We start from the raw sequence: 115,335 nt of genomic DNA, 5'->3' as shown, positions 1-115,335 counted from the left end.
ATGATCATTTTACCGCTTTAATATAGGTCAAGTGGACAAAAGTGTGACAAAATGACTAAATTGAGACACGTAACGCATTAGACGATTATATAATTAAAAAACTAAGTTAACATGAGAGAAATGAAACGCGACTTTACGTTCAAAGAATTCATTCATACACCAATTATGATATGTTCTAAACTTTGGAGGGGAAGTGAAGGACTCATCATAATACTGTCTTAATTACATATAAATTTTTCTCACTTATTTAGGCGTATATATTCCATTTGTATATAAGATTTTGTACGACAGGGTTGTAACTTTGTGTATGTATAGAATCTAAAATTATATTTGCTAGGGTTGGTGGTGATGGATGAGTGCTCATAGAGAATAATTATCGGTTGGGTTTGGAAACACGATCTATAAATCATTAACATTTGACATTAAAATATGAACATTACACATGCTTATCCACTGAGAAAAAAAAAATTGGATCCAAATCAACTTTTACTAAGACTAAAAAAGTACTTGTGGGTTTAGCATCAATTAATTATTTTGGAAACCTTTAAGTAGTGGGGAATCCATAATTTGAACCTTGGGAATTCTAGTGTTGAATACAAATTTTTTAGATAGTAACAAAGCGCGAAGTGTGCAAAAAAAAAAATGTTTATTCACTTGGTGGGTTGTTATGCACATAACAACAAATATCGGCATATGGCAAAGCAATCTAATAAGTGATGAGAGAATTTGTCGAGTGTTGTCGACGCAACATATAAAGATATACCTAGCATGCATACATTACACATTTAGTAAGCACAAAAATGCTCCGTACCAAACATTCGGAGGGTTCTCTAAAGACCTTAACATGTATATTTTTCGGACTTAGGTGGTCCTGTGACCACCTTGGTCTCTATTTCCATCCGCCCCTACCTCTAAGAAACTCGAGATGTGGTTTATGCTTCATTGACCTTTTATGATAAAAACTTACATGAAATGAGCATTATTAGACGTTTTTGATACAATATTATGCACAAATTTTACCTCCGCATGACATTGCATTATTGGATTGTGACATCACTTGAAAGTAAAAGTTGTTTATTGTTCTTATATAAGGTGTTATTATTGTTCTTATTTTTAAGTTTCTCTCTCACTTTGTGCGATTATAATTTTCAATTAATTATTATTGTTCTTATTTGAAAGTGTTTATTTCTCTGAGCAAATATAATTAATTAATTTAGAAGTTAGACTAAGATACCTATAGTCTTGGAAGACAAATTATGAGTCATGAGCTGGCCTTGAATGTGAATCTGCCCGTAAACTTGAGCAAGTGCATGCACATTTCTTGTTCCAAAGTTGCATCAACAAATTATTAAAGACATAGTAGGTATACCTACTGCAAGAAATGGCCAATGTTTTAGAACAAGACTTGGCTGCTGAACAATTCAGTTGACACTCCTGCTTATATCCAATCCCGTATGGACATGTGTTCAAGTTTTGATCTCACTTTGCTCTCTATAACTTAAAAGTTGCTACTTTACTCTATGAAACTCAATGTTGGCTTCACTTTGCCTCTTGGAACTCGATTTTGATCCCATTTTGCCCCCAAAACTGATGGGTGTTGGGTCCCACATATGTTTTAGGAGGCGACCTATAAATTCTAGGGAGAAGAGAGAATTTACAAGTCAAAGTGGAACGAATTTAGAATTTCAATAAGTAAAGTTGTGATTTTTTAGTTATAGAGGGTAAAGTGAAATCAAAATAGAATTCCATGAGGCATAGATAAAAATAAGCTTTCTATAGATGCTCTGATTTGTATCATAAATAAAAGGCCATAGGAACCAAGATATGCATTCGGGCCCAAAGTTTCCAGCCCAAGTCTAAATTCCTGGTGTATTTTCAAGTGCTCATAACTTTGTGAATTTCAAAAACAGGATTGACATCAGAAACAGATTAGCTTTGCAAGAACCTAATTAATCCCAGAGGTTGAAATTTAAAGTACAATTAGCTCTTCCAATTCACAGTTTTATTACGAAAGAATGAACCAACATAATGATTCTTCGGACCCGAAAGCACCATCTATTCTTCATCTACAAGAAATGGCACCGCAGCTGTTAAACAATGTAATAGATGATCAGCGCTAAGCATGTCAAAATGTAATAGATGATCAGTCGATCATCTTATATTCCTTTCGGTCTTTCATTATCCTCAGCCCAACGTATCTGCCAAAATTGGATCAAAGAAAGTAGTCAGTTTTCGAAAACATTTCATTGTGCAGAATTACAAATGCAATGACATTGTTAGCAGTGCTTTGTGGATACACTTACCTCCCAAGCATCATAAGAGTAGCCTGAGGATTTGTCCCAGGTGATATACCTAATGTTGATCCATCGACAACTCTGAGAGCATCAGTACCAATGACCCGGAAATCACCATCAACCACCTTCCCCAAAATGCAGCCCCCATGGTAATGCCATATGGTGCTAACAGTGCGGCGACAGAAATCTGCCATCAGCTCATAGTTCGATTGGTCTACAGGCAATGCAGGTCCCACAAACCTAAAGTCTTTTCTCCCAAACCAGCCCTGGAACTTGAAATCCTCCATAGACCTGGTCTTGAGTATATCACCAATCTTGCGCGTCCCATTCACACACCTGTGCACATCCACCGGGTTGCTGAAGTAGTTGAATCGAACAATTGGGTTCACCCTGACATTTGTTGAAGCCAACCTCAGAGAACCAGCTGAGGCTGGCCCAATGGTCTTCTCCATGAGGGTTGCCACAGTGAGGTAGAGAGGTGCGGATGGTGTCCGAATGAACACAGACATTGCAGGTGATGCAAAAGGGATAACATTGGAGGCTGCTTCAATGTAAGCTCCTGATTCAGTAATTCCCACAACTTGTATCAGTGAGTGCTCCAGTGGAAATGGTGGCACAATTGAGATGCCATTTCTTGGGTTATCATAGAGATATTGCCCAACATAAGGAAGATGATGAGCCACTGGAATCCCCCATGACGAAAGATAAGGCCTTGGGCCAATACCACTCAGCAGAAGCAGCTGTGGACTTCCGATGGCACCAGCTGATAGAATAACCTCACCATGTTCACGTAATACAGCGTGGTGATACCTCCCGACTCTGTCACGAAAAACAACACCCGCTGCAGACTGCCTTGATGCTGGAGACGGCATAGTTGAAGCCAACAGAATCCTCTCCACACTTGCATGAGTCACAACTTTGATGTTAAGTGGATTTGCATACTTGAGAAGATCTGCGGCACTGTGTCTCCTTCCCGAAGTGTCAAATGTCGAACCACCAATCTTGGTCCCCACCGCATGTTCCAAATCGAACCCGTTGTAGGGATCAACACCAGCTTCCAATAACCCATCTCGTACTGCCGATTGCCAAGTCCTCAGCTCCGGCCTAAACACAATTGCCCTTTCAACCCACTCGTACGACTCATTCACCATTCGGGGATCCCAATCGACACTGGTTTTGGTGTAAAAGTCCTGATCTGCACGGCTGTAGAAACCAGCATTTATGGCACTGCTGCCTCCAAGAATGCGGCCTCGGACATTTGCGACCCCTTCTTCAGATGTGAAGGCTTGAGTAGGTGAGTCAAAGGAGTTGACATCCATGAGTGTGGCCAAGAAACCTTCTCTGGTCATCAAGTTTCGATTTCCATAAGCAACCCCACCCCGTTCGAGCAGGAGCACTCGGAATCTAGATGATAATGTCGCAGCCAAGGGGCACCCAGCAGTGCCACCTCCTACAATAATGTAGTCGTAATAATCTTCTGTTGGAAAATCGGTGGCGTTGACAACAAATTTGAGGTAACTAGGCTCTGCAGATAGAACGAAGAAGAATCACACTCCGATTGGTTCAAAGAGGCATTAAAGCCTTATATGGAACAGAAATTACCAACAGAGAAGAATTATCCTCTGGTTGATAACCCAGAAAATTCACTGAAAATACAAATTTCCAAGAATTGAAAGCATGCGACATGGAAATCGAACTTATAGCTATCTACAAAAGACAGAGGAGAGTTAACTCCCTTCTGATTACCCAGAACAATTAAAGCAAAAATACACAGGAAATAAAACGAACTTTCTTGAATGAGGTCACTGGATAAGAGGGTTACACTTTCTTGCATTTTCTCAGATACCAAACAGAACCCAACTGAGAACGGGTTTCAAAAACATCAAAAAGCAAAAACCCATCAAACCCAGAGAGAGAAGAAAATCCAAATGTGGGTCTAATTCTTTAACCCGAAAAAATCCACAGAGTTTCGTTAGATTCACTAAATCGGTACAGAGAATCTCAATCCACTGTTTGGTTTCCAAGAAAAAAATCAGAAGAAAAGCGAAAACTTTGCAGCATTTCAACCACAACTGCATTCCCCCATCACAACTTCTCTCATGCATTCAGAAAATAAAGCCAAAAAGAACGAAGAAATTCGGTACGAATCGAAAGAAAACGGAGAGAGCGCAGCGAATCTCAGTTACCCTGATGAGGGCGGTGCGAGCTGCGCGTCCGCGCGTCGGCGACAATGGCGTTGAGAAACACGAACAAGAACGCCGAGTGCAGAAGAAGACAGAACGAAATGGGCCTCCCCATCGTTATGATTTTCCCGCCGTTTCTTGGAGGAGAGATAATTTTCTCGGTGTTTCTTTGAGAAGAAAGAAAGAAAGAGAGAGAGAGAGAGAGAGAGAGAGAGAGAGGGAAGGAGCTAGAGAGAGAAAGACTGTTTAGCAGAGAGGAAGACAGTGCCATGTTGGTTATACATTCAGTTGGAAGATCGTTATTTAGCGGCAAAGTGCGTCAATCCCATGCGTACGTGAGTAATAGAAGCCCATGTGCACTACTCAATCACTAGCCGTTGAATTTACGAGGATCCATTTCTCAAGAAATACAGGGGAAGATCGTAATTTTATGGGTCGATGGAGTAATTGCCTAGGTGGATCTCTATCGTTAAACACGAAGGTAGCGTTTGGTATGCAGACGAGACGAAACGGATGTTCTGTGTTATGTTTGGTACGCGCAGGAAGGAACAGGACGGTTGTTCCGTCCTGCGTTTGGTAGCGCATGGACAGAACGGAACCAAAAAATTAAATGACTAAAATACCCATGTTCCGGTCTCTCGATCTTACGGCAACACGAAGACAAGAAAAATCCAGAGTGACACTGCTGCTTCTTCTTATTCTTTACCCACTTACCAAAATGTCCCTGAGATCTCTCCCTTCTAAACCCAAAATCCTTCACTCTATCTTCCACTCCCTTCTCTCACCCTCCAAATCCAACGCTCATCGCCACCCCTTCTCTTCTCTCACCCACCACAACCCGCCATCTCCACAATCACCGCACCTGGTAAGCGAGTTCTCCCGCATCCTCAGCAACCACAGGAACCCTCACCACAACTTGGAGCTCTCCCTCAACGCTCTGTCCACCCAAATCTCCACAGACTTGGTTGAGCAAGTTCTGAAACGCTGCAAAAATCTCAGGCTTTCTGCACACAGGTTCATTCTTTGGGCTAAAACAATTCCGGGTTTTCGACATAGTGCTGAAAGCTATCACATTTTGATTGACATTTTAGGAAGCTGCTACACGGAAGAGGACGAGGAGGAAGGTGGCAAATGGGAGATGCAGAGGTGAAGAGGCTACATGGAAGAAGATGAGGAGGAAGGTTGCGAAGGGGAGATGCTGAGGTGAAGAGGTTCACAGCGGCTGAGAAGAAGAGAAGATAGTTTTTAGGGTTTGTTGTATGATTTTGATGATGTATTTGAAAAAGACAAGGGGCATTTTTGTCTTAAAATGTTGTAAATTTCTGTCCCACGGACGTGGAACAACCCATTCCAAGGGGGGAGGTGAAACAAGGGTGCGTTTGGTACGTGGGATGGGACGGAACAGAGTGGGACGGACGCGTTCCGTCCCATGTTTGGTGCGCTAAAATTATGTGGAACGCGTCCGTCCCATGTTTGGTGCGCTAAAATTGGGTTAGGCATAAATAACCCTTTGTACTGGGAGTTAAACACACACTGAGAAGCCTTTCTTGCGTGGTGAAATCGTAAGAAAATGCGTAGGCTAGATTGGAAAATGGGTTTGAAATGTCCCTCGGTCACTCATCCATACTGGAGAGCTGCATCACTGTGGGTTTTAAAGCATTTCTTAGGTTTTAGAGCATTTCCCTGAGACTGTAACAATTAACATAGATAGTCGAAGAGGTGTCTCTATGGGTGGAAATATTTTGGTAGGAAAAGGGGTTGAAGGGACAATGTAACGTTGCCTGCCAGGGATCTTCTTATTCCTCATTAGTATTTTCTTTTAGGGGGAAGGGAGAGATGAAATATATAGGTTTTGGCTAACGTTTTTCTTAGTTTTCTATTTGATTCTTGTTTTGCATCATGCTTCTTTTTCTTGTTAGTTGTTGTTGTATATTGGAAGGTATGGTCATAGTATGCAAAGCAAGTTGTCCTTGTGCATCAGTGGTGTCATTATTTTTTGTTGTTAGAACCTATTTGTTGGCAATCAGTTGCCAAATTATCGGATATCTTTTTTGTTGTAAAATCATGTCCTTTGTCCAACTTCTTTTCCTCCCCTAGCCTAGTGATTTATTTTCTTGTTGCATACTTTATCCCACTTTATATTCATTGTTGGACGCTTTTGATTTTCCATGTTTAGCATCTTTAGTAGCTGTGATTCTTCATAAGGCCAAAGCTGCTAAAGATGGAATTGAATGATAATGCTTTTTCATTATTTAGGATGTACAAAACATGTGAGACGTGATAGACACGATAATGCTCTGTGGCTGATTACTTGGTGCTTTTCTTTTGTAAAAGTTGCCCTTGTCTTTAACCATGTCAGACATCATGTAAGTTTGTAACTGCTTTGCTAGGAAGGAAGCATGCATGGGGTTTAGGAAAAACTATGTGAAAGATTGTGACTTGCAAGCAGTTTTACTAGTGTGTGTGATTGTAAAAGATCGTCTGTTGAAGTTTATTTGGTGTCCTCATATGCTTATCTCTCCTCCTTGTATACGGGAGTTCTATCGTGTTGAATGAATTACCATTTGAAAAAAAAAAAAAAAAAAAAAAAAACATGATTTGGAATTATCACAAGATTGGTCATTCATGGCTTGCTGATAAATTTGTGTACTTTTTTTGTTTTATTATTACTTACCAATGCTCTTTGCTTTTTGTTTTCTAGGTCTCCATGTATTTTGTTGCAGCACATTAGATTATCTTAAAGATCCAGTCTTGTCCTAGATAGCCTTTTATTAGATGAATACTCAAGAAACATAAAGTTATTGCTTCAGGCCATGGGTCTGTTGACTGATATGTACACATCAGTATGGCTCTACAGACACATCAGCATGAAGGTTACACATCACCAAGGCACACATCAGCGAGGCAGTTAGTTTGTTAAGATTGTAGGAAGGCTGTTAGTCTGTTGGGATTTGTAGGGATAAGAAAGTTGGTTAGTAGCTTATAAGTGAAGCAAAGAATACTTGTATAAATAACGAACACCTCTCTCTGGAATTCCTTCATTGTTCAAGGAATACAATCTTTAGTCATTCACTTTCTCTCTCTAAATTATTTGCCATTGTTTTTCGTTTTGCTTCTTCTGCCATGTCTTCAGTCAAGAAATGGCATAACATATATTATCGCGTGACATATATTTAGCCATCTGTAAAAAAATATATCATAGATAAGCATATATGTGTTCAAATATGAACAAGTAAAAAAAAAAATTGTCCCGTCCTGTCCCACGCATAAGCATTGTGCCAAACAACAGACGAAACAGGAGTAAGTTAGTCATTTAATCTTTTGGTTCCATTCCATCCAGCACGTACCAAACGCAGAACAGAACAACCGTCCTGTGCGTACCAAACATAACACGGATCCTCCGTTCTGTCCCGTCCTGTCCCGTCCCGTCCCGTCCCATTCCATTCCATCCCGTCCCGTCTGCGTACCAAACGGTAGCCAAAAAATCATCCAAAACTTGTTCCATGGAACAGCACATTCCACTCATTTTAGGCGCACCAAACATGGGACGGAACGCTTCATCCAACTCTGTTCCGTCCGGTCCCGCGTACCAAACGCGACCGAAATGCAATTGTAGTTGCAACTCTTCAAAGTCCGCCAACCAAAACGATGTCGTCTCGAAGCAAAGCAGTCATCGCACTTTCAAACCCAATAGAACCTTGTGTCGTGTACAGTATCTACTTCTATGCCGTTAGATTGGTTAAGAACTGTCTGGAGTATGGTTTATACATGAATTCAAAGCTTATATCTGACTGAAATTGGCTTCTTATTTTATTTGAAGGCCGTCCTAACTTTTATGGGAATTCTATAGTTTGCGATGTCATAGAGATATAGAATTTTCTTTTTCAGGTTTCTACTTATATAAGAGAATTCATCTTAATCTTAAGGATTCGATGCGGTGTTAAAAAAACTACGCATTTTTGTCTATAATACGTGCCTTTTTCTGAATCACTACTGTGACTAACAGCACTTCGTATAGCACATTATTGTCTGTAATACTTTACTAATTGCATTGATCTAAAGTAAACCACCTGAGTTGTAGAGCAAATTACTGGAACTCAAAAGCACTCACTTTTCGGAATGTCCTATGAAGCCTAGTTGAATGGTCATACTACTAATGCACATATACATTCACGGGACCTACATACCTGCACTGCATTTGTATATCAATGTGTGTTTGTTGTATAATATAAGCTCTAGAAGGCTCAAGCAATTTGCAGCAGATTTATCCCCGGACAAAAAGTTTTCGTCAAATCCTACTACCATTAAAGGTTTTTATGTTGGTGCCTAACTTGTAGACGTTTGGGTGGTTTCTCCCGTCAAGCCCCTCTGTCATCTATTCACCAGACTGCCCTGGCTGCTGGGAAATCTGAGGACGGCGTGGAGCTTAAAGTTTGGTCTTGCAGAGTATGTGAAGTTATTGCAGCCATTGACACTGAGCTGTGCAGCCTGCGGGACGTTAAAAATGGATGTGAAGTTTAAAGTTTGGTCTTGCAAATTTTGTACCCTGGACAACAGAGTCAAGCTAGATAGATGTTTAGCTTGCAGAGAATGGAGAAACTATCCCGCCCCTCATGTCCCTAACCGTGGACCTTATGTTGCACATGACAAAGACTGGATACCAAATCTGCTCAGGACTCTTGCAGAGTTATGCAGAATGATCTTATGAACACAAGCACTTGTCATTGTTTAGAACAAACTTACAAGTTAAAAGTGAGCTATACAGTCTAGAAAGGGTGTGTTAAATGTTCATGATTGGTCAGCATTTCTAGGAGCTTATCAGAAGGAATGAATTCCTTCGGTAGCCATTGAAAAAGCAGCAGAAGTATTATTTTCTTCTTTCCGCAGTGTCATAGCTAACAAAAGCAACTCGCCTTTCTGCATTCTCAGTGTATGGCTAGAGATCGGTCATCGCAAACTCGCAACCAACTTGCGTATTATTTTCTTCTTTCTGAAGATACTGTTGTGTTTCTTGCTGGTCTTGGGGATCCCTGTCGCCCGTTTCCATGGCTCTTCGATCTTGAAGGTGTACTTTAACCGTTTGTACGCTATCATCAAGAAACAATTTTAGAAACCATCAAACAATTTTAGAAACCATTCTTGTCGCTTCTTCCTTTAAGTCAATCAACAGCCCCGTGTGTATAATTTCGATATCGCCGCTCACGAGCCCGTACATATTCTCATCACGGGGAAGCCGTGCACATCTTGATCCTCGTACATGAAATCCTCATGTTGATCGCTATGATACACTCCCTGCATTTGCATTCCCATCAAGCATCTTCTTGTTTTCCATATGTAAAGCCTGAAAGAACAAAAGGGAAATGGGCTTATGGGGATAATAGGCCAATTTCCTAGCCCACTAACTGAAAGGAGCCCACTTACAATTAACGAATTAACAAATTATATCACCAAAAATAAATGAAATATAAAGAAATATATACCTCGGATGTTGGGCGCATCTCTTGGGGTGCAACGACATCAGTGGAAGAATGGGCTCCGTTGAGAATTGAAATGGGAGGAACAATTTGTCCTATATCTGGCTTGCTACATTTAAGAAAAAACCATGGAATAGGTGATGACATTTTATGTGATGCCTATAAATTCATCACACTTTAGTATAATAAGTGAGGAATTTAAAAAAAGCATCACATACATACTAGTGTGGGATACGAAACATTTTTGGAATGTTGTTCGTCACATAGCAATCCTAACTTCCTCACAATATTTTAGGCGTCAAATTTTGCAGCCCAATTGTTTTCACTCAATGAGGAAAAGATTGGATTCTTCACTTAACCTAAGATTAGGCCACCTAGGTATGTGAGAAAAGTCAATTCATCACCATTTGTTTTACTAAAGGTAGAGGGAAAAAAATTTAAAAAAAAACATAAAAACAATTAAAATCAAAAGCCCCAATTAGAACTCGTCTATTCTACTCCCACACCACTTCGTCTCTTAGTCTCTCAACTTTGCTGACGACGGATTGTTGGTGGCCACATCGCTCTTTCATCTTCCTCAAACCTCAACTGCTTGCTCTCATACTGTACTCTACTCTCTTTGATTTAAGAAGACCTAGTTTCTCAACTATCTTTTCTCCCAATTTCTTCTCAAAGGGTACTCAAATCTCTCTCTATCTCTTGAAATTACTGCACTTTTCTTTATTTCTCTCTTGTAAATTTGTCTTAGCTGTGAAAATTTGAAATTTTTCTTATTTTTTGTATTGAGTTTTCAAGATATAGAGAAACCCAGCAGTAGAAATCCCACTCGTGTTATTGGGGTAGAAGATTTTTCTATTTTTATTGTTTAATTAAGTTTTAGGATGATGTTGATATATATTTCTAAATTGGGGTTCACAATGTGGGTGTGAATACTTAAATGGCATGCATTTAAAAAAAATGTAGTTAGATGGGTGCGAATGCTTAATGGCCTGCTTTCTTTGTTTTAGCATCTTGCTGATCTTGAATTTCCAGTTATATGAAATTCATCTTTGCTATATTGTATGCCTATCTTTGCTTTCTTTGTTTTATTGACATTCATCTTTGCTATATTATATGCCTATCTTAACAAATTTTTAAAAAATTGTTATGGCAACCTATTAGAATATATCAAAGTTAGCGCCCAATACTAGTATTGAAGTGATTTGACGTCATGGATAGACAATGGATTCATTGTCAGAATCGCCTTAGTTCCGAATATAGAGAAGGGGTTCAATCATTCATTAATGTTGCTTGTCACCAAGTGAACCAGAATAATCAGATACTAGTTTGTCACAACATATTTTTTTCACTCAGTTCAAGATGTTCAATTCCATTTATTGAATTTTAGTATGGATATGAATTGTGATATATGGATAAATCAAGGTGAGCATATTAATCAAGTGCAAGGAGAGTCTTCGATGTCTACGAACAATGAGCTGATCAATAATTCTAATGTCAACATGTTTAATATGATGATGATGATGATGATGATGATGATGATGATGATGATCAAGATACAATGGGGGTCCAAGATACCATGTGGGGCAGAGATATGACCAATGCTCTTAGGGTAGATGTTGATACTTATGATATGTTGCTTCGTGAAGCTCAAAATGAACTATACCCTGGATGCAATCAATATACGGTTTTGTCTTATGTTGTGGAGTTAATTCACAACAAAGTTGATAATCACATGACAAACAAGGCCATTGATAAGATGTTAGCAATGATGAAGAAGATGAGTCCCAAACCAAAGAGTGTTCCCGAATCGTTCCGTGAGTGCAAGAAGATATTGAAAAGTCTTGGATTGGGGTGTGAGAATATATATGCTTGCTATTATGATTGTGTATTGTTCTATAATGAAAATGAAAAGAAAGATAGATGTCCAATTTGTAAGGAGCCAAAGTATAAAGATAGTCATTATGAGCAAAGAAAAATGGTTCCAAGAAAAGTGTGACGATATTTTCCACTTAAACCCAGGCTACAAAGGTTGTTCATGTCAAGACAAACAAGTGAAGACATGAGATGGCACAAGGATAAAGGAGTTAAAGATCCGAACACAATGAGACATCCAGCAGACTATCACATGGAAAGAATTTGACCAAATGTACCTTGATTTTGCTCAAGACCCATGAAATGTCAGATTAGGCCTTGCAAGTGACGGGGTTTACTCCATTTTCAGATATAAGTTAGCCGTATAGTATGTGTCCAGTTGTTATATTTCCATATAATCTGCCCATTTGGAAAAGCATGAAAATACCATTCTCTTTTTTAACCTTGTTAATTCATGGACCAAAAGCACCTGGAAATGAGATTATATGTATTTGCGCCCATTAGTTGACAAGCTTAAGGAATTGTGGGAAAATGGCTTTCAAACACATGATAAGATGACTGGGAGTACATTTAATTTGAGTGAAGTTGTAATGTGGACCATTAATGATTTTCCCGCTTACGGAAATTATTAGGTTGGAGCACTCACGGTAAGTTGGCATGTCCGGTGTGCAATGAGGATGGATCGTACACCAAGTTGAGAAGTAAGTATTATCATATTGGACATCATCACTATTTACCTATGAATCATTCATGGCGCAAAAATACTCAATTGTTTAATGGTCGCCGGGAGATGATACATCGTCCACGAGAATTCTCAGGCGATGATATACTTGATCAATTTGATTACCATGTACCCCGTAAGTTTGGTAAACATGATAGCAATAAAGATAGGAAGAGGAAGCGGAATGCTGAAGGATTAAATTGGACAAAGAAGAATATTTTTTCGAGTTGGAATACTAGTCCAAATTAAAGATTAGGCATAACCTTGACGTTATGCATATTGAGAATAATATATTTGATTATTTAATCAGGACGTTGCTGAATACAGGGAAGTCAAAGGATACCCTCAAGGCGAGGATGGATTTACAAGACATGAATATTAGAGAAAGTTTGCATTTGAAACTAAATGCACGTAATATATTGGATAAGCCTTTGGCTCAGTATGTATTCAAGCCATTTGAGTGTAAATATTTCTTGCACTAGTTGAAATCAATTAAATTTCCAAATCGTTATGCAAATATATCCCATAAAGTGAGTGTGGATGAAGGGAAGGTGTTAGCTTTGAAAAGTCATGATTGTCATGTGTTGATGCAACGTGTCCTTCAAGTGGGAGTTAGAAAACATTTGAAAAAGCATATGTATGGCCCACTTGTTGAGTTGTCAAATTTTCTTCCAACAAATATATACAAAGACACTGATTGTTTCTGATCTTGACAAGTTGGAAGAAGACATTATCATCATATTGTGCAAACTAGAAAAAATCTTCCCGCTTGCATTCTTTGTTCCCATGGTTCACTTAACAGTGCACTTACCACATGAACCAAAATTGGTAGGACCAGTCGGATACTGATGGATGTATCTAGTAGAAAGGTAAAATGCTATCAGGTTTACTTTAGTTGCATTAAGTGTGTCTTTCTACATACTGATAATTGTTCATTTACTAGATTGTTGGGCTCGTACAAGAAATCTGTACGTAATAAAGCTCGCCCTGAAGGCTCTATTATGGAAGCACACTTGGCATACGAGTCTTCAACTTTTTGCTCAATGTATTTGTGTGATGTTGAGACGAAATTCACTCTACCATAAAGAAACGATGACGGTGGTGATCCCAATGTGTTGCTCTCAATGTTTGCACAAAAAGCATGTCCATTTGGAGCTCATGTATTGGTTGAACTTTAGAGGGAAGATATAGAAGTGGCATATTGGTATATCTTAGACAATTGTAAAGAAATAGAAGACTTCAAAAGGTATGTCATAGTAATGGTTTTACATATATTGAAATATTTATAATTCTACAACTTTAACTTATATTTTTTTTATGTATGTAGTGAGCTTATCCAAATTTTGAAAAAAAGATAATCATGTCAATGTACAACTGAGACATAAACAATTGTTTCCTTAATGGTTTAGACAGCGGGCCACGTCATTTTATTATCAAGAACCTAGATTGGTAAGTGAAGAAAATTTTTCATTAGCCCAAGGTCCGGATCAACGTATTGTCCAATACACATGTTGTATTGTGAATGGCATTTGTTATTTGATCGCACAAGTTGGTCAAAATCGTACAACGCAGAACAATGGAGTAATGACGTCAGGGTCGCACAATGGTGAACCATGTAACTTCTATGGCAGATTTATTAACGTTATTAAAGTACAATTTATAAGAGGTTATAAGGTGATTCTTTTCAAATGTCATTGGTACAATACAGTTACCAAAGGAAAAAATTTATTCGGGATTATCATCTTACATCAATCAATGTAAATAATTTGTGGTACGATAGTGATCCATATGTGCTAGCTAGACAAGCACATCAAGTATTTTACATTGATGACTTAAAAGTTCAGCCATCCTTGGAAAGTTGTGTAGAAGATTCAACGTAGGCATGTTTGGGATGTCCTTGAGAAATATGATGGTAGTGAGGATCATGATAATGATGAAGACGATGATGATTATGTAGATGAAAATGAAATTTTCATGAGATCAATCCCGAACAACAATGATGAAGTTAATATTGAATTATCTACAGATGATGTTGATTCTGAATCTTTTGATGCTAATGACTAGAGAATGAGGAAGAGGAGGAAGAGGTTGCAACTTGTGATACAGATAGTGATTGATGATTATGGTAAGATTTGTACATTATAAATCAATATTTATATTCTCCAATAGTATATTTGTTTATATTTTTACTAATAGTCATATTATTTATAATAAATTATTGTTTATTAGTTATATGGTTATAATGATAATTATTTATGATGTTAGTCTTTTACTTATTTTTTTTTATGACAACTCCTACTCAACGAAGAAATAGGGTGAAACGGATGAGGGATGCCCCACTTCCTCCGCCACCTCCGCCACCTCCGCCACTACCACCTTCGCCACCACCACCTGCATCTTCACCGGAAGAGATAGCAGACGTGAACTTAGGTATTTGAGAAAGGCTACTTACAATTATTTCAGCATTTTTTTTTGGGAGTTGATCTTTTAATGTTGTTTTTAAAAAGTTATAAAATTAATCAAACGCATATATTCTTTTTTAATTTTTAGAGACAGATTTTAACTTTAATGCCAAAAAAGATGACACGTGGAAAGTCATGTGGGAAAGGCCTCCACGATATTTTGGAGGCAAGTAATGGGAAGAAGATGTCAGTCATTTTTTATTTCAAACTTCAAGTTCTAAGTGATCTAGTAGTATTAGGTTTTTTCACTACCGAGATAGGGAATATTGTTCAGACTCACTCACCAGTTTGCTACAAGAAATGGATGAAGGTCCCACCTTCAGAAAAGATGACACTGCGGTATAAGCTGCTTGTGAGTTTGATTTTAATTTAGTTTATTCATAATAATTTCAAGCACTCACTTTTATATATTTATGCTTGATAATAGGTATTATCTGTGGTGGACTTATCTCATCCAAAGATAATTGAATATGTTGATAAGAAGATGGCGAAGTTGTACTCTGTATTTAGGCATCGGATGTATAAGTACTACTTGTCATGTGGAACACCTGCAAGAGGACAAGCTAATCTCCCAACTGATATAATATGGAATGGGAGACCTAAGAGTCACTGAGATTGGCTATGCGATAATATTTACACAACTACCCACTTTTTGGTATGCATTCTATACATCATTTTCTAACATATGTCCAAGTTAAATGCCAACTTTTTCTTATATAGTTGAACAACAATTTTTTTATCACAAGTTGAGTTTGTAAAAAATGGAATGAGCATAGAACAATGCATTTTATTTATTAAAAGTTAATATATAAGCATATATTAACTTTTACATGTATTTGTTGGTATTAATATATAAGCTTGTGATGAATAAGCTCTGCTTCTTCACTGATGAGCTTATTTAATATATATATATATATATATATATATATATATAATGAAGAGCTTGTACATGTATTTTATTGATTAATAAGCTCTGCTTCTTCATAAGTTTTTACATGTATTTTATTGGTATTAGGCATAATCGAATGCAGAGTTTGTTTGCATTTATTAGGCTATTCATTGCTTTTATTTCTACATTTCAGGTTGGTAAAATTTGTGAACGGCTACAAGAGAACAAGAGCAAAAATCATTAGATATAGTGTTTATGAAAATTAGATTCTAATTGATTAGAGAAGATGTTAGATAGTGGTATTGTATTGCATTTGAACAAATATGTACAATTCAAAAATATGAATATGTATAAGTCTAGGAGGTAGGAGCTTCCCAAATTGTACACCTTTACAATACTAACTCTTCTTTTGCTTGTCATGTACCACTTGTGTAATGATAATGAAAATTTGTTCACAAAAATCAAGGCATTTTTTGCTGCAAGTCAAGAGAAGACCAACAACTCTACAGAATCTAATGGTGATATTTCAGGGGTTGAAAATACTTATCCTGAGTTGGAGGAACATGATTTGGAAGAGGAATCATGTCCACATTGTGTCTTTTGCGGGTAGTTTCAAGTATGCACATGGTACACCTCTTTTGTTAGCACCTAAATGTGCCTTAGACTTGTCATTTGTTAGTACCCAAGATGTCTATATATAGGTGTTACTAATCTTGATTATTCTAGCTTAGACTTCTCTTTTGTTAGTACCTCAAGCTGTCATTTGTTAGGCACCTCAAGTTGTCTTTTGTTAGGCACCTCAAGTTGTTTTAAACTTCTCTTTTGAGATAGGTCACCATGACTTTAATTGTTGGGATGTACATTTGGTGAATGTATTCGACTTATGTGTTTTAATTGTTGATTAATGAAAATGTGAAGTATTACCTTATAATTGTTATGAACTGCAATTCTAAATTACGAAACAAGAAAAACAATTAGTTCGTCGTCATTATTTCTAAAAAGATATTTGATTTAAACATATGTGATGTAAGTTGCGCCACATATCAAAGGAATATGTGACCTTTTCAGCGTCACTTAGTGTAAACTATATCATCTGGTTTCATATTGGATGACTACAAAATCATCACTTATAAACCTAATAAGAAACGAAAAAATAGGTCACAAAATTTTGTATTTTGTGATGTATAATTCGTCACACTTATTGTTAATAAGTGACATATAATTCGTCACACATATGGTTAATTTGGGATGTATAATTTGTCACACATATTGTTGTTAAGTGACGAATGTTGTGTCACGTATATTGAAAAAATGTGGTGAAAATAAAATTCATCACATGGACTATAGGTGACGCTGTATAAGTGACGCAAGTGGTGATGCTAGAATTTCGTCACACATAGTCAAATGTGACGAATTTTCTTGTTTATGTGACGAATGTCTGTCGCCACCTAAGCCATGTTTTCTTGTAGTTCTAGTGGCTTATATGGTCTTGGGCTACTCCTTATAAAACCAATTGATTTTTTTATGGAACCCAATTTCATCATGGTATCAAAGCAGATTGTCCCTCATTTAAAAGTCCAAGGGCCACACATGCTCATGCGCCACCACTTGTTGTCTACTTGTCTACGTGTAGGCTTGAAAATCGGCCACATATGTAAGGGCATGTAGTGAGTTGAAATGTGAAGAATAGTTTGTCCCACATTGGTGAGGGACTTGTTGGAAATTTTGAGTATAAATCTTCATTCTACATTGTCCCACATTTGTCACCACCAAAAGGTTCTCTCATTTTATAAGGCTTCGTCCATATTAGAAGGTGATTAAAGTGTTGGACCTTAGAGAGTAACATTGGGTTCAAACCTTGGGTTTTGGGTTTTGGGGTATGCTATTTAATTGATAATTAATATATAATTAATATATAATTAATTATCAAAAGATGGGCCTTGAGTATCGGACTCTAATAATTAAATTCTTTAATTAATTATTTTTAACTAATTTCGGATTGAATTAATTATTTTTATATCAACAGACTCATCTTTTCAGATGAAGTCTGAAGTGATAAAAGAACTCCAGAGAGCAAGGCACCGCTCTGAGAAGATGTCTCCCAACAAACGCATCGCATTCTCATACTTGTTGCAAACAAGTATAAACCTATTATATATACATCTATCTGCATGGCATTTAGAACACAGAAAAATCAAATTCATCGTCTACAATCCCAAATCTTCTTACTCAGAGAACCACAAAGAAATTCACCAGAGGTCTAGTTTTTTGGTGCTGAATCTTGATTTAGATCATTGAATCTTAGTGAAGCAGATGTCCGTAGAACTACAAGCATAGAGTAGTGACGAAATTTCTATTTTAAGGATATTGCGGTACGCAAGTCTTGATCTTCAGTTTGTCTGTTTAATATTATTTCGTTTTATTCATACTCTGTTAAATTACTCATTCATATTTATTATTTATTAGCATATATAAATTTATCATGGATTATAATTATGAGCTACTTCTCATGTAATCAATTAATTTTATGATAAAATCGTTTCACGAGGCTCTTAGAAAAACGGGAGAACGCCACTTCTCTCAAGTTACACACAACTAAAATTCCAAAAACAAGAACTCGAACAACAACTGTTGTTTGGACTTGGCATTTCACTTGGAAGTGCGCCCTCATCATGCCACTGATGTCGGCTACGACGGTATTCTCATGGAAAACATGGACAGCTTTTTCCTCCGTTGTCATAGCTAACAGACATAATTTGTCTTTCCGCATTCTCATAGAATATCATGCCATCTAAATTTGATTTCCCTTCTTTTCCGGATGAGGTGTCTAGCCCTACCACCACTCAAGGCGGTTAATTATTATAATGATTTAAGAAACGAAAAGTTTGAAACTTGAAACGCTTGATAAAAACTCAACACCTTATCTACGACTTGGAACGTCTTTTCTATCTTTCTCTCCACACCATATAATGCATAATCAGGTTTCTATTGAAACACGAGATCCTCAAGGGATCCACTTCTGTAACTGCATCATACGTATGAAGCCATTATGTAAAGAATGTCAAGTCACATATACTTTTACTTTAATCCTTAACAAAGTACAAAAATAGTTCGAAAAAACTTCACTAAAATTTTCCAAGTTCTATGCTCTCAAACATCATTAAATTCGTTTCACTCATTAGTTTCACTTTTTTCACGGAGCTTACTAACAAAATCATCGCTCATGTCTTGCACGTCACCATCCATTTCCTCCACTTCATACTTCACCACGTAATGCTCCGCAAAATTCTTTAGCGAAGAAAATTGCACGTGAACTTGTGACAGTACGATCAACTTTCATGTCGTCTCTGCATAGCATATGAACAATGATTTTATAAATTTAAAGAACAACTGTTCACTTTGCTATCATATAGAGTCTCTTCTTGATGAGTTTCTTAGATTAGGCTCTTTAAAATAGAGCTTTAGTGGTTTTATAGCTTTTCTAGGAGATGCTTAAGGGTGTTGCAAACCTAAAAAATCTACTAAATTTGATTCAAATGTTATTTCTATCAAGTTTGTAAATTATTTTAGCCGAATGAACAGAGAATATATCAATTTTTTTAATACAAGCAATATTCATACATGAAACTACATTAAAATGAAAAAGAAATGTTTTGACCTAGAAAACAGTAGGTTGAAGAAAAAAACTCGAAACTCATTTTTAATTATACATAGTTGGTCAACTTAATGTGTAGACTCTGGTTATTTTGTTAAAGATAATACTAGGCATACCAATTTTTGAACTAATTTGATGTATCACCAATAAAAAATAAAAATGTTAATTAACACTTAATTAATAATTTAAACATCTACAATCATATTATTTGATTTTCAAATTTGATTTAAAAAATTTGATCTCTCTAGTATTATTCGTAATATACTTTACTTTAAAAAAGAGAAAAATTTAACTTTTATTTGACTTTTTTGTCTTGTCGGAAGGGTATCGGAGTGGTTCATTTGGATAGGAATTTAATGTTGGAATTGATTAGCACAAAAATGTCAAAATCTCAGCTCCTACAAATAGACCAACACAATAAATACCATAGCATTTAATTCAAGTCCACACACAGAAACATATGTATCAATCCAAGCCATGCATTCTATTTTCCATCTTTTGGTTCCCAAAAATTTCTTTAACGTGACGTGATAATGTTGTGTTATCAATTTATTTATATTTTAACACGTATTTATTATGAGTATAATCTTTTAGTATGATTGTCACATTTTATGTTACTAAACTATGAGTTACAATATGGTTGAACAACATGATTTGATATTTTTAGTTCGATAATATATCATCTATATCATTCACTCATAATATAACACTTGAATTCGAAACATCAGATAACATTATGACCTCCACAGCTAATAATTTTTCATTTCGTCGACTGCATATATTATCAATTGCTATTAACCTAACCTTACTTCTATATGGATATCTACTTTGTCCATTAATATAATCCAGATTGGATTTAACTTCGGATTACGACTAGGTTTAGCTTCTAATAAAAAATATTAGGATAATCGCCGCCTACATGTGAACCACACACAATATGTGAGGCTGGAGGGCTTCTGTTTTCTAGCTTGGCTTGCTTGACGGGTTTTACTTTTATAAGCATTAGGAACAAGAAGATGCTAGGAAATGCAGAATCTCTGATATTTCAAAGGAACGAAAGCACCGAACAAATTAGAAAATTTTCAGGTTACTAAAAAACGACCCGGTACCACAAGTGTTATAATACAACTGATTGATATTTTTTTTTAAATATCAAACCACTTGTATTATGACACTTGGCATATTTAGTGGGCTAGTTGGGATATGTTGTGACCAATTAAAATGAACTTGAATACAATCCATTATTTGTTGTGTCAAACTAAGAGCTGGACGTAATGAATTATGAATCCATAATAGAGTTGATTTTCTTTATACATGAATTACAAGTCATATCTTACAAAGTCTAACGAATCTCTGCTAATCTAATCTCATCAAACTCATCAAACAGGCATACGGAGCCGTGTTTTCAGTATAAAAACAAAAATCTCTCTCATAAAATTACCAAGAAACACCCCAAAATAATGGTAGGCAGGGGCACAAGGCTGACTTGCTGGAACTCAAAGGCGAAAAGAAGGGTTTAAAGTTAGAGAAAGCAAAGAAAAATCTAACAAACAAAAAATAAAAGTCCACTGCTTTTGTCACATTCGGACACAAACTTGCACATACAATTGTCAAATGGCTGTCTTTGTCCCTATTTTTACAAACCATGCATACATCTTTTTCATTAACAGCATATTTGTAGATTTCTTTTGTCGTGGTGATTTGAAGTATTTTATATTATGAGATTTTTATTAATTAGGTATTTTGTCAAACACGTTTCGAAGCACAATAAAGTTTTTGCGTGTTTGCGTAGACTTAATGTGAAAGCAAAAAAATTATTTCAATTTCTTTCTAGAAATATTAAATGTGCCATGTAGAACAAGGATAAGGATTGTCTGCCCTCCTAGTTGTGGTACTCTTCCATGCCCTCCTATTTTGTGCGGTCACGGTTAAGCCACGTTAATATTTTATATTAATTTTTTAATAAGATAATAAGACAAAAAACAATAAAAATATAAAATATTGACGTGGCTTAACCGTGACCGCACAAAATAGGAGGGCATGGAAGGGCACCACAACTAGGAGGCAGACAATCCTTGTCTGTAGAACAATACCCACATCTCAGTTTTGTGAGGGGACACCCCTGACTTTCGAGCTTTGATTTACGGAAGCCATGTGGAGGAATGAAGTAAGACCTAGTTTGGGAGTGAGATGATTAAAAAAAAAACACTCATGAAAAAAAGCTGTGAGGGTTTTAGGTGTTTGGTAAACTGAAAAAAAATAGCTTATTTTGGAAGCTGTTGTGAGAATAAGCTGAAATCAAATGAAAAAGCTGAAGTTGCTATTTGCAGCTTTGGAAAACTGGCTTTTTTTTCAAAGCACACGGAGCTACAGTGCTTTTTTAATGAAAAGACCCACTATTAGACTGCTTTTTTTTCCAAAAGCACTTTTACAAAATGCTTTTTTTTTCCAAAAGCACTTACAAAAAAGTTTACCAAACACTCTGCTGATTTATTTCACAGCCGCTTATTCTCACAGCACAAACGCTTATTCTCACAGCAGATTTTTTTCAAAGCACAGCAATACCAAACCAGCCCTAAGAGAGCACAAGCAAAGCTTGACTTTTGTTTTAAGGTCAATACAGTCGACGCTCGCCTTGCTTAATTAATTTAGAGCAATGCTCACCTGCACATCAATTTAGATTTAACGCTCATTTAGTTAAATCTCAATCGCCCAATGACTGTAAAAAATGTACATGAGAGAATTTTCATTGTAAGGTGAGTTTAGTTGGATCGTGCCAATCTCGTATTTGGGTTGGGCTTTTTTCTTCTTCCAAATATACAAGCCCAAAGATGAAATAATATAACGGAAAAAATAATTGATTAATGATTAAGAATAATTTTTAATGAGTAATGCTAAGCAGATCAAATTTACAAACTAAATGATATGAAAATTGATGATTAAATTATTGAGGCTCAACCCACCCAAACAACAAACCCTTTGTTCCTAGCTCGAAACCAAATTAACCTTACTTGACCGCCGGCGGGTAGTCCAAAGACAAGAACTAACCTTTTTATTGAATTTTAATTTTTTTCCCCCCTCCTATACTCGCTGGTAGATGTTGTACGCTTCCAGGGCCAAAGGGTATAATAGGTACTAACATACACAACTACAAAGGAAAATATCAATGGGCCTCACCGCAGGCGATTATAGCTGCCTAAATCGTTTGTCTTCATTTTCCAGGAGATACCCGATGCCGGGAAAATCACGCGCGGGCCGTTTAAGCGCTAAAATATACATTTTACTTTTAAATATTTTCTAATTTAAAAATGAATACTAAACTCAAAAATGCTGGCCGGTCCCACCACCACAGACGCCTCGAATATCTGATTGGTCCTTGACCCCACTCTCTCCATCAGCGCGTGGCCTTTAAATTCTCGTTTCTCTTTTTTTTTTTATTTTTTTTTAAGCAATCAATATTTGTTTACATTAAAGGAAGAGGGTTGGGTTTAACTTCATAATAGGCTAGTAATAATATGGTTTAAATTCGAATCTGACGAAAATCGAACCTAAAATCTCTCACTTATAAGTAAAGCGGAATACCACTCTCGATTCTCTCTTTTGAGTGATACCTTTCTGTAAAAACATTTTTTAGCATGTCAAGAATACTTGACACATTTTAGAAAAATAAAAAAAAAGAATGCTGGACACATATTAAAATTTGTGGGTAATACTATGAAGACTAAATTTTTTAAATTAAATTTGCAAATCAAAGAATGTGGCTGTTAATTATTAGATTAGTACTAACATGCTTATTTCTTATTGGTGATTTAGTTTGCAAATTTAATTTAAAATTTTGATCTCTTGTGCATTACCCTAAATTTATTGTTGTTACAAGGATCTTGTTCTTGTTCCATTGTACCAAGAATTCAAACTTATAAATTTGTTTGCTAAATTTAAAAAATGGGGAACATATACTACATATAATTACACAAGTAGAGAAATACTTGAAAAAATTTCCTCCACTATGTAGTTGCAAACAATTTACCGGCCCTATCTTTTTGACATATCAAAAAATCTCTCAATTCGTTTTTTTTTTTTTTTAAATCTCTCCATTCCATAGCCTCTTTGTTTTTTAATATATATATATATATATGTGGTTTTAACTTTATTTGTAAATAATTTTTGATATAAAAATAAATAAAACCAGAGAGAAAAGAAAGCTCCGGTTTGTGAATTCTTTTCCATTTTCTGGCAGTTTCCTCCTTTTTTAGTCTCGGAACAAAAAGAAAAGAAAAAAAAGAAAACAATTAATAAAATAAAATATAAAAAAAAGAAAAAGAAAAACGACATCAATCAATCAATCAATCACTCAACCAATCAACGAAACAAACGATGACTCGTGATCCTCACGACCTCCATCATCATCGTCCTCCTCCTCATTAAACCAATCGCCTCTCCCTTCCTCCTTCCCTCCCTCCCTCCAATTCATCGGACCCCCCAAAGAAATCGCGATTTCAACTCCTAACCCGGCAACGGCGTCGTTTCAAACGAGTCGTCGCTGTCGTCATCCGATCATGAGGCCGATTCAATCGCCGCCCGGAACGAACCTAGCACCAGCAGCACCACCACCGAGACAAGTAACCAACCAGAGACGACGTCGTCACGACCTAACCCTACCCCTCCCTCAGCGGGACACATCGCTTGCTGTACCGCTCCCTCTCCCTCCGCCCGGCCCCAGCTCGGCCCAGTCCTCCTCCGCCCACAGCGCGGCCCAGCAGCTTATCAACTTCTCCGAGCTCGAGCGCTCCAACCGCATCGGGAGCGGAGCCGGAGGCACCGTCTACAAGGTCATCCACCGCCCCACGGGTCGTCTTTACGCGCTCAAGGTGATTTACGGCAACCACGAGATCGAAACCCTCCGCCAGATCTGCCGCGAGATCGAAATCCTGCGCGACGTCGATAACCCCAACGTCGTCAAGTGCCACGACTTGTCCGACCACAACGGCGAGATCCAGGTCCTGCTCGAGTACATGGACGGCGGGTCGCTGGAGGGCCAGCACATCGGGAACGAGAGGGCCCTCTCCGATTTGGCCAGGCAAATCCTCAGCGGCCTCGCCTACCTCCACCGGCGGAAGATCGTGCATCGCGATATCAAACCCTCGAATCTTCTGATCAACGCGAGGAAACAGGTCAAGATCGCCGATTTCGGAGTGAGTCGAGTTCTGGCTCAGACCATGGACCCCTGCAATTCCTCAGTCGGGACCATCGCTTACATGAGTCCGGAGAGGATCAACACCGATCTCAATCACGGCCAGTACGACGGCTACGCCGGCGATATATGGAGCCTTGGGGTCAGCATATTGGAATTTTACATGGGCCGGTTTCCGTTCTCGGTGGGGCGGCAAGGCGATTGGGCGACCTTAATGTGGGCTATTTGTATGTCTGCTCCGCCTGAAGCTCCGGCCACTGCTTCCAGTGAGTTCAGGCATTTCATTTCTTGCTGCCTGCAGAGAGAGCCCTCGAAGAGACTGTCGGCGGCGCAGTTGTTGCAGCACCCGTTTATCTCCGGCAATGGTGGCGGTCAGGCTCAGCAACCCCATCAGAATCTTCGCCATCTGCTGCCGCCACCGAGGCCTCTTTCTTCTTAGCTCAGATAGTGTACTTTCTACTTTCTTCTTCCTTTGTTTTCGCTGCCCAATTACTCTCTGCTGTTGGTTTCTTTCTTTTTTCATGATAATGATAATGATCCTATGATGATTTTGTGTCTTTTTTCTGCTGGATTGGGAGAAATTGGGGAAATGGGTTGCCTTTGTTTTCAAATTTTACTTCCTAGTTTTGTTTAAGCAATCTAAATCAAAATCTATCACTCGACTCTGTCAATCAAATCTGTCATTGATGGTAATGTGAGTGGTTTGGTTACCAGAAAAGGCAAAATTTGGCATCCGGGAACTCCCAAGTTCTGAGTGATTAGACTCCTTTTAGCTATTATGCGATTGATTGGTGTGATTATATCTCATGGGGCATTGGATTTTGGCTTCTGCAAGACTTTTCCCATTTTTGGTTAAATCTTTTTGTTGGGTATTCCTGGGAAAAATCAATTCTTTGTTTTTTGGTAGAGAAAAATTGTGAATCTTTTATGGTTGGATTAAATTTTGCCTAGATAATATCCATGAACACAAATCTCTCTCTGTCTATCATCAGAGTCTCATAGAGGAGAGATTACATGGAAATGGGAAGCTGCAGTTTTTACCTTTTCCTTTCCCCTTTTCTCTTTCTGTCTGGAACTGTATTTTCATAGGGCTGCTTTATCTTTTCCTCAGTACCTTTGATATTGGTAATATGAATGGGTGTGTGCTTGTGTGTGAGCATGGAGAAGAACTTTCATGCAACAAGGACACCAAGGTGGTGCCACAAATCAGTCGCGTGATGCCATCTATTAAAGTTAAAAATCATGGCGACGCGTGATAGATTTGGAGTAACGCCACCTGGTGGCATGTAAGTTTGAGTTGGTTGGATTTTCCTGAACTGTTATGGAGTATTACACTTGAATTGATAATTGATGAGCCTTTTACTAGCTAGTTGAGCAAAGAGCTTTGGATTTATGAATTTGGTGCTTGTCTTTGTATGGAAGGACATGTTAATAATGGAGGACACTGGTGTGTGATGAGGATTATTTGTTCTTTCTCCCACTCCATCATCAAGGCTGTTAATATTCGTTTCTTTTTCTTTTTTATCAGGGAACTCAGTGGTTTAATTCTATTCCATATACATACATACATACATACACATATATATATATATATATATATATATATGTATATGTATATGTATATTTGAATACAAGTGAGAGAGGTGATACCGGGGCAATCCAACACTTGCAATTCATTATACTATTACGTTTCCATTCGATTGTTTTTTTATTTGGTGCTGTTTGATTAGGTTACTCATTTGCTTATGCAGCATTTTGACAATTTTTGCATGCGTAACATTTTCTGTTTGGGATAATACTGCATTCACATTTTTGGTGTAGTTTTGGTGATTTTTATTAAAGTGTAATTCAAGCCTTTGATGTTCCAAGTGCTTATTTAAGAGAAGGCTTTTGTGCAACTCCATAAGCCAATTTTCCTCAAAAAGTGCTTATTTTCCTAATTGGGTTACAATTCTGATACCTTTTCGCGGAAATGGATTCTCTTCTGATCCCTCTATTTCACCTCATCAAACAATTCGGGTTCTTAAAATTTGATCCAACGACTACAAGTAGAGATTTACTTTAAATTTATAATAACTTTAGCTGTTGAATCAAATTTTAAGAGTTTGAATTATTTAATAAGAGGAATTAGGTGGAAGGGATCTGAAGAGAATCCCTTTCCCCTTTTCGTTTGGATGATTTTGATGACGTGTTAATTTTGTGTATGAACGAATCTTGGGTTTTTACGACAGTGCAGCACGCAATATCCAATCCAAATGGAAAAAGGCAAAGCCTAAAGTTGCAACCCCATCATCACTCTCTCTCTCTCTCTCTCTCTCTGTGGTGTTTCCGTACAATTTTTCTGTGTGTGTAGGCTCTCTTTTGCAGTCTTGCATGGGTAAACCTTTATAGAATGGATAAAAGTGGAACCCACATGACTATTATGAGTGAGGTTGTGTATATTATTTTGGGTTAAAGGATTCTCATCCGATTCTTTTTCTGGGAATATTAGCTATTTTGTGATTGAGATTGTTCATTATATATTTTACGGTAAGAAATTATTTTAAAATTTAAAATTAAATATAAATAATACCTAATGAAAACTGATTGCACGATATACGATGAATAGTTACGATCATGAAATTCCTAGATTCCTTGGAAAAGGATGGATCCATTAATTCACCTTATCCAAGTTGGTTTCGTTGGAAAAAAAACAGAAGAAAAAGTGGGGTTTAAGCGGACGGGTACATCCACAAATGCTCTCTGGATGTGGAGGAAAAAAAGATACAATTACTTGTGACTTTTCGTGATTGGTACGAGAAATTACAATGATGGTTTATTCGTCTCATAAAGCTTTTTTCGGGTTTCATATATATATATATATATATATATATATATTGTGAATATGAGAATTGAGTACCAAATTTGTTTTGTTTTATTTTGTTATTTTCAAAAGGACCATGATTGTCCATTAATTTACTTAGCCTACACTTTGTATTCTAACTCATTAAACAACATCAAGTCGAACTGCCCTTTTTCATAGAACTTTTGAAAATACAATAGATGAATAGTCATTCAATCAAAGTCATTTTCCTAGTTAAATATAAAACTATTGATTTATTATATGTCAATACCGTTTCAATTTGGAATGAAAAACAAAGAGAAAGAAGAGTTAAGTAAACAGTTGTCTTCACAATATACTACTCTTTGGCTTTGTGAGGAAGATCCCTCCCATTGGATCATCATGACCCCTACGTTCCAGCTTTTCAAAAGGTGATCCGGAAGAAGAATTCAAAAAAGGGATAAGGCTACAAGAAAGAACCTAGAGAGGAAGTTCCACCGAAACGAAAGAAGAGGAGGAAATGCCGCTCAAAGGAGAAATGTTTCCAGAAGAAGAGGAAATAAGACTTGAGTCTCTGGAAATGTTTCATGAGGGAGTTCCAAGGAAAGAGGAAAATTCAGAAAAAGAAAAGAACAAGGTTGAATGGATTATCCCGAACCTGCCTCCACCGATGCTCATTTGTTGATTAATCTGGGGTGGGTTTTGAATAAGAATAGAAAGACTAAGTTTACGCGGTCAATCTTAAGAGTAAGCCATGAGGAACAGGGGTTTGCGTACTCGACTACCAAGAAGAGGAGCAAAAGATAAGTGCTCCTTTTACTCAAAATGACTAGTAGGAATCAAACTACGAACATATTCTAGTTGCAACATGTTTCTCCACCCTTGCCCATTACTTGGGTTACATTGAAGGGTTGAATGTTTATGATTGTTTTCAAACCCTGCTAATTACGAAAAGACCACCATTCCAAAACCAGAGTCTAGTTAACAAAATGGATATTTCAAAAACAGAATTTCGTTGGGTATGATTTGCCTTTGAGGAGGCAAAAGATAGGTCCATGACCTTTACTGAACTGAATTCTTATTCTAAATCATCTAGAGATCTTTATGTGTCAAAAACGCCTTTGAAAAATGGCTCAAATGGATTTAAGATGATATGTTTTGACTACGTTTTTTAGGAATGATAATGGAGGTGATACATTCATACTAAAATACAAGTTTAAGTGGTATTTTGGCAAATTTGAAGTATATAAGTGGTATCTACGCACAACCCTAATGGTTTGTATACATAGTGTTTGTACAATTTTCCCTTTAACAAAACTGACATAATCATATCAATATTTACTTGTAGACAATAAAGGTACGTGCCAAACATTGGAAAAACTGTAACCAAATGTAGACATGCCAACATCCCCTCTTCCCACTTGGTTGCTTTTCCAATTGTCATGCCCCAAACACATATTACTAACCTATGTATTCACTTTTGGATTCCCATTAGATAGCTCATAGCCCCACCAAACCTATCCAATTCAACCCTGCCTCTCCCACTTTTAGTACCACCTCCACTTCAACGTACCAAGATCCTCTCTTGATCCTTTCTGTGAGGATCCTAGAGATCAATTGGCTTTGGCTGTTCACTAAAAAATTGAATAGTTGGGAATTATTTATATTTTAACGCATTTAGATGCCTCAACCCCTTACCTTTCTCTTGGTCATCGTCGCCTCTCTCTTCTCCCGTTCACTTACCTCCATAAAGAAAGCTTCAAGCTTTTAATGAAAACACAACCCATGTGAATGAATTGCTTCAAATACAAGAGATGTGTAACCAAATTTGCGCACCGCCATAGGAGGTGGGGAGGGCTAAAACCTTTTTTTCTGCAAAAGAACACATACCGTGATTGTTAATGAATGATTTTAGCATAATTTTTTTTTTCAGTAATTTAAAAAAAATATAATTTATGTAGAATATCCTAATTTTTTATTAACGTCTTAACCTAAAAGTATTTAAATTCCATAAAATAATGAAAAATGACTGAAACTACCCCATGAAAGTCATGGAAAAAGATGGAACATGAAAAGTCATGTAACAACATGGAAAATCCTTTCTACACATGAAACGCATGAAGAAATAGTTTTGGAAGTGGGTAGAAAGAAAAAATGGAAGAATTGCACAAGGAAAGTGATATTTGTACGGATGTTTGAAGAAATACATAGGTGAGTTTTTGGGTGAATTTTAATTTTAAATAATTTTTCAATTGTTTTAGTCATTGAATTTAATTTTGGGCCGTTAGATCTTTTTTTTTACCGTTAGATTTGTTCATATTCGATCTTAGACTTTCGATTTAATGTAACTATAAATTTGATTAAAAAAAAATGAATTTGGACTATTGGATCAACTAATACCCCAATCTTTACAGACGTATGATAAAATAAAAGAGTCGTTGGGCTTGTCACAAGCGGCTGAATAACGTGGCGCACGTCCAACTGTTGTGCGTGGGCAAAATTGAGGCGCATTCATGCGATGGGCCACTCACTTATCTCTGGCTCATTTTTTTGGCCGAAATCTAGCCTAAACTAAATTTTCTCCCCAATCTTTATTTTAGCCTTATGATTGGAGATGCTTTGAGGGTACAAAGCTTATTGCATTTGGTCTAAACAAGGTAGGAGAGTGGGTTAAACCTCACAATGGGCTAACCATGTTAATTTGGTTCGAATTCGCCTCTAGCAAAAATCGAAACTAAAACTTTTCACTTCAAGAGAAGAGGAATTTCACTAGATCATAATACTAAATAATCATATCCAAGCAATATTAAGACAAAGGAAATCAAACCTAAAACATTGAGTATAAAGATAAATACTCTTAACCACTTGAGCTACGTACTCTTTGCTTGAATCTCCAGGCCGCTTCGGGAAACTATAGATAGGCATCACATGATCTAATAAAAAATATCCTCGTAGCCAAACCAACTGTTAAAATTTCAGACAGATGAACCCAACAAACTTTAGCACAAACTACATATTGACATCACATCACATGATCTAATTCAAATTTCTATCACTAACATCACATGACTGAATTCTTATGTCCTCGTACCCAAACAAACTATCATAATGTGATCTCATGATCTAATAAGGCTCAGATTCATGGGTTTGATAGGAGCTTGGAATTTCATATGGATGCTTGATCACATTCTGATTGTTTGGCTACTAGTCTTGTGCAGCGCTATTTCGAAAGCAAAACGATGAGCATGCTTCTTCATTTACGGGACAACACATATAAAAGAATTTAAGTGGAATAAAAGCATCACAAACGAAAGACATAAACTGAAAACAAAGCAACACTGAAAGCAACATAAAACCAATCGACATTGACACTTCCACCACCGATCAAAATGGTTTGGTTCTGCAAAGAAATAAAAAATGCTACTTTTATCACCTATTTTTACCATCATTTGTATCATCTCTATAATAGAGATAAGATCCATATGCGTTGACGGACAATAATGTTGCTACGGGTGGCTATGGAGTTGAGCCATTGATGGTAGGTTATGAAGGTAGTAGAAATCATATGTTACAAATTTGATTTTATAATAGATATCAAATTAAACAAAATTGATGATTGGAGTGGAGTCTGGGAGTTTTGGTATCAGCGAGGAGCTGGTGATGATGGTGAGAGTAGCTTTTTCTTGGTTATTTTTTTTCTTCAAAATTTGAAATTTTTAAACATTGGCAAAGTATAAACTATTGTTTAATTGGATTTGTACATTTAGCAATGACATGGCTATTAACATAACTTTTGACGAATGTGACAGGTTGTGAACAAGTAATATGGACTTGAGTCCAGTCCTTTGTTTGTTGTGCCAAATGTGCGAGGACAGAAATAGACATGATGAATTGTGAATCCACAATAAAATAAGTTATGTAACTTATATTTATACATAAATTACAAGTTCTGTCTTATTTACATCATACATCAGCACCTCTCGAAACACGTTTTGAATTACATAAAACAAAATGAGACCAAAGTTAAGTTTTGAAAAGCGCTAATTTATGATGTAAATAAGCTTTCTTAATATTCACGTTTGTGTTTTGTACCATCTTATGATATTATGACAAAACATATTTTCCATACATGAAAAAACGTGGAGAGGTAATTGAGCAGTACCTGCTTCTTTTTGTCTTTACTTTTGTCTTTCTAAAATATGCGGCTACAAAGTTACAGTCCGTCGGTACTCGAAAAAATTTAGATTGATTAGGATTTAAGAGAGGAGTAGTCGATCTCTTTTTTATTCATGACTTTTTTTATTTACGATTTTTTTTATTTTTAAATAAGTAAACATGACACGATTTATAATAGCACACAAAATACGATCATGAAAATAATAAAAATAATCAATTTTCTTTGTTATGCATAAACTTCGTTACAGTGGAAAATGTTATAAGAGATGAAGCTTATGAAGGGGCCTAATAAAGTAGGATGGATTAGAACCGTGACATGATACCTTTTCACTAAAACCACATAGTCAATTCCACAAAATAGCTTCAATTTAAAAAGATTTTTTTAGCTAAAATGGTTTTTGAGATTAACATAACTCATCACTTTGTTCTCTAAGATTTGAAATCGTGGACTTTGAGTTTGTTCATTATCAATCATTTTGATCATTCCATAAAAAATCGTCATTAAATAATGATAAAATGACAAAAGTACCCATAATGTTTGTCAAATCAAAAATTTTCATTTTTTGTCCTTATTTAACAATTTTTTGTATGGAATGACTAAAATGATTGATGCTAGACAAACTCAATGACTGTTTCTATCGATTTCAAATCTCAAGGAACAAAGTGAGAAGTAATGTCAATCTTAAGGACCACTTTGGTTAAAAGATCATTTAAAGGCAAAAGCCTAATCTCACCCTCAAAGATGTAGAAACACTACGCAAAATTGTCACCAATTAACCAAGAAAACGGAAAAAAAATATCAATTTAAAGGCTTGATCTAATCTTAGTACCAATCCCAAAAACTTTCTAAAAGTCGAGTAATGCGAGGGATTCTATGAGTTGTTTAGTTTATAGAGCGACATTATATGGTTTTTCCCGTGATACAACGATAGTAGGGGATGTGGAGACGAACCTTGCATTTCAAAAGTATAAATTATTAATCTTAATCACTTGAAGTGCAAGTTCCTTACTTTATATGTTCTGCTTAAGAATAAAGATTATTTGCACTTTTTATACAATAAAAAAACACCACCTTAAAATGTAAGGATAAATGCAGATTTGCTAGACTTATATTGTTAGACAACTGTTCTTGTTAAATCATTTTCAATGGGCTCCTTAAATAAACTTCTTAATTAAAATTTTAGAAAATTTGGAAAATTTCATCTCGAATCACACTCCCTATCGCTAGGATGGTCCAAATTGTTGTGAGCTCCTAAACCAAAGGAGGGATAAAGGAGCTCGTTGCATGAATTACTACCTTTTTAATAATTCGTGAAGTAAATCATATTTATTATAAACTCCATGAATTAAAAAGTGAGATTGGAGTAGGAATATTTAGAGGAGCTCTTAGCTTTCTAGCCTTAACAAAAAAATAGACAACGTGATTTGAGATGCTCTTATATCAACCTGCGTACTCTCCTGGTGAAAAGAGTGCAAAAATCATTTTTCTGAAATTTTGGAGTAGATTTCTTGAGGGAGAAAAAAAAAAAAAAAAAAAAAAAAAAATTCTTTATTTGTTATCCACGTTGGACCAACATGTAGCGCATAATATTTTGGTTCTAACGTAACGTGTGTCAGATTAAGAAATAAATTATTTAAAAATGGAAAAACAATTAAGAAATCAAACTTGGAATAAATCAATGAGGACTCCCTACTTCGCAGAACTTTCCTTCTTAGTGTATAATAATTCTCGTTTGTCATAAAATCATTTGCCGGGTGCCGGCATCGAACTCCATCTCCTCCTCCACTCTTGACTCCATCTCTCTTCTTTCTTTTCTAACATTCAACAGACCCAGAGTGCTGGGCTCCACTCAAACCCAACTCTCTCTCTCTCTCTCTCTCTCTCTGAAAGAGGCAAAGAGGGAGGAGAAGGTGATCCATTTGATCAAATCAATCCATTTTGGCTTCTGGGTTTGAGGTAATACGGTTGTTTCTCTGTTTGTTTTGCTGTATTTGTTTGTAAAAATGGTTTCTTTTCAAGTGGGTTGGTGCCACTTGATGTTGTGGCTGATCTGTAAGTAGATGGCTTGCACTCCATGCCATCTGTGCTGATTCTTCATTTGTTTCAACTTCCAAACACTGCCTAATTAATTTTACTCAGCTTTATTTGGTATGTGATTGAAGTGGTTGTTTGAAAGCAGTCATTTAAGCAGTCTTAGGTGGAAAAACTGGGTTGTTTGAATGCAGTCATTAATTTTTCTTTCAGATTGCAGGCCATAGCTCTGAAAAGATGAAAAAGTGGAAAAAAATGAAGATATAATCAGCAGTTTTAGGGAAAACCAATGAAGTTTCTTCCTTTTGGGAGTGATCTCTAATGGGGTCACCAGACATTTACTGGTTTTTGATAATTTTTAGCTTGGTGTGCGTTGTTGTCCTCCAAGTTTCTTAACCAAATGGGTAAATGTAGCTTTTGGTGTGTGTGAATACAGTGCCCTGCTTTGGTGTAATCGTGATTCCGTGTTCTGCCCCCTTCTTAATTGGTTGATAATTTGTACTTGCAGATGGTTTCTATAAATGGGAAGACAGACCTTGAATCTGATGAAGATATACCTTTTAGCTCATCAGCAGCCACCAGTAAAGTAGAGGCCTTGGACTTTGAGATGATTCATTTGCGGTCACGAGCAGATTTGGCGAAGTCATGGGTTTCAAGACATATGTGGATAAGAGTTCCGAGGAGTATTTATATAGTCTTATTTAAAGCAAAGATCAATATGTTGCTACCCTTTGGTCCTTTGGCGATTTTGCTACATTATATTACTGGAAAGCATGTATGTATATATCCCTATTTCATTTTTAGTGACCCCTTCATTTAGTTAGGAGAAGAATGTAGAAGAGTTTAGTAAGCAGGGAAGTGCAGAAGAGAAATAGTCTTAGCTACCTGCAACTAATCAAAATTTAGCGGTTTCCATGTCTTTATTTTCTGTTGGAACTTGACATTACAACCTTGTAATGTAGCCTTATCTTATGTGGCAAGGTGTTCCAACATGGTTTCTTTTTTTGCACATCCTTTCAATAATTTAAATTGACTTCACCCCTAATCTGTTGACACTTACTTTGTATACGTTAGGGATGGGTATTCTTCTTCAGCTTAGTGGGCATCGTACCTTTAGCAGAGCGTCTAGGATATGCCACTGAGTAAGTGCTAGACTGTCAAGTTTTGTATAGCAGTAAGTTCTCTTAATTTCGTCTAAGGCTAATTCTTGAGTTTGCCATTGTTGTGGTGCAGGCAACTTGCTTTCTACACTGGACCAACAGGTATAATTTTTACCCTGCCAACTGATGGTAGCCTGAATTTTTGTATCATTTTCATAAATATTTGTAGCGATATTCATACTGCTAACTGGTTTTGGATTTCGAAGAATTTTTGTCTGAATATATAATTTTGATGAAAGAACCCAATTTTCTAAGGTTACCACCATCCTAGTTTCGATTCCTGGCTCTGCTGCTGCAGTAAAGTACTGTTCTGATCGATGGTCATGCTCAATAAGTATATATTAGTGGATGGTATTGGTAATATGGGCTTTTTTCATAGAAGTATATTTTCCCTTGAATCACCTGACAGTTGACAAGTATATTTTATGATTTTTTTAGTTATCCTCGATAGATTAACTTCTTCCCTAGAATAATTGTGTATCTCATCGATTAGACTTAGACTGTATAGGAACTAACAGAGTTGGTTCCTGGTAAACTATGCAAGCTATCTTTTTCTGGTTATTGGAACGTGAACATGCATTTCTCCAGGTGTTTAGATCTCGACTTAACATTATGGGATTTAAATCCCCTAACAGCATCAGTTGCTTCTCTTACCTTCCTACCTGTTTACTAGTTAATCTCTATGATCATGTGTCTGGTTGAATGGCTTGTACGAAGTAAACTGTTTTTGTACGGTACTTTGATCATATCAATTAGTCTAATGAAGTTTTGGTACCATTGATTGATTACAATGTTTGCTTACTAGAGTGTTTACTGGACATCCTGAAAGATGTTTTAGTTGTTATAAATAGTGATTTAGTTGTTATAAATAGTGATTCAGATAATCTTTAAAATTTATCACAGATTCCCAGTGTCGGATTACCCGTTCTTTTTTGTTTCACTTGATGCATTTTTTTTTGTTGGTTATGAAAATGGATAGGTAGTTCCTCTTGTTTTCAAATTAAGAATGTAGGTAACCTACTTACTTATTCAAAAAATCTTGTACCTTTGTGCATCTGTTTTTGGTTATGTCTCAAGTGAGCTCGTTGTTGGATTGCAGTTGGGGGTCTGTTAAATGCCACATTTGGAAATGCCACAGAAATGATTATATCAATATATGCATTAAAGAACGGAATGATAAGGGTTGTTCAGCAATCTTTATTAGGATCAATCTTGTCCAACATGCTTTTAGTGCTCGGATGTGCCTTCTTCACTGGTGGAATCATTCATTACCAAAAAATTCAGGTTTTCAACAAGGTAGAATCATAGATCTTCAAATCTTGTTTTTGAACCCTGAAATTTTCTGCTCTGTGGGCTCTTTGACATTCGTTCATCTTGGTGTCATGACATTTACATCCAAATGTGGTTACTTTTGCAACAGTCTGCAGCCCTCGTGAATTCAGGATTGCTGTTGATGGCTGTCATGGGGTTAATGTTTCCGGCTGTGCTTCATTTTACGCGCTCAGAGATCCACTTTGGGAAGTCAGAGTTATCTCTTTCAAGATTTAGCAGCTGTGTAATGCTAGTGGCATATGCGAGCTACCTTTTCTTTCAACTTAGAAGTCATCGTAATCTTTATAATCCCATTGAGGAGGTCAGTCAATTTTGCTTAAATTTTTCAAAGGATCTAGAAAGTCATTGTTTTTCTATTTTGAACATTGTGCATTTCTGTGTTAGCTGCTGAAGTTAAAGTTTATCAAAAATGATGAATTCTTTGCATTTTTTAAATCTTGAATAAGCTTCAGTTTTTTATATTAAAACAATTCATATTTAAGGGAATTATCTTGTTAATTTTGTTATGATTTTTTATTTCCATAAGAAGAGTGATTACTAGTTCCTTCAGCTTTCTATTGAAAATATAAAGCTAATACATGGAATGGCTCTTGGGAACATTATCTGACCCAACTCCATTTAGTTGTTTAATTTCTCTTTGGAAATTGTTTCAGGAAGGAGTCAGGGGTGAAGATGAATCCGATGAGGAAGAGGCTCCCGAGATAACTCATTGGGAAGCAATTGGCTGGCTTGCTGTTTTAACTGTCTGGGTGTCCGTTTTGTCTGGATACCTTGTGGATGCTATCCAGGTAACACTTGCTTCATGTATTAGCCCACTGTGCTCCAGGTGCATAGTTTCTGAACTGATATTGTGCTGACCTTTTTCACTTCCGTTTTCTGTGTCTGATTGTGAAGCACATTTTTCATTCTTGTTTTACTGGGTAATTTGGCCTTGGTTTTGTGTAACTATTTGATAAGTTAATGTATTTACTGTTTCTCCAGGGAGCGTCTGACTCATTCAACATGCCTGTGGCATTTATCAGTGTTATACTACTACCAATTGTAGGAAATGCTGCAGAGCATGCAAGTGCTATCATGTTTGCCATGAAGGACAAGCTTGTGAGTGCTTTGAATTGAAGATTTCTGAACGTCAATTTACAGACTCCGTTTTATGTTATTGACGGAATTAACCTTTCTTTAGGATATCACACTCGGAGTTGCAATTGGATCATCTACACAAATATCCATGTTTGTGGTAAGGACTTGAACAGCTGACTAATGAGTACTCACTGCAGAACTTTGGCATGTGATACAATGTCTATGAACCATCGCAAACCTCTGTTGGACTTGCTTGTTATACTTTCTCTTGAGTTGATTACATTTCAGAACGGAAAATAGGCTAATAATTTGTGTTCTTGACAATTGTAGATACCCTTCTGCGTAGTTGTTGGGTGGATCATGGGACAGCCAATGGACTTGAATTTTCAACTGTTTGAGACTGCCACACTTTTTATTACAGTGTTAGTCGTGGCATTTATGTTGCAGGTTTGTGATCCTTTCCTCGTTTGTCTTCCTTTGAACCATTAAGAGTTTCTCTAATCTTAACTATTAACTTATTTGGTCCCCGTCGAGTCTTCCTATTACATAATCCAAGATGAATCGTGCCTTCTTACTTTCATTCCTTTTATTTTGTTTCTTTTCAATTGTATAATATGACCGTGTTTCTTAGTTGCGTTTTTCTTTTTTACTTTCAACTTTGCTCGATATGAGATTCGTTGCCTTCATCCTTGTAGGAAGGGACGTCAAACTACTTTAAAGGCTTGATGCTTATTCTGTGCTATCTCATAGTTGCCGCCAGTTTTTTTGTACACGTCGATCCTTCAGATGGTGAGTCACAAGAAACTTATTTAGTTATTACATTTTTTCGAACACACTCGTGACAAGTCATCTTCATATGAAGGGGCATACACTGGCCTAAACAAACATACGGATCTCTTTTTGGTTTAATTTGTGCCATGCTCCTAATTTCTGGCACACAATTGATCGAAATTAACACAACCTGCACATGACTCATCGAGTTTCAATTGTGTCAAATCAAGCCTTGCCTTTTTTTTATCGTATTTGTATACTGAATACGTAGCGCGCACAAGCGATATCAGCCAGTATATGTGGAAATACACGGTTAAAAGACATGCTGAGTGCTTTTTCTATAACCGTATCTGCTTTTCCTAGTTGTGTCTTGTAACTGAAGTCGAAACTGAATCAATAACACATCAATTACATTATTGACTGGATATTCGATTAACGTATCTGTTCTCAATTATCTGTTTTTGGGATTCGTTGCAGATGGTAATTAAACTAACCATTGGAGTGATGGCCTAGCATGTAACGATCTACATAGTGTCTGCGTTTGTATGTGCAAAAAGGAGGTACGAGAAATACAGGAAGCTACTCTTCCACGAATCCTCATACCACTTAGCGGGATAAGGCTTTGTTGTTGTTGATCATGTAATGGAAAATCCATATGATCTCCCAGAGCATCAAAAGTATGGAAACTTGTTCAGCTTTGTATAAAAGAGCAGTTTGATTCTTTTCAGAAGCATGAGCATTCAGCTGTAACATTTGCTTTTCACTTTAGCTTTTGACAAAATGACTCGTTTGACTTTGTCAAAATTTTCCTTGATGTTAGGTTTTCCATCCATCTCTGTTTAATTTTGTCTCTTTTCTGTCCTCTTTGAATTAGTTTCCGTCAAATTTGTTTTCTTTCAATGATATTTCGTTATTGACAAATAAATATTTTAAACTACTCGAATTTACGGAAGAAGAATATGAATTTAGATGCAAGAAGGCTAGCGTGCTACTCATTAGCAAGAGTTGAATCATCCCTTAGAAAGAAAACTTTAAACTCACGATTATAATTAACAAAGTTGAGGGTTTGAAAACTAAACTATGGGTGTAATTAAGTTAATTAAAGTAGTTTATTTTTCTCACCTAAGTTCGAATTTCCTTCTCGAGGACAACTTTTTCTTTTTCTTTTTTTGTTAAAAAAAAAACTTGATCTTTTAAAAAAATGTGTCATAAAGAAAAGAATTTCTAAAAGAAAATTGAGTAGGTCACACACACAAAGAACTTTGAATATCTAATCTCAAATTTTTGGTATGATCCGATTGACTGACTAGAACAACTCTTACTTTAGGTAGAATCAGTGCGAGATCGGGTCAATACTAAAATATGTAGGCACATATTTTCGTTAAAAGTTTCTTGCAAATGACGTGGTCGGACACCCCTCCAAATCTTTCCCCAAAATCAAAATTGAGCCAGAGAAAGGATAACACAGATACTGATGCACAACATGCAAACCACGTCAAGCCAGCAATCACATTAGCCATGAATCCATGACTTGATGCTCTTTGTTATGGCTTCATCAACTTATTAACCCTCCATTAATTAAGCTTAAATATATCTCTTAAGAAAATTGTGGAAGGCAGTGACAGTTTTATAACTCCCCCCACCACTCTCTACACGTTCCAAAATTTTGGTCCCAAAACCTCCATTGATTTCGAGTTCAATCATTCATTAAGAAAAATTAAATTTAAATTAAATTCTTTAATTTTCAATTATTTTCCATAATTTAAGACACAGAAAACTCTCCCATCAACTACATCTTTAAATTAACAAACCCACCAATCTTTTTCTTTACCATTATTTCTTGTTTATCTATTTAAATCCAGACCACACTGCCTTAAAAAATCCAAATAATTCAATCGATCTTCTGGTTCTCCCCATCCTCCATTAATTCTTCAGTTTATTTAATTTTTTTTATAGCAATTCTTGAATTCCATATGGGTGCATTTGGCATTGCCATTGCACTTCTAGTGCTACCAATAATTTTAGAAAACCAAATTGTATGCGGGAAGCAAAGCATTTACAGGTTGAAGAAGTGTGATATTTACCAAGGAAGATGGGTTTATGACCCTAATTCTTACCCTCTTTACGATTCAAGTCTTTGCCACTTCTTAGATCATGCCTTCGATTGCCAGAAAAATGGTCGAGCCGACGAACTCTATCTCAAATATCGATGGCAACCCTATTCATGCAATTTACCAACGTACGTATGTAAGATAAAGGAGAAAGAAAGTTTCAAATTATGATTCTCGGTGCAGGGTTAAGTGCTCGTTACATTTGATTTCTTTTCATCAACTATATCTATATGCATATGATTAAATTAGTTTTGAATTGCATTAGGTTTGATGGTGAAGATTTCTTGGAGAGATTTAGAGATAAACGCATCATGTTTGTTGGAGACTCGTTAAGTTTGAACCAATGGCAATCGCTCACGTGCATGATTCATGCAACTTCACCTCAGTCCGGTTATACCATCAAGAGGATAGGCGGAACCTCTACGTTCACATCGAAGGTAATAATCTTTAATTTAGTCATTTAATCTGGAGTAATTAGTAGCTAAATTAAATAATTGATTAATTATATATGAATTTGCAGAGTCACAATGTTTCTTTGATGCTAGCACGCAATGCATTTCTGGTTCACATTGATCAACAGAGATATGGTAGGGTTTTGAAACTCGACTCTATCGACCTTAAGGATGGGAAATCATGGAAAGAATATGATGTTTTGATCTTCAACACTTGGCATTGGTGGCTCCACGCTAGAAGGAAACAACCGTAAGATACAATCACACTTTTGGTGGTTTAAATTCATGCATTCGTGATATCTTGCGTTACATTTTTGAATCGATGACGTATAACTTTAGCGGTAGAGCACTTTATTTACAGTATATAAGGAGGAATATTAGGGCTAGAGTATGCATAAAAGCATATGGTTGTTAATCTTTGTTTGCATCGCATGCAGGTGGGATTTTATTCAAGATGGAAAGACTTTACATCGAGATATGAATCGTCTTGTTGCTTATGAGAAAGCCTTGAAAACTTGGGCTCGTTGGGTGGACAAAAATGTTGATACTAAGAAAACCAAAGTCTTCTTCCAGAGTATTTCACTGAGTCATTGGAAGTAAGTTTAAAACTGTTAAGTTTTGAGTTATACAAGGTGGAAACCTTCCCTCCTATCAAAAGCGTATCAAGTCTCTTTTGTTTACAATATATTAAAATTCAGAATCCCCTTCAAAATTAAACAATAATTGACGGGTTGATATACAGAGTAATGCTCCACACACCAGTGTTACTTTATTCATTGTACATCAAACATTGTGCCAACCTATCATTTACTCAAATCTAGGTTCACTCTGAATCTTAATTAATATTTTTAACAAGTAAGGTGTTAACATATATAAATACATCGTTTGGCGAATATACTTGTATGAAAATTTGATACCTTGTGTACTGTGTTAATCAACTTGTTCCTAATATAAATGAATGGTATTAATTTTGTGATTAACATTAGTGCAAGTCATTGGGGTTACCCAGATGGGAGGAACTGCACAGCAGAAAGAGAGCCACTAGTAGTAGCATACCCAAGAAGCAAAGACCCAGCAGAAGTGATTGTGGAAAAAGTGCTTGGTGACATGTCGAAGCAAGTGCTTTTGCTTAACGTGACAGGGCTGTCACAGCTGAGGAAAGACGGTCACCCATCTATATATGGCAATGGAGCACACCTTGGCATGGACTGCAGCCATTGGTGCCTCCCTGGAGTTCCTGACACATGGAACCAGTTGCTGTACACTGAGCTCATTCGAAATTAAAATAAATATTGATTAATTACTTGGTATATTCATATATAATAAAAGTGGTTTGATGCTAATTGTATTACTAATATGTTTTTAAGTCTTTGGTAATTGTTGCAATGATCAAGTTAATTGATTAGGATTTCTTATATAAAACGGATACACCGTCACTTGTCGTCTCAGTCTAATGTTACATTGTCATGTAAAGAAAAACTTCAATAAGAGTCAATGAAAGTGCATGATTGAACAAGAATGTTACAAGAACCTGTTTAATCATTTAAGTTAGACAAGACCTAGACTTGATCATTTGGGTGAATCAACTATCTAGATGAAAATAAGAGTAGATTAAACGTAGGTTTAAAGCAGGTACATAGTCATAGACCTTGGACTCGTGCATGACATTAGCTATAAAATAAAGTTACATGCGTGTTTTAGCTTGGGCCAAAATCATAATCATTTTATTAGTGAAATGACGTTACAACGTAGATATCTTTGACAGATTTTTAGTTCAAACGTATCAAACTTTAGCCTATATAAATATAAACGAAGAATAGTTACCAAAAAATATACAAGAGCGATATGTGAATGAATGTCTTGCGAAAAGCTAAACTATTAATTGGCACCGTGAGTAATGCTTACTGTCTTAATTTCGTGCTTCTCTTTAGGCCTAAGTGCTGCAAGAGAGAGGGAGTGTATTGGAGTTGGTTGATCCAGCCTTGGGTTCAGAATACTCATCGGAAGAGCCCATGGTGATGCTAAACGTTGCTCTCTTGTGCACCAATGCATCTCCCACTCTTAGGCCTACAATGACCCAAGTAGTGACAGTGAGCATGCTTGAAGGCTGAAGGGCGGTTCAAGACCGGCTTTCGGATCCCGGGTTTTCAGCCGTCAATTCCAAGTTCAGGGCCATCGGAAATCACTTCAGGCAATATATCCAAGCTGTACTCAGAGCATGTCAACCAACGGCTCGAAAACTGATACTTCTAGTTCATGCATTGAAGCAGAAGAGAGAGAGCAAATCTCTTAAGAGTTGGATCATTGACTTCGTTTAAATAATATAAGGCCACATCTATTTTTACTAGTGATTTCACTTTCAACTTTGAAGTACTTACTATTCAGTTCACATACACATGGCTGATGGAAGTATTTCGCTACATGCTTTCAACACAAACTGATGTTTTTTTAAGGGTAAATAGCCAGAATGGTCATGAGATTTGCATAACTTATCACTTTGGTCCCTAACATTTCAAATCAATCAAAGTGGTCCCTGTGATTGTTCACCATCCATCATTTTAGTCATTCCATTAAAAACTCCGTTAAGTGTCCCGGAGCTCTTGGTTGGAAGTTTGGGCAATTTTCAAAGCTTTGTAACTCAATCGTTTCTTAACCAAATTCAACCCATAATATATCAACATGAAGATAGGAAAGTGTATAATAAGATTATAACTATTTGGAAGCCCAATGGTTGCCAGAGATGGCCGGAAAATAACCTCAAAGTTTACTGGTCCCAAAAAAAACTGGAAAACTTGCTGGAAACTAGGTAAACTTTAAACGTTCATAACTTCTTCAATACTCAACGAAATCAAGTGATTCAAAAACAAAAATCATACTTCTCGATGAGACAAAGAGAATGGTACATTTTTAGATGGCTAACTCACCGTGGTTTGGCCGGAAAACGGTTCGAAAGTGGCTGTGATTTTCGTTTTTGAACCACTTGATTTCGTTGAGTATTGAAGAAGTTATGAACGTTTAAAGTTTACCCAGTTTCTGACGAGTTTTCTAGTTTTCTCTCGGACCAGTCAACTTTGAGGCTATTTTCCAGCCATCTCTGGCAACCATTGGGTTTCTAAATAGGTATAATCATATTCTACACTTTCCTATTTTCATTTTGATATATTATGGGTCGAATTTAGTTAAGAAACGATTGAGTTACGAAGCTTTGAAAATTGCCCAAACTTCCGGCCAAGAGCTCCGGGACACTTAACGGAGTTTTAACGGAAAAACCAAAATGATGGATGGTGGATAATCTCATGGACAATTTTTATTGATTTGAAATGTTAGGGACCAAAGTGATGAGTTATGCAAATCTCAGTGACCATTTTGACTATTTAACATTTTTTTTATGACGTGATATATATTATGTTGTTAAATTGTTAACATAAATTTTAAATACAAATAAACATCAATTGATTTATACCAAATTAAATTGTTAGCTGTCTAAACATGATAACATGTTACACCAAGAAAATATTATAGTTTATCAATTCCATCATCACTTGATTCACACATCTTCCATTATAAGCAAAGCAATCATGGTCCATTCTTTTATTCATTTATTAATTTTTTGGTGACACTACGAAGAACATCTTATTTATACTTGAGACGTTAATATACCAGTATTTTAGTTTAATAATTCATCATCATGTGATAAACTGAAAACAAGCAACAAATGACGTCTTAAATATAAATACTAAGCATGTCTCTAAATAATTTTCGAACTCTCATTTTCTTCTCCGAAACTATTTTCTCTAGGATTCCATAAATTAAAGCTTACTTTCCTGTTTACGTGAGATTTGAACTCAATTTATATTTATCAAACACGTGCCGAGCACGTGCCTGTAATCTCCATCGCCAATTCCAACAAGAGCGAGAAAGAAGAGAGGAATAAAGCCCTGGATCTGATTTCAAAGCTTTCAGATCTCTACCCAAATTCACACTCAAACAATCACTTTCCTCTTTGTTTCCGTACGATTCACAAATCTTGGATAACAATTGATTGGAACCCAGATTGAATTTTCAGCTGCGGGTTTGGAGTTTGGAGAAAAAGCTTCGATTTTTTCTCTCTGCCGCTGACATAGAATCAAAGAAATGGCGGCGGTGGAAGTTCACAAGTTCGCTCAATGCATTACTTGCCATGCTTGGAGCCGTGATCGCTCCAGTAATGTTTCCCACTCTTTCCTATCCTTCTTCTTATTCTGTTTGGTTGCTCGGAAAATATGGGGTAGACAATAGGAAAACAAGCATTTAGTTTCTTCAAATTGTTTTTTTCTTTCTGCAATTATGTATTTTAATGCTTTTATGTTTGTGGGTCCGTGCTGGGAAATTGGAAAGCTTAGAGCTTGGAAACAATATAGTTCCTGAGCTAATGTGAAGATTTTGGTTCCATTTTTCTATTTGCACTTAGACAAACAGAGGATTGGGGTTAATTATTGTGCTGTGAAGCTTCTATCTTTTCTGCTTATACTATATATGTATATATACACGTACATATACATATAGCTTGCATCTGAAAAGGTAACGTTTTAAAGAACTTTGGTAATCAATGACCCAATGGGTATAATTGTCTAGTTTCTGGGCACTGGAAAATGGGAAATTTTGATGGTGCTTCAGACTGTGATGGTTGTGAGCATAGGTTTTAGCTGTGATCAATGTATTTTTGTATTCGCAGTGTTGTAATTTGATAATTCCGATTTTCTTGCAGTGCTGGCATTTTGTCCGAACAACAATGAAGTTCACATCTATGCTCTGTTGCAAGGCAAGTGGGAGAAGCTGCATGTTCTTCAGAAGGTACTTGTTCAGACTCATGAGATTGCAAACTTAATTGTCTAAATCAGATTGTACTATTATATTTCACTGAAACTGTGATGTGAATTCGAGGAAAGATAACTTCCTGAGAAAGTAGAACTTGCAACTTTTGGGTCGCTGAGTTTTCTAGTGTTACTCAAAGGGAATTAAAAGGTAGAAAAGCACTGGGGGAAACTAAAAAAAGGTATACATTTGTGGGAATTGATACATGGATTCCCTTTCCATTTCTCTTTAAAATTGTTCTTTCAATTCGGATGTGTGGTCTGTTTTGTTCATCCAAGGTTATGTTTGTAAGGACATGGTTCTTGGCATAGAGGACGTTATTTGGGTCCTTAGTGGAAGCATTGTGCCTATTTGGTAATTGCTGACCTTTTTTGTATTTTAACTTTTTCGTTGATGTTTGCTTTCTTAGCTTTGTTGGAAGGATTTATGGTCTACTAACTACCACTTCTCATTGATTGATATATTTCCCTTCATTAATTTTGCAATCATGCAGTCGATGCACTGGTGGTTGATTCATTTTATTATTGCTTATTCACGCTTAGCTTTCTAACAAAGAGAATGCATGCAAATAATAAAGCTTTTTATTGTTTTTCATCATGTCCCAGCATGACCAAATTGTATCTGGGATAGATTGGAGCGCAAGGTCAAACAAAATAGTTACTGCATCTCATGATCGGAATTCGTAAGTACCTTTGTGGTTTGATATATTTTTTAGTTTTGTTTCACTTATTGACGGATTAATTCTGTTTCCTGGGCTATCAAATCTATCTAGCTATGTCTGGAATCTAGAAGGGTCTGAGTGGGTACCAACCCTTGTTATCCTTCGGCTAAATCGCGCTGCACTTTGTGTTAAGTGGAGTCCAAGAGGTATGAAGTGCTTCTTTTCCTGATTGCTAATGTAAAAGTAGAATATCCTTCGGTGTTAAGACTTAAATTGTTAAGCAAATCTAATGCATATGCCTCTCTCTAACCAGAAAATAAGTTTGCTGTTGGAAGTGGGGCAAAAACTGTTTGTATATGCTACTATGAGCAAGAAAATAACTGGTAATTAGCCTGTTACTTGCAGTTCTCTGTTGGGTTTTGTTCAAACTGTAGTGCTTGACTCAATCTGTTGGGTACATTTTAATGAGTAGATTTACCTTCTAATACGCATTGCTGTTTTTCTGGTTAATGGTTGATATTTACATTTTTGTTTTCCAGGTGGGTCAGTAAACTTATCAGAAAAAGGCATGACTCTTCTGTGACAAGTGTTGCGTGGCATCCCAATAATGTGAGTATTTTTCCATTATCACATTTTGTATCTGATTTTTATTCGCTTTGAAAGCAATTTCATGCATATACTTTGAGTTTGACCCTGGCCACCCTGTTCTCCATGAAAGTTATTATTTTCTAAAATACTGGTTCCCACTTCCTGTGCATTGGAGTTTGTGTCATCTGTGTGCACCTGGGGTTGCCTTCCTCCACCCAAAAAGGAGGGAGTTCACAGTTTCATAATTGTCAATGAGTTGTTGATGTTAGTCTTTTATTTAGTCTTGGATATTTTCTGAAGTTGAATGTCTTCTCCTAAGCTAGGAGTTAGGTTTGAAAAACTTAACTGTATTTTGAGAATTCAACTACTTTAATTATGGTTTTCTCATATTGATGTATTTAATTTGATTATCTGCTTAATCAATTTATCTTACTCACTTTTCCTTTATGTGAGTAAACTTTGCCTTTACACCTGCTTTCTGCTGAACTGTTGGCAACCATTTCATTGTCAACGGTTAGTTTTGATGCTGAGTAATTGTCCATTTACCATGATTACGTGTTCACATTTTGCTCATTTGTTACAGATTCTTCTTGCAACAGCATCTACAGATGGAAAATGCCGTATATTTTCCACTTTTATTAAGGTCGTCGACGCAAAGTATGTTACATGTAATTGTAGAACTGTCATTTGTATTTAATTTAATTCTTATGTTAGTTGTCCTATATTATAATCGTAATTGCTCATGAAAATTGCCCAGGGAATCAAGAACAGGCCCATTTGCTGATTCAAAATTTGGAGAGGTGCAATATCTTCCCATATAGAAATGAGTTTCTTGAATGTGTCTATTTATATTCGAATATATAAATATAACAAAAAAATCTCTTCTGGCTGCTACTTGATTTGTTTTTCCTTTTATATAGTTGTTCATAATGGTAAATGTAGAAACGAAGTAATGTTCTAAATATAGAATAAAAAAGTAGCCACTGACCTATAAAAAGTATATATTTCTGTTTTTTGCTTTCCTTCAACTTTATTTCCCATTATAAACATTGTAAATTCATACCTTGTGGTAAATTTTTTAAGTACCCATTATCAGACCATGGTTTGCAGAGGTTACTGAGTGGTATCCATTCACACAATTTTCATTTTGTTTTTCCCTTTTGGGTGGAAGCAAACTTTACTTGGTTTTCTTTCTGGAGAAACAGCAAATTCTTCAGCTTGATCTCTCATTTTCCTGGTCATTTGGCGTGAGGTGGTCACCGAGTGGCAGTACCTTAGCATATGTAGGTCAGACAAATTTCCCTTCTGCATGTTCTTTACAAAGATAAGAAGTTTTTGGCATAGCATATGTTTATAGCTGATTGGCAGTATCTCAAATTGCCAGGTTGGCAGTATCATTCTCCACTAATTGGTTTCCGGGTTGTGGCATTATGCAGGCCATAATTCTATGATTTACTTCGTTGATGATGTGGGACCTTCTCCTTTGGCTCAGAATGTTGCATTCCGTGATTTGCCTCTCCGTGATGTGGGTCAGCATCCACTCTTGTTAACTTTTTGAGACTCTGAATATCTACTCTACATATAATCAACTAACTTATTACTATCTTTTCAGGTGTTATTTCTTTCTGAAAGATTACTTATAGGTGTGGGATTTGATTGCAATCCAATGGTTTTTGCGGCAGATTTACATGGAATATGGTAAATTCCATTTCCTGATGGCTTTATCCTTTGAAAAGGGAATGCAAAGTAATAGCTTTGTTCTTTTCTCTGCAGGCATTTTATCAAATTTCTTGGGGAAAGAAAGACAACATCTTCAGGTCCAAAATATGGTTCACAGGTAAGTACCTGGTTTTCTACGTGCTGTATATGTATGTGTTTATGAACCTGCCAGTGCTGTCATTCTATGGTGGTAAACGTGCCGAATGGGGTGGCAATGGATCTTGCGTTAAAGAGTTGCTCCATGTCAGCTGGAATGGAGTTTTCTTACTTTTTTTTTTGCCCCTACAGTTTTCTGAAGCATTTGGAAAGCTATATGGCCAACAGAAACATGGATTGAACAATGATACAAATGAACATTCAAGATCACGAGGAGGCGTCCATGAGAACTGCATTAAGTACGTCACTGTTGTTTCTCTTTAGTCATTCCTAGGCTAATAGCCCCAATTCCAATTTAAATAATACATAACTGAGAGCAAATTTGGGCCTGTTTTTATATGTCTTATCTATGTTTGGAGTTAAGTTCATGACAAACTTTGCTGGTAACTCTAGTTGTATCGTGCCACTTGGAGAACCAGGGAGTTCTAAAGTAACGCGCTTCAGCACATCAGGTTAGCAAGTCATGTTAAATTTCATTTTCAATCACTTCTTGTGAAATCTTTTTCAATCACTTCTTGTGAAATCTCCTATTTCCCGCCATAATCTACAACCTCAAACCCTAAGACCTTGACATTACAGGATTGGATGGAAAAGTTGTTGTGTGGGATATGGAGAACCAAGCAGATTTATCGGAGTATTTGTGATCTGTCACCAGTCACCATAGGCAGGAAGAATTTCTGTGTAATTGGAAATGTTGTTTGTATATTTCATGTGACAGCAATTGGTAATGTTTCTGTACAATCCTAGTACAAAATAAACTGCAAATCATGGTGATTTTAGTTTTGTATACCTCGTGTATCGCTTCATGTATCGTAACTGCCCCCCTCCCCTCGCCGCGCCAATTTTCTCGTGTACTCAGTGGTGATAAAAAGAATAGTTCTTCCCGTTTGATGTCATCAAGAAAAAAGTGAGTTGTTTATGTTGAAGATTTGAATTGCAGTAGAATCAAAATAGTAATTGAAGTTCTTTAGTGGGACCCGGCTTCTCTGCCCTCCCACTTCCCATACACTTCCATTCCCTGGTCACGGTTAAGTCATGTTAACATTTGATTTTTTTTTATAGAGATAGTAAGACAAAAAGCAATAGTAATATAAAATATGGATGTGGCTTAACCGTGACTGCACAAATAAGAGGGGATGAGAGTGTATGGAAAGTGGGAGGGCAGAGAAGCTAGGTTTAGTGTATGTCTCCATTTGAGTATATACCGGCTTGTGAGATGATTCATGTTTTGTTTCCTGATATTCACGTTTGGGTTGTAACAGGTTATTTTGCCTATCCGACTCTACAAATGTAGGATCATTATCAGGCTATATAATGATCTTACCACTCTAAAATTGTACCTGTCCCCCAACATTGTCCCCCTACCACCGCCATTGTTGCCTCAACCTCCCCACCATCCCCTCCTCCGCCACCGTGCCCCACCATCATCGCCACCTCCACCTACCCGACGTTTTTAGCCAAACAAAATTCTTCACAATATGCCAGATTTCCAAAAGTGGTAACAGTTCAACAGATTTTTTACTATACTTTTTATGGCCTAATTGGATAAATGGTCCCCGTGGTCATAAGGTATTCGGATGATAGCCCTTGTGGTAAAAAAATTCGGATTTAAACCCCTGTGGTCTAAGTCTGTTAGGATTTATGCCCATCTGTTAAATAATGTTGACGTGGCTGACACATATATGCCACGTGGCTGCCAAATGTCTGCCACGTGTAAAAATTCAGGTTTTTTTTAAAAAAAATAAAAAATTATTATTTTGCCACGTGACAGACATTTGGCAGCCACGTGAGCATTATTTAACAGATAGGCATAAATCCTAACAGACTTAGACCACAGAGGTTTAAATCCGAATATTTTTACCACAGGGGCTATCATCTGAATACCTTATGACCACGGGGACCATTTATCCGATTAGGCCTACTTTTTATTTGGGTCAAGGTTATAAAAGACACTAGGTGTTAGTCGGGCGACAGGCTGGAACCTAGGACCTAGGCGGCTAAGCGGGGCTTAGGGCGTACTAGGCGGGGGGCCTCAGTAGGTCTAAGAACTTTTTCATACTTTTCAAGTGTCTAGCCATTAATCGGGACGGTAAACAGCTGTCTAGGCGGAGATTTTTAGATTTGGGTAAACATTTCAAACAGAAGAAAGTAACAGATAAACAGTTGTCAGTTGATCATCTCTTCACCCCCATCAATTTCTCTTTCAACCATTCATCTCACAAATCACAAATCACAAATTACAATGCTATCGACACTCCAAGCACCGCGCTCGCTCTCCCACTTCCGCACAAACCCCACCCTCCTCCTCCGCTACACCTCCCTTAAACCCCTTTCTTCCTTATCCTCACAGCCCGTCACCCACTCCACCATCACAGACCAATCCCCGTCCCCAAACGCACTCCCCCACTCCCAAATCCTCTCCACCCGCCACTCCCTCCTCTCTCGCCACCTCACTGCCACCCAGCTCGCCGACTCCTTCCTCGCCCGCCTCCGCCTCACCGAGCCCCACCTCCGCTCCTTCCTCCACGTCTCCGACTCCGTCCTCGCCCAAGCCCGCGAGCTCGACGAGAAGAATCAGAGGAATGAGGAGTTGGGTCCCTTGGCTGGGGTCCTTGTTGCCGTCAAGGACAATATCTGCACGGCTGAGATGCCCTCCACGGCTGGGTCTCGTGTTCTGGAGGGCTACACGCCGCCGTATGACGCCACTGCCGTCAGGAAGATAAAAGAACTGGGTGGGATTGTGGTGGGGAAAACCAATTTGGATGAGTTTGGCATGGGTAGCACCACTGAAGGCTCAGCGTTTCAGGTTTTTCTCTCGGGGTTCCTTTTGATCAATCTACTATGTGGGTTCTGTGCATTTTTCATTGTTGTCATTAAATTTCGTGGGAATTCATAAAAAGTTTGTACCTTTTGATGCGAGTGAAATTTTAGTTGGATATTAAGGAAGTTAATTGTTGTGTTTCATGGAATTTTTAGAATGTGAGTTACCTTTTGATTGTGGATAGTGAAGCAGCTTGGTTGTTGGTATTAATAAGAGTCAAGGGGAGTGAGGTTGTGGAAATTCGTTTCTTTATGTTTCGCACTCGTAACTGGGGTTGGTTTACTCAGGTGGTGCATCTGTTCATTCATTAGGTGACTGCAAACCCGTGGGACGTGTCTCGGGTGCCAGGAGGGTCATCGGGAGGCTCAGCAGCAGCTGTGTCTGCTAGGCAGTGTATGGTGTCATTGGGGAGTGATACTGGTGGAAGTGTGAGGCAGCCAGCTTCGTTTTGTGGTGTTGTTGGATTGAAGCCTACATATGGGCGTGTCTCAAGATTTGGACTTATGGCGTATGCATCGTCGCTTGATGTCATCGGCTGCTTTGGTTCGTCTGTGGCTGATGCTGGGATTCTTCTCCATGCAATTTCTGGCCATGATAGACTTGATGCAACTAGCAGCAAGCGTGTAAGAAAATTTTCTACATCTTGATTTTATAAGTCATGTAATCTTGTCATAGTGTATCCTGAATGCAAACTCTGAAAATTTTTGGTCTTTTTAGGTGAAGACTAAAGAGTAAGGACTAGTATCACATATTGTTTGCTAGACACATGCATTTAAATTTCTCCTTTCAGGAGGTTCCCAACCTTGAAGCTGAACATGTTTCCATAAGTTCGCTAGATTCTAAACCTCTTAAAGGATTGAGGATTGGGCTGATCCGGGAAACTCTGGATGATGGTGTTGATACTGGAGTAACTTCTGCAGTTCGTAATGCTGCTTTGCATCTTGAAGAATTAGGATGCTCCGTAACCGAGGTCTACCTTCTATCAATATTTTTTCCTTTAATTGCTCGTATCTGTTCCTTCCCTCAATATGTCATGTGTACCCCGTCTTAGGACTTGATTCATATATTCTTGAAACATTAACTTGCAGGTTTCATTACCTTCTTTCTCACTTGGGTTGCCAGCCTATTACATTCTTGCTTCATCTGAGTCGTCTTCAAACTTATCACGTTATGATGGTGTCAGGTAATTAACCCAGAAGTTTTTTCTGATATATAAATAAGTTTTTTCATTTGTATATTTAAATGGGAGAAGAGAAATGATTGGGGTAAGGCTTGTTTAGATCCACTATGAATAAAGATAACAAATTATTAAATGCATTCTTAAAACTCTCTCCAGATGGTATATCAGAATGACGGATATGCTCACATTCATTATTATTTGTTTTTCATCCATATCCAGGTATGGAAACCAAGTTCCTGCTGATGAGTTGAACTCACAATATAAAGATTCCCGAGCCAAGGGTTTTGGTTCTGAGGTACACTATGTATAGGTGGCTGGTTGAAACTTACAACTTTTATGAAGTTTCTATTAGTTGGAACTGCAGTACTCTTGGTCTAGTTTTTAATTTTTGTTTTACAGACTTATAACAGTTAGCGACTTCATTTAAATCTTTTCCTTTTTCTTGCAGGTCAAAAGGAGAATTCTAACGGGAACGTATGCCCTTTCAGCTGGTTATTATGATGCATATTATAAGCGCGCCCAGCAGGTACCATGATGTTGGTGTTAATTTAAAAGATGGACTTTTGGTGGCAGGAGTTTATCCTATTTGTTGTGAATATCGCGTTTAAAAATGGGAAAAACGAACAAAACTTGGAAACCAAAAACAAAATAATCAAGATAAATAACACCAAGAATTTACGTGGTTCGGCAATGTGCCTAAATCCACGGGACAGCAACAACAAACTTTCACAATATCAATAATGAGTACAACGAATAATCTTGCCAAACCTCTTGGATTAGGACTTGACGAAAAACCTTAAAGAATAAGAACAAGATATACAATCTTATTTCTTTTCTTTTCTCTCGCGCATACTTTTGCCCTTACAATATTCTCTCACTCGAACTCCTTGAGTAGTATACAACTTATTGTTTTGCTCCACTTCAAAACTAGTGCAATAGCCCCTTTATATAGACATAATTCTTCAATAAAAAATACTAATCCTAATTGGAATCTAGTTATGGATCCTTCTTCAATTGAGAATTCTAACGGGAAAACCACTCCAATTGGGAAAACAATTTAATTCTCTAAGAACATAATTCCAAATAGACTTAGGACAACTCATCATGGGGTGGCAAAATCCAACACTATTATCTATATTTTGGTTACTTCACTATGTTATGTTCTGAGATGCTTAATCCTATGAATTTAGGGTGTTCAAGATGGCCTTAATGATTCTTTTAGTGTTTTAGGTGAGGACTATAATTCGAAAAAGCTTCAAGGTAGCACTAGATGAACATGACATCCTAATTTCACCTGCGGCTCCATCTGCTGCTTATAAGATTGGTATGCCGGTTTCCACGGATGTATACTTTTCATATGTTTTATGGTATGTCAGTAAGTCACCCATTTACTTGTATTTTTTCAGGTGAAAAGAAAAATGATCCGTTAGCAATGTATGCAGGTGACATAATGACTGTAAGAACTTTCTCACTTTCTCTGAGTGCCCAAAATTTTTAATTTCTGCTCATTATATGCATGCATGGGGTGTATGTTACGTGTGTACTAGGAGTTCTATGATAATTGAGTAATGATGTTGGATACGCATTCATCATTGTAATCTTAGATACTTGCCCACGTACCATGTTGTAATCTGTGAGTAAATTGTTCAGATTTTGTTTCAGAAAAGAAAAAATGTTGTTCTATTATTAGGGTGTGGCGGAGGATAAGGCCTTCATTTCTATAGTTAATCCTCGCATTTTTGGCGCATGCACTTCAACCTGTCCTACATTTCCATTTTGTGCTCTCAATTTTGTTGTCTTTAAAAAGAGTAGATGGTGAAATGTGGTCACCCTTGTTTCTAGAGGTTGTAGTGAGAAATTTAAAGTGGTTTGAGATCTCATTTTGGGGGCATTTGGTGGCACAAGCTGTTGGTTCTTGTTTCTTAAGCTCTACGTTGCACACGTGCTTGTCCTACTTTAAAACTTTTATCGTCTGTCATGTAGTTTCCACTCATAAGATGACTAAATGACCTCTAACCTGTTCTGCTTGATTCTGTATGCAGGTCAATGTTAACTTGGCAGGTCTACCTGCACTGGTTTTGCCATGTGGATTTGTTGAAGGGGGGTCTGCAGGCCTTCCTGTTGGTCTTCAAATGATCGGTGCAGCATTTGACGAGGTATTGCCTTTCTACCTACCTACTACATTGTGACACGTTGATTTCTATCAGGAATTAGTACTTGACACTGAACACTGAATGGAGAGTCGCTGAATTAACGAAAACTATATGACTTTAGAGTAGAGTATCTGATTGCTGATACAAGATTTTTCTGGTGTCGATTTTGCAGGGAAAGTTGCTTAAAGTGGGTCATATATTTGAGCAGACTTTGCAGAATTGCAATTTTGTTCCTCCATTGATAGCAGATGAGGTCACATCCTAGCTAATCCCGGGATCGATGTCGATCTGCTCAACTGAAAGTGGTTTTTGAAACATGTAATCGATTATTTAGAATTGATCAGAGCGTGACTTGTAACAAGGTTGCAACTTTTGCAATGCCAACATGGGGGCTGGCTGATTGAATTAACACACATATTTGATCGAATTAACTTGATAAATATCCCGTTATTCTGTCAAAAAAGTATTGTGTATGTTAGCGTGTAAACTCCGTTCTCGAATGCTTTCCCTAACCTCAAATGTTCTAGGTTAGTCGATCACATGATTCTCCTACAACACATGTACTTTCGATTTTATTTAATACAACGATGGTAAGGGGCGGGGAGATTTCTGCCAAATAATGCCATGGCCCGGCCGTAATTGCTATTGAATTCATTATCTAAGTGAGTTCAGTTTGAAGCCGTCCATTTATAAGTGAACGAAGAATGCAACTAGACTATAATATCATTTAGTAAACAAATGTTACGTAATAAAATGAGGATTTGGTGAGTTCCAACTTCCGGGACAAAATTGTGGAGCCCTGCCAGCTAAACTTGGCACGGGCCGCGCACGTTAGCACAAGTTACGCTTTATTACAAAGGATCACCAAAAGGGAAAGCGGATCTCTTCCTACATATAACGAACGCAGAAACGCAAGCCCGGTGCATATTAGCACACACAAAAATAAATTTAATTTAATAAATATGTTTTTATTCAATTAAAATTAATCCTGTAATTCGCCTCCGTCTAACGACCTCCTTCCGTCGCCGATCACTCGGTGAGTCCCTCTCAAACCAATTTATTTCTCATTATCTTCTTTTGTTTTGGAAATATTGGGTATGTTCGGATTGAGCTATGGATTTTAGTTGATGATTTTATTTTTTTTATTTTTTTATTTTTTTGCCAAATCGTTGATGAATTTGAGTTAGTTGGTTTATTTTTTTAATTTATTTTCCAATTTGAATTAAATTAATAGCTAAAGGTTTGATCTTGGACTGATTCTGTTTTGTTTCTGTAATTCATTGGATAATTTTTTATTTATTTTTATTATGGATTGTTGAGAAACCTGAGAGGGATTTATGGATTCAGCTGAATCCAATTAGTCGTCAAAGTTGTATGAGTTAAACGTTGATCATCTAGGATGATGATGATAAAGTTCTAAAGTATTGAATTTGTATATTTGATGATGGTAAATGATAGAGTCGGCCATAAGAAAATATGGGTTTAACTTATAATTTCCAGGATTTCGAGCAACACCCTTTTCGGGTTGCTCGAAATCCTGGAAATTCAGTTTAGTTGAGTTCTATTTGTTTAATGCAGAATACTAACTACTTAAAGTATTTACGATGACGCAAATTTGATTTTTTGCTTAATGTATTGATCTTAGGGAGACTACCGGGTTAGAAAGTGACTGGGCAACATGGATGAGGATTATTCAAGTGATGAAGGGCAAGCAGTAGCACCATCTTTGGTTGATCTGTGCATTAACACGGCAATAGACAATTTGAGGCGCCTTGGAGATGTTGGTGAAACCGATTCTCATCTGCTCAAGAGAATCCTACCACATTGTACAGTGGACCAGTTGATGCATGTAGAGAAGAGTACCAAAGTAAGTTGATCCACATTATTCTTATTTGAATGTTTTTGTGATCCTTTGGTACAAGTTGTGAAATGTTTTTTAATTAATTCTTGTAGGGTAGAGATTTGACTCCAATTACCGATAAGTTGTGGAAGAAATTCTACGAAAAGGAGTTTGGTACTACAAGGGTGAATGAGGTGATTGAAAGGATGAAGCAAAAGAAAGTCGCGTTCAGATGGAGTCAATTGTATGAGGTGTGTTTCCTACTCTCCTCATGCTATCTGACCAAATTTGTTTTCTTTTAGTTTCCGTAGTCAAATCCCATTAGTTTAACGTATAGCGTAATTTTTGGTGCTTGATGCAGTATTTCTGGATCTGGTTTATGTTTGTTTCTTATAAGGCAAAAAGGATAAACAATTAATTGTGGGTGATTACATGCAGGCAAAATTGAAGGAAGTTGATATGGCTGAAAATTTAATAGGTGACAAGTTGAAGAGTCGATATCAAGAGGCAAATGCTCGTAAGTTTACCTCCTTAGCATGTTCTAGCAAACTGAGCAACAGCATACTCATTTCTACGTGATTAACCTTACTGACCATCCAAATTTTGTAGGAAAACAAAGTCGGCAAGTTCAAATTTGCACAAAGGTTCCACCATCAAGCAATAAAAGAAGCTGGGGTAAAATTTTCTGTTCTCTTATAGACTATCTAAGACTAATACATTATTAAATAGGATGCACAACTAACCGTTGTATTTCTGATAATTCTTTGTAGGCAATGGGCCTGGCTACAATGTTACTGGAAAGAGCAACTTGATGAAGAAAGCGAAACTCGATTTTCTGAAAAGGTAATGATGTATTTTAGAATGATGCCTGGTATGGCGTGTCGGATGCACCTTGGTCTTGTGAACAGACATTATCCCCTCAAGTTTTCCTTTTACTTTGTTGTTCCAATTTTCTTATATCATATTAAGCGGATCATTAAGTGGTTTGATACTTATCTCGGAGCCTTTGTTCAAAAATGTTGGGTTCTTGATTAGTCTTGTCAAGATAGACTTTCGAGATATTAACATCTTTCTCCCCCTCCCTTTCTTTTGAGCAGTAATGAGGTGAAAAATCTTGCAGCTATGAAGAGAAATGCACTCCAGAAGAGTTACAGGTAAACTTTTGGATAAATTGTATGTTCTCTTCCTGTAGTTAACAAAACCATGTATAGACTCGCTTCCCGCCCTTATCATATAATTACCTCGTATATACAGTGCTCCTCCCATGAAGAGGCCAGCTGCGTTTTCTGGGAATGCTTCAGCTTCAAGTTCTAAACAAATCAAGCCCCCAAAGCGCCTTCCTTTCTGAATATTGCCCTGTGAGGACAAGGGTGTCAGATGGAATGCTCGGTTGAGTCCTGCAACTCATTGTCCCCTGAAGCGTGACACGATTTCTAAGAAACCATGGTGGGTTCAATCTCCTTAGCCTTGGGCGTTTCAGTTGTCGTCATTTCAATTGTATCAATCAATAAGAATCATTTTTGTTTTTCATTTCTTCGATTTTCTTTCGATCATCATCCATTGTAGTAATATTTCACATCAGTGATACCCGATAATGTTATTGCGCCTTCATTTTCCCTTGAAGATGTGTATTTTACTTCTATTCTTTTCATCTCCAACTCTCATATCGGTAGTGTGGAGCCAAAAATAATCACAAGGCGACACGTGAATTTTTAGACAGAAGAGGACAAAAATACCCTTGAGGTACAACGGGATTCCTACACGTGAGCAGTGGGCAATCATCCTTCAACCAAATCAAAAGTGCCCAAAATAGGTAACAAATTCAAAGTTATTTCATCAATCCTCATCCTATATTTTCCACAAGGTAATTATTTCATAACCTTCAAAACATCCCATATAAATTACATAACCCCCAAAATATTTATTCCAAAAATGTGTTGATTAACCAATTAATGGATTAATTGCCAAATTAATCCATTAAATCACACATTAAACCATAAGTTACACCCTATCCCTATAAATAGGCTGCCATTTTCACCAAAAGATGATTCCAACACACTTGCAAAATTCCCAATACTCTCCAAACATTTTTCTCTCTAAATTCTAACTTTGGCATCGGAGGTTCTTCAGCCAAAGCCTCCCCCCCCATTCATTGTGGGCGCGTGAGGCTCTTGGCCTTGACCCTAAAGTGTTAATTGTTTTGTAAGTGCAATTTTGTCCAAGATCAAGGAGGAAGAAATTTGCATCCACAAATTGGTGCTTTCATTGAGAGTTGAGATCCATAATCGTAGAAGACTCTCGCATAAAAAGGTTTTTCTTTATTTTCTAGACCATTTGAATATTTTTCATACGTTCTTATTATTAGAATTTTTTATTTGCAAAGGTTCTTTGATAAAATGTATAAGAAAAATATAATGGCTAGAAATTTAGAAAATTCCACAAATGAAAATTCTAATACTCAAGAAATGGGACCGCGACGATCCACGAGGCTAAATGTGGTCATAGGTGGAGTGGTACCACCACTACGAGGTTCCACCATGGCCCAAGCCATGTCATCCAAGCTTGCACGAGCCCGAGCTCAAGCCTCGCATTCGCATGTATCACGCACTGAGCAGCCTGTTCCCGCCGAGCAGCCCACTCTTATGGCCCAACCTGTTCCCGCCGAGCAACCTACTCCCACAGCCCAGCCTGCTCTCGTGGCCCAGCTTGCTCCCGACGAGTAGTTTGCTCCCGTGGCCCAGCCTGCTCCCGACAAGCAGCCCACTCCCGTGGCCCAGCCTACTCCCGCCGAGTAGCCCACTATCGCGACCTAGCCTGCTTTTGTGGCCCAGCCTGCTCTCGCGGCCCAGTCTGCTCCCGTGGCTTTCTAAGCAGCCTAAGTCAGCCCAAGACTATCTCAACCATCTGAACCTACCATCGAGCCGGGGGCATTCTCACCATATTTTTTCGTGGATTTGACATTTCCCAACTCAAATCTCGCGCCCGGAGTCTACCACCCTTCCACTGCCCAAAGAGGCACATTCCTTTCAAACTCTTCCAATCCAAGTGGCGAACAACACTTGTCTCGACAAGTCATAGAGTTGATGAGCGCCCTTGCACAGCAGACGACCTTGGTGAACCAACTCTTGCAGCGCACCGAGATGCAACATGCCCTAGACGAGGTGTCCCGAAATAGGACAAGGGCAGACAAAGAACCTCTCCAGCAACGTCTCGGTAAGCAGCCACTCGACTAGTCACGAACCGAGCGTACCTCTCCAGCAACGTCCCGGCAAGCAGCCATTCGACCAGCCACGAATCGAGCGTTCAGGCAGTGCACACTCCCGATTGGCCGCCCAAGATAGCGTATACTCCGGTTTTAGAGCGCGGATGAGTGTGCACTCTCGACTAGGCCCACAGACGAACATACATTCACAGTCAGGGTCACACTACGATAGTCAACATGAGCAACCTTTCAAGCGAAGTGTTCATTCACAGCTAAGCCCGCAAGGAGTATCATTCACCTCACATCGGAGCAGGCAGCACGATGGACAGAGAGAAGCAGTCACTCAATACGGCTCAAGTTCAACCGGATGCCTGCGAAGAATTCACTCACCTGCTAAGAACACGCTACACGCACCGCATCCGCGGCATAGACGAGCCAAACACATGGAAGAGCAGCGTAGACCAACAAGTCACGGTTGGGGGCAGCCGAGAGCTCCACTACCTCAACAAAGGCAAATTCAGGAAGAAGTAGAGAGACTATTGACCAAGCGATTGCGTAATTTTCAACGCAACGAGGTCACCAATGAGGCACTACGACGGAACATGACCAACATAAGCAGGTCACCCTTCACGGATGAGATTGAGCAGGTAGAGCCTCCACACGAGTTCAGCATGCCATATTTCACATCTTTCAAATGGGATAAAGACCTGGAGAGACACTTAAAGCACTAGCGAAACGCAATGATCTTCTATCGAAACAACAATGAACTCATGTGCAAGATATTCACCACCACTCTACAAGGCAAGGCGCAAGATTGGTTCTACACCATGCAGCCATAATCCATTCGGAATTTCAACGAACTTTCTTTGGTTTTCACCAAAGAATATTCATCCTATCGCTCAATCAAAAAGAAGTCCGACCATTTGTTCGACGTCAAGAAGAACCCAAAGGAGTCGCTTCACGACTATTTGAGGAGGTTCAAAGAGAGAAGGCAAAGATAGTCGGATGCAACAACTCGATAGCTATAACAGCCTTCCAAAAAGGACTTCCAGCAGACTACCTGTTATTCAGAAAATTGATCATGAAAGAAGATCTAACTCTAGCAGACTCTTTCACTCTGGCAGATAAACATGCACTTTGGGACGAGGCTCGCTAATGCACATTCAAAGACTTGAAGAAGTACCCGACATCACCTCCCTACTATCCAAACCAGAAGCAGCGGATGACTTATTCGCATGTTTGACGATATCTGAAGTAGTAATAAGCTCTACTATCATACGAGAAGAGCTAGGGGCCCGACTACCTGTATTCCACAGTTTAAAAGCTCTCATAGATGCTATAAGTTTCATCCTCATGACGTATTATTCCGCCCAATCCAGACGTGTGACGATAAATGCGTAGACCTTGGCGGATGCAAAGTTTTTTTACGAACACAACAACTCGGCCCAAAAGACACACCAAGGGTAGACGAACACTAGAAGGACACACTCAGAAGCAAGTTTTGTCCTCGTCACTCTAAAAGATTCTACATAGGAGCAATATGTACCGACAGTTAAGTATCACCTCCTACTGCACACCACACGGCCCTAGGCAACCTTTGCTCAATGATTCAACTCTAGAGTGGCCCAATACAGGCAGTTAAGCATCTCCTACTGCGTGTGACATGGCCCAGCTCCACGGCTCCCTACAACGTATTTATGACGCAACAAAGCGGCCAAACGATGTCTCGGAAGTAGCCGAGCACATTTTAGCCGCGCCTGCTCCACCCGATGGAGACTTCTGGCATTTGCATGTCGACGGCACATCCAACTACAAAGGTTCAGGAGCAGACGTGGTCCTTGTCACCCCAGGCGGTTTGATGCCTGAGCAGGTGATTATTCTAGGTTTCAAAGCATCTAACAACGAAGCAGAGTATGAAGCCCCACTAACAGGCCTTCGAATGACAAAAGACTTGCCGGTGAAAAAGCTTTCAATTCATTCCGATTCCCAGCTAATCACCAGCCAGACTACTAGGGGCAAAGGCATGATGATCGTGGCAACCGACTACTTCACCAAATAGGTAGAAGCAGAACCTATGACGACCACAATTCAGACGGACATAAAGCGCTTCATATGGAGAAACATTATTTGCTGATTTGGCATCCTTTAATCCATCGTCACTGACAACAGCTCGTAATTCATGGGTAAAGATTTGTCGAAGTTCTTCCCAAAATATGGTATCAAGCTGCATATGTCTACGCCAAGATATTCTCAAGGCAATAGGCAGGCCAAAACATCCACCAAGATGATCCTCGACTACCACAAGAAATCCCCCACCAGCAAGAAAAGAAAATGGCCACACGAACTCCCTGGATGTCTATGGGTGTATCACACCACCAAAAGACGAGCAACCAGTGAAATTCCTTTCTATTTGGCATTTGGCCTAAAAGCAATCATTCATCCCAATGTCATCAAGCCTAGTATCACCACTTTACTACCAAGCATTGAGCAGAAAAGAGATGGCCACAAGCTTAGATCAGGCAGAGGAGAAGTGCAAGCAGACTATCACCCGCATCGCAACCTACCAGCAGCAGTTCCTCTCCAGCTACAACAAAAAGGCCAAGATCCGACAGTTCCAGCTCGAAGATCTAGTCCTAAGAAAAGCCTTTATCACTGCCCACAGAGAAGGCTCAAAAAATATGGATCCCATCTGGGAAGGTCCGTATAAGATCAGCAGAGTAGGCGACAAGAATAATTACACCCTCGCCACCATGAAACGATAAAAAAATCGAAAAGCAATGGAGCGCCTACAATCTGAAGAAGTACCATGTGTGACCTTCCGCTACATCAAAGCTCGAAGACTCAAGAAGCTCGACGGGCACCACCTCACAAGCCGATAACTATCCAGTTGTTATGCAGTTCCTACCTTACAGCTAAGTTCTGGTTAGTTTCACTTGTTTTTCAATGAGGAATTTAAAAGTAATCACAACTTGGCTCGGCTGCATGCTTACAACAACTGATCACTCATGCACTTCAAAAGAAGACTGCGTCATTCTTAGGGACTCATCGCAGGAATTGCGCCCCCCGAGGGACCAACCATGCTCTCCAGTGCGAGAGGGTAAACTAATTGCTCTCCAGTGCGAGAGGGTAAACCAATTCCCCGACACCTATATGGGTCAGCTCTCCAAGACGAGAGGATAAACTTTACACTCCGAATATCCAGACGTAGATGAGCCTGATTGCCCTAGTATAACTAGATACACGATGGCTTGCGCCAGGATTCCTAGAAGTAGCTACAATGGCCTTTTTCAAGGCTTAGCTAACTGAAGGATTTTGGGTCTCTTGGCCTAATCCGCCGAGAACTGGGCCCTAGAGACGGATGGGGCACATTATGCAGTACGCCCTATAGACTGCTACCCTGGAACCCTAAAGTTGCTACCGAGTGCACTAAGGTAGCCTATGGTTTCTGGAAGACTGCCTACGGCTTGCCCTTCAAGCAGTAAAGCTGTACTAGATTTATAGTACCGCACATTCTTGTGAAAGGTTAAACAAGCTAGCGCACATATACGAAGCTTTATCCACTGCCGACATGCTACGTAGTCAATAAGCTTCACCTCTACCAAGCGCGGAACAACCTACACCAAGTCCTAAAGTATTGTGATACTTGCTACGCAACCTATGGAATTGGAGAAAGTCAAGGTTAACAACTTAGTGGTTACGCGGACTTGTCTGCTTCTGTAAGTAAGGCATCCGGCTGCCAACCATATGACTAACAACTTTGCAAAGTTCTACACCAACACCTACGGTTGCATAGGCTACGCGAGCTTGTCTGCTTATAAAAAAGTAGCATTCCTGCCACTGGTCTATCAAGTCTAAAGGTTAGGGCATGAACAAAAGAAGTGAAGATGAAGAAAAACAAAGGAAAACTTGTTTATGAACAATTAGCAAAGGTCGAAAAAGTTCAAGCAAAACAAGAGCTACAAGGAAAAACAAATAAAATCCTAAAGACTACCTAGAAGACTACAACAGATTGGACATCCCACGACTACTCGGTCGCCACACCTTCAGCGGCCGTAATGCTCTTAGCAGCGGCATCATTTGGCGCTTCACCCCCGGCTGCCCCAGCATGGGCACTAACTTCTCCAACTACTTCACCAATGGAAGCCTCAAAAGTAAAAGCAAGCAAGTCTTCTGGAGAAATAGAGAAGGTCTCGAAACCTCAAGCTCATCCTTCTCACCCTTCAGCTACTCATTCTTCTCAAGCAGACTAACACGGACGCGCTACAGCTCATCCACTCCATTATTCAAACTTTCGTTGATCTTCAGTACATCTTGAAGTTCCAACCCTTGTGGTTCAAGCCTATCGACGATTCTCTTGAACTAGATCACTTGATTATAAGCAGCAATGAACTCTTCATCCTTTGCATAAGTAGCGAAACGAAGCTCAGAAACTACAAACTCAAGATCTTGAATCTGAGGTATGTACCATCTAATCTCCTTCTGTGCACTTTCATACTTAACTTGGATCACGTCAAGCCTAGTCTTCAAGTCAACGATCTCGTGGCGAGCGGTCTCACGCTGCAGAGAAGTGAGGGCAGAAATATTAGACCCCTTCAAAGAAACAAGCTCATAATCCAACCTCTTGATCTTCTCAGCTGAGGAATAAGCTTCAGCTGCCATAGTCTTCACCACCTCCTTGGCAGCCTTGCTATATATACATCATAGCAAGCAGAGCAGTCATTCTATATTGGGTCGTATGTTTCGCAAAGGAACTTGGGCAAACAACCTTTCTACAGCCATTAACAAACTTGGCACAAGCGTCCATGTCTTTAAGCAGATCTAGTTTCAAAAGCACACAGATCTTAGCAGCCTTCCCAGAAGTAGGCTTAGTGGATTTCTCACAGCTGTCCACGCGAGCAGTCTTTTCCTTCCTAGCAGGATCAATCTCAGCAGCAAAGGGAGTGGGCCTTGGCGCCACTTTAGCAGCAGAGTTCACCTTATCGCTATTCATAGTAGCAAGCCTCTCCAAAGGTGAACCAGACTTAGCTCCCAACAGATATCTTGGTACAGAATTCGGCACTGGAGGCATGACATGACCTTTACCCTGAGCAATCCTATCAGCAATCGTACTAGCCATTCTCGACATGGCAGGCGCCAGAGGCTCAGATCTAGCAGCCTTATTTTTTCTTCCCATTGGAAGAAGTTATGTCAATCACAAGCATCTCGGCAACAAGTAGGCCTTCATGAGCAGCAAAGGAAGTCTTCAATCGTTATCAACCGGCATCTCTTGAGCAAGCAGGGAAGATCTTTTCTTTCTACCATCATTCATAGTAGGCTCCACGACAACGATCAGACGAGCCAATGCATCCACCTTGATCATCTTTACCTCATCTTTCGGGAGCAGTCCACATTTCTCTTGACGAAGAGAACTAAGCAGCCAACGCCATTCACGGTACTCAGCAGGGGAGCTCAACCTAGCATTTCAGGAGGCAAGAGGCCTGCATGCCTAGTATTTCAGTAACTTATGAGGCCTGCAACCTCTTCATTTCTCTCAATTGTCAGCCTGGCCCACGTCAGGTCTAAAAGCCCAAAGGACATGAGCCATGCGGCTCACCTAGCACTACATTTCAACGCTTCAATTCGCAGTCCCAACCGCACAAGCTGCCCATGGCTCTAGCCAAGTTGAGCAGCCTAAAGCAATGGTCTCTGCCACAACACCTCATCGGCCCATGCCGAGCCGACTCCTGGCCCTTGTCAGCCGACGTGCTGCACCACCCCGATGGCTGCCCCGCGACAGCACTATCCAAGAAGAAAACAAGAAAAATTAATTTTTTCTTACATCGATGCGGTACGGAGAAGACGAAGAAATCAACGAAAGACTGTCCTTTGCACCGACAAGATGAAGAAGATTGCTAGAGGAGGGGGAACAAATAACCTCTAAGCTCTCTCTCTCTTGTAGGGTAGAATAAATCGCTCTCCAAAGTTGATTTAATAACCCACTTAAGGTGGACTTAAATAGGCTTTGAGAGAAATTTATTTCCCTTTCCTAGAAGGACATAATTTCCTATTAAAGAGAGAATCTACATCAAAATAGAAAGCAGTCATACGTTTCCTAAAGCAAGATGATCTCTACACCTGATGCCCTTTCCTGCGAGCAGCCGAACAGGTGTGGGGGCATTTGTGGAGCCAAAAATAATCACAAGGTGACAAGTGGATTTTTGGACAAAAGATGACAAAAATACCCTTGAGGTACAACATGATTCTTACGCGCGAGCAGCGGGCAATCAGCCTTCAACCAAATCAAAAGTGCCCAAAATAGGTAATAAATTCAAAGTTATTTCATCCATCCTCATCTTATATTTTCCACAAGGTAATTATTTCATAACCTTCAAAACATCCCATATAAATTACATAACCCCCAAAATATTTATTCCAAAAATGTGTTGATTAACCAATTAATGGATTAATTGCCAAATTAATCCATTAAATCACACATTAAACCATAAGTTACACCTTATCCTTATAAATAGGCTCCCATTTTCACCAAAAGATGATTCCAACACACTTGTAAAATTCCCAATGTCGCATCCCGGCCTGGGGCGGATCACTTCCTGGGCCCGCTCCACCACCATAGCACGATATTGTCTGCTTTGGGCCTCAACAACGCCTTCACGATTTTGTTTTTGGGAACTCACGAGCACTCCCAGTATCCTAGAATCAAGGCGTGTTGGCCGTCACGTAACCAAAAGTGCGATGCGGAAGCAAAAAATAAAAGAAATACGAAGGAATAAAAACCAACTACTAGCAATAATATCCAACTAACATGCTAGAGTGGGTTTAAGTGTGAAACACACATATTCAGAGCATAAGTACTAAGTGCAGTCAAGTAGGACCATTACTAAGATATAACACCCGTAGGTAAATCCCATTTATCTTTTTAGCTTCCGCACTGTGCAAATGGTTACGTCACTCGCACATGACGGCCAGCACGCCTTCCTTCGGGGCGGGGTGTGTCACCCAATACTCTCCAAACATTTTTCTCTCTAAATTCTAACTTTGGCATTGGAGGTGGCCAGCACGCCCTCCTTCGGGGCGGGGTGTGTCACCCAATACTCTCCAAACACTTTTTTCTCTAAATTCTAACTTTGGCATTGGAGGTTCTTCGGCCAAAGCCTCCCCCCCCCCCAACAATTCATCGTGGGCGCGTGAGGCTCTTGGCTTTGACCCTAAGGTGTTAATTGTTTTGTAGGTGCAATTTTGTCCAAGATCAAGGAGGAAGAAATTTTCATTCACAGGTAGTAGCTCAAACACCACCGCTGGTTTAAGATGGAGATTAAGCTGCTCATTTTTTATATTATTTTTTGGGATACTTTGGATGTGGTCTCTAATCCTTAATATTCTTTGACTAAAACCTTAATAATATTCAAAGTTTGATCAAAGTCCCTTGACTTTGTACACCTCATTATATTACAATTAATATTTATATTTTTATAGTTTTGACATTAATTATTTGATATTTTATGAGATTTATAATCCTATAAATTTAAAATCCCTCATTATAATACTATTAGAAACAGTTACAATAAAAAAATTCAAACATTTTATTGAATAAATGGATAAAAACTATGTAAAAATAATAAATAATAAATGGCAAAAGAATGTATCCATAGTGTTAAAAAAATTGGTACATTTTACAAAAAAATTGGTACATTTCACATATAACAAAGTAGTACATTAATAAAGAATAATGGGTACATTATAAATAAATTAGGGTATAGATAAAGGATTAAAAAATTATGAGCACAAATGAATTTTTAAAAAATATAGGCGCTAAAAGAAATTAATACATGGGTACAAAATAAAACTAAAAAGAAAATACTACAAATTTAAAAAATGTTGCAAATTAAAAGTGGGTACAAACTAAAAATATAAATATATGATACAAAGTTTAGGTATAAAACATAAATATACCGTATGTAATTTTTATATCTTTGATTAAATATACAATGTCACGTAATAGTATACACATGGGTACAAACACAAATAAAACATTAAAAAATATGGGCACAAAAAGAAACTAATATATGGGTACAAATTAAAAATGAAAAAAAAAATTGGTACAAATTAAAAATAGGTACAAACTAAAAATAAAATATATGATAAAAAAATTTAACCATAAATATAAATATACTAATTGTAACATTTTTAACACTAAAGAAATATATTTAAAAATAAAAATATTTTATTATTCAAATAATTAATGATGTTATTAATACCAAAGGATTTTGATCAAAATTTGAAAATGAATAGGATTTTAATAAATGAAGTAGCAAAAAGAAGGATATGAACCTAATTTCTCCTTATTTTTTCCATTTCAGTTGTCTAAAGAATTTTTTTTTTTTTTTTTAGCAATGCCGCTTGAATGGGGAATTACTCATTTTAGTACCTTATTTTGATTTTCTCCCGGACTTTCAATTTGGTTTTGAGCCCGAGCCTTGAATTTTGACGGTTGGAGCAAATTAGCATGTTTTAAAAGGTCATAAGTTGAGGGGACATTGCGACATTTATCCTAAGTCTAAATTTGGGTTGGGTTGGGTCGGATTAGTCGCCACCCCTTTCTAAAGCCTTTCAACATAAGCAGTTCATTTCCGACTACATGAATTAATGCTAACTACTACTCGCATGCGAGAAGTCTCACGTTCGATTCACATGGATGTAGATGATGTATATTACTTGTGTTGAGTTCGATAGCCAGTTATGATTGGCCCATTGTGTGACTCGTACCAGGAAAAATAAAAGAAAACGAACCTTAATAATTATGATGCAGGGATTAAATAACAACACTAATAATTAGAATAAACCAGAGATCTAATCAACAAATATTTCAAAACCTTGAACTGAAGTAAAATTTATGTTACAAATAATTCACAATAAATAGAAACATACATGAAGAAAATGGAGCTTTTATTCAGAATATAAGACCGTCGGACTAAATATTAATAGAATTCCTCTGCAGAACGGAGCAGCACGACCAGAATCACACATCCTAAAGCACAAACATATAAAACTAGCATCCGAATCAGAAAATGATGTCGTCATCCTTTTCCGCAGACAACAAGTTCTGAGCTGAATGTAGGGAAATGCCCTTCTTCAGCGATAACTTTTCCGCAACCTGCTCGTTGGCAAAATTCCTGGCAGCTGCCATCTGTCTCTCGATTTCCCTCTTCTTATAACCCTGTATCTTCTTTAACCTGAAGAAATCCTCTCTTTCGAGCTCATCCAACTCCCCCTTGATATAGCTTATTGTGTTCTCCAACCTAGGCTTCACAACATTCTCTAGGGCATTGACACGACGATTTGTGGTCTTGATTGCTTCATCAAGGGTTAAAAATGATGTTTGAAGTGAAGCAAGCTCCACGAGAACCTCAATTGCTTTCACATAAGCAGCACGACAGAGTTGGACCTGTTGTCCGCCTCTTGCCAATCCAGTGAGGTCGTTCTTGGTCTCACCTTCAGTAAAGTATTCGAACTTTGGGAGCTTTACACCAGCAACATTCTCTTGCCTTGATCGAACTTTAATAGAGGCATTGTGGACATTCTCAAGAACAATGTGCTTGATGTTCTCGCCAGCAACATACTTGGCTTCAGTAAGGGCAAAGGAGGAGTTCTTCATCACATCTCCCATGGATTCTTTGGTTGCGACAATATTTTTAAGAATCTGACGGAACTGCACAGTTAAAGCATCGCTCTTCTTCTTGAGGAGAGCATGACCTCTTGTCGCACCGACAAGGCGAGCTTTCATAACTCCAAGCATTGTAACGGTAGGAACCACATTCAAGCGTTGGCTTTGGCCCGACATGGTTTCAAAGATCTAAACCAAGAATGAAAATACATAATCAGGGTTTAGTATTTAAAACCAAAAAATTCAGCTACGCAAATCAACACGTAAGGATACACAACAAGAATATTATCATCAAACTTTCTTAGATTATAAGAACAGAATTAACAACAGCAACACAAACAAATCTCTGAACGTCAAATCTATTTTGAAGAACTTAACATTGCTAAAAGATGAAGTGAAACATATCAAAACCGAAAAGCCTTTCACATTCTACAAGGAAAATATACAGCTTGTCTTCCCTTGTAACCACTGAAATGACTTGCATCTTCTTGTTTCAAAGGGTTCCTCACACCTGACAGGTATTGACCACGACTTGTATTGATAGGTTTTGCCTTAAACTCTCTTCATATTCCTTCTGCACCTCAATGTCCCATCGTCCTCCAATACTTTTATATCAAAACATTGGAAAAACTTTAATCTCCTCTACGAAAAGAAGTTATCGAAATTGCAAAATGGCATAACCTCTCCTCTATACAACGGCAGTAAACTAAAGCTTGCTGGGAATCGAAAGCTAGTATCATATGATAAGATCCTTATCACTCAAATTTCTACAGCATTACCCCTAATTCTGGTAGAAACTTAACAGATCAAGAAGGAAACAAAACCTAAAGTAACATTCCAGAGAAATAGATCCACCAAAATGTAACTCGAAACTCAAAAGAGCAACCAAACGAGGGCTACATGGAAACAAATCAGTCTAAAAGGCTTGAAAACCAAAGCATTCAACACTTAACTGAAACTACAACGAGCTCATTATGCGTGGCAGTAGATTGCCGAGCAGAGTGACTAGTGAGGGAATCACAGAAAAATTCAGGGAGAAGAGAAGGGCTAGAGTGAATTAGAAATTATAAAGCCATCAACCTATGATCAATCAATCCCAATCAACTCAAACTTTCTTCATGATTTGATCACAATCCCCTGATTCTATGTGTACTCAGATGCTAAAAATTGAGATCACATTCAAATTTCTGATCGTGCAATACAAAAATTCCAAAATCCAAGACTTTCAATTTGGGTTCTGCACTTAAATTTTCAAAATTGTCTCAGCAAACAAACACAATCAAACAATTAAGCACCGTAGATCCAAATCGGAGTAAAAGTAACAACGAACAATAGCGAACAGGAGGAAAGTTGCAAGCATAAAGATCAGAAATTGGACCTGGTGTGATTGGCTTCAGCTAATGGCGCCGGACAGGAAATTCGCCGCCGGTGAGTGGAAGAAAGAGAGGTGTACGGAGCGAGCGGCTGATGGATTTTTGGGTGTGTGACGTACGTCTCTGTGTGTCTGCGTGCGAAACTTCTCTTCTCTGATATTAATATCCGGATCCAATCGTATTCGGGTTAATAATGGAGTCCGCTTCCACTTTATCCGGGTTTTGCCAAAAGTGATAGCCCGCTAGAAGTATGTCTCCCGCTTTAATTAGGAAGTATCCTTGTAATAGAAGCGTGTGGATTTAATGCTACGTAAAATCGAGTGTGACGGGTGTTTGGTCCTAAGATTTAAAGAAAAATTAGAGAATAAGATCAACTACAACTTTGTGCCTCATTCCGCGATACAAATTTTAGGATTTGGATCCTCGCCGTATCCCTTTCTTGGGGATCGTAGGGATCTACGAACACGGACAGTTGATCAAAAATCGTGCAGTTACAATTTTTTCCTTTTTTTTATTTTTCACGTAAAACAATGCTACTTTACTTTTAAAATTATAAAAAGTATTTAATTAGGACCTCACGATTTTTTATCAAAGATCCGTGTTCGTTGATCCTTAGGATCCTCAGGGAGGGGATCCGAGGATCCAAATCCCAAATTTTATACACATTTAACTGTTGCAAAATTTGTTAGATCCTTATAGCATTATTGATTTTATAGACCACGCACTGTTTTAGCGGCGAAATTTTGTTGGGAGTAGTTTCTTGTTGCGGGTTGATAATTTTTGGGCCACGACACCCTCGTCGAAAATCTTGTGCCTTTTCAACCAAAAGAAAAAAGATCAACATTATGTAACATCAAAAAGTAACAATCTACAACATAAAAGTAGCTCAGTAAGTAACAATCTACAACATAAAAGTAGCTCAGTAGCATCGACACCTTTTGTGATAGAATGGTGCTAGATTACATTTAGTAGTTGGTAAACTCTAATTAGTTGCACAACAATTGGTATCCGGGCCTAATTCGAATGCAATGCATGGAGTTAAAGAAACCAAACGTGCATGTTACATTTTCCCGTCGCATTTTCTGACCCGAAAAAGAACGAACAGAAACACAAAATGGTTAAAACAACTTGTTACAAAGACATAAGACAATACTGAGCTGAAATCGTAAATAAAATTAAACCAGATGACTGACTGAAAATTTCAGAATACATTTCGACGACAACAAAGTGTGCTTATTGTTCTTATTTTCGCTAAATAACGCCAAACCTAAAAGCCTCGCAACTCTTCTGCTTTTACTGAAGGCACCACAATTTTATGCAGAAAGATGAGCAGAACAGATACTTCTTTCTCCCTATAGTATCTTAATTTATTTTCATTTTCTGTGATGTTGCAAACAATTCTGAATGAGTGACTAAACTCCAGATCCAGCCAGCCGACGCCTAGAGGCATTTGATACAGAAACCTGAGAGAGCTTGTCTGCATCACTCGTTACTATGCGTTCTCTTGGTGGGATATAGTGGCGCAGCCAGTTTCCAGTATACACCTGATTAATCACAATGATTAGCAAAAATAAGAAACGGGGTGACCACTGACCAGACGCACATCACCATTTTAATTTTCTAGACCACAAAAGACGTGGAATTGTGTCTTACTCAATCCAATAGAAACACCACAAATTCCACATAAACAAGCAAACGGTATGAGCAAGGAACTAACCTGTTGGGGTCTCATGATCTTAGTATCAGGATCATCAAGGGATTCGCGCCAGTGTGCCAACCACCCAGCCATTCGAGGGATCGCGAACAAAACCGGGAAGAACTCAGTTGGAAATCCCATTGCCCTGATTAATATGAAGTTAATACATCTTCACAGTTGCAAGATAGGCAAAGTAAAAATCAGTGTGACATCAAATGAAAAGTAATGAGAAGTACCTATAAATTAATCCGGAGTAGAAATCAACATTTGGATAGAGCTTTCTCTTGACAAAATACTCGTCAGAAAGTGCAGCCTTCTCCAAAGCAACAGCTACCTGCAAATGTCGGGTAGATGCACTCAAACTTAAAAATTGCACTTTCCAAATTTGTGTTTATTCCTTCCTAATTTTTGGGTGTTTCTTTTTTTGGGGGTGAAGAGGGGGAGCATTTAATAGTGAGATTAGAAATGCACCTCAATCAGAGGATCCCTTCCAACAATGGAAAATACTTCCTCTGCCAGTTTCCTTATGACCTTTGCTCTAGGATCATAGTTTTTGTACACACGATGCCCAAAACCTGACATCTTTCGCTTCCTGAAGCGAGAACCAGAAAATACAGTTTGATAAATAACTGTTTCAATATGAATCATGTTCACCAGACTGTGTGAACTACTAAGATATAAGAAATTAAATACCTGTTCTTCACACCCTCTATGAAATCTGGAATGTTCTCAACAGTTCCAATCTCATTTAGCATCTTAAGCACAGCCTGCAATAATCCAGGCAGCAACAAAAAAGAAACTTTATTTACAAAATTAAACATGAGAATATTAATGAATAAAAATCTCATTTCAAATCGAAAGTGATCTTCCAGTTGTTTGCATGAAAAATGCATGAAAAATGAACATAAAAATGGGAACATGAACTATTGCAATACCTCATTTGCTCCACCATGAAGAGGGCCATAGAGAGCTCCTGTAGCTCCATCAAGAGCAGTGTAAACATCGACACCGCTGTACATAAAGAGCCAGACACGTTATAAAATGCCATTGGTTCATTTCAATCAGGTTACAAGATATGCCTACCTTGATGCCAGATGCCGGGCAGCAGCTGTGGAGCAATTCATCTCATGTTCTGCATGCAATATGAAGAGAACATCTAGCACTCGAGCCAGTTGAGGATTGGGTTTGTAAGATCTATTGCCTCTGTAGATTCGCACGGAGAAATGCTTAATCAGATTAGAGGGTGACCAAATATCATATTTTCCACAATGATTATCACTCTACATATTAAAACAAAAGAAGACCTAAGTGCACAGTAAAAGCAACATCAGTGGTGATGGCAAAAAGATTGCCAAATATGATTTGGAAAGTTATGCAGTAAAATGCATACAAAGAGTAAAAGTATAACATACAAGGAATCTAGCATGTATAAGAAGTTCTCCGAATACGAAAGGTTGTTAGCAGGGAGAACTGCAGGTCTTCCAGCCAATCGCAAATAAGCTGCAGCTGCAATGGTTGGTGCCTGAAAATGAAATAACAATTTAATATAACCTTAACCAGAAGATTCCAAATAAGTGATAAGTGATGCAGAAGCAAGACAATAGCTATAGACTGTGGAGATATAGGTGGGGGTTATATAGGTGGGGGTTAAAGCCTCTGTTGGTTTTTTGGGGATTGGATTAGTACCCCAATTAATTTTATAGGCCTACCAAATTCTGAAAAATGGGTCCTTGTGTGGTAGGAGAAGGTAAGGGATGCTGCCACTGGATAGCGGCAGAGGCTGGGGTTACTGAGGCTATATGTTTGGAGTGTATCGATCAAAATTTGAAAGAGGAGGGAAGGCAACACAAATGCTTTGTACAGAGCTACATTAGTTGGACAACCTAAAGAATGGCAGCATAGATAACATTCACACCACATTTTCTAAGGCTACAAGTCCCAAGTAAAGAACAAGATCAAACATACCTTCCCAAGGATGCGTGCAATTTGCTTGTCTCTCACTTGTTTTGATTTGTAAATTTCTTGCCCCTATGTTAACATAAAATATGATCAGATATGATACAATCAAATAATGCATCAAACAATGGACCCCTTTAGTAAATAAGATTGTGACAAAATTCATGTCGTTCACAGAGCCAACAAGAATAAACTTACACGAAGAGCAGGATTAGCATCAGGATGGAAAACAGAAAGCGCACTCATGGCACTGACAAGTACGCCCATTGGATGTGCATCATGAGGTATTGCCTGTATAATGTCCTACAATACAAAAGACACCATCGTGTAAATGCTCAAAGCAACAACAAAACAAATACTTGTGCATTTCTGCAAGGCAAAAGAACCTCCATGAGTCCAGAGGACCAGAGAGTATGTATTTGTCGCACGGTTGTTTAAAAGATACATCAAAAATCCCTAGATTCCCTACTATATGAAGAAAAAGATGATATGTAGTTAATCACATGTCAAATTCCAATATTTTGATCCTAGGGATAGTCAAAGGATTTCTATAAGAATAACAAATAGAAAATTTACCAAAATTCCCTGTGGTACAGCTGAATGCTGAGAAACGGCAAATTCCCAATCCACATATTGACTTTCAGAAGGCAAATTCCCATACACTGGAGGAGAAAAGGCTTAATGACAAAGCAACGTAGTTCAAAATCGGAAACTGAAATTAAAGATGACAAAGACACTTCACAGCAAGAAACGCATGGAGAGACTACACCTAATCCTGAATACTTCTTGATAATTCAGGGGTACATTTCGGGAACCAGCTCATTTCTATAGTAATTAATTATGCCCTCAAACATTTTAAGTTATATAAATTCTTCACATAGTTGTCAATGTAATAGTATATCTTCCTTTCGAACATGAAAATTTCACTTAAAATACATATAATTAAGAAAAATAAACCATTCCTTGCGTTGCTATTTCTAAGAGAGAGTACTTACTCAAGAGATAGGCCACTTCCAAAAAGGTACTACTCTCAGCCAATTCCTCTATTGGGTAGCCTCTGTATCTAAGAATCCCCTCGTCGCCATCGATATAACAAATCGAGGATCGAACAGGGGCGGTATTAAGATAGCCTGGATCATACACCTTCAGCCCCTTGTCATTTTTGCCTGTTGTGATCTGCATATTTCACAAGAACCAAATTTTCTTCCACTAATTTAATCAAATTTCAAACACAAGAATCCCCATCATAAAAATTTCCACTTTCATTCTATTTATTTGCAATTTTCCAAGCAACCAAACATAAAATGCACTATCGAACAGCAAAATATTTTAAAAAATCCAATACCCAGAATAGCAAATTGAGTGATAAGTTAAAAAGATTCTACCTTCTTGAGATCAGTGGCTTTGACGGTTCCTTCCTCAGAGACCTGGACCTGATACCTCTTACCGGTCCTCTCGTCGACGATGGTCAAAGGTCCCCGAAGGTTCCCGGGCGGTGGGACGTGAGCGGACGCGCCGTGGGGCTCGAGAGCGGGTCCGAGCTCATAGGGCTCGATGGTCGCAGCTGCCAGGTGGGCTGAGAGCACGGCCAAGCGACCGCGAGCTGTCACCGGAAATTCCGTCACCCTCGACATTTCTGTAGCTTGCAAATTTCAAATTTCTGATTTTGATCGATGAATTTCTAGAGAGAGAGATGAGAAAAGTTATAGAAAAAAGCGAAGAGGAGAGCTGATGAAGTTGCAGAAAGAGCTTAAATTAAACAAAAAGAAGATGAAAAGACAATTTTAATTTTTCATCACAAAATAAAATATAGACAATAATATAATTTTTCACAATTTAATTTTTTTTTAAATTTTTTTCTTCCTCCTCCACTTATCTTCATAACATATTTTTAATATTAAAAATATAAATATAAACATCTTAGTAATTAAGAAACAGTTAATAAATTCGATTAGGTGAATAAGCGGTTAATTAGCAAGCAAATTGGGAACGACGTCTGCGGCAAGCAAATAGTGTAATTATTCACCACTCGGATGCATCTGAAATGAACGGCAGTGATTGACGTCAACGGTTGGAACGGTTGATTTTGGGAAGTGAAAGAGCCTCAGTGTAGATTAGATGGCGCGAACGATGATAAGTGCGCCCCGCGGTGACGCGGTGGTATGTTAATCTTTCTCGGGAATCCAAATACCATCTGAATTTTTTTTTTAAGACAACACTGAAACTTGGATAATATAGGATGACGTATTACGAACCCTTTTGGTACTCTATTTGAGGGAAAAGGATCCTCGCCCGATCCTTTTATTAGGAATCCTAAGAATCTCGTAGTCATAATACGGTTAATTTTTGTTAGAAACTATTTATATTTAATTTTAAAATTTAAATTTAAAATGATTTCTAATCGCACGATGCACAATAAACGATTACGATCACGGGATGCCTAGGATTCTTAGGAAAAGGATCCGGCTGGAATCCTTTTCCCTATTTGAGGTTAATTTTTGAACTCAAAAACTGTAAAAAAATCTTAAACCTAACTATCTTATCTTCACTAGGAGGATCCTCAAATCGTGTCTGTTCATCATATATGGTGCGGCTAGTTTTTGTCATATACTATTCATATTTAATTTTAAATAAAAATATTTAAAATGATTTATGACCACACGATGTACGATGAACGGACACGATTCAAGGATTCCCAAGATCCTCACAAAGAGGATCCTCGTTCTTATCTTCAAACCCAACTTCAATATTTTTACCATTGAACTCTCCATTTTGCCCCGATGTTATTTAAAAAGTAAAAATAAATTAAAAGAACATGAACACCTTCTTCACTAACGCCAGAGTAAATCTCTTGTCATCGGTGTCTCTTAACCACATCATTTTCCGTATTTTATCCCTCCTCATTTGTCCTTCTCCCTCCTCTATTTCTCACGCTCTTCAACCATAATGCCGGCACCGGAGGCCTACAAGTTTCTGAGTGGTAGAGAGTCGGCAATGCAGAGAACCACTAATGTCTATGGCCAAGAAGGGATGGTAGAGTCATCGACGAGGAAGGCATTGAGACGAAAAGGGATCATTTATGTTGTATGGACAGTTCAAAATCAAAACTTGCGGAAACTGAATGGTGTGCCATATAAGGCGGTTGTGATCCTAAAAGAATTTGAATTGAAGTTGCCATGGAGAATCGCCGGTGAATCTTCCGTAGGGTTTGAGGTGGAAGATAACCATTGGGTGTGGAAATAGATTTCGGTTTTATTTCTTTCTTTTTTCCATTTTAATCAAAGGGTGAATTAGGAATTTTAAGAAAATATTTTTTGTCTTGGATGTAGAAAGACGTTGAATGAGTTCCAATAAAACTTCCCTTTTTCAATTCTTAGCCTAAAAAACTTGTTTGGTAAGTCTCTTATGAAAACTTGAACTCAAAATAACAAAAAACTAGCCTAAAATTTGAGAACAAGAGAATTCAGTTTTTACTGTTTTTTCTTCTTTCAGTCGCGAGCTATTCTTTCCGCAGTATATGCGTGACCTTGGCGTCGAGTCCACAGGCATGGAGCATCCGACCTAGAGATGCCGACGACTGAGAGATGTTTTTACGGTTCCCTTCCAACTCCCGATCCACCATCTTCTCACTCTCTAATCACCCAAACCCCCAGCCCCACCTCCTCCCCACCAAGGAAAAGCTTACGTTCAAGCTTAATTGTTAAGTTTCTATGAAAATTTTGAAAATTGGCAACTAAATTCATCTCCATATGTTAAAAACAGCCACCTTCCAAATCAGAAGTATTCAAGAGCTTTGGTCTTGGTGGAGTATCTTCTGGTCGTTTCTCCGACATCAAACCCGAAAAATTGGGAAAGAGAGAGAGAGAGAGAGAGAGAGGGGGGAGTGACGGCGGTGGGGAACGGTGCCACTATCGTCGGCGCTGACTAGGGAATGAACTCTTTGAGGTGAGCATGGTGGGTCTATAACGTTGGGGAAACAGAGAAGGTTTAATATTGAATATAGTTGTTACTCAATACTATGGTCTGATAATATTCATCTTCACTTGAAAATAAGAGGTTTTAGGTTCAAATCTCGTGGATAGCGAATTCGATATCAAATTAGGCTGCCCATTGTGGGATTTTGCCAAACGCCCCCTTCCCTTAATGTAAAAATATCTATGTCCTCAAAATAAAAAAATATTGAAAATAGTTTTCAAGTTAAAATCCAAGCAATATTTTAAGTTTTATAAAAAGTGTTCTTAAAAGAAGTTAATCAAAGTTATTTTTAAGAATGATAAAAAAATTTGGATAGAATACCAAATAGGCCCCAAGTATTTTGATGCTTTAGGTTTTTTGGAAAATTTTGATCAGCTTTAGGGCGTGTTTGGTTGATCGGAAAAGTTTGGGGAACGTACAAACGTGGAAATCGAATGAAAGGGAATGAATTTTATGCCTTGGTTCAAAAGAAGAATCGACCATGTCACCCTTCGATCATAAGTTTTTACTGTTTTGACTCTTGAGGTCACACCCTTAGAGGGGGACTTCCCTACACCCGGGAATGTTGTGGCATTCCAGACCAACGATACATTGTGATTTGAGGAAGTCAACATTACATGAAATGGATTTCCGAAGTCCATCATACACATAAGTATTGTATTACGATATGGATTTCCTAAGGTTGCACACAAGAGTACCTGAAACGAGAGTGTCAAAGTAGCAGTGTGTCAAACTAGTTATACAATGTCATATGCTACTTTGATATCCCCGTTTCATGTACTTTTGTGTGCGACCTTAGAAAATCCGTATGACAATGTCTCTGTGTATGACAATTTCCTTTCTCATTGGATGCAGCTCAACAAAGAAATTAGAAACAATGGGGAGGGGAAAAGGGAGAGGAACAAATTACTAAACAAAATTTTCATTCAAACAAAGAGGGATAACATGGAAACTATTTCCTTACCTTTATAAACTGGATGTCACTGTTTTGATACCATAAGCAATAAAATTTACACTGACATCATCAGATAGAGACCATCTTCCTGTCAAAGGATTGTACTCGATCCCAGCCATCTCTTGGACCTGCACACAACCAACCAAACAGAAAACAAGCTTTAGCAACGAGTGCATGGATAAAAATAGCTGACATTCCTAGGGCGGTAAAAGTTGTTCCGGCTTACTGAAATAGAAGCACGTTCCAGGATCAGGGCTAGTTCTTCGGGAGTGAGAAAACTGGAATATTGATGTGTACCTTTAGGAAGCTGTAAAACAATCGATTTGGTTCAAGTCAAAATGTTATCAACAGTTGAATAGACTTGAGTAAATATGACTAGATCAAACTATTTTCAAAGCAAAACACTGAAGAATACGGAAAGTGTTCCACATCCATAGCGAATATCTAGAGGTACAACTGAATTGAATAAGAGTTAATTCCCTTTCAATGGTCACAATTGTATTCACAATGATATACAACAACAACAACAACAAAGCCTTTTCCCACTAAGTGGGGTCGGCTATATGAATCCTAGAACGCCATTGCGCTCGGTTTTGTGTCATGTCCTCCGTTAGATCCAAGTACTCTAAGTCTTTTCTTAGAGTCTCTTCCAAAGTTGTCCTAGGTCTTCCTCTACCCCTTCGGCCCTGAACCTCTGTCCCGTAGTCACATCTTCGAACCGGAGCGTCAGTCGGCCTTCTTTGCACATGTTCAAAATCACCGGAGCCGATTTTCTCTCATCTTTCCTACAATTTCGGCTACTCCTACTTTACCTCGGATATCCTCATTCCCAATCTTATCCTTTCTCGTGTGCCCACACATCCCACGAAGCATCCTCATCTCCGCTACACCCATTTTGTGTACGTGTTGATGCTTCACCACCCAACATTCTGTGCCATACAACATCGCTAGCCTTATTGCCGTCCTATAAAATTTTCCCTTGAGCTTCAGTGGCCTACGACGGTCACACAACACGCCGGATGCACTCTTTCCATCCAGCTCGTATTCTATGGTTGAGATCTCCATCTAATTCTCCGTTCTCTTGCAAGATAGATCCTAGGTAGCGAAAACGATCGCTTTTTGTGATCTTCGCTAGATTGCTCCGGTCATTAGTGTGGATAAGTATATAAATGGATAGAGATAGGAAAGCAAACACAAGATGTACGTGGTTCACCCAGATTGGCTACGTCCACGGAATAGAAGAGTTCTCATTAATTGTGAAGGGTTTACACAAGTACATAGGTTCAAGCTCTCATTTAGTGAGTACAAGTGAATGATTTAGTACAAATGACATTAGGAAATATTGTGGGAGAATGATCTCGTAATCACGAAACTTCTAAGTATCGGAGTGTGGTGTCGTCTTGACTTGCCTTATCTGTCTCATAGGTAGATGTGGCATCTTCTCTGGAAGTACTCTTCCTCCATCCAGGGGTGGTATCTTTAACTGGTGGAGATGCACAAGGTAATGTATCAATTTCACTTGAAGCTTACTTGTAGTTTCAGGCTTGGTCAAGCGCGATACAAACCATGTAGTAGGAGTCCCCCAAGTCGCCGAGCTAGGGGGTCTGCTGAAAGAGGTGACAGACAAGGTAAGCAATCAGAGCTCCGACTGATTGTTCACCTTCTCCCCATCTTGCAGCAGCATGAAGGATAAAGAGAAGAAAAATGAGAAGAGATGATATGAGATACTTTTGCTTTTGAAGAAGTAACTTTCCACAGGCTTATTCTTGAACTGAGCTGGAGGGTTTTCTGGTTTCCTCCAGAGTATAAGGCCGACTGAAGAATTTGAGGGTCAAAACAAGTCCATCAAATCTAGAGTACGTTCCACCCTGCTGATATGGGATACTTTTGCTTTTGACAGAGTAATGAATGTATCGGCACGTGTGCTGTTACGCTTGTCTCCACATGCTTCCTTGTATCCTTCGCACTTGCCCTATCTGTTCCTCAAGCAGATGCGGAATCTTCCCTGGAAACATAAGATGTTGAAGATGAGTACTCGAGAGCAATGCCAGGTAAGTAATCAGGTAAGGGGTTCCAGGCAGTCAGTTCCTGGCTGGAAGCTTGATTCCAAGTGCTGACTGATTGTTCTCTTTCTCCTTGTCTTGCAGGTAAAAACAAGGCCAAAAGAAAAGACAAGGAAAAAGCATGATATGGGATACTCTTGCTTTTAACCCTGATGATATGAGATATTCTTGCTCTAGTATAGCTTGTTTGCAGAGGTATTATCGGGGGGAAAGAAAGCTGAATATTTCGAAAGGCTTCGTTGGGAGTGCCCTCTCAGATATGATGAAGGGTTGAGCATTTTTGCAGGTCTGCCTGTCCGTTGGGGATGGAGGTCGACATATATAGGAGTCTCCCTAACAACAAGTAGTAATGCTATTCCTTTACCCTGCTTGGTCATAGCACGGTAGTGGGAGCTGCCAGTTTCACATGTTTTAACTCTGTCAGAGCACTTTGAAAAAGTGGTCTGTGGTATCTGGCTCTCGAGATTCGGAGAACGATGCCTCTTCGATTTTTGAGAAAGCAATCATGCTGGGGGTATGACTCTCGAGATTCGGAGGGTGGTGCCTCTTCGATTTTGGAGCAAGCAATCTTGTTGGGAGTGTTGTCTCGAATGTGAGTAAAGGTTGGGCATGTTTGCTAGTCTACCTTGCCACGAAGCACAAATGTTGACACACAGGGACTTTCCAATTATCCAGCAATGGTACTGTTCCTTTACCCTCTCTTCGATTTTGAGAAAGTAGTCATGTTGGGAGTCTGGCTCTCGAGATTCGGAGGACGGTGCCTCTTCGATTTTGGAGCAAGCAATCTTATTGGGAGTGTTTTCTCGAATGTGAGTAAAGGTTGGGCATGTTTGCTAGTCTACCTTGCCACGAAGCACAGAGGTTGACACACAGGGACTTTCCAATTATCCAGCAGTGGTACTGTTCCTTTACAGTTGTGGGTAATAATATGGTAGCTAGACCTTCAAAATTTATGTGTCTAAACTTTTGTTAGTGCTGTTTCTTTGCTATTCTTTTACCTTTCTTGGTCAGAGCGTTGTAGTGGGAGCTGCAAGCTTCACGTGCTCAACTTTGGCAGAGAACTTTGGCAAAGTTATTTGTGGTACCCATGAGCTATTGTTGCATGTGGGAAGTGGGTGATTGAACAGTAAGATTCATGTGCTTTCTACTTCACTAGAAGTCTTCGACAGAATGCCCATAATTTCTGCAAAGCTGAGTGTGCGTGTGACAGGTGTTGACAAGGCTAGAAAAGTAGGTGCCTCTTCGATTTCTGAGATCGGCCCTCGTGGTCTCTGAGCAGCCCAGCTTTTGAGAAAGCGAGCGCCTCTTCGATTGATTCGGAGAACGATGCCTCATCGATTTTTGAGAAAGCAATCATGCTGGGGGTCTGGCTCTCAAGATTCGGGGAGCAGTGTCTCTTCGATTTTTGAGAAAGTAATCATGTTGGGAGTCTGGCTCTCGAGATTCGGAGGGCGGTGCCTCTTCGATTTTGGAGCAAGCAATCTTGTTGGGAGTGTTTTCTCGAATGTGAGTAAAGGTTGGGCATGTTTGCTAGTCTACCTTGCCACGAAGCACAGAGGTTGACACACAGGGACTTTCCAATTATCCAGCAATGGTACTGTTCCTTTACCCTCTCTTCGATTTTTAAGAAAGTAGTCATGTTGGGAGTCTGGCTCTCGAGATTCGGAGGACGGTGCCTCTTCGATTTTGGAGCAAGCAATCTTATTGGGAGTGTTTTCTCGAATGTGAGTAAAGGTTGGGCATGTTTGCTAGTCTACCTTGCCACGAAGCACAGAGGTTGACATACAGGGACTTTCCAATTATCCAGCAGTGGTACTGTTCCTTTACCCTTGTGGGTAATAATATGGTAGCTAGACCTTCAAAATTTATGGGTCTAAACTTTGTTAGTGCTGTTTCTTTGCTATTCTTTTACCCTTCTTGGTCAGAGCGATGTAGTGGGAGCTGCAAGCTTCACGTGCTCAACTTTGGCAGAGAACTTTGGCAAAGTTATCTGTGGTACCCATGAGCTATTGTTGCGTGTGGGAAGTGGGTGATTGAACAGTAAGATTCATGTGTTTTCTACTTCCCCAGAAGTCTTTGACAGAATGCCCATAATTTCCGCAAAACTGAGTGTGCGTGTGACAGGTGCTGACAAGGCTGGAAAAGGCTGGAAAAGTAGGTGCCTCTTCGATTTCTGATATCGGCCCTCGTGGTCTCTGGGGAGCCCAGCTTTTGAGAAAGCGAGCGCCTCTTCGATTTTTGAGATCGGCCTTCGTGGTCTTTGAGCAGCCCAACTTTTGAGAAAGCAAACGCCTCTTCGATTTCTGAGATCAACCCTCGTGATCTCTAAGCAGCCCAGCTTTTGAGAAAGCAAACGCCTCTTCGATTTCTGAGCAGCCGCCTCTTCGATTTCTGAGCAGGCGCCTCTTCGATTTCTGAAGCTTCGTCGAGTGCAGATTTTTATAGGGGCTGGCATTAAGTTCCAAAGCACACTTGAATCTCCACCAGTAGAAGCTTCATTCTTGCACTTCTAAGATCTTGATTTGTCCGACCTCTTCTCTCTTCAACACCTTTGAAAATGTCTGGCCCCTCCGACCGTCGTTTTGACTTGAACCTTGTTGAAGAGGCAGCCCCGCCTTCTCCAGACAACATATGGCGCCCATCCTTCGTCTCCCCTACTGGTCCTCTTACCGTTGGGGATTCCGTGATGAAGAATGATATGACCGCTGCGGTGGTGGCCAGGAACCTTCTCACTCCCAAAGATAACAGACTACTTTCCAAACGGTCTGATGAGTTAGCTGTTAAGGATTCGCTGGCTCTCAGTGTTCAGTGTGCAGGTTCTGTGTCTAATATGGCCCAACGCCTATTTGCTCGAACCCGCCAAGTTGAATCATTGGCGGCTGAAGTGATGAGTCTCAAACAGGAGATTAGAGGGCTCAAGCATGAGAATAAACAGTTGCACCGGCTCGCACATGACTATGCTACAAACATGAAGAGGAAGCTTGACCAGATGAAGGAAACTGATGGTCAGGTTTTACTTGATCATCAGAGATTTGTGGGTTTGTTCCAAAGGCATTTATTGCCTTCGTCTTCTGGGGCTGTACCGCGTAATGAAGCTCCAAATGATCAACCTCTGATGCCTCCTCCTTCTAGGGTTCTGTCCAGTACTGAGGCTCCAAATGATCCCCCTCCGGTGCCTTCTCTTTCTGGGGCTCTACCGACTGCTGAGACTTCTCCTAAGCAACCTTTGTGAAGGCTCCCTCTTGTGTGCTTATTTTGACTCATGTATATTTACATATTTGTAGCTTATCGGGGATATCAATAAATAAGCTTTCCTTCATTTCAACGTATTGTGTTAAATACACCAAAGCCTTCTTCGCTAAGTTCTTTGAATTTTCTTTTGTTAAAGCTTGTATGTTGAAGCTTTCTGAGTGGAGCATGTAGGTTGGGGTAGTGTTCTCTTAATTTCCCGAATGAGGAAAACTTCTCGGTTGGAGACTTGGAAAATCCAAGTCACTGAGTGGGATCGGCTATATGAATCTTAGAACGCCATTGTGCTCGATCCTGTGTCATGTCCTTCGTTAGATCCAAGTACTCTAAGTCTTTTCTTAGAGTCTCTTCCAAAGTTTTCCTAGGTCTTCCTCTACCCCTTCGGCCCTGAACCTCTGTCCCATAGTCGCATCTTCTAATCGGAACGTCAGTAGGCCTTCTTTGCACATGTCCAAACCACCGTAACCGATTTTCTCTCATCTTTCCTTCAATTTCGGCTACTCCTACTTTACCCCGGATATCCTCATTCCTAATCTTATCCTTTCTCGTGTGCCCACACATCCAACGAAGCATCCTCATCTCCGCTACACCCATTTTGTGTACGTGTTGATGTTTCACCGCCCAACATTCTGTGCCATACAGCATCGCCGGCCTTATTGCCGTCCTATAAAATTTTCCCTTGAGCTTCAGTGGCATACGGCGGTCACACAACACGCCGGATGCACTCTTCCACTTCATCCATCCAGCTTGTATTCTATGGTTGAGATCTCCATCTAATTCTCCGTTCTTTTGCAAGATAGATCCTAGGTAACGAAAACGGTCGCTCTTTGGTATTTCTTGATCTCCGATCCTCACCCCTAACTCGTTTTGGCCTCCATTTGCACTGAACTTGCACTCCATATATTCTGTCTTTGATCGGCTTAGGCGAAGACCTTTAGATTCCAACACTTCTCTCCAAAGGTTAAGCTTTGCATTTACCCCTTCCTGAGTTTCATCTATCAACACTATATCGTCTGCGAAAAGCATACACCAAGGAATATCATCTTGAATATGTCGTGTTAACTCATCCATTACCAACGCAAAAAGGTAAGGACTTAAGGATGAGCCTTGATGTAATCCTACAGTTATGGGAAAGCTTTCGGTTTGTCCTTCATGAGTTCTTACGGCAGTCTTTGCTCCTTCATACATATCCTTTATAGCTTGGATATATGCTACTCGTACTCCTTTCTTCTCTAAAATCCTCCAAAGAATGTCTCTTGGGACCCTATCATACGCTTTTTCCAAATCTATAAAGACCATGTGTAAATTCTTTTTCCCATCTCTATATCTTTCCATCAATCTTCGTAAGAGATAGATTGCCTCCATGGTTGAGCGCCCTGGCATGAACCCGAATTGGTTGTCCGAAACCCGTGTCTCTTGCCTCAATCTATGCTCAATGACTCTCTCCCAGAGCTTCATTGTATGACTCATTAGCTTAATACCCCTATAGTTCATGCAATTTTGTACGTCGCCCTTATTCTTGTAGATAGGCACCAAAGTGCTCATTCGCCACTCATTTGGCATCTTCTTCGTTTTCAAAATCCTATTGAAAAGGTCAGTGAGCCATGTTATACCTGTCTCTCCCAAAAGTTTCCACACTTCGATTGGTATATCGTCTGGGCCTATTGCTTTTTTATGCTTCATCTTCTTCAAAGCTACAACCACTTCTTCCTTCCGGATTCGACGATAAAAAGAGTAGTTTCTACACTCTTCTGAGTTACTCAACTCCCCTAAAGAAGCACTCATTTCATGTCCTTCATTGAAAAGATTATGAAAATAACCTCTCCATCTGTCTTTAACCGCGTTCTCTGTAGCAAGAACCTTTCCATCCTCATCCTTGATGCACCTCACTTGGTTTAGGTCCCTTGTCTTCTTTTCCCTTGCTCTAGATAGTTTATAGATATCCAACTCTCCTTCTTTGGTATCTAGTCGTTTATACATATCGTCGTAAGCCGCTAACTTAGCTTCTCTGACAGCTTTCTTCGCCTCTTGCTTCGCTTTTCTATACCTTTCACCATTTTCATCAGTCCTCTCCTTGTATAAGGCTTTACAACATTCCTTCTTAGCCTTCACCTTTGTTTGTACCTCCTCATTCCACCACCAAGATTCCTTTTGGTGTGGGGCAAAGCCCTTGGACTCTCCTAATACCTCTTTTGCTACTTTTCGGATACAACTAGCCATGGAATCCCACATTTGGCTAGCTTCCCCCTCTCTATCCCACACACATTGGGTGATTACCTTCTCTTTGAAAATGGCTTGTTTTTCTTCTTTTAGATTCCACCATCTAGTCCTTGGGCACTTCCAAGTCTTGTTCTTTTGTCTTACTCTTTTGATATGTACATCCATCACCAACAAGCGATGTTGATTAGCCACGCTCTCTCCTGGTATAACTTTGCAATCCTTACAAGTTATACGATCCCCTTTCCTCATTAGAAGAAAATCTATTTGTGTTTTTGACGACCCACTCTTGTAGGTGATCACATGTTCTTCTCTCTTCTTAAAGAAGGTGTTGGCTAAGAAGAGATCATATGCCATTGCAAAATCCAAGATAGCTTCCCCATCCTCGTTTCTCTCCCCAAAACCATGGCCACCATGAAAACCTCCATAGTTGCCTGTCTCCCTGCCCACGTGTCCATTTAAATCTCCTCCTATAAATAACTTCTCCGTCTGAGCAATTCCTTGCACCAAGTCTCCAAGATCTTCCCAAAATTTCTCCTTCGAACTCGTATCCAACCCTACTTGAGGTGCGTACGCACTAATCACATTGATAAGTTCTTGTCCTATTACAATCTTGATTGCCATGATTCTATCTCCTACCCTCTTGACATCTACAACATCTTGTACCAAGGTCTTGTCCACGATGATGCCAACACCGTTTCTCGTTCTATTTGTGCCCGAATACCAAAGTTTAAACCCTGAGTTTTCTAGATCCTTTGCCTTACTACCAACCCACTTAGTTTCTTGTAGGCACATAATATTTATCCTTCTCCTCACCATAACTTCCACTACTTCCATAGATTTTCCCGTTAAGGTTCCTATATTCCACATTCCTAAACGCATTTTGCTCTCTTGAACTCTACCCTTCTGTCCTAGCTTCTTCACCCTCCCCCGTCTAATAGGATCAAAGTACTTCTTTTGTGTGTCCCGGGTAAAGTTGATAGGAGCATATGCTCCCAAACAACTTTGAGTGGAGTCGTTCGAAAAGAAGTTTCTATGGCCCCCTTGCTCATTTAACACTGCATCCGGGTGCCGATGGAGATACAGCGATCCTTGCTCACTTATCACTGTGCTCAGGCCACACAGCGCGCCACTTACGGGTGACGCCCTAGCTTTAGCGCGATTTTGTTCTGGATTCATTTTCATAAGGATTCGACGTGATCATGGAGTGCCGGCTGTCGACTACCTGACGCCCTCCCCCTCCTCCTTTATCCGGGCTTGGGACCGGCCATGTAAGACATAGGCGGAGTTTGTATTCACAATGATATAATATGAAATATTAGTATTGCTTCAGGATGCGTTTCAAGACATATTAGTGCACTTAAAATTTGAAATCTGACATCATTTTGTGAGTCACATTTTCTGAAGTCTTCTATGCGAAATATCGGTTGGATAGTTCTAATAAAACAGGAATCATATTATTCACATATATGAGAATCAGGTTTGTTAGAATGTCTTAAGAGTATGACTTCCACGCAAAAGAGTCAAAACCTATTATTCAACTCGATCTTGTAAATAAAATAAATCTAGAGGCATTCTTGAATTCCCTTAATTATTTTAAATAGACATTCCTATATGATTAATCACATGTCAGTCGCAATTGGCTAACTGTGAGGGTCACCGACTACTCAAACAAAACCGATCTCAATTTATGGGCAATGTTTTAAACGTCTCTTGGGTGTATATTTTATGTTAGAAAATAATGCGATGATTATACCGTCATGAAAGACGAGGTAGTAAAAAAGAATTAGAGATAATGAAGGCCTAAAATTTCAAACAAGAATGCAACAAAAATTAGAAAAGATAGCAAATTTTGCTGCAAAGCAACAGATGTTGCATGGTAAATCAAAAACACATAATCAACTGCAGGAGGTAATAATGAATTATACCCAGTGGAGGATATACTCTGCTGCAACAATGGCAGCAGCATACGCTCTCATAGAACGGTTAATAGTTGAAACAACAGTAGCTCCACCGGGGACAGTTAAGGCTGATAGAGATTTGCAGAACTCAGTAGGGTCTGCAACGTGCTCAATTACCTTGAGTAAATCATTAATTTACAACCAAATTAGAATAAACCATAGCAGTTTGTAAACACTGAAGCGAGAGAATCATATAGGCAGTTTGTAGATTCTTAAGACCATACCTCCAAAGCAAACACAGCATCAAAATTCTTCTGTTCCTCAACTAGCTTTTCTGTGTACAAATGGAAGAACACAAGCCTCAAGTTAAAAGAAAACTATATGAGATAAAAGAAATATACAAAAGATCTTCAACAATGAATTTATATCACTTACAGAACAAATAAAAAAGTTACAAAACTCATACCAACACAATTGCTAGTTCAGGTCGAACAAGCTTTTCAAGATCAACAACATTTACTGATACCAACACAAAATATAAATTGCACAGAACAGATTTCAAATAGGATTTTTTATTACAAGAAGGATACTGAAAAGAATCACAATACAAATTATATCATGAAAGAATGTCTCAGAACGAAAACGGTTTTTAAGTGATTATAATATCAGTTGGGTATTCTTCATCGTATTTGGCAGGTTTTGATTGTAGCAGATGCAATCAAGATCCTAACTTTATATGCCATCAATGTTCAAAGTAAGTCATTCAATGTGTTCATTAAGAGTGGAAAGCCACGCATTCTAGAAAGATGCAAGAAAGATTGAATATTAATTGAATGCATTTCCAAAATCTTTACAGAATAGGAAAAAATTTAGCACATACCAGCTGTTGTGCATTGATAGTCAATTCTCGAAGTCACTGGATCTAAATCCTGTGTGAGTGAATAAAGTTTAGAAGTATGTCAACACACTTTACGAAACAAAGTACTTGCACATGGACAAATACTTGATCAAATAAAATTTGAATTTATTGCCATTGTTCAAGAGAGTGGCCATACAGCATGAACGCGCGCTATGTTGATATTTTTCTCCACTGCATCAACTCCCGTCACAGTAGCTCCCATTCGAGCTAAAGGCTGAAAAAGGCTAAAGATTAGCATGAACCCTTAACCAAAAACAATTGCTAGGTAAAGCTATCGCTTATATTAAACATATCCGGAAGAAAAAAAGGATTCAAAATGCTGTACGAGTAAAATGCAGAACATATTAATAAGGAATCAGCACACCACAGGGAGGAGGTACAGTTATATAAACACGGCGGTTAAAGTGCAGTGAAGAGGAGTAAATGCACCTGGGAAGGTGCACGATAACATACCTCAGAAAGAATTCCACCACCGCAGCCAACATCAATAAATTTGAGACCTTCGAATGGCTTAGGGGACAACGGATCCTTCCTGAAGATCAGAAACACGAAAGATGATAAACAGAATCATCATTTAGCTTTCCAAGTCTTGAAAAATGTTAGTGAAGTATCATTCCTTTTACGAATTTCACTTCCGCAGACAATGCCAGGCACCAAAGCAATCTACTTTCTTAATTACTTGGCAGCTATCAATTTGGAGATATTACCAAACCCTAAATCTACACCAAGAAAACCTTTAATTTACCCGAAATGTCGGCAAAGCGTGGAGCGAATGAAAGCAAGTCTTGTAGGATTCAGCATATGCAATGGTTTGAACGGCCCTTCAGAATCCCACCTGAAAAATCCGATAGCTTTAATCTCATAAGTAAATTTCCTTCTCATTGGTCAATAAATCACAATAATACCACAGCTAAATCAAATTCAAGTGCAGAAATTGAGACTTGTATGCTAAAAAGGGAGAAGCTCTCACCAGGTTTCGGCAACGGCGGCGAACTTGGCGAGCTCGTACTGGTTCAGAGACGATGGGGAAGGAGAATGAGGGTTTGGCGGCGGTGGAGCCGGAAGAGGCTCGGTTAGAGGAGGAGAGTCTGAGAAGAGTCTGGTTGCACTGTGAATGCTCGAGATCCGTGGGCTGAGATTGCGGTGGAGGATTGTGGAGCTGGTGTGCGGTGCTCGGAGTTGCTTCAGGAGCTTCAAAGCCACAGCCATGGCGATTTTGCTGAGAGAAAGTGAAATTGAACGAAGAAGAAAGGAAGGGAATCGGTGGGTATTTTTTCAGTTTTTGTACTGGATCCGGGTCTGGTCTGCAAATAGAGTCCGGCAAAGGAATCCTTTGGGTTGGGTTTATGGGTGGGATGGTGAAGGCCCAAAATATGGCCCATCCTTTTTGTCTGGTCTGCAAATTCGTTTTTGATCGGCTTTGGAAAAAAAATAAAAAAAATTATTTGTTTGGAAATGCATTTATAATGTCTGAAAGCTTTATTGGTAAAAATATTTTGGGATTCTAAAACACTTGAAACGCATTGTTAAAGAAATACCAGTTATCTGTTTTTCTTTTTTTTTCAGGAAACACTTTAAGTATTTTTTCAAACATTATTTGTATTTTTACTAAAAAATTTGGTTCAAAAGCTCCTTCAAACATGCGTAAAAACCACATGTCAAATTATTTTTATAAGAAGCACTTTTCAAGTGTTTGTTCATAAAGCAAGCACTTAGACATTTAATGAAAATTTAACATGTTTCTAATGAAAGCACTTCTACTTATAAATATTTTATGACCAAAAGTGTTTCTTATAGAAGCAATTTCAAACGAGTCATTCTCTTTATTTATTTTTCCCTAGAGTTTGAATGGGATTATGTGTTTGAAAAGAAAAGTAGAAAACCCTACTTTAAAAATGCCGTTCCACTAAGAAAGGGCAATTGAATCCTTTTTCTAATTTCTCCTTTGTAGATAAAACCAAATCATATACAATAATCTCTTCAATAATCTGAGTCTGACCAAAACAAATCAACGAACAATTGAGTAATCAGTTGAGATATGCATTCGAGAGATAACCAAGGAATAATGCTCCTAATTTAACTTGACAAGTATCATAAAAAAAAAGTTAGCCTCGCGACAAACATGTTTCACGTCAATTTCAACTTTTTTTTTTTTTTTTTACTTCAAATCAAAGGGCTGTGCATGACTTGGGGTCCAAATCAAGAGAGGGAAAACCTCTAGTCAGTTACATAGCAAGTTAAAATGCACTTGCCAAAAAATCTTTCAAAAAATATGACAATGAAACATATCAATTATGTCTGTAGTTGTACAATCTTGTAGTCAATCAGATTCTGGATTTCAAATATCTTTGTCATGATAAAAGAAGAGAAGAGACGAGAGTCGAAATCGACTTTTCAAAAGGAGAGAGAGAGAGAGAGAGCTTGGATAAGCACCAGGATCCTCGCCGGATCCATTCCCTAGGGATCCCGCAATCCTGTCCGTTCATTGTATATCGTGCAGTCATTTTTCGTTAGATACTATTTACTTTTGAATTTTAAAATTTAAAATTTAAATGATTTCTGACCGTACGATATACGATGAACGGACAGGATTGTGGGATCCCTAGAATCCCTATAGAATGGATCCGGCGAGGATCCTGGTCCCTTGGATAATCCTTCTTAGCTTGTGCCCCACTCAATAAGAACTTAATTATATAATTTATATTATACTAATTACCGTACTTTCTCTTCTATTTAAAGTCTTTGATTATCGCGAATTTTTCCGAGGTTTATGGCCAAATTTTCCGCTCGATCTAAATGTTAATAATTTGTAGCATCATGGCAAATTATACCACTTGGGCATATATAGAGATTAAAAGCCCCTTTGAGATGATGTGTGCAGAAACTGCATGCCTTGCACTTCGAAGCTCAACTAACATATACATATATATATATATATATATATACACACACACCCATACAGATTCTCAAAGAGAAGGGATCAAAAAATGAGAATTAATTGCAAGGCCAACAATACATCGAACTTTAACGAAGTGCTATTTTTCAAGTTGCATCTCATAGATCGTTTTTGCAAAATATTTGTCAAATAAAAAATATAGATGGTTCGAATCGTTGAAGTTCGAATCTCTATATACACATATATCTAGGGACCCAAATTGTGTGTGTGTGTATATATATATATGTAAAGGGTCACATAAATATCAGATGAACGTACATGATTGAACATCACATCTTGAATTTTACCTAAAGGCAATAAAGCATCCCGATGTGTACACAAAATATATAGGTGAAAACTGAAAAGGAAAAAAGATGAGGCTTGAGAAACAATGCTACTGTGGTGTAAAAATTGGTACTTGCTCAAAGGACTCCTTTTCCCACGTGAGGTTCTCTGCAACTATTATTTCCTTGTATAAACCTTGGTTAACAAAGAAAATGACAGACAGGTAGTTCCTGTCTTAGTCCCCCACTACTCTCCTGGCTACATTCACCATCCCCCCTCCTTCTGTAGTAATTCCGGTGAAATGTCTGGTATCGGAAGTTTACCAAATTTCAAATCTGCTTTTAAGAAGTATATTTGTTTTCATATGGTCAATTGGTTTTATATTAAAACTTCAACTACTTTTATGGTATTAGATCTGGTTGTCACGCGTGTTCGACGTCACTCTTGTGCAGCCCACATGTAAGGTTTGAAAACTCGTCATACGTGAGGGAAGTGTATGAGGATGTGAAGAAATGTCTCACATCGAAAAATTAATTTACCAAACTCTACATGTTCTTATAAGAAATTGCGTTACTCACTGCATTGTTAATTCGGTTTAGGGTGAAATATCAACGTCTTTCTTCTATTATTTCTCCTTTATTGCATTTGGGGCCGGGATGGGCGTGTGATAGTTTGGACTCTACCTGTTCGAACTGTTTCCTAGAACTGGAAATTGGATTTGATTCTACTTGCCAAGTTGCCAACCTTTTGATAAGGGCTGCATGAGGGCTTTGGTACAACAATGTTCACTCTATGATCCAAGGTCCCTCATAAAAATAACATACATGTTATATCATCAGACTAAATTATAAGTGATCGTACGTTTGCTTCATTATAATTGTTTGATTTGGGCGTATATTGTGGTGTCTTAGCCAAGTATTAATGAGATATATCAACTTTGATCGACGCTTTGCTTAGCGTAAAGCCATTGATGAAATTGAACTAGTTAAAATTAGGGTTTTGATATACGCGCATGGGTGTTTGTCAACGATTATCCTTGGCAGAGGGTATTTCAAATTGGAGAAGAGAAGTTTTGCCTGCTTAAAACATAATTGAACATCTTCACTCTAAGCTGATTGATTTTGTTTTGCATGCTCATATTCTAGTAAATATGTACGCCCTAGAATTACTTGCATGCATAGAGGACTGATTGAGCATTTCCCCTCAGATTATCATATAAAATACATATAAAAAAAAAATTATGTGAGGTCCTAGTCCATACTGAGAGATTTTCATCATTTTCTGGTATGCTATACACCAAAGAATAGTAAAATTTTCGCTTACACAAATTCAAGCTTGTAAATACGGAGCAAGTAAGAACTACTACATGTGATTCAAAATTGATTAGGGCGATTTTCAAGCCAATAAGACTTTCTGCTTTGTAAGAAACGGAATGAACGTTTACCATACACAACTTTATTCTTATTTTACAAAGTGAATGTTTCAACTACTCGAATAGAGAGGTAGGTAAATATATAGCTAGGGCACTTGACTAGAACGAAACAATTGAGCATACGGTAAATGCTGTACCAAAACACTATTTCTTAAAATTGATGGGGTTTTTGTTAAATCCATTAAACCCGTTGATGTGATTTATTTTCTAAAATTGATTGGGTTTTTTTTTTTTTTTGTCTTTTGGTGATAAAACTAAAATTAATTGTTCTGATAGGATATGCTGTACCAAAACAGTGAAGTGATTTTTTTTTTTTTTTTTGCAAATGTCTAAAAAGGAATAGTGGGATCCAGCTATTAAGAGGTCCATGTGTCCTTCGCAATTCAGTCCTCCTCTGCACGCAGGTGGTCTTGTTTCATCAACCCTCCCTACACGGGCAAATGTCCTACAAAATAATACCCCACCCCGCCCCACCATTGTGGTTTCTTTTTCCCTTTCATTATTTGATCAAGTTTACAAATTTACCCAAGTTTTGTTCTTTTCTTTTCTTACTGAGCAAACAAACACATTGAATTGTTGTACATTTGGTTTGGGTGGTAGAAATTTATAAATTCTGGTTTAAATTGATGTCTACTCTTCAAAGATAAATCTATCTGGTTCTGGTCCCAGCAATTAAACCTTTAATCGAACCAACATGTATATATATATTGAAGAAAGTTGAGGTTCCAACATAAAATTAACTGGTATATGATAACTTACTTATAAACCTATGCAAAGTCTCTCCCCCATTAATGTGGGACTTAGTCTCAACACGCCCTCTCACGTGTGGCGAATTTTGAAGTTTAATATGTGCACAACAAAACAGGGTGATGTGGAGTGCTTGTGTGTTGTGGAGCGCATCTGGCTCTGATACCATGAAGAAAGTTGAGATTTCACCATAAAACCAATTGGCATATGAGAAGTAGTCTAACTTACTTAGCCCATGCAAAGTCTCTCGTCTCATCAATATAAGATTCATTCTTAATATATATATATATATATATATATATATATATATAATATTGTCAGATGATGCTCTCGCCTGCTTGCTAATGGTAATCTCCCCAAAAGTAAGTGTCAAAATCAGGAGCTGCATATTTCCATGGAATTATTGTTTTTGTTTATAGATGATACTGTGTTCGCATATTTGATATGACCTGGTTAGATAAGTAATTGTCTTTCAATTTCAGGGAAATTTTGTAGGCATGATCTTTAGGTGATAACATATCAAATGCCCTGTTTCGATTATGCGAAATATTGTGGGGCAAGCCTAGACGACTGACTAATACCATATTAAATTACTAATTGATTAGTGCTTCTGCTTATACTCCGCTTCTGCTTATACACCGCTTCAAAGATAGAGTTCACTTAAGTATTACAGTCATGCACTATGTGACCATAACAAGATAATGCATATGCCACAAGTGACTTATAACTCAGTTGGTTAAGAGTATATCCTTATACTTGTCAAGAATTTTGCTTCCCGATAAACATCACGGAAGGAAGGGGATAGATTTGAAATCTTTTTTTTTTTAATTTGGATAATTTGATGTAATATCTTATCATACGTCCAGAAGAAAATCCCCTAAATACACATCAAATCTTGCGAACTCCCATAAAATTCTTATATCCATTAAATAATATTTTTCACAATAATCATCAACAAATCAGACTAAATTAACCACAAATATATTTTGTCACACTAAAAACATCTGATGATGTAATCCCAAAACACACAAAACAGCATACAGAAAAAATGGTTTTATGGAGAGCCCAGATGGAGAAGGAGCTTGAGAATTCTTCAATGGCAGGGCAGGTGAAGCAATCTGATCACTGCTTCCGCAGACATTAACTCCAACTTTCAAACTGTGAGCTTCTGAGGAACTCACACAGAGACCTGGGTTTCCACTGAGGTCCAAGTTCCTCCCCAACCTCTTGAGGAAACTTGCATTGAAAGGCACAACACCCCCCAACATGTTTCTGCTCAGATTCATGTGGTAAATGTGCGAGAGGCTCCCAAACCCGACCGGGATTTCGCCCGTTAGCCGGTTATCCTGCAGCGACAGAGTGCTCAAATTCTTGAGCTGGGAGAAGGATTCCGGGATGGTGCCCGAGTAGCCGGAATCAGCCAGCCTGAGTTCTTGGAGCTTCACCAATTTACCAAACTCCAATGGCAGAGGAATGTGCATTGGATTGCCGTCTAAAATGAAATACTGCAAGCTCTGCAACTTTTCCAACCCCTTCGGAAATTTCCCACTTAATTTGTTGTTGCTTAACGCCATGAAAACCAAAAAACCGAGCTTTTCGATGCCATTGGGGATGGAGCCTGTGAGTTGATTGGAGCTGAAGTCAACTTTTTGAAGCAAACCCAGTTGACCAACTGTGTCTGGGATGGAGCCTATGAGAGAATTGTAGCTTAAATCAAGGCCTTGGAGGTTTCTGAGACTGCCCAGCTGCATAGGGATGGTGCCTGTGAGCACATTGTAACTCAAATCAAGGTGGATTAGTTTCCGAAGGGTGAAAATCTCCGAGGGGATCGGACCGGAGAGGCGGTTTTGTGACAATGTGAGGATCTCAAGGGACTTGAGGTCGGATATTTGTGGTGGGATTGGGCCGGAGAGTGCCGGGTTGGACCGGAGGCTGAGCTGCTGGAGGGAGGCAGGGGATGATGCTCTGTTTTGAGAAACAGAGAGGGTGGTTTTTGTGTGAGTGAAGCAGTTGAAGAAGAAAGCAGATTGGAGAAACGGGAGGGAGAAGATTAGGGAAGGGAATGTGGCTGTTTTTTTGCAGGAGGGGTTTGGTGAGGTGCCAAAATCTAGCCGGGAGACATGGGGGCGGTTGTCTTTTCCGATTTTGCACTCGATTCCGGGCCAGGAGGAGGAGGGTTGGCAAGGGGTAGGATGGGAAATCCTCCAGGGTTGATCAGAGGACATGGATTCCATGATCTTGAACAGGGTTTCTGATTCAGATGGAAGCATGGTGGCGGCGGTGGTGGTCGAAGGAGGGTGAGAGAGGAGGAGCAGGAGGAGGAGGAGGAGTGGAGGGAGAGAGAGTGGGAAGGGAAGGCACATTGTGTCAAGGTATATGGGAGGTTCGGAGAGTTGCAGCATTTTGTTGTCTGGCTTTACAGTTTTAACCTCACGTGAGAGTGCTAGAGAGAGAGAGAGAGAGAGAGAGAGAGAGAGGGGGGGGAGAAGTGATTGAAGTGATAGGAGCGATAATAAGTGGGAGGGGGAAGTCATGAGTCATGACATTTGAGTGAGAATTTGATAATTTGAAAGCAAAGGTAGGGTCGTGACTCGTGACTGAGGGAACTTATAACATTAGGCAGAAAGTTGAGTGTTGTGGAAAATAAGGGCATGTTTCACTTTTCCCAAGCATTGGATTTTGAATTTTTTTATAGAAAAAACTAATTAAAAGTGTTAGGAAAATTTGAATTTTAACGATAAAAATAAAATAAAAGGTAAAATAAATAGTATCATGATTAAATTTTTAGTGTAAAAATATGATTTTTCTTTAAAGTAAATAGTACTAGAATCTTTTCGTTAAAGTTCCCTTCTTTTATTTCATTGGGATTTAAAGATTATTTGTTTGTTTTTCTATTATTAACATCCGGAATTGTTTGATAATTTTTTTTTATTTTTTTTTATTTTTTAAATATGAATCTTATTTGGTAAGTACTTTTAGTTTTTAATTTTTAATTTTCTGAAAATTGAAAGTAGTTATGAAACAATACTTTAGTTTTGAGATTTCATAAAACTAAAAATTGAAAATAAAATGCTTATTGTGTGACAACTCGTCCTAGAAATTATTTATCGGAGGTGTGAAAAGTCAGAATTACCCATGGTCATTGAGTTGTATTATTGGTTTCATTGTGTTTTTGGACCCATATTCTTAAATCCTAATTGTTTGGAACCAATTAGGATTAGAGTTTGGTGTATTGTGGGTTGTTCACTATTTTGGACCACACATCACTCCTCCATTCTCTCTCTCACTCTCGTGCACACACTCTCTCTCGGTTTCACTCTCTCTCCTTCGAACTCGTATGGACAAGCACCCAAAACCCTTGAAACTTCACGGATCGTGGTCAAAGTTGGCACCATTGTGTTCGTGAAGCTCAGACGAGTCGATTGGTACCCATTTTAGGTAAAGATACCTTCGAAAACCCTAGTTTTTCATAACCCCCGATTTTGTGCACTATTCATGCACACGTAATTATGGATGTTTTTGGAAATTTGAAGCTTGAAGGAAGCTTAGTGAGAAGCTTGGAGTGCTTCGTTTGAAGGTTTTGGAAGTTGGGATCGTGTGAACGAAGTTTGGCCAGTTTTTCTTGGAATTCTCTAGTGAGATCCCATGACTTTTAGAGCTTTAAATTAGTATGATTGTGTTCTACAAGTTAAGAGCTTCATTTTGGTATGAACTTCGTGAAAATGGTGAAGAAACGAGTGAGAAATCAAAGTTCTAAAAATCCCCAGTTTTCCGACGACGACGATGGTCGTCGGAGTCCCAAGGTTGAAGACGACAGAATATTCCGTCAAGTCTGATGGAATATTCCAACACCGTTAGTTAGATTTAACAGTAACGGTTAGAAGTTGACGGAATATTCCTGACGGCGTTAACTGACGCCGTCAGCATGCCTGGCATGTGGCCGCACGTGGGCGGTGCATATTGCCGTGCCTTGGCCGACGCGTGGCAGCGCGTGGATGGTCGGAAAAATATTCTAAAAATATAGGGATGATCCTGAGGTTGTGTAGGTCATTGTGTTATATTCATATACCCAATTTGAGCTATGTCTGAGAAGTTATTACATAGTTTGGTATATGTGCATTAAAGTGACGTTTATATAGTTGTTTCGCTCATAGGTGAGGCCTATTCTCAGGACGAGCGTAATCAATCGAGGCTCGGGGGCTACGACCCATCGACATATTTGTAAGTGGGTAGTTATTTTCAATATATATATACTTGACGTTTTTCCCAGAAAACATATTTAAAGGAAATGCGATTTAAATGCCATGCATATGAATTTATATTTCGTACATGAATTGGTATGTGAAGCTTTATATATTTAAATGTGGTGTTGTGGACGCCCTGAAGCTCAGGTAAGTTGTGTTTGGTTATGTGAATCATCGATGATGTGATATGTGATTGAATAATGTTGAGCTCATAAAACTGCACCTAGGGTGATTGTGATTTAGCCAGAGATATGAAGTACAAGTCTGTTTATTATGTCGCCCCCGCACTATATGCTCATATCGGATCCAATTTAAGTGCACAGTCTTGTTGTACAGACCTTATTTATAGTTCTGACTCGTAAGTGACTAGCGATTTATCGCCCAACTATTATGAGAGAGTAGAATTGAGCATAATTATATTACACCCAATCTTGTCGTACAGACCCTTTTTATTAGTGGTTCCGACTTATATGCAGTATATTGCCATATAGGTCATTGTAGTGACTTCGGCTAGATTGACTTTTGAGCTATGAATTCAGCCGTACAAACTTTCACAGGGGTTTCAACTAATATGTTATATTTCTATGAATTTATTCTTACCTGAATTGCTTACCTTGTTATATCTTGGCATGACATACATATGATTATGAATATGTAAAGCATGATTTGAAATGATATATTTATATACATATTTATGTATTCTATTTTCTGGGAAAGTAATCATATACTTGTTTTACGGCGAGGGGTTAGTGTACTCAAAAGAAAATAAGGTTTTTGTGTAAATGTGTTTTACTGACCCACTCAACTTTGTTTTTCACCCCTCCAGGTCTTAGACAACAGAGTTTGGTGGCCACGAGGACTCCAATGGTGTTCTAACAGAATCCAAAAAAGTAGGATTCACCTTCTGGTGTTGTATTTTAGTGATTGCAACTAGACTCTCTTATTGCTCTGAAAGTGTATTTATACACTGAAACTCTCACTAGCATCCCTTCTTAATTAGTATTGTTAGTTGCTTGGTTTTAAGTTGTTAGTATTCGCTTACTCTTATCGCTTCCGCTTTGTGCACATGGGTACGTCACTCTCACGTGACAGACAACACATCTCAACTTTGATCGGGTTGTGTCATATCGAACATCTCCTAAGAAAGTCATTCTGCATTATTTCTCTTAATAATACAGTGAGAAGCTTATCTTTTGAGGTAGTGTTGATAACAACACAATTTATTAATATTTTGGATAAACTGTCATTTGATCCCTTGAACTATTACTCCAGTTAAAATTAACCCTATGAACTATTTTTTTGGTAATTAACTCCTTGAATTATTTGAAATAAGCCAATTGACCCTTGTTGGTAGATTCCATCCACCTATTTTTTCAAATTCAAAGGAAAATTAGTCTTTCCTTAATCAATTCTTACTTATCAACTATAACCAACAATGTAATTATGACATGTGAAAACAAAATAATGTGTAATGATAATGTGAGATGATCCGTTATGTAAACGTTTGGTTTTTTATGTTTTCTCATTATGCTATATATTTTTGAATTATTTTGTGTCCATGTATCAAAATTTTATTGGTATTTATAGCTAACAAGTAACAATTAATGATGAAATGATTAATTTGCCCTTGAATTTGATGAAATTGATTCCGCAATCTAACGGCAAGAGGTTAATTTACTAAAAAAATAGTTTAGGGGGTCAATTTCAATTGGTGTGACAACCTGCCCCAAATTTTACTATTTTATAAATTTTAGAGGTGAGCGTATTGACTTTCGTTGATCGCTAGTTCATGACGCGTATGAATTATTACCTTACCGTATTTCAAAAGTATGTTGGTAAGGGTTGTTATTTATTCTATTAATTTCTTATATTTTTTGTTAATTTTATTAATTGAGAGGTAAGAAAAATTAACGGGAAAAAGAGGAAAAGAAAGAAGAAAAGAAAATGAGGAAGGTTGCCTGATGGCAGCGAAGTGGAGAGGGAGAGAAAGAAGATGGGCACTGCCCAATCAGGAAAGGAGGAGAGTGAGAGTGACGAATGGGAGAGAAGAACTAGGAGGGAAAGGAGGGAGGTGTGGAGCATCCAACCCAGCTGACCCGTACACCCACAACAAAAATTGGTTTTGACTCGGTTGTAATTCCGGCTAGATTCCACCACTTTTCCGACGAAAGTCACCCATTCTTCACCTGGAAATCATCCATTGACCTCCCCTCATCCATTGGCGGAGATCCGACCGTTGGATCGTAATGAAACCTTAGGTTGTTGTTCTAGAAGTATAATGTGGATCTTTGGAAGCAACGGATTGGAAATCCATGATACAGATCTTTCGAATTGATTTATGCGTTTTATGTAAATTATGTATTTTGTCGATAAGAACTCTGAGATGTGATTTGATACTTGGTCATAGGCGACGATGGTTCGTGATGTCTCAATATGTGTTCTAAGGAGTCATAGTGTGGACCTCAGGTGAGTGAGTCTTTTCCTTCCTATCGTGTGTGTGTGTATATATATATATGATTGATAATTTCACAAACGGTTATAAATTGATTATTGCATATAATTACTGTGAATGCTTAGAAGTACTGATATGAATTATGAATGGCTTGATCCCTGTTTAGGGTACGTAGGCAGTCTAACAAGACGTTAGATGCAGCCATACTATAAATGGGACTAAATAATTGAGACAATAGCCTTGTTTGAGAATTGAGCAATGTGAAGGAAATTGGTGAAAATATGAGATTTAAACTTATGTTTTTAGTGATTGGATATTGGTCATAAATCAATGTGGAAGGAATCAAGAAATTGAAATAAGGAAACATAAGTAATGATAGTTAATTAAACTAGTGTTTAGTTGGACTTATCCACGATAATTATTTCCGAAAATAAATAATTCGGGAGCAAGGCGTTATACATTGTCCATTTTACGCCACATTATATATATGTATATATTGGAAAAATACTATGATATGGTTGAATTTTAGATTTGCATTATGGCATATCCATATGTATATTTCTTGCACATAATTATTGTGAATGCTGTAAAGTGTGAAGGTGAACGCAGAACACACAGGTAAGTTCAGGTGAGTTATGGTATTAGTTGAAATGATTGAGTTATGGCATGATCACATTTATGTTTTAGGCAACTCCGATATTGTCGTACATGTTGCCTATGAGTTGTATATGTAATATGAGATTGCTCTAGTTATGCGAGATATGATGAGATGCAATTAGAGCTCATAAATCTGCACCCCGGTGTTAGTGCTCTTGCCTGTGGCCATGGCACAGTCCTTCACATGATGTTCACCTCCCGCACCTTACGCTCACCTTGGTTCTAAGGTAGGTGCACAGTCATGTCGTACAGACCACTATAGGTGGTTCCGACTCGTAGGTGACCCACGATTATTCGCACAGTCTTCACATGATCATAACTCTTGAGCGTATTTATTTACACACAGTCCTGTCGTACAAACCACTTTAGGTGGTTCCGACTTGTGTGCATGTATACTTATTGAGCTATGGATAAGTCGTACAGTAAACTACAGGTTACTCTGACTTATGAGCTAGCATATGTGATGAAATATGTGATGAGCTAGCATATGTGATGAGATATGGGTAAGTCGTACAGGTCATTATGGGTGACTCCGACTTATGAGTTAACATCGATTGATGAGATATGGGTGCAGTCGCACAGGTCACCATAGGTGACTCCGACTTGTGTGCTAGTATGAGTTATTAATCACATGATTATTAATATTGCTGATGAGATGCTGTGTTGTGATATATTTATGATTTTTTTTGAAAACTATATAGGTGTTGTAGCGAGGGGTTATAATATTTTATATGGTTTCTATTAAAATTTTATTTCCAGGGTCACTCACCCTTGTTTGGTTTTCACCCTCCAGGTTTTATTAGCTGAGCTTTTTTATCGTTGAGGATTCATGGCAAGTCATGGTATTGGAGATTACCTTTGATGGTACAATTCTTAATTCATTCTACTGTACTTACTTATGCTCTAACGTCACGTGTGAAGGGGGTTCATTCCCGCTCACCAACACAGCTCGATTCGGAGTCATAATGGATATTTCGGATCAGGGTATGTTAACTGGGGTGATAGATCAGGAGTAAACCGCAATTTACCCTAATATTTTTGACAAAACGTTTACAAAAGGATGCATGTTCAATTACTCTTTGATTTGATACAAATGATAAAAAAAAAAATAATAATAATAATAATAATAATAAAACTTTTTAGTATTTTAATCTCCACTATTTATATAAAGTTATCAACAAATCTAATGATAAGTGACCATAAGCTTTTGGTCACCTGATAATCAAGAGAACTGAACTCGCACTACTAGAGTGGCTCCAATGATGGCACTTGTGTCAACAAGAGGAAACTAATTGCTACTCTTGTCCTCTCCCAACATCAAATTCAGGTGTAACCTGCTGGGTTTAATAAACAAAACCCTTCAACTCAAACGGATGAGGATCCTCTCCAAATTCTCTTTGTGAGAATTTTGAGGATCACTTCATTGGGACTGTTCATTGTACATCGTGTGACAAGTTTTCATCAAGTACTGTTTGTTTTCAATTTTAAATAAGAAATTCAAAATGATTTCTGACCGCAGAATAATACATGAACGAACACGATAAAATGATTATTGGACGGATAGGATCCTATTCCAATTCAAACAATGGTTTTCACAAAAAATCATGACACGAAAGTGCAAACCAGGGCAATGTTGCATAGTAGCGCAAAACATAAAACTTGTGCCACTGAACGTCTAAAGCTAAGCACATAACCATTTTATCTCACAGCTTGCATATTTTGACTTTGTTCGAAGAGGTTTAGAGTTCGAATCTCAATGATGACAAATGCCGTTGATAAAAAAGTTAATTGCTTAAACAAATAATAATTGGTTTTTTTTTTAAATAAAAAAAAACAAATAATAATTGCTGAAACTAAACCTAAATCAAAATGGTGAAGTAAGAGTTTCGTACAAGACCACCTTACGGTAAAGTTTGACTTGACTTTAAACTTCCGTTTGATGTCTAGAGCTGCAACACATTAAGTGCTCGTTTGAGATTGCTTTTTGGGACAACTTCTGCTTTTTCAAAAAAGTAATTAGTAACTCACAAATTTGGAAAAGGGTTTGGCTAGTACAACTACAAAATGGTTGATCAAAAAAACAAAAAATACAAAAGGGTTGATCCAACCAACCAGTTTCTCTATGTTTTGAATGAATATGCATCTTATTACTACAACTAAAATTGAATGCGAGTTGCAAAGTTGTTGTCTTCATCTTATGTAAATTCCAGTGAAATGAATAGTTGTGCCTCAAAAATCATTTATTACCCTAAGTTAAAACATGATTTACCCTAACCTAGACAAATACAAGGAAGGATTCAGACTTATGGACCCATTTGTCCCTTGCATTTTCTTCCAGAATTATAAATATCCAACGGTACGCAAAAGACTTGTAGCTCAATTTACTTAAAAGCATTCACCCTTCACCCAGATCCCGAGTTTAATTTCCCCCTTCCCCAGTTCCACTTGTACACAAAGTAACAAAAATAACGGCAAGAAATGAAACATCAAAATTTTCAAAGGGATCAAACTATACACGAAATTATACTAGTGCGTGGAACATTATTTCCTGTACCTAAACAAACACAAGTTCCGGTAATTTTAACATTTGGAAACAAAAATGAGTAATCGATAAACTAAAGACGTAGTAAATCGTTGCACAGCACAAAACAGTACAACAATCAACATGAATCCAAGCATAGTCAACTAGCCATATATATGTGGAGCTGTTACTTTTCCAAGACTGCATATTCGTAATTCTGTATAGTTAGGGGTCGCGCTGCCTGTCAAACAATAATATGGAATTATAGATTCATCTGGTATAGGAGGAAATGCAAGCGGAAAATAGTAGAAATAAGACGGAACACATAATTATCGGATCAGAGTGAACGTCTTTACTCATGTGTGAAAGGATTACCTCAGAAAAATTGTATGACAGCGCCTTTACTTTATACTACAACACTGCATTTACTCTGCTGCGCAATATCCTGAGGAGTTTCAAGAGAAGGCTCTGGAACAACCTCTGCTTCAACTTTAGATGGGTGTGGATCACTCTCACTTGAAACATGACGAAGTTCTGAGTCATCAACCTCGTTATGTGCACCATGGAGCTGTGAGTCAATGACCTTAGTTGCACTGCAAATCTGTGGATCGACTACCTTAGTTGAATCAGACCGTTGTGAGTCCTTGACTTCATTTATTGCATCACAAAGCTGTGAGTCGATCTCTTCGGTTGCTTCAAAAAGCTGTGTGTCATCGACCTTCACAACTGCACGGATTAGCTCAGAATTACCTTCCACAGCAGCCGCATGGCTTAGCTCTGAATGATCAAACCCCATGTCGGCACTGCATAGCTGCATATTCTCATGCTCACCATCTCCGCTGATCATATGCAAAGCAGTGACCTCACTGTCAACAGGATATAGTTGCGAATGATCTGCACTATGTGCATCCTGAAAACATAACTGCTCAACCCTGACAGCGGCACCACAAAACTGGGATTGATCATCCTCGCTAGCAGTAATATATTGTGCTGGATCATCCTTCCGCAAACGTTTTCCCATACCTTTTCTTCTTACCCTCTCCTTTCCTCTTATCCTTTTCCCAAATTCGCTTTGTGGGGTAGGTGATGGTATGTCCGGACCACCTACCTGGTCCCTCAAACATTGATGCGCGATATTCCTGATTTCTTCTATTGAATCAGCTTGTTGTTGGTTCAACCCATCTGTTATGAATGTATCTGCTATGCGTGCAATATCCCTCAACCCAGCATTCTGCAAAAGTTAATAAAGTTATCATTTAAAATAATACACCATTTTCTTATCCTTGCATTTGACAATAACCAATAAATTTATAATTAATTATTTAATTAACAATCTTACCGTTCTTTGAAACTCAGACGAGAGAGATATAGGCCTCCCTATAAATTTGCGTGTAATTTTCATGTACCACAGCATATAATCACTTTCATCTGCACCATCATCACCATCCACAATATGATATCGACGTTCCAGCCATTCATTAAGCTCTGACTCCATTTTCCCTGACAAGTCAACCCCACCATCAACTCCACGACTTTTTCTCTCCCATCGCTGTACATCCTCTGGGATTGACTGAAACTTGCCGTATTGCCTTAAGCAACGATTTGGGAGATGCCTTTCCGCCTTGTCAAAGCATATTAGCATTGTTTTGGACCTCCCTATAATCAGATTGCTCTTGATATCTTCTGGAATCACTGTACTGTCCATATTTCTATACGGAAGCCACTCCGCCTATAAGCCAACACCATGTCAAATGTCTTCTGAATCCACATTAAAATTAGAATATAAACTGAATTAGTTATCAATGGAAAGAGGAAGAGAAACCTTACATCACATGGTTTTAAGGAATCCAGAGCTTTACGGTAAAACACTACATCACGGTTTGTTGTTGGTCCACTTTGCTTTCCCTTCCAGCTAAGCACAAAAGGAAAACGATCATGCATTGAATCAGTATTGAGCTTTGGTCGTCCAATATTTATGTGAAAGTAACTCCAGCACTGCAAAAATATGATATGATATAAAATATGAGATATCGACAAGAAGCAATTGCAAATAAGATCCAAAGGAACTGCTGAACAAAATAGAAAATAGAAAAGGAAAAAAGTAAAGGGACATGTAGATAACCTGTAGTAGCGTTAAACAGCCACTAATTGTACTTTGAGATCTGAGGGACGCATTGCCCAGTGCCCTGTACAAGAATGCCAATGCTGCTGCCCCCCAGGCATATCTCCCACAATCGTCAAAATTCTCGAACAGTGGAAGGTACATGACAGGGACTTTATTCCCAGTAGTTGTGGAAAATATTGTACTTCCAACAAGGTATAAGAGGTACGCACGGGTATGACATTCAATCACTTCAAGTGGTGCATCTTTGGGACAATGGGAAAAGAACTCTTTCAACCAGCTTAGCTTCACCATTCCACCGCTAGTATAACTAGGCTCTGGTACTTTTCCGAGATACCTGTCACAAACTGAGTTGCAGGTGGTATGTGTTGTACCAATTACAGGTTCTCCATCAATTGCTAGTCCAAGCAATAGTGCGACATCCTGAAGAGTTACCGTCATTTCTCCATCATTAAGGTGAAAAGTGTTTGTTTCTCTCCTCCACCTTTCAACTAGTGCAGAAATGAGTGGGTTATCAAGACTAATTGCCGGAATCCATCTTAAATAACCAAATCCAGCCTTCTCTACCAACTCAACCTGTTTTTCCGTGAGTGTCCATTGATCAAGCTTTGAAGTGTGTTCGTGGCATCTGAGTGCACCACGCTCCTGTAGGTAAGTCAAAAGTATGTATGTTTATCATCCAGATCAGAAAAGAAAAAAAATAGTTCATTCAAAAAGACGGAAGGAAATGGTAAAAAAGCCTTATACGGGTAATTAAATGGTACACTGCACCTGTCCATCCCAAACTGCTGAAGACACATGCTTGTCCTGATCATAAAGCACTGAGCCATCAATTGGTCCAGGATTCGTCCCATAAGGATCCGCCAGTATCATTTCCATTACTGCCAACTACAGAAAATATCCCCCAGTTTATTAGCTCCATCAAATAACTAGAGAGCAGCATCTTAGTTTATAAACATATTTAGTAAAACCGTTAAACTCGGTAACGACAAAATTTCACAAGGAATCGATTACACTCTATTTTTGCCTCTAACTTCTATACTATAAACGTTGAGTTTCAGCTCCAGGAAGCATCACATACATATGTGAATAAGGTCAATTGGAAACTGTTGCAGTAAGAAAGAACCAGCAATAAAAAAACTTCATTTACATTAGAATTGAAACCTTTTCATGCACTCTTAACCTACTCAGATCAAATTAAGAGATCTGTAATTAAGATCTTAATCCCAGCATTTTCCAATACGTCCAATACTAGAATTTAGAGATCATTACAGAAAGAGCCTCACACCGCAGTTTGTTTTCGCTCGAGAGATTCTAAGAAAGACCCTATCTGTGGAATTTGTCCGCTGTTTCAAATTACAAATCTTCCGATGAACTGTCATTCTTAATTCATGACAAATGAATGACTCTAATCAAGAAAATGCATTCATCTAGAGGTTATATGAAAGAACAACGACATATAGCTTTTCGTTGAAAAAACACTTTCGAGCATCTCTCGCTATCCAAAAACCAAATTGCGAGACTCAACAGAAAACCATCAATGCACCGAAAATTGTCCCAGAGGAACATCACCATGCATCACAATGCATTTCAATTCCTCTTGTACTTTTCGAGGAACCGAGCAAATGGAGCAAGTTCCATTTCTCTCAGCTAATACACAAACATTAAGACTTAAAGCTCCACTTATCATCTTCATTTACCTTCACAGCACAATTACTACCTGAAAGTTGCAGCAACTAAGAAGCAGCACCCAAGGCCAAAACCCTAATTAAAACCCCAATTAAGATAGTTGATCCAATTCAGGGCTAAATCGCCACAGAAACCCATTATACATTCAAAAGTTCATATTCACAACGCTATAATCTCTGCAAACCATAGCTTACTATTTCATCTAAACACAGAGCTAATCCTCAATCATGATCATAATCATAATTACAACCAAAATAAAAAACCCCTGTTTGGCTTCCGAGAAAATACAAGAAAAGAAGAGGAGATTCTGTGTCAGTTATGTTATAAGCTGGTTTTACTTTCAATTTCTGAGAAATTGAAGTGCCGAGAACGGTGGTGGTGTAATTTGAGAAAGAAAATTTCATGAGAAAGTTTGTAAATTAAATTTTCTCGGAAACCAAACAGGGAGCTGAGAAGAAAAAGGTATGAGGGATAAAGGGGAAATGATTTTATGGGGGGACAAAAGGTGAGGAAATAAACAAACCTGAAACGCAAATCAAGCCAAAACGACGCCGGAGAGCTGCGTCGACGAATGCAAGCATTTGGAACCTCGAAACGACGATGAAGCTAAGGCAAAACACAAACTAGTGATTTTTCTATTTACTTTTTCCTACTAGGGCTTGATTTTGGGCGGGTTTCACTGCCCTAACCCGGGCCCAATATTAAAATTGGTCAACTTAAAAAAGTGAATTTGATTGGGCCTGTTATTGGGCCTCAAAATATTCACACCGTATAATAATGTCACATTGTTTTTGCGTAAAACTTTTTCAAACGAGATTTGGAGATAGGAACTTAAATTGCTTCCTTAGTTGCATGGCGAATGTTTTTAACCAAGTTACAAGTACATTGCATGGTTCTATTGCAATTTGATTTGATGAAAATTCTACATTACATTATTTTCATCTAAAACGGTTAAATGTAGCTGTTCATTTGAGCGAGGTATTGCATACCAACATTTATACATAGTAGAAAAACTTGACTTTGATACCCTTATTTAATCAGAATTTGCATGTAACGCGTTTCTTAACATCTTCAATTCGCATCTCTCATCAATTATTTTTTCCAAAATTAAGAAAAACACCTACATGAGCCAGTTATAATGTCATAAAAATGGTTTGTTTAAACACTCAAAACGATGTCCTAAGCTAAGAAAGAATTTGTTGAGCATGCACTCCACATGAAACTCCGCATAATAGCTTGAAAATTTCAATTGTCTTTGACCTCTCTACTAGTTGACAATTGGTTATGAGTTTGATGTTGACATTCTAACATGGTATCTGTGAAGTTTAGTTTTATTGTTTGGTTTCCTTTGTCAAATGTTGTAAATTGTACCATACATGTTCTAGTTAGTTTTAGGATTTAATTGCTTCTCTAGGATCATATTGCTGGAAATATCACTTTAAGAGCTTAAATTCTCTCATCAAAGGTTTGTTCATACATATGCATTTCATGCTATTATTTTTAGTTCATTATATCTAGTGGTTCTGTCTAGCCAAAACTTCTCGTTGTTTTCACGCGAGCTGGGCACACATGAGCTTTCTGACAACTTTTTCCCTGAGAGTGTTTTTCAACCTTAGATCTTTTCTGATAGTTTTTGCACATGACATGTGGCATTTCCATCCCATCTCTTTATCTGAAACAAAGCCCACTATAAAAGCTTCATATATGGTTTTATTTTCACTCGGCTAGTGGATTTATTTTTAGAAGGATAGTTTTTTAGCTATGAGCTGCTCCTTTGTTCTTACTTGAAAACCCTAGCCACAAAATCATATTCATGCACTAAATACCCAGATCATTGCATATTAGGGCTGCATTGTTTTTGTGATTTTGATCTTTGTTTTAGGTCAAGCTTCTCTAGTTTCAAATCTTTGAGCTGACCTCTTTTTGGATTTGCATCAATTTCATCTTTCAAGTATTTGATTGGTGAAATTGACTAGACAATCGAATCCAAATTTGCATCTTCATCACTAAGGAGGAGCTGCTACTTCATGAAGACCGAAGGAGTTCATTTTGTGTAAAGCAAGGTTGCACAAAGGTAAACTTGCTCCGTAGATAGGGATCTAGGAATTGAGCTTGTGTGGTCTTTGTAAGAACCTTTTTTTTTTCACTAGTGGATTGGACTCAGTGGAGAGTCCTTGATTTTTTTAAACCCAAAGGTGGGTTTTTCCGGCCAAAAACATCCCATGCAATTTATTGCTTTATTAGTTTACTTATCTTTGTTTTACTTGTGATATATGCTTATCATAATCCACAAATAGATAAGTCATTGCAACTAAGCTTGTCAAAGTTAAAATGTGCACTAAACTGAATCTTAGTTAACTATGAACTTTTTAGTAAATTGAACTTTAATTTAACTTCTTCTGCTATAAGTAAACTAACATATCTGAGCTTAGTTGTTGAGTGTTGATGACTAGTCAGACAAGCACACATATAGATTTTAAATTGTAGGTTATTCCACCCAGTACCAATTTCAGTATTGGAAATGAGTTATCTACGTGATGTGCTCAACGGCTGCATGGCTCCTACGTCACCCAATACTTGCATAATTGCTTAAATGAGGGCCAATCCATTTTGAGTTCATGTTGTTTCAATAGTCTAGTAGCTATTTCAACCTCCAAGTAGCAATAAAACAAAGGGCAAATGCTTGCTACAATTTGTTTCAACTCTTTTCTCTCTCTTTGCGTGGACTATTTGTGAATTTCAACATAACTGGAAATATCATTGGATGTCAAAGATGTACCAATTAATCTTAGGGAAATTTTATTTAAACCCCTATAACCTCTTTCTACACCAACTTACTCTCTACACCCATATTAATTTCAATTAAATTATCAATATCTCTTTAAACCCAAATGTCTACCTAAACTACTCTCACGAACCCAATTCAATATATATATTTATCTTTACACCCATTTAGAAAATAAACCCAAAATCAGTCAAAGACAATTCTGTTTTTGAAACTATTTTCATATCTGATTCTTAAATGTACGATCCTGCTACTCCAATATTTCTCATGAAGAAAGTGCCCATGCAAGATGGTGATCCTCTTCTCTCGCTAGAGTTGAAAATAGTCACAATGATATACATTGTTCTCATATGTATAGGGCTGATGATAATCATTATCATCAATGTCCCAATCTTCATCTGTTTTAGTGCCACACAAAAACCATATTTGCTCAATGCATCAATCGTATGCTATCTGTTGAGTTCATGTTCATCGGTTTAAATTATTCTTGAATATATATCAAAGCAAAACTCAAGGACTTTATCAAAGCCGTATTTGATGTATTTCAAATTGTTAGAAGTAAGAACAATTTTGCTAATTATCACTATGTTCCGGATCTGGACTTCACTTTTGGAGATGAATCCTTTCGAATTCGCATTGGTTGATGGATGACACAGCTGCTTTCAAGAACTTCAAAAAGTACATTTCTTCACCTCGGTTGTTTTTACCTTGTCTGTTTTGTTATGTATATGCCAAGCTATTTACTAGTGTTTTAGCTTCATTATTTTTATGTTTCAGTTGGTGGTAGTATTGAATTCCCAATGCCTTTTGGAAGAGTTATGATGAGTCCTATAGAGAAATTTATTCACGGGCTAACAAAGACCTTCTTTGCAAGTAATATACTTTTAAACTCTTAAAAAAAAAATCAAACGAAAAAAAACTTGCATAAATTGATTTATATCTTAGCTGAAGGATTCATAACTTCAAAATCATCATCCATTAGTCAAAATGAACGTTGGATTAAAGATTGAGGGATGGTAGAGTTTGATTATTGAGTATGGGTTTACTGATAACTTTTAGTTTTATTATTAATTTCATCTTGTACTTAATGATAATTATACAATAGGATAAAAATGACAATTAACATTTAAAATTTAAGTTGGGTGTAGAGTGAGGCTATATAAGTTCAAATAAAATTTCCCTTAATCTTATTAACGATTATTCCAGTTTCTATTTTTGGTTAATTATACCACTGTCTTGTTAAGAAGAAGAAATTATTGGTATATACACGTCACATTCGCATATAAATCTCATAGAGGAAGTTATGTGACGAAAGAGATGGAGAAACAGGGATAGGCAAGTATATTTGCTCGGGCGGGATGACTTTATTGCCTTTTCAGGCTGTGGGATGACAACTTTATTGCAAGCACTTGAGATATATTTCCACGTCAAAATCAGGTTGTAGACATGTAAATTTCGGTGAAATAAATACACACAAACAAATTAAAATTTCAACATGTCAGGAGTTATGTGGCACGGACCGTGAGTCTCACAAGTTGCACAGATATCTCGTGACTCATCAAAAGTGTCACGCGTTGACCTTTGGCGAAAACATAATTATTAAAGAATTATCTTTAATTAACCTTGACTTAAATCAAACAAATTAATTGATTTAATTTGTTTGATTTAGATTAAAGGAAATAATCAACGAATGAAGTGAATGTCAAATCATAAAGATTGGCCAAATTAAGAATAGCCAAAATAAAGATGAACGGTAATTGATTTATTTGATTAAATCAAAGACGATTTGATTCCTTGAGATTATTTGATGAAGCAAATTACGAACCAAGTCCAAATCAAGTTTTGGTTCTTTCATCAATTAAACAAGTCCAAAATCAAGGCAAAATCAAACCTCAATCAAGACATGTAGAGCCCTATAAATACGAGGTTCTAAGACAAAGAAAGGGTCTTCTTACACACGCAAAAACATCCACACCTCTCAGACGCTCAAACTCTCAAACACTCTACAAACTCAAAAGATTTAGAAAACCCTCATCATTCTTCTCCACACTTGTTAAGAACCATCAAGCACCACTATATATGTGCCGGTTCCTCCATCGCAACAAGCCAAACTCTTGCGACGTTCATTGATTCGAGATCAAGTCACTACAACCCTCAGATCAACCCCACCACACACACTTTGCATCCCAGAGATCGAATCAAAGGATCATATTTTTGTATCGGATATTGTAACCCTAATTTCTCATTTAATACAAATTATTATTTTGTATGCGCCTTCTTGTTTCATTTGTGGTAGGAATTTTGTGTTTATAAATTTGGCACGTCCTATAGTACTTTCTCTCCCTTTCATCTATGTCTCTGTTCAAAATCCACCCACCGTCGAAATCCATGGTTTCGAAAAAGAGTCAAGCTCCTCCCGCGATCAAGGAAAAGAGCGTTAGCACTTCAGCTGCAAGCAGAAACTCTAGTGGTGCCACAACTTGGAGCAGGGCAAAGGCATTGACCACGATTCAACACAGGCAAAGGCATTGATCACGATTCATCACGCCACCTCTGGTGCTGCTGCCTGAGCAAGAAGAGCGTCAGAGGTGTGAGCCTGTCATCAGCCTAGCCTTGCTAGGGGCAATGAAGCATGCTTCTGCTGCACGCGAGATCAAAGCAAAAAACTGAAAATAAAATGGTTATCAAACGGCAACTAAGAAAGTCATTCAGCATTATTTTCTCTTAATAATATAGGGTGAAGTTTATTCATGGAAAAGTAAAAAATATCTTTTTGAAGTGCCAATAACAATCCAAAGGAATAATGTTAGGTAGACCAAATTTGTAAACCTACGATGTATCAATAATAGAAAATAAGCATGTTAATCAACACTTAAAGAATAATCCAATCATCAATTACAACATTATTTGATTTACAAAATTTGGTTTAAAAAGTTAATCTCCCGTGTATTTACAAAAGATGAACATAAAAATCCCTTATAACCTTCAATCATGATAGGATCTTGAGTGTTACCGACTATATAAAAAGGTCGTACCCAGTGCACAAGGCTCCCGCTTTACGCAGGGTCTGGGAGAGGTGAATGTCGGCTAGCCTTACCTCCATTTATGGAGAGGTTGCTCCTAAGTCTCGAACCCGAGACCTACCGCTCATGGGCGAAGGCACTTGCCATCGCACCAAATGCGACCTCTTAGTGTTACCGACTATATAAATGTTTGAAAATAAAATCAAGTATACACACAACCGGTATCCTCTCATCAACTATACCTATATATGCACTTAAAGGTTCATCATACCCTTGCTGCCAATCCACAATTTCACATTGGCAATTGAAATTGTTTTTAGCTTTAATTCACAGAAAATCATGACATGAAAGTGCAAACCAGGGCAGTGTCGCATAGTAGCACAAAACATTAAACTTATGCTACTGAACGCTGAAAAGCTAAGCACATTACCATTTTACCTCACAGCTTGCAGTTTCTGAGTTTCGACTTTGTTCGAAGAGGTTCAGAGTTCGCATCTCAACGACAAGCGTGTGCACATATGGTTGCATTTGTCCCTTGCATTCTCTTCAAGAAATATAAACATCCAACAGTACGCAAAAGAATTGTAGCTTAATTAGTTTAAAACATTCACCTTTCACCTAAGAACCCGAG

At 38.2% G+C, this 115,335-nt stretch overlaps 12 protein-coding genes across 18 annotated transcripts; 6 read left to right on the top strand and 6 right to left on the bottom strand.

Annotated features, from left to right (window-relative positions):
- Nucleotides 1–1,761: 1,761 nt before the first annotated feature.
- Nucleotides 1,762–4,708, bottom strand: LOC126610129 ((R)-mandelonitrile lyase-like). Of its 2 annotated transcripts, XR_007618377.1 has the most exons (4): nucleotides 4,481–4,708; nucleotides 2,304–3,819; nucleotides 2,022–2,198; nucleotides 1,762–1,882 (listed from the first exon to the last, which is right to left on the bottom strand). XR_007618377.1 is itself a non-coding variant. In XM_050278111.1 (3 exons), the coding sequence occupies exons 1-3, from the start codon at nucleotides 4,590–4,592 to the stop codon at nucleotides 2,144–2,146; spliced, it is 1,683 nt and encodes a 560-aa protein (XP_050134068.1). In that variant the 5' UTR covers nucleotides 4,593–4,708; the 3' UTR covers nucleotides 1,930–2,143. The 2 variants fall into 2 exon arrangements, 1 of the variants encoding a protein (XP_050134068.1); XM_050278111.1 differs by lacking the exon at nucleotides 1,762–1,882 and having other exon boundaries at nucleotides 1,930–2,198.
- A 19,205-nt stretch (nucleotides 4,709–23,913) lies between these two features.
- On the top strand, nucleotides 23,914–25,298 carry LOC126611412 (mitogen-activated protein kinase kinase 5-like). Its single transcript, XM_050279697.1, has one exon. It carries the CDS (start codon nucleotides 24,107–24,109, stop codon nucleotides 25,178–25,180), a length of 1,074 nt encoding a protein of 357 aa, XP_050135654.1. The 5' UTR covers nucleotides 23,914–24,106; the 3' UTR covers nucleotides 25,181–25,298.
- An 8,137-nt stretch (nucleotides 25,299–33,435) lies between these two features.
- Nucleotides 33,436–38,953, top strand: LOC126610278 (vacuolar cation/proton exchanger 2-like). Of its 2 annotated transcripts, none has more exons than XM_050278289.1 (12): nucleotides 33,436–33,695; nucleotides 34,279–34,545; nucleotides 34,845–34,912; nucleotides 35,004–35,032; nucleotides 36,030–36,226; nucleotides 36,351–36,563; nucleotides 36,916–37,050; nucleotides 37,244–37,360; nucleotides 37,443–37,496; nucleotides 37,670–37,786; nucleotides 38,035–38,128; nucleotides 38,588–38,953. In XM_050278289.1, exons 2-12 carry the CDS (start codon nucleotides 34,279–34,281, stop codon nucleotides 38,596–38,598), a joined length of 1,302 nt encoding a protein of 433 aa, XP_050134246.1. In that variant the 5' UTR covers nucleotides 33,436–33,695; the 3' UTR covers nucleotides 38,599–38,953. The 2 variants fall into 2 exon arrangements, with proteins under 2 accessions (XP_050134246.1, XP_050134247.1); XM_050278290.1 differs by lacking the exon at nucleotides 33,436–33,695 and adding an exon at nucleotides 34,036–34,174.
- Nucleotides 38,954–39,967: 1,014 nt separating this feature from the next.
- LOC126610280 (protein trichome birefringence-like 43) lies at nucleotides 39,968–42,028 on the top strand. The gene is made up of 5 exons (XM_050278294.1): nucleotides 39,968–40,349; nucleotides 40,487–40,658; nucleotides 40,742–40,923; nucleotides 41,111–41,269; nucleotides 41,660–42,028. The coding sequence occupies exons 1-5, from the start codon at nucleotides 40,084–40,086 to the stop codon at nucleotides 41,955–41,957; spliced, it is 1,077 nt and encodes a 358-aa protein (XP_050134251.1). The 5' UTR covers nucleotides 39,968–40,083; the 3' UTR covers nucleotides 41,958–42,028.
- A 2,479-nt stretch (nucleotides 42,029–44,507) lies between these two features.
- Nucleotides 44,508–49,438, top strand: LOC126610279 (actin-related protein 2/3 complex subunit 1A-like). Of its 2 annotated transcripts, XM_050278292.1 has the most exons (15): nucleotides 44,514–44,877; nucleotides 45,421–45,506; nucleotides 46,133–46,209; nucleotides 46,300–46,394; nucleotides 46,502–46,571; nucleotides 46,728–46,797; nucleotides 47,360–47,433; nucleotides 47,534–47,576; nucleotides 47,982–48,063; nucleotides 48,213–48,301; nucleotides 48,389–48,474; nucleotides 48,550–48,613; nucleotides 48,784–48,890; nucleotides 49,045–49,103; nucleotides 49,231–49,438. In XM_050278292.1, exons 1-15 carry the CDS (start codon nucleotides 44,808–44,810, stop codon nucleotides 49,293–49,295), a joined length of 1,137 nt encoding a protein of 378 aa, XP_050134249.1. In that variant the 5' UTR covers nucleotides 44,514–44,807; the 3' UTR covers nucleotides 49,296–49,438. The 2 variants fall into 2 exon arrangements, with proteins under 2 accessions (XP_050134250.1, XP_050134249.1); XM_050278293.1 differs by lacking the exon at nucleotides 49,231–49,438 and having other exon boundaries at nucleotides 44,508–44,877; nucleotides 49,016–49,092.
- Nucleotides 49,439–50,770: 1,332 nt separating this feature from the next.
- Nucleotides 50,771–55,425, top strand: LOC126610277 (glutamyl-tRNA(Gln) amidotransferase subunit A, chloroplastic/mitochondrial-like). The gene is made up of 10 exons (XM_050278288.1): nucleotides 50,771–51,457; nucleotides 51,784–52,095; nucleotides 52,263–52,442; nucleotides 52,561–52,655; nucleotides 52,872–52,947; nucleotides 53,101–53,178; nucleotides 53,883–53,976; nucleotides 54,059–54,108; nucleotides 54,695–54,808; nucleotides 54,978–55,425. Exons 1-10 carry the CDS (start codon nucleotides 50,894–50,896, stop codon nucleotides 55,068–55,070), a joined length of 1,656 nt encoding a protein of 551 aa, XP_050134245.1. The 5' UTR covers nucleotides 50,771–50,893; the 3' UTR covers nucleotides 55,071–55,425.
- A 248-nt stretch (nucleotides 55,426–55,673) lies between these two features.
- Nucleotides 55,674–58,268, top strand: LOC126610281 (uncharacterized). Its single transcript, XM_050278295.1, has 8 exons — nucleotides 55,674–55,841; nucleotides 56,451–56,672; nucleotides 56,759–56,896; nucleotides 57,084–57,162; nucleotides 57,255–57,320; nucleotides 57,416–57,488; nucleotides 57,743–57,799; nucleotides 57,900–58,268. Exons 2-8 carry the CDS (start codon nucleotides 56,484–56,486, stop codon nucleotides 57,991–57,993), a joined length of 696 nt encoding a protein of 231 aa, XP_050134252.1. The 5' UTR covers nucleotides 55,674–55,841; nucleotides 56,451–56,483; the 3' UTR covers nucleotides 57,994–58,268.
- A 10,425-nt stretch (nucleotides 58,269–68,693) lies between these two features.
- Nucleotides 68,694–71,052, bottom strand: LOC126612077 (V-type proton ATPase subunit D-like). The gene is made up of 2 exons (XM_050280381.1): nucleotides 70,887–71,052; nucleotides 68,694–69,697 (listed from the first exon to the last, which is right to left on the bottom strand). The coding sequence occupies exon 2, from the start codon at nucleotides 69,683–69,685 to the stop codon at nucleotides 68,906–68,908; it is 780 nt and encodes a 259-aa protein (XP_050136338.1). The 5' UTR covers nucleotides 69,686–69,697; nucleotides 70,887–71,052; the 3' UTR covers nucleotides 68,694–68,905.
- A 982-nt stretch (nucleotides 71,053–72,034) lies between these two features.
- LOC126612052 (citrate synthase, glyoxysomal-like) lies at nucleotides 72,035–76,327 on the bottom strand. Its single transcript, XM_050280355.1, has 13 exons — nucleotides 75,919–76,327; nucleotides 75,529–75,709; nucleotides 75,110–75,195; nucleotides 74,732–74,836; nucleotides 74,543–74,605; nucleotides 73,990–74,099; nucleotides 73,661–73,780; nucleotides 73,513–73,588; nucleotides 73,271–73,344; nucleotides 73,049–73,169; nucleotides 72,814–72,911; nucleotides 72,599–72,722; nucleotides 72,035–72,425 (listed from the first exon to the last, which is right to left on the bottom strand). Exons 1-13 carry the CDS (start codon nucleotides 76,165–76,167, stop codon nucleotides 72,294–72,296), a joined length of 1,539 nt encoding a protein of 512 aa, XP_050136312.1. The 5' UTR covers nucleotides 76,168–76,327; the 3' UTR covers nucleotides 72,035–72,293.
- A 3,087-nt stretch (nucleotides 76,328–79,414) lies between these two features.
- LOC126612054 (ubiquinone biosynthesis O-methyltransferase, mitochondrial-like) lies at nucleotides 79,415–91,102 on the bottom strand. Its single transcript, XM_050280357.1, has 9 exons — nucleotides 90,783–91,102; nucleotides 90,558–90,647; nucleotides 90,266–90,344; nucleotides 89,949–90,026; nucleotides 89,774–89,822; nucleotides 89,178–89,227; nucleotides 88,921–89,070; nucleotides 79,690–79,770; nucleotides 79,415–79,591 (listed from the first exon to the last, which is right to left on the bottom strand). Exons 1-9 carry the CDS (start codon nucleotides 91,019–91,021, stop codon nucleotides 79,475–79,477), a joined length of 933 nt encoding a protein of 310 aa, XP_050136314.1. The 5' UTR covers nucleotides 91,022–91,102; the 3' UTR covers nucleotides 79,415–79,474.
- A 5,004-nt stretch (nucleotides 91,103–96,106) lies between these two features.
- LOC126612051 (receptor like protein 29-like) lies at nucleotides 96,107–97,738 on the bottom strand. Its single transcript, XM_050280354.1, has one exon. The coding sequence runs from the start codon at nucleotides 97,611–97,613 to the stop codon at nucleotides 96,201–96,203; it is 1,413 nt and encodes a 470-aa protein (XP_050136311.1). The 5' UTR covers nucleotides 97,614–97,738; the 3' UTR covers nucleotides 96,107–96,200.
- A 7,318-nt stretch (nucleotides 97,739–105,056) lies between these two features.
- On the bottom strand, nucleotides 105,057–109,523 carry LOC126612047 (protein MAIN-LIKE 2-like). 4 transcript variants are annotated; one of them, XM_050280345.1, is made up of 7 exons: nucleotides 109,420–109,523; nucleotides 107,979–108,095; nucleotides 107,208–107,852; nucleotides 106,913–107,080; nucleotides 106,425–106,814; nucleotides 105,461–106,316; nucleotides 105,057–105,326 (listed from the first exon to the last, which is right to left on the bottom strand). In XM_050280345.1, the coding sequence occupies exons 2-6, from the start codon at nucleotides 108,084–108,086 to the stop codon at nucleotides 105,492–105,494; spliced, it is 2,136 nt and encodes a 711-aa protein (XP_050136302.1). In that variant the 5' UTR covers nucleotides 108,087–108,095; nucleotides 109,420–109,523; the 3' UTR covers nucleotides 105,057–105,326; nucleotides 105,461–105,491. The 4 variants fall into 4 exon arrangements, with proteins under 4 accessions (XP_050136302.1, XP_050136303.1, XP_050136304.1 ...); XM_050280346.1 differs by lacking the exon at nucleotides 109,420–109,523 and adding an exon at nucleotides 108,908–109,385; XM_050280347.1 differs by lacking the exon at nucleotides 109,420–109,523 and adding an exon at nucleotides 108,928–109,385.
- Nucleotides 109,524–115,335: the final 5,812 nt, after the last annotated feature.

Source organism: Malus sylvestris, chromosome 17, assembly GCF_916048215.2.
Source record: "Malus sylvestris chromosome 17, drMalSylv7.2, whole genome shotgun sequence".
NCBI lineage: Eukaryota > Viridiplantae > Streptophyta > Magnoliopsida > Rosales > Rosaceae > Malus > Malus sylvestris.
This window is presented reverse-complemented; position numbering and strand designations above follow the sequence as displayed.

Bases quoted from the DNA above. Each gene is read 5' to 3' on its own strand.
- LOC126610129 (XM_050278111.1), bottom strand. From the start codon at position 4,592: ATGGGGAGGCCCATTTCGTTCTGTCTTCTTCTGCACTCGGCGTTCTTG. The intron at 3,820-4,480 runs GTAACTGAGATT...TTCTATCTGCAG, and splicing joins CTCGCACCGCCCTCATCAGG to AGCCTAGTTACCTCAAATTT. The intron at 2,199-2,303 runs GTAAGTGTATCC...CAATTTTGGCAG, and splicing joins ACTCTTATGATGCTTGGGAG to ATACGTTGGGCTGAGGATAA.
- LOC126611412 (XM_050279697.1), top strand. From the start codon at position 24,107: ATGAGGCCGATTCAATCGCCGCCCGGAACGAACCTAGCACCAGCAGCA.
- LOC126610278 (XM_050278289.1), top strand. From the start codon at position 34,279: ATGGTTTCTATAAATGGGAAGACAGACCTTGAATCTGATGAAGATATA. The intron at 34,913-35,003 runs GTAAGTGCTAGA...GTTGTGGTGCAG, and splicing joins CGTCTAGGATATGCCACTGA to GCAACTTGCTTTCTACACTG. The intron at 37,787-38,034 runs GTTTGTGATCCT...TCATCCTTGTAG, and splicing joins TCGTGGCATTTATGTTGCAG to GAAGGGACGTCAAACTACTT.
- LOC126610280 (XM_050278294.1), top strand. From the start codon at position 40,084: ATGGGTGCATTTGGCATTGCCATTGCACTTCTAGTGCTACCAATAATT. The intron at 40,350-40,486 runs GTACGTATGTAA...GAATTGCATTAG, and splicing joins TATTCATGCAATTTACCAAC to GTTTGATGGTGAAGATTTCT. The intron at 40,924-41,110 runs GTAAGATACAAT...CATCGCATGCAG, and splicing joins CACGCTAGAAGGAAACAACC to GTGGGATTTTATTCAAGATG.
- LOC126610279 (XM_050278292.1), top strand. From the start codon at position 44,808: ATGGCGGCGGTGGAAGTTCACAAGTTCGCTCAATGCATTACTTGCCAT. The intron at 48,614-48,783 runs GTAAGTACCTGG...TTGCCCCTACAG, and splicing joins GTCCAAAATATGGTTCACAG to TTTTCTGAAGCATTTGGAAA. The intron at 49,104-49,230 runs GTTAGCAAGTCA...TTGACATTACAG, and splicing joins AACGCGCTTCAGCACATCAG to GATTGGATGGAAAAGTTGTT.
- LOC126610277 (XM_050278288.1), top strand. From the start codon at position 50,894: ATGCTATCGACACTCCAAGCACCGCGCTCGCTCTCCCACTTCCGCACA. The intron at 52,656-52,871 runs GTAATTAACCCA...ATCCATATCCAG, and splicing joins TCACGTTATGATGGTGTCAG to GTATGGAAACCAAGTTCCTG. The intron at 53,179-53,882 runs GTACCATGATGT...TTAGTGTTTTAG, and splicing joins ATTATAAGCGCGCCCAGCAG to GTGAGGACTATAATTCGAAA.
- LOC126610281 (XM_050278295.1), top strand. From the start codon at position 56,484: ATGGATGAGGATTATTCAAGTGATGAAGGGCAAGCAGTAGCACCATCT. The intron at 57,163-57,254 runs GTAAGTTTACCT...CAAATTTTGTAG, and splicing joins ATATCAAGAGGCAAATGCTC to GAAAACAAAGTCGGCAAGTT. The intron at 57,321-57,415 runs GTAAAATTTTCT...AATTCTTTGTAG, and splicing joins AAGCAATAAAAGAAGCTGGG to GCAATGGGCCTGGCTACAAT.
- LOC126612077 (XM_050280381.1), bottom strand. From the start codon at position 69,685: ATGTCGGGCCAAAGCCAACGCTTGAATGTGGTTCCTACCGTTACAATG.
- LOC126612052 (XM_050280355.1), bottom strand. From the start codon at position 76,167: ATGTCGAGGGTGACGGAATTTCCGGTGACAGCTCGCGGTCGCTTGGCC. The intron at 74,837-75,109 runs GTAAATTTTCTA...TTTGTATTGTAG, and splicing joins CTGTACCACAGGGAATTTTG to GACATTATACAGGCAATACC. The intron at 72,426-72,598 runs GTTAGTTCCTTG...GTGATTAATCAG, and splicing joins AGATCATGAGACCCCAACAG to GTGTATACTGGAAACTGGCT.
- LOC126612054 (XM_050280357.1), bottom strand. From the start codon at position 91,021: ATGGCTGTGGCTTTGAAGCTCCTGAAGCAACTCCGAGCACCGCACACC. The intron at 90,345-90,557 runs GTAAATTAAAGG...TCTGATCTTCAG, and splicing joins ACGCTTTGCCGACATTTCGG to GAAGGATCCGTTGTCCCCTA. The intron at 89,071-89,177 runs GTATGGTCTTAA...GATTTACTCAAG, and splicing joins ATGCTGTGTTTGCTTTGGAG to GTAATTGAGCACGTTGCAGA.
- LOC126612051 (XM_050280354.1), bottom strand. From the start codon at position 97,613: ATGCTGCAACTCTCCGAACCTCCCATATACCTTGACACAATGTGCCTT.
- LOC126612047 (XM_050280345.1), bottom strand. From the start codon at position 108,086: ATGGAAATGATACTGGCGGATCCTTATGGGACGAATCCTGGACCAATT. The intron at 107,081-107,207 runs GTTATCTACATG...ATATTTTTGCAG, and splicing joins GCTGTTTAACGCTACTACAG to TGCTGGAGTTACTTTCACAT. The intron at 106,815-106,912 runs GTAAGGTTTCTC...GTTGGCTTATAG, and splicing joins ATTCCTTAAAACCATGTGAT to GCGGAGTGGCTTCCGTATAG.